The 116,446-nt window shown below is 36.0% G+C and overlaps 10 protein-coding genes, 1 long non-coding RNA gene and 6 pseudogenes across 15 annotated transcripts; 6 read left to right on the forward strand and 11 right to left on the reverse strand.

The window, feature by feature from the left end:
• Positions 1-9,096: 9,096 nt before the first annotated feature.
• On the reverse strand, positions 9,097-36,008 carry LOC120183196 (squalene monooxygenase SE2-like). 3 transcript variants are annotated; one of them, XM_039187934.1, is made up of 8 exons: positions 35,751-36,008; positions 35,557-35,668; positions 35,298-35,472; positions 35,047-35,215; positions 34,458-34,955; positions 34,103-34,381; positions 25,621-25,667; positions 9,097-9,388 (listed from the first exon to the last, which is right to left on the reverse strand). In XM_039187934.1, exons 1-8 carry the CDS (start codon positions 35,994-35,996, stop codon positions 9,292-9,294), a joined length of 1,623 nt encoding a protein of 540 aa, XP_039043865.1. In that variant the 5' UTR covers positions 35,997-36,008; the 3' UTR covers positions 9,097-9,291. The 3 variants fall into 3 exon arrangements, with proteins under 3 accessions (XP_039043865.1, XP_039043866.1, XP_039043867.1); XM_039187935.1 differs by lacking the exons at positions 25,621-25,667; positions 34,103-34,381; positions 34,458-34,955; ... (2 more) ...; positions 35,557-35,668; positions 35,751-36,008 and adding exons at positions 9,550-9,825; positions 9,900-10,178; positions 10,265-10,483; ... (2 more) ...; positions 12,623-12,734; positions 12,837-13,211 and having other exon boundaries at positions 9,097-9,435; XM_039187936.1 differs by lacking the exons at positions 9,097-9,388; positions 25,621-25,667 and adding an exon at positions 33,791-33,981.
• LOC120183198 (squalene monooxygenase SE2-like) lies at positions 16,458-18,756 on the reverse strand. Its single transcript, XM_039187937.1, has 8 exons — positions 18,487-18,756; positions 18,287-18,398; positions 18,040-18,214; positions 17,766-17,934; positions 17,474-17,692; positions 17,127-17,405; positions 16,765-17,043; positions 16,458-16,671 (listed from the first exon to the last, which is right to left on the reverse strand). Exons 1-8 carry the CDS (start codon positions 18,607-18,609, stop codon positions 16,549-16,551), a joined length of 1,479 nt encoding a protein of 492 aa, XP_039043868.1. The 5' UTR covers positions 18,610-18,756; the 3' UTR covers positions 16,458-16,548.
• Positions 30,468-32,801, reverse strand: LOC120183190 (annotated as a pseudogene).
• A 1,730-nt stretch (positions 36,009-37,738) lies between the features above and the next one.
• On the reverse strand, positions 37,739-38,115 carry LOC120183219 (isoeugenol synthase 1-like). The gene is made up of 2 exons (XM_039187956.1): positions 37,858-38,115; positions 37,739-37,789 (listed from the first exon to the last, which is right to left on the reverse strand). The coding sequence occupies exons 1-2, from the start codon at positions 38,080-38,082 to the stop codon at positions 37,739-37,741; spliced, it is 276 nt and encodes a 91-aa protein (XP_039043887.1). The 5' UTR covers positions 38,083-38,115.
• A 4,769-nt stretch (positions 38,116-42,884) lies between these two features.
• Positions 42,885-48,812, forward strand: LOC120183195 (phosphatidylinositol 4-phosphate 5-kinase 8-like). 2 transcript variants are annotated; one of them, XM_039187932.1, is made up of 10 exons: positions 42,885-42,935; positions 44,523-44,674; positions 44,765-45,841; positions 46,072-46,239; positions 46,427-46,592; positions 46,822-46,932; positions 47,010-47,197; positions 47,453-47,607; positions 48,077-48,245; positions 48,367-48,812. In XM_039187932.1, exons 2-10 carry the CDS (start codon positions 44,577-44,579, stop codon positions 48,647-48,649), a joined length of 2,415 nt encoding a protein of 804 aa, XP_039043863.1. In that variant the 5' UTR covers positions 42,885-42,935; positions 44,523-44,576; the 3' UTR covers positions 48,650-48,812. The 2 variants fall into 2 exon arrangements, with proteins under 2 accessions (XP_039043863.1, XP_039043864.1); XM_039187933.1 differs by lacking the exon at positions 42,885-42,935 and having other exon boundaries at positions 44,515-44,674.
• A 145-nt stretch (positions 48,813-48,957) lies between these two features.
• On the reverse strand, positions 48,958-49,805 carry LOC120183220 (annotated as a pseudogene).
• A 3,488-nt stretch (positions 49,806-53,293) lies between these two features.
• On the forward strand, positions 53,294-55,688 carry LOC120183187 (transmembrane emp24 domain-containing protein p24delta3-like). The gene is made up of 4 exons (XM_039187925.1): positions 53,294-53,580; positions 54,674-54,886; positions 55,238-55,314; positions 55,429-55,688. The coding sequence occupies exons 1-4, from the start codon at positions 53,368-53,370 to the stop codon at positions 55,571-55,573; spliced, it is 648 nt and encodes a 215-aa protein (XP_039043856.1). The 5' UTR covers positions 53,294-53,367; the 3' UTR covers positions 55,574-55,688.
• A 4,117-nt stretch (positions 55,689-59,805) lies between these two features.
• On the forward strand, positions 59,806-61,295 carry LOC120183221 (annotated as a pseudogene).
• LOC120183188 (basic blue protein-like) lies at positions 61,204-63,106 on the reverse strand. The gene is made up of 2 exons (XM_039187926.1): positions 62,865-63,106; positions 61,204-61,535 (listed from the first exon to the last, which is right to left on the reverse strand). Exons 1-2 carry the CDS (start codon positions 63,034-63,036, stop codon positions 61,336-61,338), a joined length of 372 nt encoding a protein of 123 aa, XP_039043857.1. The 5' UTR covers positions 63,037-63,106; the 3' UTR covers positions 61,204-61,335.
• A 6,990-nt stretch (positions 63,107-70,096) lies between these two features.
• LOC120183222 lies at positions 70,097-70,637 on the forward strand. The gene is made up of 3 exons (XM_039187958.1): positions 70,097-70,239; positions 70,326-70,400; positions 70,528-70,637. The coding sequence occupies exons 1-3, from the start codon at positions 70,097-70,099 to the stop codon at positions 70,613-70,615; spliced, it is 306 nt and encodes a 101-aa protein (XP_039043889.1). The 3' UTR covers positions 70,616-70,637.
• A 1,132-nt stretch (positions 70,638-71,769) lies between these two features.
• Positions 71,770-72,258, reverse strand: LOC120183189. Its single transcript, XR_005521930.1, has 3 exons — positions 72,134-72,258; positions 71,965-72,015; positions 71,770-71,876 (listed from the first exon to the last, which is right to left on the reverse strand). It is a non-coding gene; the product is annotated as an uncharacterized LOC120183189 (long non-coding RNA).
• Positions 72,259-79,742: 7,484 nt separating this feature from the next.
• Positions 79,743-81,543, reverse strand: LOC120183233 (annotated as a pseudogene).
• A 1,836-nt stretch (positions 81,544-83,379) lies between these two features.
• On the reverse strand, positions 83,380-85,203 carry LOC120183234 (annotated as a pseudogene).
• A 120-nt stretch (positions 85,204-85,323) lies between these two features.
• Positions 85,324-86,152, reverse strand: LOC120183235. Its single transcript, XM_039187967.1, has 2 exons — positions 85,919-86,152; positions 85,324-85,727 (listed from the first exon to the last, which is right to left on the reverse strand). Exons 1-2 carry the CDS (start codon positions 86,096-86,098, stop codon positions 85,599-85,601), a joined length of 309 nt encoding a protein of 102 aa, XP_039043898.1. The 5' UTR covers positions 86,099-86,152; the 3' UTR covers positions 85,324-85,598.
• A 3,763-nt stretch (positions 86,153-89,915) lies between these two features.
• Positions 89,916-96,772, reverse strand: LOC120183223 (probable serine/threonine-protein kinase At1g09600). Its single transcript, XM_039187959.1, has 8 exons — positions 96,353-96,772; positions 95,956-96,240; positions 95,564-95,881; positions 95,381-95,470; positions 90,933-91,088; positions 90,596-90,811; positions 90,133-90,516; positions 89,916-90,056 (listed from the first exon to the last, which is right to left on the reverse strand). The coding sequence occupies exons 1-8, from the start codon at positions 96,770-96,772 to the stop codon at positions 89,916-89,918; spliced, it is 2,010 nt and encodes a 669-aa protein (XP_039043890.1).
• Positions 96,773-99,495: 2,723 nt separating this feature from the next.
• LOC120183202 lies at positions 99,496-102,967 on the forward strand. Of its 2 annotated transcripts, none has more exons than XM_039187941.1 (3): positions 99,496-99,647; positions 101,284-101,325; positions 101,458-102,967. In XM_039187941.1, the coding sequence occupies exon 3, from the start codon at positions 101,594-101,596 to the stop codon at positions 102,800-102,802; it is 1,209 nt and encodes a 402-aa protein (XP_039043872.1). In that variant the 5' UTR covers positions 99,496-99,647; positions 101,284-101,325; positions 101,458-101,593; the 3' UTR covers positions 102,803-102,967. The 2 variants fall into 2 exon arrangements, with proteins under 2 accessions (XP_039043872.1, XP_039043871.1); XM_039187940.1 differs by having other exon boundaries at positions 101,482-102,967.
• A 2,461-nt stretch (positions 102,968-105,428) lies between these two features.
• On the forward strand, positions 105,429-107,296 carry LOC120183204 (annotated as a pseudogene).
• Positions 107,297-116,446: the final 9,150 nt, after the last annotated feature.

The raw sequence follows: 116,446 nt of genomic DNA on the forward strand, positions 1-116,446 counted from the left end.
TGCAAATTGAAACTTGAATGGATTGCATTACTTCAACCAATAGACAAATCAAAGACAAATACTAACTTCAGGGTATTAGTTTGAAACATATTTTTCTTTGTTATCTGATGCATTTTGTGAACTATGATAGAATAATGACTTGGGTGAATACAATGCAAGTTTGAAACATATTTGTCTTTGTTTTCACTGTTTAAATATCATGTCTGTTTATTTACTGATTTTTGTATTTAATTATTTAGCGGCCCGATAGAGTGGATGCTTTACGTCGGGTTATGCTTGCACGACGGAGTTCACGCATCAGACAGCGTGCACGTGCTATTAAGTCTCCGTACACCCCAATAGTGCGAAGACACCGCAAGAAGAAGCCCGACTCGCCTGTCATCCCTCAAGAGTCCACTCCTATCGTTGAAGAGGCCCCCCATATCATTCCTCGAGAGTCCCCTCCCACCGTTCAAGAGGCAACTGTCATCGTTGAAGAGGTCCCTCCCACCATTCCAGAGCCCGATTCACATGGGGTAATATATCGAAGTATTGAGAAACCCCCACCGGTTCCGGACATGATGGATGAGAGTTGGCTCTCGTATGAGTTACCGGCCAGTACCATACCGGTATCTGAAGAGGAGAGGGAACAACTACCGGACACAATTTTGGATAACACCCTTTGGGCTAAGACCGCAGTTGATTTTTATCTACATGAGCGGAGCAAGGGGTGTTTCACTGACATATGCAAGCTCACCGATGATATCTTTTTGTTGCTTGAACGGCCTTGGTGGGGCGTATTATTAGGGGTCGAAGACAATGGCTATTTCGATGGGGGGGTAAGTCTTATATTTTTCTTATATTTCAATTTGATTAATTTTTTTTTTAAATTTATGTAAGTCACTAATATATGTCTTTTTTTGTAAAACAGCATATCGATGCGTGGGTGACACGTCTTCTAATAATAAGAAAACTTAAGAAAAATAAAAATATACGATATACAATAATGCCGACGTCTTTTCACGCCGTTCACTTGAAGAATGCACGAGATGAATCATTTGATTTGGGCAATGGACAAGCTAAACTTTATCCTGCATGGTGGGAGGTCGATAAGGTTAGTATTTATTTTAGATTGAGTTTAAAGGTTTTATGAAATAAGTGCGCAAATGAATGAATTATTACTTATGATTGCAGGTGTTTATCCCTGTTTTGGAACGTAAACATTGGATTCTCGTCGAGCTTCAGCTCCCATCCCTTAAGACAATAGTGTATGACAGCATGATAAATTACATATCATTGGCTGATTTAAGAGATGTTATTAAGGGATGGAGCTCTCATTTGGCTAAATTCTTGGATGCGATCAATTATTGGACTCGTTCTGGAAACAAGAAGCCAAAGAAGCTCAATATTACAGTTATTAGAGACGAGACCGCGCCACAACAAACGAGCGGAGCCAGAGGAGATTGTGGTCCTCTCGTATGCTTGGCGTTGGAGCGTTTGACGACGGGAAGCATCAAGTATCTACCTCCCACCGATAGAGATAAAGCTGCAGTAGGCTTGTGGTTTCGGCATTATATGGCTAAATCGATATATACGAGACGCTGCCTACCTGCATCCGCGTTATAAAAATGTCCATAAACAATTGGTAAGTTTATATACTTATAAATGAAAATGTTTGGTTAAGTAATTAGAATTCAATAATTTGCGTAGAAAGTGTTGTTTGAACAAATGTTTGGTTTCTGCAGGTTAATCTCAGAAGTGAACTGCGTGAAAATGATGTCGAGCTGCAAAAGTTGATTCAATAGTTTAATTGATTGTTTTTTGATTGTTTAATTGATTTGTAAAAGTTGATTCAATTTTTGATTGTTTAATTGATTTGTAAAAGATGATTTGTAAAAGTTGATTTGTGTAATTGATGCGAACATAATTCTTATTTGTGCTTGTTTAATTGATTGAAATGTAATGGTTGATTTTGTTGATTTCAATCTGCATTATGTTGAAGGCAAAAATGACTATCGCAATGCGAAATGAAAATCGCAATGCGAAATGAAAATCGCAACGAGAGAATCGCAATGCGAAATGAAAATCGCAATGCGGAAATGAAAATCGCAATGCGTTTATAATTTCGCATTGCGATTATCTCGTTGCGATTTTCATTTCGCATTGCGATTTTCATTTCGCATTGCGATTCTTTCGTTGCGATTTTCATTTCGCATTGCGATTTTCATTTCGCATTGCGATTTTCATTTCGTATTGCGATTTTAATTTCGCATTGCGATTTTCATTTCGCATTGCGATTCTCTCGTTGCGATTTTCATTTCGCATTGCGATTTTCATTTCGCATTGCGATTCTCTCGTTGCGATTTTCATTTCGCATTGCGATTTTCATTTCGCATTGCGATTCTCTCGTTGCGATTTTCATTTCCGCATTGCGATTTTCATGTTGGGATTTTCATTTCGCGTTGCGATTGTATTTTCCGTGTTGCGATAGTCAAATGCATGCCTAATAGTGATAACAACTGAATAACAAGAGTTGGTTAAGTCAAAATGGTTGGCCTGAGTCATTAATTCAACTGAAAATGTTAAAAGTTCACACATAAAATCCACATAATACAACGTTTGCATATGAGCTTTTGATGGCAACGTTTACATAATACACATAAAATGTTAAATGTTAAAACGTTTACATAATACAACTGAATAACAACGTTTACATAATACAAAGTTCACACCATATGAGCTTTGGATTTTGATGAGGATCCATATTTTGGTAGAGGAAAAGATGATTTGATGGCACTGGTGATCCACATGTCAACCTTGTATGACCACTTTCCTTGCACCGACTACATGTCGATCTCTTCTTCTCTTCACCCTTAGACGGTATACGATCGTGACTTTTTGGTCGGCCAGGTAGCCTTCTGTCCATGGCTGGTGGCAAAACTGTTTGTAAGTCATCTGGTATGTCCCACTCAGAAGGATGTGGAATAGGGTAGACAATCTCGGCATAAGTCTGTCGATAAACTTCTGTAGTGTAGCAATCCATAGCGTATGCGCTTGAATCATCTTGGTTTAAATGAAGAGCAACTTTTATAACATGGCCACACGGATAACCAGATGTTTGCCATTTCATACAACTACACGTCTTTGCATTTAGATCGACTAGCCCATTTAAGTTATTATCCAGTACTTGAAACAAAGTGTTTGAACATGGTTCAACTCTCCATGACGTTGACTTCACAACACGTTTCGTTATCTTTTTTTCAGTCCATGGTGTAACACGATGTTCCAATGTTCCTGTAAATTTAAATAAACAATACTTAGTAAAATATATAAATGATAAGTTACGAATTCAAAGAAATAATACCTGCATGGTTTCTTTTCTTGTAGTACCACTGTTGAATAGAGGCTCGAAAAAACTCCATTAACATAGTAATGGGTAATTTCCGGGAATGACGACTTAGAGCGTTGATTGATTCTGCACTATTAGACGTCATGAAACCATATCTTGCTCCAAGTTGATGTACTCTTGACCATCTTTCAAACCCGACATCTTCTAGTGTTTGAGCACACTGAGGCAAAACACGTCTTAAACAATTTATATGCTTATTGAAATCCACTTCCCGATAAGCTTTTACAGCCTTCCAGTATGTCCATTTGTGCTTTTTTATACCAGCAGACCTTGATTTTAGATTTCTATACAAATGAACACCACAAAGTCCATGAAAAGCATCTGGGAAACACCTTCTAACAGCGTTGTCAATTGAGTTTGCCCTATCGGATATGATTGTCAGATTGCTAATAGGACCTATGCAATCCCTAAGATGCCCCATAAACCATGTCCATGAATCAGAGGTTTCAGATTTGCCAACCCCGTAAGCTATTGGCAATATCCCATTGTTAGCATCCATGGCTACTGCTAATAAGTTTACTCCAAGGTATCGACCTTTCAAATGTGCTCCGTCAACTATAATAACTGGGCGCATGCAAGTAATAAACGAACGAATCTACAAAATAATATACACAAGAAATATAATCATTTAAATGTGAAATGCATGTAACTAACAAAAATGAGTCAACAAAATTATATTGATTTACTAACCGTAGCACCAATGGCGATAAACAGCAACTCAAAGCGTCCATCTCTATCTGTTTTGATATGAGTTACCGACCCAGGATTTTTCAGCTTTAAATTGTGACAATAAGCCGGCAGTTGGGCAAACGATGCTTCTGGCGACCCCCTCAACAATTCCAAGGCATAACATTTGGCTCTCCAAGCTTGAGAATATGATATACTAATCTTGAACCGAGCATTCATGTCAGTCATAATTTCATGTCCCCGATATACCCTGCCATTCAAAAACATTAACTCAGCCAGAAAACCACCCAACACCTTTTTGTTTGCCTGTCTATGGTGAGGAAAAACTTGGGTTCTTGAACATGTATGTTTATCAATAAAAGTCCTAACTTGAAACATTTTGCAATCTTTTATTCTCTTTGCAATCATACGCCACGTACAGTTTTTGTCAATCATACACCTTGTTTCGAAACGATCTTTGCTTGATTTGTTAACTTTTAGTTGATAGCCATCTTCCACACATTTCGTATATAAAGCTATCTTCAAGTCTTCCTTTGTATCAAACAATCATCTTTCTTGATACGAATAACTTTTGTGTAACAATCAACTGCTTTCTTTATCAACTCTTCTTCCAGTATCTGAAGTAATTCTGGCATATTCCAGTTATACGCCCGTGGCATTTTCTTTTCTTCGGGGACTTTTTCTTCTTCTTTTCTTCTTCAGGATTATATGAATTACAGAATGGATGTTCAACATGTTCATTCACAGTCGTAACTTCCTCCTCATTATCATCAACATTACATTCTTCGGCAACGGCTGTTTCATCATCAAAATTCGGGTATTGACCAATATCAATATCATTACACGCATGGTTTGTTTCTTCTTCTGAAACATCATCAAAATCCGTGTATTGACCAATATCAAAGTCCGGATATTGACCAAGACCAAATTTCGAATACTGACTAGTACTCACAATTTTTTCTGTTGGCTCATCATCGTCTAACTGGTCAATACGAAAACCGGAATTTGGTGCTGAAAGTTGATTGGGATTTGGATTAGAGAAAGGTTGTGGGTTTTGAGAAAAACTTAGTTGATTACTACCCGCTACTGACCCAACAATACTACTTCTAGGTTCAACAACATACAATGTAACATCATCTTGTGAAACACTAATGTAAGCAATGAATCGTTCAACATCTTCATTGTCGGTTAACAAATAAACTTTACCATTTCTCTGATAAGATAGCCTAAATCCACTTAGGGGCTCTAAATTCAATTTATTTGAAACACGTAGCATTAGAGTTTCATAAGTTAACTTTTGTAAAGACAATTTTAGTTGAAGATTTATGGGTAAAGGCATATATTGTAAAACACCATTAACATTATCCCATGACCCTCCAAAACACAAATCTATCCAAACATGATCAACATTAGATGATTTCATGGTTGTAACTAAACAAACGAGATGCGAAACTAAGACCTGTTGCCGGATGGGGAAGGATGTCGTTGGATATAGGAACGGATGTCGCCGGAGAGAGTGATAGATGGAGATGGAATGAGTTGCGATTTAGGGATTTAGTTTATGATTTCAGTGTTATATACCCAAAATTTCAGTGTTGTGATTTACAGATTCTCGTTGCGATTTACGGATTATCGTTGCGATTTACAGATTCTCGTTGCGATTTACGGATTATCGTTGCGATTTACGGATACGCGTTGCGATTTACGGATTATCGTTGCGATTTACGGATACGCGTTGCGATTTACGGATACGCATTGCGATTTACGGATACGCGTTGCGATTTACGGATACACGTTGCGGTTTACGGATACGCGTTGCGATTTACGGATACGCGTTGCGATATACGGATACGCATTGCGATTTACCCATACGCGTTGCGATTTACGGATACACGTTGCGATTTACGGATACGCGTTGCGATTTATGTGTTCGCGTTGCGATTTTCATATTCGCGTTGCGATTATGGAAAATCGCAATGCGAATTTGTACTATCGCATCGCGATTTTCAAGAATCGCGTTGCGATTCTGGAAACTGATTTGCGATTCTGGGGATCGCGTTGCGATTTTTATTTCGCGTTGCGATTTTGTTGGTCATTTTGGCAAATCCAAAAAAAGTTGGTTAAAATCGTATATTATAACTTTTTTTTGGTCACTGAGGCGATTTTCTCTTAATTAAATCATTTGTCAGGAAAAATCGATGTGACAGTTAATAAAATTGATATAATTGCATATTTAGTTATTGTTATTTACATGTTCTATCAATTTAGTCTAAATTGAAACAATTGAAAATTTTATGATCAAATTAAAATTTTAATTTTAAGGGAATATTTGAACATAAAACTTATAACATTATCTACAATTTTCAAACATAAAATATAAAACGTAAAAGAATTTAAATTTTATACATAACACAAAAATAAAGTCATGGGAGTAGTTTATCTTGTGTCAATTTTATTGATCAATCCAACTTTTTTTCCTTTAATTTTGTTTAACCGACGGCAGCATCGATTTTAATGTTGGTTTCCGCGCACCAGTTATTTTTTTCCTTTGTTTTTTAGTTTTTTAATAAAAATAGTTTTGTCTTTGTGACATGTTCTCTGTCTTCATGACACGTTTATCTATGTCTTTGTGACATGTTTTTCTCTACCTTTTAGTAGCTCAGTTTTTTGTTGTTGTTTTTGTTTATCTTTTTTCTCAGTTTTGGATTTGATATCGTTACGACTGATCAATATGACATTTATTTGTTATCATGATGATCTTCTCTGCTTTGGACCCTTAGATTGATTTGGATACGAGTTTTGCATCCGTGGATAGTTTTCTCACGTCACTTGGCTCTTATTTGCGATTTGTCGATGGTCTTTCAGTAACTTCATCCCCTTTTGTGGTTTGTTTGTTGATATATACATATTTGTTCGTATCTTTATTTTGTTTAAGCTTTTTAGTTAAGTTTTTTTAACATTTTTTTAGTATTTATGGTGATTTAGGTGGCTAGTTTTAATCTCAATGATAATAAGAAAATGTCATAATTATATTTTAGGGTTACTGTTATTTTTATAAATCTTCATTGTAATTTTAATTTAATAAAACTATCAACTTTCTCTCTCTATATATATATAATCGAATTAATGTAATCGTCGAACAAAAATATAAAAAACGCAAAAGTACATTCATGATATAAGTTTTGGTATCCTCAATTTACATTTGCTATATTTTAAATAAGGTAAATTACATGTTTAATATTTAAATTATCAGTTTTAGTCTATTTTAGTATTTATACTTTTAAGTTTTTTAAAACTATACTTAACATTTAGTTTTTGTTTCATTTTAGTACCTCATCGTTAAAAACTTAATGGTACTACATTTTTAATGGATTTTATTAATAATTTTGTGACATGACATTTTTATTATTATTTTATTAATATATGATTAAAAATAAAAAATTAAATTTGAAAATTATAGTGATTAAATCAGGAGTAATTTAAAAGTTAAGTAATTAAATTAAAAAAAAATCAAACTTTAGTGATCAAAATAGGAGTGAGAAGATAGTTGAGTGAAGAATTATATAATTTACTCATAAAAGAGGTGCCACGTTAGATCACCTGTTAAGGTTTTAACAACAAGGTACAAAAGCGAAACAAAAAACAACCGTTAAATATGATTTTGAAAAAAAATGAAAATTTAAGTACTAAAACTTTCAAAACTGGTAGTTTAGATACTAAATTTATAATTTACCCTCTTAATTACACATTTTAAAATAACGTGGCAACTTATAGTGTGAAATGTTTAATGCATGGACCGACTTTGTGACTTTGGAATTGGTCCAAATGGACATAATATAATATATATATATTAAGAGAATAGATACACGCAAAGCATACCCAATATTTATGTGATTTCTTATAGTCATGAACTAAAGAAAATGGTCGGCATAGCCTTGTATAGTATATGAATTATGTGTGGCTAATATATACACATATATTGATAATTATAGACATTTCTTAATTTTTTTTATTTTTTCGATTAATATGAGATAAGTAAAATATATTATATATTCAAAGATAACTCTTAACCATTTAACATATCCTTGACATTTCTGATATTCGAACCCGAGATCTCGAAAAATAACAATGATTCTTTTATCATCTAAGTTGCTTGGTAGTACGACATTTCTTAGTTTAATGTTCATCTTATTGGTGCTTGTAATTGTGGGGTATTAGAGTACAAACTTATTGTCATTTCATTACCTATGCTCATCATATAAGATTTGGAAATTAGATCACATAATTCATTTTTTTAACTATTTATGACCAATTTTCAATAATAATAAATATTTAAAATTAATAAAACAGTGATAAAAAATTATAGATAATAAATTTAATCCATTGAAACTTTCTTTTTTTTAAAGATAACAACATTTTATATCTTAGAGTGCATTGGGGCTGTATACGTTGTATTCTTCCTGGGAAATTGGTGTTCTTATCTTGGACACTTGTCCGCTTTTCTATATATATATATATATATATATATATATATATATATATATATATATATATATATATATATATTAAGAGTGCTTATCGAGCGAGTTGGACAGTATTTAACTTGTGCTCGTTAAAAAATTTTGTTGCTCGACTTCGTTGCTCATTAAGTTCGTTGCTCGTTAAGCTCGATGCTTTTCTCTTTGTTCGTTAAGCTCACTGAAATGTATAACTTATCTTAATTATAGGTAAAATCTATTAATACTATATAGAGCTTAATATAAACATAAATTAATAAATTTAACCAAAAAAATTACCAAAAGAACGTATGTCAAGGGTCATAGTTTGAGGTTGAATTTGAGATGTTCAAAATTTTGGGAACTAATTTAGAATGAGAGTCGTAGTTTAGGGATGAAATTAAAATGTTCAAAATTTTAGGCACCAATTTAAAATAAAAGTCATAGTTTGGGGTTATATGTTGCAATTAACTCACAAAAGTAATATGGAAACTATTAGTAGAACATATGCTTACACTTGTGGAATTCTTCAAGCTTGACCAAAATACATACATAAAATGACATTTAGACATTGTCCAAATACATTGCAAGTTTTAGGGTTCTTTATAACATAGTAAACGAGTAACATAATCTTACACAATTCGCGACCGAGTTAAGTTGATGTTGAATGACGATCGAGATCTCAGATTCGAACAACTAGCTACCAACAACATATGTTTCTTATATTAATCCATGGAGTTTCTTCTCATACTTTTCTGTCCTTGTCTCCGGAGGAGTTCTGTAATATGAGGGCACAGTTAGAGGGAAGAACATCTGTCTCACTCCTTCAGACTGTATAAAAGGAAGAACAATGCTTGATCCAACCTGAAACACAAAAAATACAAAAATGGTATTGGTAATCCATATATTTATATCATGTTTGCGGTTCGTTCCGCATAAAATCGTACGTCCATTCCTCTGTTTAGTAGGAAAACTGACCCAAAGGAGTTTAGCTGCATTCCACAGGCGTTTGGGAGAAGGAAACGGGAGTAACAATCGGCAAACACCGTATATCGCCATGGCCAAGAGATGAAACGCCAAGCTTAACGGCCGAGGCGATAAACCGGAGTGCACCGCCGATAGTCCATGTGCAAACACACCGAGTCTCAGATACCCTAAACATGACTGCTGAATGTGCTCGATCGCAGGATCAGACGAGGCGCTGAACATCTTCTGCATGACATTAGCCAGCGTGTTTATTGTAGATGACATCGGCTGCAAGATTAGAGCATTTTCTTCATTGTCCTTCACTTTCAAAATGCATATCAAACATGAAATTGCAGTAGTACCTTCCTCAGGACGTAAAAGGATTCGAGATATTCGTACGTCGATGATGCGTCGGATAGGTCGTGCAACGGTCTCAGAAGATCCCTGAGTAAAACAACATCCGATAACGCGACAGTCATTCCACCGCCGGTCAAAGCGTGCCGCATATTGAGTGCATCGCCGATCAGAAGTGCACCGGGAGTCGGTCGCGGACGAGCAGCCATGATTTTGTTTGCCATTACTCTTATGTTATCCTTCTCCTCTATTGCAGTTACAAAGGCGGTGCGCAGTTCTGGTATAACCTGAAATGTATGAACCATATTGTTAATCCAATCCGCAGATTCACCCAAATTCACCTGATGAATCAATTAGAGTAAGATCCAAATACCTTGGCAGCTACCAGGTTCTTCAAGTAATGGCTCATTTCACCATTGGAAAGAGAGGGTAAATTTTGACTAGGAACATCCACCATGCAGCGAATTTCAGTGCTGCTAATCGGATAAAACACTATAGGTGAAGGATCGGCTATTATAACACCTCCATAGTTTTCATTCGGAAGTTTACAGCCAGTCAGAACTAAACCAACAAAATAAGAGGGCACATCAACCTGCAGAAATAATCAAGACCTTTATATACACACAAATGGTGCTCCGATCTAGTGCGTTATTTTGTTGAGTCACCGACTATTAAAAGTTATAAAACGATTCAGATGATAGGGTATTGTTCCGTTGATTCTCCTACTATTAAAAGTTATAAAATGATTACACAACTATTCATATGTTCCAAAATCGTCTTTATTTATTAAAAAATTGATGGTCGTCTGAGATGGATGTTACCATGTTGATTGCAATATGATAAAATCATATTTTAATGATGTTTACACACCGTCATTTCTTTCAAGTACTCACTCGACGGAATAATGTTTCAAGCACTGACTCACAGTATAATGTAAAATGAAAGTCGATCCACAAAATACAACTCAAACGGTTATGGTATCAGATCTTATCGCATCTCAATCAACAAGTTAACGTCTGGTTCAAACAGCCGCCACTATTTTAACAGAAAAAAATAAGTTTGAAACACATGAATATATGAGAACTCAACAAAACAATGTATTATAGTCGAGTTATCATTTTATAAATTTTAATAGTAGGCGTTTAGGGTTGAGGGTCCGTATCTTTTTAATGGTTTTTAGAACCGGACCGGTTAGCGAACCGGTCATGCTACCGGTTCACTGGTTCAACCGGTCAAACCGATCCGACCGGTCGAAAGAACCGGACGACGTCATAATTATTTAAAAAATCAAATAAAAATACCAAAAATATTTAATAAAAAATAATTTTTTATATCACAAGTCATATTCAAAGCAAGTCATAACATATATAAGTTAAAAACCATAAAATCAAGTGAAACAAAATGATTCAAATTAACTACAACATAATATTTAAGATAAAACATATTAAATATTAAATATAATTATATAACTATAATTAAAAAATAAATTTAGGGTTAAAAAATCATTACAAAATGATATTGTTTGGTTTAATTTTTTTTAAAAACAATCTCACATGACTAAGAAACATAGAAGAACATCCCAAAAGTCTAAAGAGTAAAAATATGAGAACAAAATAATCTCACATTGCTAAGAAACATAGAAGCGCATCACAACTAACTTCTATAAATAATAGAGGTAATTTGGCATTCAAAATCATGGAGGCTTTTGGTGAGCATTGAGTGAACTATTCTTTCACTTCAATCAAGCTCGAATTTTAGGCTTCAATTGAGCTTCTAATTTTTTTTGAGTTCAAGCTTTTTTGAGTTCAAGTTTCAATATTATATTTCGAGTTTGAGTTGAACTTGATAATTTTTAGCTTGTGAGTTTGGGTTGAGTTGAGCTTACTTTTAAAGTTTTCAAGTTCGAGTCGAGCTCAGCAATACTCAGTTTTCCCCGATTTTTTCCGGATTTCAGTCGGTTCGATTCGAACGGTTTTAGCCGGTTCACTAATAGCGGTTTAACCAGTTTAAATTGAATCGGACTAAACAACGATTTCTGGTTGAACCGGCCGGTTCGATCCGATTTTCAAAACAGAGGTCACGGGATGTATATATAAATATATATATATGCTCAAAGCATAGAATTTGAAGCTTTTTTCACCTTGGGATTGCAGAGAGATCGTCTCAAATTCGACAAATAGCCGTTGCAGACGACGGTGAGCGGAGCGTACGCGGACAGCAGTCGATCACCACTCTTGTCTTTGTAGTGCACTCCTCTGACAGTCCCATTTTCTTCGATCAGGGACGTCACTGTCCCTTGTTCTAGACTTACACTACATTATCATCATACATATCATCAAACACATGAATTTTTGTGGCATCAAATGTTGAAATCGAATAAAGACCGAGACGAAGAAGATGAAATACTTGTGAAGAGATGCGGCTTTGTTCCTCAACCTTTGAACGAAACGACCATTGTGAAAGAGTCTTCCAGCCACATGGGACTGATAATTTTGCAGAGGAAAATTTATGGGGACTTCCTTTCTATCCTTGTATAGAACGTAACCCAGAATTCTCTGGGCATCAATCTCATCAACACAATCTGCAGTGCAACTGTAATTGTCAAAGAAACAACGATATATCATAACGCAGTCTAACACTAGCGTTGTAACGTTTTTCAAGATCACCGCGACACCATGAATCGAATCATAACATTATATCTTAAAATCTGCGGTTTTTCTTGTTTAATTACCCTGGAGGCCTAACTCAATCAACTTGAGGTATCCCCCCGGCATTAGAACTTCACCCATGACTCTGTTGGGCTCGTTTAAGTCCCTCTCGATCACTCGCACTCGACGTCCATCCTGCAACATGCAACCAAGTAAGTGTAACCTATACATATTGCGATGATGACACTATGACGCATGTATATATATATATATATACATATATTGTCATATTTGGACCTTTCCAAGAGAATAGGCAAGAGAAGCACCGGCGACACCAGCTCCGACGATGATGATATCCGTCGTCCCAAGAGCCTCAAAGTTTCCATTTTTGTTTCCACAATTCCCATTTGGAACCTCCATGGAAGCTGGTCTTTTAAGCTTTCTCAGTCCCCTAATTCTCACTAAAAATACAAGCTACAACACCTTCGACTCCGACTATATACTCCAGTCTCCATGATAACATATTTTGTGTAAATCACGTTCTTAATCCTCTAACATTTACCATCTTTCTGAAAAGATCCTAATTCAGTCAAAATAGTGTTCTGAATTATTTTGGTATGCGTGTTCTGACATTGACGATTGATTAACAAGTGGAGGATGCTTTATTTAATTCAACAAGTTACATGTCAGAATTTATACAGGTATGGCATGAATAATAATAATAATATATATTTTGAGAGAGTAATTAATAATATCAGCCTCAACCACCAATTCAGAGCCTACTTATTTAAATGAGCAATTTACGGTTATCGTCTTCGTTCATGCATGGCTTCTGTCGGTGTCAACTGGCTGTGAGTTTGACTAGCAAATGGCTTTTGCGTTGCATCAAGGGACAACCATCACCATCAAGCGGCTGCCACAAGTGGTGGATCCAAAAATAAGATAATATAAATAAAATTTTAAAATAAATATTATTAATAAAATAAGTAATTAATAAAAAAAAATTAGATTTTAAGATAAACATGATAAATTTTAAAATAGACATCATCAATAAAATAAATAATTAATATAAAAAAATTAGACTCTTCCCTTGGCTGCCACTGACTCGATTTAAATAACTTCTAATCGTGAATCAGAATATCTTATACCCACATCCATATCCATATCAATAATTAAAAGTTAGGGTAACTACATTATTGATCTCTTATTATTAATATTTTTTTAATAGTTTAAGAGTTAATTTTATTGTATGTCCTCAAAGTAGGACTCTCATTTTAAATTGGTCTCTAAACTTTTAATTATTTCAATTTCATCTCTAAACTATGATTATCATTCTAAATTAATCCTCAAACTTTTGAACATTTCAATTTCATCCCCAAACTATAACCTTCATTATGATAGCTAATGAGATCATCCATTCAATGTCAGAAGATCGGTTGGTTGGGGGGTATTGTTTTGAAGTTAAATTTTTCGAAGGCATATGATTGTGTTGGGTGGGATTTTTTGTTGATGGTTCTGGAGAAGTTGGGCTTCGGCAGGAAGTGGAGGGGATGGACTTTAGAGTGTGTTTCATCGGCTAAGGTTTCTGTTTTACTTAATGGGTCCCCCACTAAGGAGTTTTCTTTGAAGAAGGGGCTTCGTCAAGGTGACCCATTATCCCCGTTTCCTTTTATTGCTGTGACAGAGGCTCTTCATATGTTATTATAGGGAGGGTCGATGGGGAAGAATAGGATGGCTAGAGTAAGTTGGAGGAGGGTTTGTCTGTCTCGGGAGAAAGGAGGCGCTGGGTGATTGACTTAAAAACAAAGAATCAAGCTTTGTTGGCCAAGTAGAGTTGGAGATTTGGGTCGGAAAGAAAAGCACTATGAAGAAAAGTAATAGTTTCAAAGTATGGTAATCAGATAGATAATGGCCTTATGCATTGTTCGATGAGTAATAAGATGCCCTTGCTTCGGAAGGGTATTGTAAGGAATTGGTCTAGATAAGTGGGGTTGGTTTGTGGAAGATGGGAAAGTTATTATTTTTTGGATTGATTTGTGGTGTGGGAAAGAGCACCGAGGTGTTCTTTCCCTAGGCTGTACAGGCTAGCTATCGACGAAAGGATAAGTCTTGCAGAGGTGGTTCGGTGTAAGAAGGTTAGTGGGTTGGAAGAGGTTGATCATTTACTTGTAGATTGCTCGTTTGTTAGGGGCTTGTGGGAGTCCTTTGTCGAGTGGGGACGTAGCATGGGTTTTCAAAGTAGTTAGAGTCTTAGTTTACTGCAAGAGTAAAAGTGATTATTAAATCTAAATTTTTTAACTATCACATCGTCATTTTCGTGTTAACAATTAATAATTTGATTAAAATTATTTAAATAATTAAGTAATCTGATTGATAAAATTAAAGAATCAAAAATTGAATTAAAAATTTCATAATTAAATAATTATTAATGTAGTTTATCTTAAAAATTATCCTAAAATGCAAAGAAAAGCTTAATTTAACATTTTTTGTTCCAATTTTGAGACACATAAGATTAGTAGAATAATGACTTTATATCAATTTTATTATATATATATATATATAATCAAATTCATTTATGCTAATAATTCATTTTATATATTTAAATTTCTCAAATAAATGTTGTCTTTTTTTATAAAAAAAATGTTATGGTATGATTTAGGTAATAATTTTATGTAAATTTCCTTGAAAAATCACTTTACATTCACCAACAGATATTTTTCAAAAATAATTTTTATGCACTTTTTTTTTTATAAATTATGATAAATTACAAATTTGATAATCGAATTTTATTTTCTTATTTCACGGTTGTATTTTAAATCTTTTTATTTTTCTTATTAATCTTAATATATTAGGCTTTTTATCACTCGACTGTTAAATAGTTAACGACTTTAAAACGAGCAGTTATATAGATGCAAAACGATGTCGTTTTGATGAATTTTTTTTCAAATGATGTCATTTTTTAACGTCGTTAATTATTTAACGGCGGGGTGACCAAAATAAAGGAGAGATGTAAATTTCAGTGACCAAAAAATCTAATGTGATAAATTGAGAGAAGAAATTGAAAACTTTTAAAATTCAGTGAGTAAAAAGAGAGAGAAAGTAAATTTAAGTGATAAATTTTGTTATTTCCCCTAGAATTATTGCATTATATACGTTTTGGGAAATGTTTTCTTGGCTTCATAAATTATATAAAAAAATAGAACGTACCTACATCCATATAAGATCCCAATATTATAATGCCTTATTCGTTAACATATTTGTGCCATCTGGTACGAGATGACTCACTCTTTTTGTGCCATCTGGTACGAGATGACTCACTCTTTTTGTGCGATAAAAATGTAACAGAGGTACTTGTATTTTTTTAAAATGAATCAATATAGTCATCGTGTTATTTTTTCTGTTATCTAATGTGACTCTTTAATTAATATTTTTTATCGTTCATTATTTCAATACTAATTTGTCAGTTTACGATACTGACGTGACGGTCGACATTTTATCTGTCATGTTAGAGTTACTCTATCACACTAGAATGTTATGTCGTCACCATGAACTATCACATCAACATCGAGAATTGTTATGCCAATATCTTAATGGTCAACAACAAAAAATATTAGTTAAAAGTTCACATTTACTTTATTTTTTAAACTGAATGATAATATAAAAGAAAAAAATAATACTATAATCACATTGATTTTTTTTCTTCAAAAGTCCAAGGATCTCCCTTTTTGTCTTGTACAAAATTATATGAGTAAATTATAAATTTGGTAGCTAAACTTTCATACGATTCTCACTTTACTCATCGTACCTTTAAAATTTTCAATTTACTCACTCAAATTTATAAATTGAGTTTTTATATCTCTATCGTTAAACTTCTCATGCCGTTATGATATGCCTTAAAGAAATAATTATTAAAAGCCATTGATACTATATATATAAAAACTTTATTATAAAAAAGAACTGAAATTACATAGATATTATATGGTGGTCGATAAATCCACGAAGTTTCTTCTCATACTTTTCTGTTCTTATTATTGGCGGGGGGAGTCCTATAGTATGCAGGCACAGTTAGGGGGAAGAACATTTTTCTCACTCCTTCGGACCATATGAAGGGCAAAAGAATACTTAATGCAACCTGAAAAAGCAACACATGAAGAACAAGTTACACATTAGTATCGGTGTTCGTATCGTGTTCGTGTTGTATAAGAACTGTAGCGGAGATACCGACCCAAAGGAGTTTAGTTCCGTTCCACAAGCGTTTCGGAGTCGGGAACGGAAGTAACAGCCGGCCGACACCGTATGTTGCTATGGCGAGGAAATGAAAGGCTAAACCTAGCGGACGAGGCCATAAACCGGAGAGCATAGCCGAGACTCCATGTGAAAATGTCCCTCCAAGTCTCAAGTACCCAAAAAATGCATGCTGCACGTCTTGCATTGTAGGATCAGAGGATGCCCTGAACACCTTCTGTAGGACATTAGCCAGCGTGTTGATTGTAGACGACATCGGCTGCAATGCGGTTAAATCGCGAACGAAATCACGTCATTTTCTTCATCGTCGTTAACTTATATGGAACACGGAGTCTAGCTTACCTTCCTCAATGTGTAAAAGGACTCGAGATATTCGCAAACGGCGGATGCATCGGATAGATCATGCAAGGGTCTCAGAAGGTCCCTGAGTAGAACAACATCCGATAGCGCCACAGTCATGCCCCCTCCGGTTAAAGCGTGACGCGCGTTGAGTGCGTCACCGATCAAAAGCGCACCGGGAATCCGGCGCGGGGCGGCTGCCATGATCTTGTTCTGCATCACTCTTATGTTATCCTTCTTCTCTATTGCAGACACAAAAGCGGTGTACAGTTGAGGGAAAACCTGAAACGCAGAAATTTATGTCGGGGGGCTACGGACGTCGGATAAATGAATCGGATTTATAGATGTACCTGAGGAGCCACCCGAGTTCTCAAGTAATGTGCCATTTCACCACCGGAAACAGAAGGCAAATTCTGACTAGGAATGTCAACCATGCAGCGAAGTTCAGTGCTGCTAACAGGATAGAAGACGAAAGGCGAAGGATCTGCTATCACAACAGCTGCATAATTTTCATTCGGGAGCTTGCAGTTCATCAGAGGAAAAGCAACAAAATAAGAGGGGACCTCAACCTGCAGGAAAAAAAATCATCTTTACATTTTCTCAAACCATAATATGCTTCACAATTACAAATCAATTTGTCACCTTGGGGTCGCTGAGGGACCGTCTCAAATTCGAGAAACAACCGTCGCAGACGACAGTGAGCGGCGCGTAAGCCGTCAGCAGTCGACCACTCTTGTCCTTGTAGTGCACTCCTTTGACAGTCCCATTTTCTTCAACCAAAGATGTCACAGTCCCTTGTTCTTGACTCACACTACATCATCATCATCATCATCATACATATTAATCAAACACATGAATTCTCATGACGTCCAAATGTCGAAATCGAATAAAGAACGAGACGAAGAAGAAGAACTACTTGTGAAGAGATGCAGCTTTGCTCCTCAACTTCTGAACGAAACGACCATTATGAAAAGTTCTTCCAGCAACATGGGGATTAAATTGTTCAAGAGGAAAAGTTATGGGGGCTTCCTTTTCATCCATGTATATAACATAACCCGCTATTTTCTGAGCATCAATCTCATCAACACAATCTGCAAAAAATAACACCAAAACGTTATAACATAAGTCATCTAAATGTAGGGTTTTTTTTCTTGTTCAATTACCCTCCAGGCCTAACTCAATTAACTTGAGGTATCCCCCTGGCATTAGTACTTCGCCGACGAATCGGTTAGGCGCGTTTAGGTCCCTCTCGATCACTCGAACTTGACGTCCATCCTGCAACACGCAAGCGAATAAGTGTACGTATCGCGAATTTCAGAAGTTATATCAGAAATTTATAGATGTAACACATAAATATAGGGACCTTTCCAAGAGAATAAGCAAGAGCAGCACCAGCAACACCAGCACCGACTATGATTACATCTATAGTCCCACCAGCCTCATGATTTTCAGCTTCGTTTACACATTTTTCCCTTGGAAACTCCATGGGAGCTGGTCTTTTTAGCTTGCTCAGTCCCTTGAATATTACAAGGGAATTGTAGTAGTACAATGAAACAAGCCCCAAAAGAGAAGCTATGACAACACCTGCAACTCCAAGTACATTTTACTGCCCAGCCATTGATTTAAGAACAAGAAAATTATGGAAATGCACGGTGAGCATTTTCTTGGCTTTATTTATAGTAGGCTTGTATAACAGATAAGTGTATGAAGTTTTTATTATTATTTTTTTCAGTACCTAAAGTATTTTTTTGGTCTAATAAGTACCTAAAATTACCTTTTTAGTTAAAATATATACCTAAAGTTTTCAACTTTTTATCTAGGTACTTCAAATATTCTTTAATTAATATTACATGTCAACTTTTTAAAACTATAATAAATTTTTTTAAATAGTTTAAGTACTTATTTTGAATAAAAAACCTTGAACTACTTATTTTGGCAAAAAAATAATTTTAACTACTTATTTTATTCAAAAATATTTTAGATATTTAAATGAAAAAAAATATTCTTTTATGTACTTATATTTTATATAAGCCATTTAAAGTGGAACGTGGTGGACCACAATGGTGCTCTATCTCATTGTGTAAAATGTCACTGCAACCAAATGGCTGCAATTCTCTGCACGTTTTTAATCACTGTTGCATTTCCAGAACTATTGGGAAATATCTTCTTTATTGGGTAAAATACACCCCAAGTCACTTAATAATTAGTTGGTTACAAATGTCACATTTTTGCTAGAAATTATAGTTTTGTCACTCAATTGAAATACTATTATAAGCATGGCATTTTTCGTCAAATATTAGATAAAATGATAAATTATAAATTTGGTAACTGAACTTTACTCTCTCTCCTAATTCACTCATTGTATTTCGAATCTTTTCAATTTCCTCACTGAACTTAATACATTGGGTCTTTTTTTGTCACTCGGCAGTTAAATAGTTAACGACGTTAAAATGAGTTGTTCTATAGACGCAAAATGATGTCGGTTTGGTGAAAATTTTGTTTTCAAAAGAGCATCGTTTTTAACGCCTTCAACTATTTGACGACGGAGTGACCAAAATATGAGAGAGAATAAAGGCCAGTGATCAAAAAACCCAATGTATTAAGTTAAATGATAAAATTGAAAACTTTTAAAGTTTAGTGAGTAAAATAGGAGAGAGTAAAGTTCTGTGATGACATTTGTAATTTACCCTAGATAAAATAGTAATATAGTATGATATTTAAAACTTATATATTATTATTATTTTTGGTCTTAATTCATAATGAATTAATGAATCTGGCATTTCATATTTAAATTTTTTTTATCAATTTAATCCTTATTCTTCCTTTGAATTGATTATTTTTCTCACAGAAAAGTTATATTACTCTCCTGGTATAATAATAATTTAACAACTTGTAGCTGCTTTATGGTATAGTTATCCAATTGTTACTTTGATCCAGTAGCTTCGTTTGGTTTGATAGTATTACAAAAAGGACTAATTCGATATAATTATTACATATGAAGGGTTGAATTTATTGAATTATTTAGTACCTAAACTATCATTTTTGGTTTGTTTCAGCACCTAAACTTTAATTTTTTTAAAAAAAAATCATACTTAAACTTTAGTTTTTGTTTCATTTTAGTATCTCTGTTCAAAATTTAACATTAATTTTTGAAAAAAAATTGAAAGTTTAGATACTAAAACTGACCAAAACTAATAGTTTAGGTACTAAATGAATTAAGTTTTTAACGATGGGTGCTAAAATGAAACAAAAACTAAATGTTAGGTATGATTTTGAAAAAATGAAAGTTTAAGTTCTAAAACGGACCAAAACTGATAGTTTATGTACTAAACGCATTAAATTTTTAACGGTGGGTACTAAAATGAAACAAAAACCAAACATTTGGTATGATTTTTAAAAAATTAAAAGTTTAGGTACTAAAAAAGATAATTTAGGTACTAAGCATGTTAAATTTATAACGATGAGTACTAAAATGAAATAAAAACCAAACGTTAGATATGATTTGAAAAAAATTGAAAGTTTAGTTACTAAAATGGACCAAAACTGATAGTTTAGGTACTAAATGCAAAGTTTAACCTAAAATGTTTCACCATTATAAATCAATGGGTAAACTACACGTTTAATACCTAAACAATTATTTTTTCTGCTTTGATTCCTAAACTTTATTTATCTTCAAAATGATATCAAACGTTTAGTTTATGTTTCATTTTAGTACCCGATGTAAAAAAATTAGTGAAACTGTTGTACATGGCATTTGTTTGTGGGTAAATTACATCATTATCAATCAACTTTCTTCTCACTCCTATTTTTGGTCATTAAAGTTTAAAAATTATCAATTTAACTACTCAACTTTCTAATTGATCTTCTTTTAATCACTCTAATTTATTAATATATAATTAAAATAAAAAATATAAATTGAAAGTTGGAGTTATCAAATTAGTAGTAGTTTAAAAGTTAAGTAATTAAATTTAAAAAATTAAACTTTAATACCAAAATAGGAGTAAGAGGATAGTTTAATGATAAATAATGTAATTTACCCAAAAAAAATGTCACGCACATCAGTTCTGTTAAGTTTTAACTGTGAAGTACCAAAATGAAACAAAAAATAAACGTTACGTGTGATTTTGAAAAAAAAAGTAAAGACTAAGTATCAAAATGAGATAAAAATAATAGTTCGGACACTAAACGTGAAATTTATCCTAAATTGATGTTACCTTGGGGTAATAGAGGGATCGCCTCAAAAATCGAGAAACAACTATCGCAATCAATCAAATGTCAAATTTTTTAGATCATCGATGAAAAAGTTTAAATAATTTAAATATTTATTTTAACATAAATTACTTTAAGTATTTATTTTAATTTAAAAATAATTTTAAGTATTTATTTTGATAAAAAAATAATTTAGTTAGTTAAAAGATAAGTATATGCACCTGAAGTACAAGGACGTTTTGGACTACATGTCACTGCAACCAATGGCTGCAATTTTCTGCACGTTTTTAATCATTGTTACATTTCCAGAACTGTCGGGAAATATCTTCTCCATTGGGTAAATTACACCCCAAGTCACTTAATAATTAATTACTTTACAAATGTCACCTTTTTTTGCTAAAAATTATAATTTTGTCAATCAATTAAAATACTATTATAAACATCTCAATTGACATAATAATAGTTTTAATCTTTAAAATTTATACATTCTCTCGATTTCTTCCATTAATTTGATTTTTTTTCTGAAAGAAAAGTTATATTACTTTCCTGGTATAATAATAATAATTTAACAACTTCTTGTAGTTTTACGGTAGAATAAAATCATCCAAATGTTACAATGATCCAATGGCCTCGTTTATTTTGATAGTATCGCAAAAAGGACTAATTTGATAGAATTATTAAATATGAAAGGTTAAATTTATTGAATTATTTTAAATTAGAATTAATTAATATAATATATATGTTTTAGGGACCAAAAATGTTAAAATACCAAAAATATATTCGACGTTTGATTCAATTACAATGATAATGTAATATCCCTAAGGGGGCGTTATGTTCACGAAAAAGATTACTACTAAAGAGAATAATATTTTTCGGAATTGTATTTTTACGTTTGTTTCACGGAAAAAGATCATTATCATGTAAAAACGTGTAACCAATAGTAACATTTTTTTGTTAAATAGGTGAGAATATCATAACCTTCAAATTCTTAAGTAATATACAATTCCCACTACTCTGGACACAAATGTTCCTTGCCATTTCCGTACCGTCCTATATGTCATAAGATAATCCTATGTTAATATTTTTTTATTAATTTATAGCAAGTATAATATAATATTGGGTAAATTATACTATTTCTCATTGAATTTTATTCTCTCTCCTATTTTGTTCACCGTACTTTTAATTTTTTATTTTATTTTGCTCCCTGAACTTTACAGATTAAATCATTTTTGCTCACTCCTCCATTAACTTTTTAACGTTGTTATGACATGGCAAAAGCATCAAAACAACGTCGTTTCGAATCCTCTTCTTTCTCCCTATTGCCGTCCCCAACTACCACGTCATTTTTTCATTCCGTCTCAAAATTCATGGGTCAGTTCGTCTCAACTCCCATGAATCCGAATATGATGGTTGTTTCACCAAAAATCAATAACAACGATAATATAACACCCCTAAAATCAATTTGGTTTTTTCCCCGGTTTCTACAATTGAAAAAAATATTTTTTTGGTGATTATTTTTAATTTTTGAATCATTGAATAAGAATTCAGGATTAAATTAAAATAGATTGAAATCGAAAGGAATCCGGACTTAGTTTTGATACAGGATTAAATTGAAAGAATTGAGAATAAGATGGTGGCCATTTTACAAAGAAAATAAAAGTTTAAACTTTGTATGATTAATAACTCATTTTCCCTAAGTGATGAGTCATGTAATCTGTTGTCAGCTTTGTAAAATTTATCTTTTTTTTTTCTAATTTAGAAAAATGACCTATTTTGAGTGGTTTGGGCGATACTTCACTAGTGGAAACCTCGTCATTTTTGTACGGAGATGGGTCGAGTTGAGTCGAATTTTTGATTTATTCGATCTGATTTGAAAATTATAAATTCTATACTCAACTCAAAAAATATATATCTTTCATCCGATCTAGTTTTTTAGACAAAATCTAAACCCGATCAGACCTTAAATAATTTATTTATTAAAAATATCATTTTTATTCAATAAGAATAAGAATTTAATGGAAAGAAATAATATATGGATGTGTATTGTTACAATTATCCCTAACTATATAAGATAAAATTACAATTTTTTCGAGCCTAGTATTTTTCACCCTAAACTTGAACCCAATTCAACCCGAACATAACCTTAAAAAACCTGACCTGACTGACTTAAACCCTATTTAAAAAAAAAAAACCTGATAGGGTCAGAACTCGTCGAGTTTCAGGTCTTATGTCCATCCCTAGTCCTATCTGTCATTAGATGAATCCTAGGTTGATATTTTGTTTATTAATTTAAAGTGAGTATAATATAATACTTATTCAAAAATAATTATTTATTGATAAATATTTAACACGAAACAAACGATGCCAGTGGTAAATGAATTATTGTTATTATTTGAGATTTCAGGTTCGAGCACTAGGAATGTCAGCCGTGTGAGCATTCAATGTCAAATAATTAAGAGTTATCTTTAAACAGATACTACCTTCTTGAACTTACCCTATATTAATAAAAAAATAATAAATATTTATATATTTTTGTAAACATCATTTTTAAAGTTTAAACTCAAAATTTGAAGAGATAATAAAAATCTATTAATTATTAAAATTATTTAGTTTTTGTTTCAGTTTAATATTTAGATTTTTTTCCAGATTAGAAGGTAAAATTTCTAAGTTAGAATCATTTATTTTCAAACCCTAAATTTAGCGATTTATGTTGAAAATATTACGTCTGTAAATGAATTGAACGTTCAGCGAACCGTGCGGCCAGAAGTTCGTTTATGTTCGTTTATTTATTAAATGAACGAACATGAACAAGATTTTGCGTTCGTTTAATTAAATGAACGAACATGAACAAAGGGCTCGTTCGTTCATTTACTTTCGTGAACGTTCGATTGTATGTTCGTTCATTTATGTTCATTTATGTTCGTTCATTTATTTTCGAACATAAGGCAAGTTGAATATGTTACGAAGATTATTGAAGTTCTTTGGATTTCAAAAAGATTGTTTTGTTGAACAAATTAACTTTAAGACTTTATTATGTTCATATAGCTTATTTATGATGTATGTTTTTTGTCGTATTCGAACAAATTAACTCTAAAGTTACAGGTTATATTAATGAATTTTAAGTTGTTATTCTTGTTGTTTACTTTTTTTTACATTCGTTTGTTGTGTTCGAATAAGTTTTTTTTGTGTTTGTATTGTTCGTTTATGAATGAACATGAACAAATTATATTCCTTAATGAACGAACATGAACAAAAAAAATTATGTTCGTTTATTTATTAAATAAACGAACATGAACATACCTCCGTTCGTGTTCGCTCGGTTCGTTTACAGGCCTAGAAAATATTCAAGTTTAATCTATCCGATGAATTTAAAGATCATTAATGGCTAAACTACACTAATGGTCACTGGTGTTTGAGTAAATTTTTGTTTCTCCCACTGAAGTTTCAAAAGTAACAGACTGATCACTAATGTTGAAAATGGTCACTCACCATTACTTATGTTAAATTGATAACATGACAGTCTTAATAAAAAGGTTAATATTTAGTTTTACCCTTAAATTGTTGCTGAAACACTAAATAAGTCCTTAAACAATGATTTTATATCTAATTTATCCCAAAAGCTTTCTAATTTATAGTTTTTTTAAAAACACCCCACCACCACAATTATATTCAAACCACCTTTATTACAGAACGACACAAAGTATTAAATGGACTTTTTCCATTAAAGACAAATACATGAGTATTTAAAGCCATATATTCGATTAGTTTTAATGTAAACATAATGCTTTTGAGATGGTTTTCGTTTTGTAAGGAAATTGCAAATTATAAAGCTTTTGGGATAAATCAAGTATAAGATCATTATTTAAGAACCTATTTGATGTTTTAGCAATTATTTAGAGATAAAACTAAGTATTAACCTTTTTATTAAAGGTGCCACATCATCAATTTAACAGAAATGATGGTGGAGTGACTATTTTGTTACAAATCAATAATGTTAGTGACTAATTTGTTACTTTTAAAACTTCAGTGATAAAAACAAAAACTTACTCAAATATTAGTGACCATTGGTGGAATTTACCCTTAATGAATTTTTTGTTACATGAACCGATTAACTTTGATACATACACCTACAAGATACATTTAAAGGAACACGAACATGTTCAAAACAAACACAAACACATCCTTATTAGTTCAACCCGGGTTTATTTACAGCTTGATTTATTTACACCCTTGTGTGTTTAGGGGAGTCCTATAGTACGCGGGCACAGTTAAGGGCAAGAACATTTGCCTCACTCCTTCAGACCATATAAAGGGCAAAAGAACGCTTGATGCAACCTGAAAAACAATAAGTATGGAAATGAGTATTAAATTGCGGTCACAACGTAGTGTAACGGTCGTATCGTAACGTTTTCCAAGGTTAACGTACACCAAAACCGTTGGGGCGCACGATAGTAGGATTCTTTGGGTGCACGATAGCGGGTCTATCGATCTCTGAGAATTCCGATCGCTTTTCCGGCGATTCCCTTCTGTTCTTCTCAGTAGTTAACTCTTTTTAATCAAATCCTCCCTTTCCACGAGTCCTATGATGGACTGGAGGAAGTTATTCGGGGGAACACAAGGCCAAGATCTCGATTTCTATCCTCCGAAGTCTCTCGAAGGTAAACTGATCGTCCTCCCTCCTCCTGAGATTTTAGAAGACGGTATTTCCGAATGGAAACTATCGTTAGTGGGATAAATTCTCGGGGTTTCTCCTAGCTTTGCCATAATCCAACGAATCTTAAACACTCTATGGAGCAAAGCACTTAAGGGTTCCCGATTACAGGTCAGTACAACAGGTAACAATCTGTTCATATTCTCCTTCTCTTATGAAAATGCTATGAATTGGGTGATTGAGAATGGTCTGTGGCATGTGCATAATAATCCCTTAATTCTAAGGAAATGGGAACCAAATCTTAAAACCCTAAGCTTTAATCTGTCAAAAATTCCAGTTTGGATTCATTTGTTCAATATCCCCCTCGAGCTTTTTTCTAGAACTGGAATTAGCTATATCGCCAGTGCCATAGGTGTCCCCATTTCCATGGACACTATAACTGCGTTTAAATCCAGATTGAAATTTGCTAAAGTATGTGTCGAAATTGGGGCTAATGATAAAATTCCTAATTATGTTGATGTTATGCTTAAAGATGGACAAACCTCATCGGTTCTAGTTGAGGTTCCTTGGCTACCTCAAGCTTATAGAAAGTGTAATGTTTTCGGTCATAGTGAAAAAGGGTGCGTGAAACCAATCCCTTCATCTATTGTTAGCCAAGTTTGGAAACGAAGAGAAACTTCTGGTTCTAACTCTAAATCCCCTGTAGTGGAAGGAATTGAAGCTTTACAGGATCCTAATATTACTAACAATGTCCCTGTTGTCTATCCTGCCATAGTTGCTGAAATTTCCCCTATTCATATAGGGGAATGTTCTGTTATTGCAGCAGCAAATAAGGGTTCTGATCTTCCCTCTGCTGTTGCTTCTGACCTTAATAAACTATCAGCCCAAACAAAACCTTTCCATGTTAACTCTTCTACTGTTAATTCCTCTAGTAATTATCTAAACTCTGATGTTAAAGTTTCAAATTCCTCTATAACTGATGGGTTTAATTGTGATAAAAGTAGCATTAGCAATGAGATACAATCTGCTATTACTGAAAATAAATTTGCTTCTAATATTTCTAGTGTCTCTGCTGTTGTAAATCCTAAAACCATTTCTAAAAACATTGAAATTTTAGAAGTTGTTTTTAAAAAGTGTAGAGGAAGACCTCCAAAGGCTAATTCTAAAGTCCCTCTCGCTGGTTCTAAAAACAGATTCGAGCTATTAACCTCTGTTGATGACATCCCTACATCCCTAGATAACCAACAAAGAAAAGTAAGAACTGATTATTTGGGAGTAGCAAATCTGGTAAATTAAATAAAATCAAAAAAGAAAGACCTAGTTGAAAAGTCTAAAAGTCTAAATATGGGGGGTGAAATGGGATCTTCTCATTCTCAATGAATTTAAGCTTTTGGAACATAAGAGGACTTAACAATCCTCTCAAACAAGAAAAAGTGATTCATAGAGCTTCTCAGAATAAAGTAGACGTTTTATGCTTATTGGAGACTAGAGTTAAAGCTGAAAATTCTGAGAAAAATTTAAATTCTAAATTCCCAAATTGGAATGTATGTTCTAACTACGACTATGCTATTAATGGTAGAATTTGGCTGCTTTGGAAAAAAGGTCTTGATTTCAATGTTATTTTTGTTTCTGACTAAATTATCACTGTTAAGGGCTCCTACAATGGTTCCACTTTTTTCTTATATGCTATTTATGGTAGCAACGATGGAATTGTTAGGAGGCAATTATGGCACCAATTAAAACATGTAAATTCTTCTGTTTGTCATTTCCTCTGGATAATTGGTGGTGATTTTAATACTTTCTTACAGTCTTATGAAAGTTCTGATCATGATTTTCTCGGTCACTATATTACTGCTGATATGAAAGATTTCCAAGATACTATTCAAGAGTTAGATCTTCTTGATCACCCTTTCTTTGGTCCTACTTTCACTTGGAGTAACAAGCAGAAGGATTTTTTCCTTGCTAGGAAGCTTGATAGGGTTCTAATTAATTCTTACTGGGCTTCTTCCTTTCCTCTCTCTTTTGTGGAATTCCTAGCTCCTGGTATCTCTGACCACTGTATGGCTATTGTCAACCTTGCCAAAGAGTCCCCTTTTAATAGACCTAAACCGTTCAAATTTTTTTAATTTTTGGTCTGTTCACCCTTACTTCTTGAATGTTGTGAGGAACTCCTGGCTCCCTAATACTCCTGGTAATGCTATGTGTGTCCTCTTTACTAAGCTTAAAAGACTCAAAGAAGCCCTTAAAGAGTTTAACAAAGAAAATTTCAATAACCTCCCTAATAAAGTGAAAGTTAAAAGAGCGGAGTTGGAATTGCAACAACTCCGCACCTTAAAAGGAGATTATCATTCAAGATGAGCTGAAGACTCTTGAAGAAGCTGAAAATTTGTTCCTTAAACAAAAGGCAAAAATTCAGTGGATTAAAAATGGTGATAAGAACACTAAATTCTTCCATTATATTCTTTCTTTTAAGAGCAAGAGAGACACCATTCGGGTTCTTATTTGATGATAACGGCAATCGTTTGGAATCTTACGATGATATGGCTAAGGAAGTTACTTCTTCCTTTTCTAACTTGCTTGGATCTGTTGACAACGGAGTTAAAAGCATTGATCCTTCTTCCCTTAAAGAGCTGTTGAATTTTTCTCTCCCTTCCGATGCTGCTTCTGCTCTTGTTAAGGACATTACTAATAAAGAAATCCAAGATGCTTTTTTCAGCCAAGGGAACGATAAAGCCCCTGGCCCTGATGGTTATTCTCCCTATTTCTTCAAGAAGGCTTGGTCTATTGTGGGAGACGACGTTTTGGCTGCTGTTAAGTATTTTTTTCATAACAACTTCATGTACTCTGGATTTAATTCCACTGTCATTGCCCTTGTTCCCAAAGTTCCAAATCCTCGAGTTGTTAAAGATTACATACCTATCTCCTCTTGCTCAGTTTTTTACAAAGTCATCACTAAAATTTTAGTTAAAAGATTGGCGGTTATCCTCCCTGATATTATCTCTTTAAACCAAACTGCCTTCATCAAGGGTAGGAGCATTGTTGATAATACCCTTCTCGCCCAAGAATTGGTCAAAGGTTATGGTAGGAAATCTATTTCTCCTAGATGTTCCATGAAGATTGACCTTCATAAGGCTTTTGACTCCCTCCATTGGGACTTTATTTCCTCTATTCTCAAAGCCCTCAATCTTCCTCCAAGATTTATTGCTTGGATTGAGACTTGTTTCACTCAAGCTAGGTATTCCATCTCTTTTAAAGGCTCTCTTATTGGTTATTTTAAGGGAGCTAGGGGATTAAGGCAGGGTGATCCTCTTTCCCCTACTCTTTTTGTCCTTGCCATGCATGTTTTATCTAATATGCTTAATTTGGCTGCTGCCAAAGGAGTGTTTGGTTACCACCCAAAATGTAAAAGGATTGGCCTTACCCATCTTTCTTTTGCTGATGACTTAATGATCTTCTGTAAGGGTAATCTGACTCTATTATGGGTGTCTTAAGTGTTCTTGACATTTTTTATGAAATCTCTGGGCTCCACCTAAATTCCTCCAAATGTGAAATATTTTCTGCTGGCTGTTCTCTTAGAGCAGTGGACCTATTTCAACATATTTCTGGGTTCAAAAAATGTTGCTTACCTGTGAGATACTTAGGTATTCCCCTGGTTACTCGTAAACTTACTGAGAAGGATTGTGTCGTGCTTATCGAAAAAATTAAACAGAGGCTTCACCATTGGTCTGCTAGAATTTGAGCTACACTGGCAGACTTGAACTTATTCGCTCTGTCCTTTTCAGCATCTCGAATTATTGGTGCAGACAGTTTATCCTTCCTCATTCTATTCTTGCCAAAGTGGACCAACTCTGCTCCAGATTTTTCTGGAAAGGTGACGACAAGCCTGCCAAAGGTGCTCGAGTAAGCTGGGATTTTATCTGCTTCTCTAAAGCGGAAGGTGGACTTGGCCTAAAGAACACTAAAATCTGGAACAAAGCGTGTTCTATTGATCTTATTAGGAAAATCTTAGCGGGTCATGGCTCGCTTTGGATGGCTTGGTTAAAAACTTATGTTTTCAAAGATCAAGATTTTTGGAATTTTGTTGCAGGTTCTAATGTGAGCTGGAGTATTAATAGACTTCTTAAATTGTGTCCTACTGCCCTCATCATCTTCTCCTCTTCAAGTTCTCTTGGACAAAGAGATATTTGGGAGGCTATCCGTATCAAAAGGGAGAAAGTTCCTTGGCATAATCTTATTTGGTTTCCCATGCACATTCCTAAATTCAGTTTGATTGCTTGGATGTCTTTGTTAAACAGATTACCAACTAGAGATCGGCTGCTCAAAATAGGAATTTCAACAGACGGGACCTGTGTTAACTGCAGAGACGAACAAGAATCAAGAAACCATATTTTCTGCCAATGCACTCCTGCTGTTCGACTTTGGAGCTCTGTCCTATCGCTTAATGGTATGAAGAATGCTTCCTCAACTTGGGAAGAAATGGTAAATTAGGCTTCTTCAACTTGGAAAGGGAAATCCTTACTCACCACAATTCTAAAGCTTTCTTGGACAACCTATATTTACACATTGTGGGAGGAAAGGAATCACAGAATCTTCAAAGACCGTCACAGATCTACAAATGAATTGCTCAACGTTATTATTGAAGCTGTGCGAATCCAACTTAAGGGTAAAAATATTAATAGAGCTGATAGAATTAATTCTAACCTTTGTAATGCATGGGGGTATTACTTAATTAATCTTTGCTTTTGTAACAGTTGTGTATAATTCTTTTGTATTGTTTGATTGATTGTTTTGTAGCAGAATACTGTTCTTTGGATAATAAAATTTGATTTATCCAAAAAAAACCGTATTCGTCGTATAAAATCATAATTATTTTTAAAAAATGAATCGCATCGAAACGTTCATAACACCCGCAACTGCGATTTAGTACTAATTAAGAAGTGTTTAGCAGAAAATACTGACCCAAAGGAGTTTAGCTGCATTCCACATGCGCTTGGGAGATGGTAATGGGAACAACAATCGGCAAACACCGTATATTACCATGGCAAAGAAATGAAACGCCAAGATGAACGGACAAGGGCATAGACCGGAGAATGTATCCGCTACTCCATCCGCGAATACGCCTCGTCCGAGTCTCAAGTACTCGAAACATGCCTGCTGTATGTTCTCCGTTACCGGATCCGACGGGGCACTGAACACGAGCTGTAGGACGTTAGCCAATGTGTTTATTGTCGACGACATCGGCTGCACGCAATCAAAGTGCCAAAATTACACTATTTCTTTCGAAATTTATGCAGAGCAAATAGCCATTAAGTCTAGCTTACCTTTCTCAGATTATAAAACGACTCGAGGTATTCGCAAACGGCGGATGCATTGGATAGATCATACAAGGGTCTTAGAAGATCCCTAAGTAAGACAACATCGGATAGTGCAAGTCATCCCTCCTCTGGTTATAGCATGCCGCATATTGAACGCATCTCCGATCAAAAACGCACCCGAAGTCGGGCATGGAGCGGCAGCCATTATTCTATTCGCCATTACTCGTATGTTTTCCTTCTCTATTGCAGATAAAAAGGATGTCCGAAGTTCGGGAAGCACCTGAAATGTACAAACCATATTGTTATCCCACATGATGCATACAATTGGCCTAATGAATTAGTAAAAGAAAGGCCAATACATAACCTTGGGAGCCACCAGAGTTTTCAAGTAATGTGCCATTTCACCATCGGAAACCAACGGTACATGTCTACTAGGTATATCGACCAAGCAACGAGTCTCGGTGCTGCTCAGGGGATAAAATAAGATCGGTGCCGGCTCTGCTAATATAAGTTCTCCATAGTGTTCATACTGAAGCTTACAGTTGGTCAGGACTAAGCCAGCAAAATGAGAAGGGATGTTGCAGAAATATACAAGACCTTTACACACACACACATATACATATATATACACTTCCTAAGCCATTTCTCACCTTGCGATTGCAGAGAGACCGTCTCAGATTCGAGAAACAACCGTCGCAGACGACGGTGAAAGGAGCATGAGCCGTCAGCAGTCGACCACTCTGATCCTTGTAGTGCACTCCTTTGACAGTCCCATTTTCTTCAATCAGAGATGTTACAGTCCCTTGCTCTAGACACACACTACATCATCATCATACATATCATCAAACACATGAATTTTTGTGACATCAAATGTTGAAATCGAATGAAGATCGAGACGAAGAAGACGAACTACTTGTGAAGAGCTGCAGCCTTCTCCCTCAACCTCTGAACAAAACGACCATTGTGAAAGCACTTTGCAACCACATGAGGCTCAAACTTTCGGACAGGGAAAGTAAACGTGGCATCCTTTCCATCCTTGTACACAACAGGTCCCAGAGCTGGTTGAACATCAATACCATCTAAACAATCTGCAGAGCCAAAAAAAATCGATGTCATACCGCAACCGCTATTTAAACCTCAATCAACTTGAGGTAGCCTCCCGGCATTAGACATTCGCCGGCGATTCAGTCCGGCGCGTTTAAGTCCCTCTCGAGTACGAGCACTCGACGTCCGTCCTGCAACATGTACCTACTGAAATGAGTCACGAGTCATGACATTTATGTACATATTAGACGGAACATTTATATTCCGATTTCAGACCTTTCCAAGAGCATAGGCAAGGGCGGCACCAGCGACATCGACACCGACTACGATAATATCTGTAGTCCCAGCAGCCTCGTGATTTCCATTTTTGTTTACTGAGCTTCGCTTTGGAACCTCGATGGAGTTTAACACTGAAGAAGAAGAGAACAAAAGAAAGGGGAGCAATGAGTCAGTGACCATAAATCAATGACCATAATGTAATACTTTTTTATGATCATCAACAAAGAAGTAACATTTCGGATTGTCAATTGAAAATACTATAAAGAATATAATATGTTCAATTGCGCCCGTTCGTCGTCTCTTAGACTTTCTCACAAGGCATACATATTCATTAAATTTTTAGATATGATAATATTTATTTTCTATTGAAATTAGCCAATAGTCATCATTTTAACGTCCAATTTAAGCAACCGTCATTTTTTTCATGAAAAATGATGAGTTTGGAACATAATGAATAATCGGGTGACTATTATATAACTCTTAATAGTTGAGGGACTTAACAAAGCAACATTCTACCGTCAGAAGATCATTTTGAGACCATTTGTATACTTTATCATTTTTTTATTAATGTAAAGTTATTACAAATGATAATATATATTATAAATACTCTCAATCATTTAATAATAAACGTCGAATACCGTGCAATCAGTAATGCTCGAATTCGGTTAATTAATTTAACTTGGTTGTTGAGATGGCTATCTTTTAGTAATGTATAATAATATAGACAACCAAATTAATTCTAATATTTTAGTTTTTTTTATTATACATTATTAAGAAAAAGTCGTCTCAACCATAATTTTTTTTTGACTGAGATAACATTTGGAATATTTGAATGTGTGTAATTATAAAATCCGATTAATAGGTTAATTAAAATATTAAATTAGCATTAATTTTTCGTTTGGCTTTTATATGAAATGGTCAATATTGGACTGACATTAGGTTGTGTAATGATTCTGTACTCATTAAACCACCTAGTAAAAGGGAGTGTTGTTTTTTCGAGAAATTCAGAGTTCGAACAATTACGTTTACAGATTACTAAAATGATGAGAATCGATCGTAACATAGAATGCAAATAGAAGCATGGTGTAACTAATGTAATACAAATACAAAACATTATCAAACCTACTTAATAAGCTAAGTAGTAATACATAAGGAATGATTATGCCTCGAGTCGAATTTGAGTTTAATCGATGAGAAATCGGTATATAGGTCTCTTGGCTCGAATTTGAGTTTCTTCTGGGACTTTTCGGTCCTAATTATTACCAGGGGGAGTTCAATAGTATGCAGGCACAGTTAGTGGGAGGAACGTTTGTCTCACTCCTTCAGACCATATGAAGGGCATAAGAGCACATGATGCAACCTGGAAACAACACATGAAGAACAGTTAGCACATTAGTATTGGTAGATGAAATAGTCGACATGACGATTCGTATGTTCGTATCACGTTCGTGTTATATAAGAACTGTAGCGGAGATACCGACCCAAAGGAATTTAGCTGCATTCCACAAGCGTTTCGGAGTCGGAAACGGAAGTAACAACCGGCCGACGCCGTATATTGCCAGGGAAATGAAATGAAATGCCAAGCTTAATGGATGAGGGCATAAACCAGATAGCATTGCTGATAGTCCATGCGCAAACACACCTCCAAGTCTCAAGTACCCGAAACATGTCTGTTGCATAGCCTTCATTGCGGGATCGGACGGCCCCCTGAACACCTTCTGTAGGACATTAGCCAGTATGTTGATCGTGGACGACATTGGCTGCAAACAAATTAGATCGTTTTCATTCAGTGTCGTTCGCTTCCGAAACGTAAACGAACAACGAAGTCTAGTTTACCTTCCTCAGTGTATAAAAGGACTCGAGATATTCGCAGACGGCGGATGCATCAGATAGATCATGCAAGGGTCTCAGAAGATCCCTCAGCAAGACGACATCAGATAGCGCAACCGTCATTCCTCCTGCGGTTATAGCGTGTCGCATATTGAATGCGTCGCCTATCATAAACGCACCGGGAGTCGGGCGCGGAGCAGCGGCCATAATTCTAATCGGCGCCGTTCTTATGTTGCCCTTCTTCTCTGTTGCAGCAATGAAGGCAGTGTACAGTTCAGGAGGTACCTTGGGAGCCACTTGAGTCCTCAAGTAATGGGCCATTTCACCATTGGAAACAGAAGGTACATTTTGACTCGGAACGTCCACCAAACATCGGATTTCGGTGCTGCTAATGCGGTAAAAAAGGATCGGTCCAGGCTCTTCTAATATGAAAGTTGGGTAATTTTCATTCGGAAGCCTACAGTTGGTCAGGACTAAACCAACATAATAAGAAGGGATATCAACCTGCAGACATAATCAAGACCTTTACATATATATATATATATATATATTCTCAAAGCATAGAATTCAACAAGACTTGCTAAGAGTTTTTCACCTTGGGGTAGCAGAGGGATCGCCTCAGATTCGAGAAGCTACCGTCGCAGACAACGGTGAGCGGAGCATAAGCCGACAGCAGTCGACCACTCTTGTCCTTGTAGTGCACTCCTTTGACAGTCCCGTTTTCTTCAATCAGAGATGTCACAGTCCCTTGTTCTAGACTCACACTACATCATCATCATACACATGAATTTTTGTGACATCAAATGTCGAAATCGAACAAAAATCGAGACGAAGAGGATGAAATACTTGTGAAGCGATGCAGCTTTGTTCCTAAATTTTTGTACGAAAAAACCATTACGAAAGGTTCTTCCGGCCACATGGGACTCAAACTTTTGCAGGGGAAAAATTATGGGGGCCTCCTTTCCATCCTTTTGTAGAACAAAACCCAGCATGCGTTCAGCTTCGATCTCATCAACACAATCTGCAGTGCCAACATTCAATGTAATAACACGATAAAATGGTCCTTAAGCTATTGAAATGTAGGATTTTTTTATTGTTTAATTACCCTCGAGGCCTAACTCGATTAACTTGAGGTATCCCCCTGGCATCAGACCTTCTCCGGCCATTCTCTCCGGCGCATTTAAGTCCCTCTCGATCACTCGCACTCGACGTTCATCCTGTAACATGCATGCAAATAAGTGTAAATCGTACTACGGACCGGAAATTATATTAGAAATTTAGGGACGTAAATGTATGGACCTTTCCAAGAGAATAAGCAAGAGCAGCTCCAACAACTCCAGCACCGACTATGATAACATCTATTGTCTCACCAGCCTCATAATTTTCAGTTTTGTTTACACATTTTTCCTTCGGAAACTCCATGGAAGCTGGTCTTTGCAGCTTTCTCAGTCCCCTAAATCTTACTAGAGAATTGTAGTACAAGAAAACAAGCCCCGATAGAGAAGCTATAACACCTGCAACTCCAACTATGTAATGGTCACCCATGGAATCAAGAACAAAAGAATTATGGAATTTATAATGGTCGGAAAAAGAGTGAATTTCATTGATAAATTTAATATTAAATTAAATTTATATTCCTTTTGACTATTACAAATTAAAAGATATTTTTAATTTGAATATTAGCAAGTTAATTAATCTTTGAATATGTCAAATTAAAAGGTATTTATTATCTATTTAATATTGAATATTAAAGATAATTGTATATTTTTGAATATTTCAAATTAAATTAATATTAAATTAAATTTATATTCCTTTTGACTATTACAAATTAAAAAATATTTTAATTTGAATATTAGTAAGTTAATTACTCTTTGAATATGTCAAATTAAAATGTATTAATTATCTATTTAACTTTGAATATTAAAGATAATTGTATATTTTTGAATATTTCAAATTAAATAATATTAAATTAAATTTATATTATTTTTGACTATTACAAATTAAAAGATATTTTTAATTTGAATATTAGTAACTTAATTAATCTTTGAATATGTCAAATTAAAATGTATTTATTATCTATTTAACTTTGAATATTAAAGATAATTGTATATTTTTTAATATTTTAAATTAAAATAATATATTTTTAAGTTTGAATAGTAAAAAGTATTTTGAATATTTCAAATTAAAAGATATTATTATATTTGAATATTAAAAGATATATTATTAGAGTAATTCTGATTCCGTTTCTTTTATAGAAAATGGAGACAGTAGACTCTTCCGATTTACCCAATTTGCATACTAAAATGATATTCCGGTTCGAAATTCAAATTTGAATACAAGTCAACCAACATTGTTAGCTAACCACAACGGGAAGTCGGCGAAATTTTGTGGAGAGAATTTCAAGATGTAAAAACATAAGATGTTTTCTATCTTTAAAGAGGGAGAAGTAGATGGGGTTGACAATATTACCGCTTATAATATTGTTGATGCTTGGAATCAAATTGTTTTGAGAAGTTTGTTTTAACTTATTAGAGAGATTCTTTTGACAATTTTAAATTGAAAGTGTACTTCAACAGTGAAACCTAAAAAATGATTATTCATTTAAAATTTGGGAACGAAAGAAAAAGAAATGTTCGGTTATTTAAATTTTTCAAAAAATATCGTTAGAACTTATTTAAGGTATGATCTCGATGTTTTTAAATAATCGAATATTCTTCTTCTTTCTAAAAAGGCTTGGTAATTTTAATTTAATTTTTTTTGGGTGCATTTGTAATGGAATTATAATATTTATTTATTTTGATTGGAGTAAGAATTGATTGTCTCAATTTATGAGAGGTTTGTTTCTTCTCGATAGTAAATAATTAAATATTATTAGATTTAATTTTAAAATTCATATTTGTTGTGGGATCAAAAATCAAATTAAATTTGAACTTGTAAGTTTCATTGCAAATACACTAATTAATCGATTAGGTATCGATTTAGGGATGTCGGGTGTTAATCCGTCCCCACGCATAACCGACTCCCAAACTCAATTTTATGGTATGCATATTCTAAATTTGTCGTTTTAATTAAAATTATTTTTTTTTTAAAAATGAAAAAAACGTTTTTGTGTGCCAATCACACCCTAATCAAAGATTGGTGGCGACTCCTCGAACCATACGTTTTTTTAAGGATTCCCAAAATTTTCGAAACGATAGGTTTTTTAGATCACATTATTTTTTAATTAAAAATTAATCAAAAGAAATAAATTAAAAATGGTGTGGTTTTTAAAATCTCACTAAAAAAAATCATTTCAACACAAGCGTTGCAACGATCTTTTCATGCTCGTCCAGCTCTCCCTGTTTCAATATATACTTACCAAACGTGCATACGTACATAAATACACACACATTACGTACGTACATACCTCGATGACGGTAACACCGAGGGATCGGAATTCATCGTGCAAGTCGATCTTGTGTTGAAAGGATCGTGGGGTGATGGGTCGGGCGTACACGAAAGTTCGATGGCCTGACTTGATGCTTGCCTTCACCATGTACGTACCCAAGTAGGCAGTTCCACTTCCACCAAATATGAGGATTTTACTCTTGGTTTCTTCAGCACCACCATAACCATTGGCTTGCTTATCCATGGTTTCTTGTGATCCTCGTCCTCTTGCTGTGGCATATTTGTACCCTTATCCCTAAATTATCTTTTAAGAACGGGAGATGTAATAATTTTGATGTGGCCCCACTAACGTGGGAGGAATCTTTTTAGTGTTGGTTTTTTACCTTGATGATTGTGATTGTGTTCCCTTGTTTGTTTCTCGAGAAAACTGGTGAAAAAAGCATGCCAGGAAAGGAGACTTTTAGCATACTGTTCCCTTGTTTTAGGACCATTCTCTGCGACCCAATGAGATGCCTATGAACAGAATCATAGCTAATCCAATGAGGTCTCTTAAACTTTATGTTCCTTCGTTTTGTTTACGTTCGTTTGTTTGTTTGTTTAGTTGTTCGTATTCGTTCGTTCAACTAAAACTAAACGAACAAACATAAACACACCCTCGCTTGTGTTCGTTTGGTTCATTTACATGTCTAGGCAACACAAAATCAAAAACCTTAAATAAATTAAAGAAGCTTACTTTATCTGGCAAGCAGAATAGACTTATGATAAGCAACGTGACATTAGACTCCGAGGTGATTTGGTTCGTGCAAGTTTAAGATCATTTTAGATGAGAAGCTTGCACGAAATTTGTATATGATGTGATTCGATTCAAGTGTTTTAAGTTATACATATAAATGCTTGTAAAAAAATATTATTTTTCCTAAAAATCTTGAGTCGAAACAATTGCATAAATAATATCGAAGTACGTAAATCAGTCACATAAATCAATAGTTTTCCTAAAATCATTGAAGTACGTAGATTAATCATGTAAGAATAAAAATTAATTATACGGTATTTACTACAGTGTTCAAGAAACTCGTCACTTCTAGGTGATGAGTTATAATAAAAAATATTTTTATTCAAAATCGTCATGTCAAAGTGACGAGTTCCAATAAAATATAATTTTTATTAAATTTTATCACATCGAAGTAAAAAGCTGAAATAAAATATTTTTTTTATTAAAACTCTTCATCTCGACGTGACGAGTTTTAAGTCACTATAGTAAATGTCGTATATCCCTAAATAAACTTCTATATGCATGTTAGGCTAATTTATTAAACGGTTTTCCCTATTAGGCCCAAAAAACCTCATCTAATATGCATGTCAGCCCAATATTCATATAGGGCCAACCTTAACAAATTGGGTTCAAATCAATATTAATCCAACAATTTAATCTTAAATAAAAAATTGGGTCGTTATATACCCCTTTCTTTTTGGGTAAAGTATAAAAATAATCCCCGATTATAGGATATTACTTTGTTAGATCGCTTGACAATTAAAAGTTGTAAAACGATCATCCGACTGTAGAGCGTTCCTTTGTTGAGCCTCTCAACTATTAAAAGTTAAAAAATGGTCATCTGACTATTCATTATGTTCCGACTAGTCCTTTTATATTAAAAATCGACAATATTTTGAGCTGAACGTTAACTTGCTACCTATGATATAATAAAATTTGATCCCAAAATCTCAAACGACTGCTCCCAACCATCATGTTAACGTCCAACTTAGACAACCTTTAATTTTTTACCAGAAGATGAATTTGAAACATAATAAATAGTCGGGTGACTATTTTATAACTTTTAATAGTTGAAGGACTTAACAAAGTAATATTCTATAACCGAATGACAATTTTATAACTTTTAATAATCGAGATGCTTAATAAAGCAGTATCCTACGGTCGAGAACGATTTATGTACTTTGTTTCTTTCTCTTTTGTTATCTTTTCTTTGTTTAACCTGTTTTTTTACATATATTTTATTAATCTATAATTTTTCTTTGTTTTATCATTTTTTATAAAATTAATTATAATTTTATTATCTCATACAAGTTTTATTTATTTCATATATATTTTTATCTTATATATATATATATATTTCTTTTTTCTAATTCAGTTTTATCTTCGTCCATTCAATAGATGTTCATAAAGCGATTCTAACTTTATCTTAGACGAATTACTTTTATTGGAAAGTATCACTCGTTATGCTATTAGTTTTATCATGAATGGTCTTTAAATTACGGAGTATTGTTTTATTGAGTCACTCGACTATTTATTATGTTCTAAACTCATCTTTTTTCGTTAAAAAAATGGATGATATTCCGAGCCGAACATTAACTTGTTGGCTGTTATTTTGTAACTTATAAAGTATAAGTGAGTTAAATCAAAATCTAAAATCCTTAAATTATATAAAATTAAAAAAAATTATACTAAAAAACATAAACAAGATAAGAATAAAGTAAGATTAGTCGAATTTAATTATATATTAATTAATTTTAAGAATCGTAAAAGTACACTCAGTCAAATATTTTATTACAAAGAAATAAACAAATGTCGGCTTTAGAAATTGGAATTATATAAATAAAGAGCAAAAGGGAATCATACACGTAATTTAAGCTGTTATCTGTGCAAAGCAGACAATAACAACCTCCGCCTTTTCCCCCACCTTTATAAATTAGGTCCTTTTATTTTAGTTTTATCAAATTTTGATCCTCATACTTTATGCAATTGAGAAAACTAAGTCCAAGTTTTCAGTGAACGTGTGAATTTAAACAACTTTTTTTCTCTAATTTTGCTAAATTATCAAATTTTCTAGTTCCTTGCGTATAATTAGGCTCATATATCAGATTGGATCCTCTAATTGTATTCAACATTCAAGTGGATTCATGAATTGAATTATGGTTGAAATTGTTCTTTATTTGAAAATTTGCAATTAAATGAATACTTGTTTAAAAATCATGGATCAAATGAGTCCTTGTTTAAAAAAAATGATCAAATGGGCCCTTATTTAAAAATAATAGATCAAATCAACCTTTGTTTAAAAAAGGGTTTAAGGATCACTTTTCCCTGTAGTAGAACCGATTTATTATTTTTGTCCCTATGGTATTTTCACTTCAATTTAACACTTGAAGTTGCTCAATTGCATCAATGTTTAAAATATTTACTATTGTTCTCGGTTTTAAGTTGGAGTTTAGGGTTTAGGGTTTATAGTTTAGGAGTTACGATTGATGTCTAGGGTTTAAGGTTTAGGATTTATAGTTTAGGAGTTAAGATTGATGTCTAGGGTTTAAGGTTTAGGGTTTTAAGTCAGGGTGTATGGTATAGGATGAAGCAATCAAATAACTTTGAAGACTAAATTGATGAGAAAATACTACAAGGGCGAAAATGATAAAAAAGAAATTGCATGTGTATTTTCGACGTTTAAGACAATTTCATAAGTCTATTTGAACCTAATTTTTAAAAAATAACTAATTTGATCCATAATTTAGATTAGGAATTTACTTGATGTTGAATACTACATAATTAGAGGAGCTTATTTGATAGGTAAGCAGGGATGAACATTTAACTCAAATCTGACGGGTTTTCGACCCAATTAGATCCTATAGGTCAAATTATTTTTTGTAAATTTGGTTTCGAATTAAGTCATGTTGGATCGAGTTTGAGTTTAGGGTAGAAAAATCTTTGACCCGGCCCAACCCGATATAATACTATAGTTATCTTTTATATATTTAAGGATAATTGCAATAATATCTCCCTCTTTATATTTCTATTTCAATTAAATCCATATTTTACCTAATACAAATAAATTTTTATATCTATTTGTGTTGGATCGAGTGCAAATTTTTATCTTATAATCAAGTTAAGTTTCGAGATGGACGAAACTTCCCTAAACCCAAGTGAGATCAAATGACGGGTGGAGTGTAATACTCGGGTCATGGTTTGCTAGGAGAAAAAGTCGACCCAACCAATGACCATCCTATATATAATAAGCCTATGAATTATTGAACTACTAAGCTGCGTGCGGTTTTAAGATAATGTTTAACAATGTTCTCCTTTTGGGCTAATTTTCTCAAATTTCTTGAAGTACAAGACTTGAAATTTGATAAGAATAAAATATAAGGAAACATTTCAATTTTTGTAAACTAAAGGGACATAAATTGAAATTATCCCTTTAATAAGTTTTATACCTTTCGTGAATCGTGGCTGTCCAAAAAGATCATCTACAACTCAGGTAAAACCGGGGTTCACTTCCTTCGCCAATAGGTAATCGCCACGTGTATTATGGGACCCATTCGATTCTCATGCAACAAAATCAAAAGTTTTGCACCAAGTTGTTCCTCTAAGCCACGTGGCCGAATTCTCTCCCCTTTTGTTTTAGGTAAAGTATATCAAAGGTCCCTAAATTATTCTAAAATAATCTTTTCAGTCATTGAATTTTCAAAAGTTATAAAATAGCTATTACGTTTTGTCAAACTGTTACAAAATGATCATTATAAAATAATAATTAAACTCGTCAAATTTTATGATAATAAAAATGTTTTGGTGACCATTTCATAAGAATTCTATAAATTTAATGACAATGTTATAATTATTAAAAGTTAGATAGGCAAAAAGATTACGTAAACATAGTTTAGGAACCTATTCTGTACTTTACCCAATTTTTGGGTTGCCTTGCTTACCAGTTCACAACGCAGAACATCAGAAGAATAAAATAAAAAAAAGTTTTTTTTTTTTAAGTTTTGAACTTTGATGATTTCCCAAACTGTAAACCTATGATGAGACGCCCAAAGTCCACAAATTTAGGAAAAATTATAAAGAATAAATAAAGAGAAAAGCAGTATTGAGTTGAGAGATAGGCTAACTGTCAGTTCCAGAATATGAGATTGGTACGGCAGAGTACTGGATGCTGGAAACTTTTACAAGAATAATACAAATTTATTTATTTTTCCTTTTTTTCCCTTTGATTGATATGGTGTATAAATTCTAGGGTTCTTATTTTCATTCATTTTGTTTAGTTGTTGGCATCAAGCAGAGGGAGAAGGATCTGAGTTCCTCATTTATCTCAGGTGATTTTATTTCTATCTATTGTTGTTCTTTGCTTGAATCAGATTTCAGTTGTAAAATATCAGAATTTGAGATTTAGAGAATTGTTTGATTGTTCAGTAGCAATAGAACTTTGATTGTGGAACTTCTATTTTTGTTGTGTATTTTGATCTGAATTCTTGATTATTGATGAGGGTTTCTTGCCAAAGTTTTCGATGTTTATATCCGGATCGAAGACGAGTGATTGAAAATGTACAAGTTTCATGTTTTCATGGAGAAAATGGGTGAAGAAGAAGAGTTTCATGTTTTCAGTAGCCATAGAACTTTGAGTGTGGAACTTTGTTTTTTTTTTTTGGGTTTATTTTGATCCCAATTCATGATTATTGATGAGGGTTTCTGCCCAAAATTTTCGATGCTTATATCCGGCTTGAAGACGACTGGTTGAAAATGTATAAGTGTGGTTGAAAATGTATAAGTTTCATGTTTTAATGGAGAAAATGGGTGAAGAAGAAGAGTTTCATGTTTTCAGTAGCCATAGAACTTTGAGTGTGGAACTTTGTTTTTTTTGGTTTATTTTGATCCCAATTCATGATTATTGATGAGGGTTTCTGCCCAAAATTGTTGATGCTTATATCCGGCTTGAAGACTAGTGGTTGAAAATGTATAAGTGTGGTTGAAAATGTATAAGTTTCATGTTTTCATGGAGAAAATGGGTGAAGAAGAAGAGTTTCATGTTTTCAGTAGCCATAGAACTTTGAGTGTGGAACTTTGTTTTTTTTGGTTTATTTTGATCCCAATTCATGATTATTGATGAGGGTTTCTGCCCAAAATTGTTGATGCTTATATCCGGCTTGAAGACTAGTGGTTGAAAATGTATAAGTGTGGTTGAAAATGTAAGAGTTTCATGTTTTCATGGAGAAAATGGGTGAAGAAGAAGAGTTTCATGTTTTCAGTAGCCATAGAACTTTGAGTGTGGAACTTTGTTTTTTTTTGGTTTATTTTGATCCCAATTCATGATTATTGATGAGGGTTTCTGCCCAAAATTTTCGATGCTTATATCCGGCTTGAAGACGAGTGGTTGAAAATGTATAAGTTTCATGTTTTCATGGAGAAAATGGGTGAAGAAGAAGAGTTTCATGTTTTCAGTAGCCATAGAACTTTGAGTGTGGAACTTTGCTTTTTTTTTTTTGGTTTATTTTGATCCCAATTCATGATTATTGATTAGGGTTTCTGCCCAAAATTTTCGATGCTTATATCCGGCTTGAAGACGACTGGTTGAAAATGTATAAGTGTGGTTGAAAATGTATAAGTTTCATGTTTTCATGGAGAAAATGGGTGAATAAGAAGAGTTTCATGTTTTCATGTTTTCAGTAGCGATAGAACTTTGAGTGTGGAACTTTGATTTTTGGTTTATTTTTATCCCGATTCATGACTATTGATGAGGGTTTCTGTCCAAAGTTTTTGATGTTTATAACCGGTTCGAAGATGAGTGATTGAAGATGCAAAGATGTAAGAGTTTCATGTTTTCATGTAGAAACTGCTTTACTTGAAGTTTCTTGTCGTCACGGGTGTTTCGAATTTAACTCAGATTAAATGAACTGCATTTTCAGATTCAGAAGTTCAAAAGTAAGGTGCCGAGATAAATTTCTTATCCGTGTGCTTGAATGACTCGCTTAAAGATTCTGTTTGATGATGAGGATTCTAAAGCCAACAGTGAACGACTCGGTCATGTATCGTGCATCAATTCGGAGAATGTTGAAAGGTATTAATATTATATGCGCTTCAGCACCGCACCTCATGTATCACGGATTATTTTTTTTAATGGTTAAGAGTAAATTATTCGTTCTTGCAGGCTTAGTGAGAAGACCTTCCCTAATGGAGGTGTCTATGTTGGTGATTTTAAGGAAATTATTCCCCACGGGAAGGGAAAGTATACATGGTCTGATGGAACAGTGTATGAGGGTGATTGGGAAGCCGGGAAAATGACGGGCAAAGGAACGTTACTTTGGCCATCGGGTTCAAAATACAGTGGTGATATCTCAGGGGGTTACCTTCATGGTTCTGGCTCTTTTACAGCATCTGATGGATCTATTTACGAAGGGCAATGGAGGATGAATATACGACATGGATTTGGAAGGAAGAAGTATTCGAATTCAGATATTTATGAAGGAGAATGGAAGGAAGGAGTACATGACGGTAAAGGTGTATATTTTTGGAACGATGGTTACAAATATACTGGGAATTGGAAACGTGGAAAGATGCACGGTAGAGGTGTTATAGACTGGGTGAATGGTGATCAGTACAATGGCTGTTGGAGTAATGGCTTCCGACATGGTTCCGGAATTTACCAGTATGCAGATGGGGGATATTATTTTGGAACATGGACCAGGGGCCTTAAGGATGGAAAAGGAGTATTCTATCCTACCGGAAGTAAACACCCCTCTCTAAAGAAGTGTTGTATGTCTCTGGGATATGATAATGGCAATAAAAGTGTGTTATCACAATGCTCATCGCTACATTTGGAGGACCGTATGGTCAAGAAACTAAGTGTTAAGCGTAGCCTCTCAGAAAGACTGTCAGGAAGTGGAAGTCTAAAAGATTCGGGTCGTATCTCACGCAAGAATGGTGAAAATTCTGGATTTTCTGATTCTGGAAGAGAATGTGTACACCATAATTCCTCTGGCACATTTTCCCTTGATTCGGATGCTGGCCAAAGTGAGGTGCAAGAAAATACAGCTGTAGTTTATGAGAGGGAATACATGCAAGGAGTTATGATTAAAGAACGAATGAGAAATTACGCCGATTTGTCAAAGAAAGCTGAAAAGCAAACTAAATCCATTGCCGAAACAACACAAAAGAGTTCATGTGTTAGCATTTTCAAAGACCAAAACAGCTATCATTTGATGCTTAATTTGCAACTTGGTATAAGGTAAGCTGATTGCCATTAAATTTCCTTCCTTTTCTGACATACTCCCAATCTGTCGATTCATCTTAACGGTATATTTATTTAGTTTTAACGATAGCAGGGCTTGTCTTCATCAAATTACATTCTGCATGTCTTTTACTTATCTTTTGTGAGAGTATTTTTTGTTCTATGCGTAATATATACTACCTTTGGCTTTATTGCATGTTAAAAAATGCTTGATTTGAAGTTCACAGGTATACTGTCGGCAAGATAACACCGGTGCCTAAGCGTGATGTTCGAGCAGCTGATTTTGGTGATCGAGCTAGAATTACTATGTTTTTCCCCAGAAGGGGTTCACAGTTTACCCCTCCTCACAAATCTATTGATTTCTACTGGAAGGATTATTGTCCTATGGTTTTCAGGTACTAAAATATTGTGCACATTTTTCCAAACTTGTCTAAAAAACATTGCCTTCACTACTTTGATGATTGAATCATATTGGAGGTTATATATCTTAGGAAGATCTCGGATTTCTTAGATTCTAGTCGTACTAAAAATAAGCTGAATTATGAAGTTATTCTTTGTGCGTGTTTGTTGCATTATGTTCAGGCATCTAAGGGAGTTGTTCAAGCTAGATGCAGCAGAGTACATGATGTCCATTTGTGGTGATGATGGCCTGACGGAGATTTCTTCTCCCGGGAAAAGTGGCAGTCTTTTCTATCTATCTCACGATGATAAATTTGTGATTAAGACGTTGAAAAAATCTGAACTCAAGGTTTGAATCTATTAGCTTTTCATGCATTGTATCTGCTCAGTTGTGTTTATGTTTTCAAATTTCGATCATGTTCATCAAATTTCTATCGATTTAAACATTTTCGGGGAAGGAAACCTTAGCAGCCGCTTGATTTCAAGCAGGATCCGCATTTTCTTCATGTAGGCCAATATATACCCTTAGACCATGCAGGATGTCCTCTATGTTACACAAGTAATTTTCTTCTTTCTAGGTTTTACTAAGGATGCTGCCTAAATACCACAATCACGTCAAAGAGCACGAAAACACTCTCATAACGAAATTTTTTGGGCTTCACCGGATAACCTTACCAGGCAGAAAAAAGGTATTTGTTCATCCGTCTGTCTTGGCCTATATAAAGCAATGCGCTTGGCTTATGTATGATTCATGTTCTGATTCCAGGTGCGCTTTGTGGTTATGGGGAATATGTTTTGCACAGAACTGCGAATCCATCGCCGTTATGATCTAAAGGGATCAACTCATGGGAGATTTACAGATAAAGATAAAATTCATGAAAACACTACGTTAAAGGATCTTGATTTGTCATATGAGTTTCTTATGGACAAATCATTGCGGAAATTCCTTTTTCAGTAAGTTCCTCATCTTTATCCACTCTAACTCTGCAGTGGTAGGTAGTAATATAATTTTTCTTATAATTGGTAAATTGCAAACAAGCTTTAAGAGAAGGATGTTAAGCTCCAACCATAGCCCTATATAGTAACTCTTTTGCTAATATGTTCGGAATTTAAAGGTTCAAAGCTAAACAGCAGCGGCCGGTGTTCTGCATTTAGTTTCCCGTTCGGTGGTTGCTTTTAACATCAACGTTCTTTTTGCTCGTGATGCAGACAAATTAATGTGGACAGCGCATTCTTGAAATCCCAACAGATTATTGATTACAGCCTTCTTTTGGGATTACATTTTAGAGCTCCTGAGCAACTCAATGGCCTTGTAGAACCTCCCAACATGATGCCTGGTATGGAGAACTCTCTTGCCGGCCAAGGTAGGTGTCTCTTTCTCGTTTGATCATTTCATGGTATTGATATGGCTTGGTTACACCATAGTCGGATTAGAATGAAATGTTGCCGTCTTGTCATGAGAACTTACACGATACTAGACTTTGACTCTCCCGGATGCTTTTGATTATTATTGGCGATTTTGTTGTTCTGATATATGGGTTTGAATGACTTAGAAAATGAGAATACTATAATGGTCATATCTTTTGTATTTATTTTAAGCTTCTGTCTGAGTCATCACCAAACCAAGGGCAAGGATGTGCAGGTGATATGATATACAACAATGACCAGTAAACTTGTTGAAGAGTGAGAGAGGACATGATAATACTAGAATGTTGAACTCTTGGAATGACTTCTATATTTCATTTCCGTGGCTATTTTCCGATGTTGGATTCCTTTGTTTTTCATATTATTAATCTCTCTATTGGCATGCACCTTATGTTCTGCTTTCACTAGGTGTGACTCCAGATGGTGAAGTGTTATTTCCTTCAAAAGGCTTGGTGTTGCTGGCTCATGAGCCCAGCTCCGTTAACACCGATCCAGGTCCTCATATCAGAGGAAGTGCATTAAGAGCATTCTCTTTGGGCAACAAGGAAGTCGATGTTTTGGTGCCTGGTACCGGAAGGTAGCCGCTTTCATTCTCATTCATTTTGCACATAGGCGTAGAACCTGGTTGTACTGTTTCTCTAGAAGGTTTTCATATTTCCAGTTGTTTTTATATGGTTGGCGACCGCCTTTTAACTCAGGTTACGGGTGCAATTAGGAGTAAACATGCCAGCACAGGCTACTCGGAAACTTTCCCAAGATGAGTCCGATTCAGCAGAAGTTGAACTTTGTGAGGTATATGATGTGGTTCTCTATATGGGAATAATTGATATTTTACAGGAATACAATGCAAAGAAAAAGGCAGAGCATGCATGCAAATCAGTGAAATTCGGCCCCACGTCGATATCTGTTGTGGAACCCGAGCTGTATGCTAAACGTTTCATCGATTTCTTGGAACAAAAGGTTTTCCCTGAACAACCATGAATACAAGTTGTGTACATTCATCTCTTGTTACCATTGCTTCTTCATTCCTTTCTCTACTTTTTGTCCTTTTGACAATTCTTTTTCCACTTGTAAAATGATCATTTCCTGCACCAGTTGTACTGCCATGGTAGAGTTCTTGGTAAATGAGTTCACATTTTTATCCCTCTTACCCTCTGCATATGTATATGTATATGTATTGTATGCATAAGTCTACGTATTGCTATATATGTATATGTATATGTATTATATGCATTTCTATGATCATGAAACTGAATTAACAGAAATAAAAATAATATTAATATTTTAAAAGACAACTTCAGACGCAACTTGTTTTTTCCCACTAATTTCATTTGGTTTAAACGTTACTCCTGCTGCTGCTGCTGCTTCCTCTTCATTGCCTCTTCCTTTTGTCTTTGAAGCCCCTCTAATTCCCAATATCTTTCCGCCTCCCTCCACTGCTGTTCCATTGCTTCCCTTCTCTGAGCTTCTTCCACCCTCTTCAGGTTCTCTTCGAGCATCTTTTCTAACTCCTCTTTCTCTTTTCGAGCTTGCTCCTGTTAACGAAATCAATCAAGATTGATCATGAAATGGCAGGAAATGAAGTCACAACTATAAGCCAGAAAGGGAAAAATCGATAAACACATCAACATATCTAGTTAAATTGAAACAAACATCAACAGACAATAAATCACATGATTGTCTTTGGATATTTACCTCCTTTTGCCTATCCTCAAGAAGGGCCGCTTCCTTCTCTTTTTCAAGATGAGCATCAACTTCATGGTTAAGTCTTCTCCGTCCCTCCTCTAATCGCTTATCAATTTCCTGCTTGATTTCCTCAGAGTTCAAGCACTCTTCGACTTTTTTCCTGAATTGCTTCTTCCACTCTCTTAGCAGTCTCTTCTTCTATGAGTTTTAATTCTGTTTCTTGTTGACGCCTGTAAAACAAGAGAAATGTCAAGCAGGAAAATGGAACGTGCATTCTGGGAAATATACAGCAACCTTTCACTACAGGTATCTTTCCAAATCAGACAACAGTACAAAAACAGCTGACATGTCATGCTCGCTTCAATTTTTGTTCAGAAAATCCTGTGGAGAAGAATAGAAAGTAACTTGCCGCAGATTTATAACTAATCACCGTCACCTGCTCACTTCCCATCTGCACCCATCACCTGCTCACTTCCCATCTCAAGTGATGGGATGAAACTGTCTCTTTAATGTTCTAACGAAGAGCATGCTTCCTATCACTGTCATAGACTTCTCTATACGTTGCTCCAAGTGTTTTCATAATTAGCATATTTGACATTTCCATTTTCCCAATCAAAATGAACGCTCCTCGCATGTTGAATGCTCACTGAGATGTCGATCAACTCATAGAAGATATTGAATAATACGCCATCAAACTTTATCGGAATTACTTCAGCTACAAGAGGTCATTAACACAAATATATAATGCTGAAGGTACTCAAGAAAGTGGGGCAGCGATGCCTTCCGAACAGAAAAGCACCAGACGCATAGCAAATCATAGACAACCAAAAGATTAAACTGCAATGTGAATGACACTGAAAACGCCAGTCTAACAAAAGCCATCAGCACACCCTAAACTGCAGCAGCACTTCCCTTTTGGCGCATTCAAAACTCTAATTGCCACTCCATATCAAATTCTTGTCTGGGATCCAATTCTAGAAAACAATCATAATTGTAAACGGAAAGGAAGCTACACAGTCTTTCCAGTAAATACGAAGGAGCACTAAAAGATGTACAAATGAGTAGCTTACACAAACTTGAAGAATTCAAGTTCGGGTCGGGTCAGGTTTTTTTAACGTTATGTTCGGGGTCATGTCGGTTCGAATTCGGTTCGAATTTAGGTGAAAAACATCATATCCAATCTGATCCGAAAAAATTATAATTATATCTTATATATTTAGGGATAATTGTAATAATATCTCTATATATATTATTTTTTTCAATTAAATCTCTATTTTAATTAATAAAAATAATATTTTTAATAAATATATTATTAAAAAATATATATAAACTCTGTTTTTTTAACGTTATGGTCGGGTCGGGTCAAACCAAATTCAGATTTTATCTAAAAAAAAGAGTTGGGTCCAGATAGGATGGAAGATATATAATTTTCGGGTCGGGTCGGGTGGACCGAAAATCTGAAATTAAATTATAAAATATACCATACATCATTAAATTAAGCTTAAATTATTTTTTATTATTAAACTTTTTTAAAATTATAAAATAATTAATAAATTTATCAAAATATAACAGTATAACATCACAATATTACAAAATAATTAGAGTAAGCTACGCATTTAATATTTAAACTATCTTTTTTATCCATTTTAGTACTTAAACTTTCAAATTTTTTTAAATCATATCTAACATTTAGTTTTTATTTTATTTTAGTATCCATTGTTAAAAACTTAACTCGTTTAGTACATAAACTATCAGTTTTGGTTGGTTTTAATACTTTAACTTTCAATTTTTTCTTCTTCAAAAGTTAACGTTAAATTTTTGAATGAGATACTAAAATAAAACAAAAACTAAAGTTTTTAACGGTAGTGTATTAAAATAAAATGAAAACTAAACTTTAGGTATGGTTTTTAAAAATTAAAAGTTTAAGTACGAAAACGGACTAAAACTGATAATTTAAGTACTAAATGCGTAACTTATCCAAATAATTATCAAAATTATTAAATTATTATAAAATAATTGTTAAATTTATCAAATATTAATATTGTAATAACATCACATGACTGTATACATATATGAAATTTATAGACCCTAACTCCTAAACTATTAACATGTACTATATATTTCACTTAGGGATTGTTTGTTTATTTCAGAATGATTAAGCGCTGAATGATTCAGAGGTTCTGTATGAATTAGTTCTGAATGTGACATGTTGTTTGATAATAATTCTGAATCATTCAGAATGTACTTCTGTACTGAATCATTCAGTACTGTTTTGCTGAATCAGTCAGCACTGAATCATTCAGAGGTGCGAAACAAACGCGCTGAATGCTGAACGGTTCAACATTCAGCACTGAATGATTCTATTAAGAGGCAAACAAACATGCCCTTAATTTTAATTATTCAATAAATAGGTTGTACTTCAAACTTTTTGGATCAGTCTAAATGAAATTTAAATTATAATTTTCAGAGTAAAATATCTATTTAATGTAATATTGTTTTTAAAACTTTTACAGAAAAAAATTCAAGATTTTCAATGTATTTTACTCATGATATTAGAAATAAGTAAATGACTGTCCTTTTTTTCCATATGTATGGGGTAAGGGGAGGTAAGATAGTAGGCTACCCCCAACACCAGGTTGAGAGCAGCTTCTGTAAGAGACCTCCGAATTATGAAATGCCCTCCGTGGGACTCGATCCCACGATCTCAAAATTAAGAACCTTGTGCTCTACCAACTGAGCTGGATGGTCATTTAAAATGGCTATCCCTTTTTCCCATATGTATGGGGTAAGGGGAGGTAAGATAGTAGGCTACCCCCAACACCAGATTGAGAGCAGCTTCCGTAAGAGACCTCCGAATTATGAAATTAAAATAAAAGTTTAAAAATATAATTCATTAGAGGATAAGTATACTTATCTACTTAATATTTGTAACACTTTTCTATTGAGAATAATAATAATGGATAATTACCAAATATACTCAAAATATTAAAAACTAAAATTAATAATTTTTAATGATTTATCAAACATATTTTAACTAGCGAAAGAAAAATTTAAGAAATACAAAATTATAAAATATCATTATATAAAATTATATTAGAAAATTTTAAATTATATAAAATTTGAAATTTGTAGAGATGAGACCACCCCATTATCCCACGGTCCATTTTTATTATCGAATATAATTAGTGTTTGAGTTTATATATATATATATATATTATGATTTTAAAGTTCAATTAATGCATAAAAAGATTGATTATAACTATCAGATTATATTTTTTATATTTGTAATTTGTAATTTTAATTTCTATATTTAATATGTTTATTATCTAATTCTTGTTTTTGGGTAAATTATGATTTTAGTACTTAAACTATCAGTTTTGGTCCTTTTAAGTACCTAAACTTTCAATTTTTTCAAAATCATAGCTAACGTTTAATTTTTATTTCATTTAGTACCTCTATTCAAAATTTAACATTAGGTTTAAAAAAATGAAAATTTAGGTACTAAAACATACCAAAATTAATAGTTAGATACTAAACACATTATATTTTTAACGGTGGAGTGTTAAAATGAAACAAAAAGTAAACGTTATGCACGATTTTGAAATTTTTTTAAAAGTTTAGGTACTAAAGTAGATAAAAACATATAGTTTAGTTACTAAAATGAGCAATTTACCCTAAATTTTTTAATCAGCTTTTTAAAATTTTGATTTTTGATCACTTTAATAAGATGGCATTATGAGATTATACTTTGATACATCCTCAAAAGAAAGTTATCTAGTTCGAGACTCATGTGATTGAAAAAGAATTAGGGACCAAATTAAAAACGATTACTAAGTTTGGGACTAAAGGTTGTTTTATACCGAAAGAAGGGTCAAGGCTTTTTTCTTTTTATTATTTTCCCTTTTAAAGAGCAATAAATCCAGCAAACAAGAAACTGAATCCTACCCTCATCGTTTAGCTTCTTCCTCAAATCCCATTTTCTCAGATCTTCTCAACGCCGAAAGCGATCACAGATGTCGGGGAATGCCAACGTACGGTGGTCGGCGGTGTTCGTGGCATTGCTTTGGTGTTTGAGTAATGCTCCGCACGGTGGCGCAATATGGTTGAACGTCCCTAAGACCGGCACCAAGTGTGTCTCCGAGGAAATCCAGAGCAACGTCGTAGTTTTGGGTGACTATGTCGTTGTTTCCGAGGATCACGGTCACATCCCCACCATTTCCGTCAAGGTTCACTTCCGGTTTTGCCCCTAATTCCCAATTTCGATCCTTTAGGACAATATTGCTAGGGTTTTGACTCGTCTTTGAATCGCTTTATTTGGATGAACAAACAATAAACTAGTATAGTTTTAAATTTCAGAAAAAAGTGGGAAAATTAATGAAAATTGTGAATCAAATAAAGTGCAATGGTTATATTTGTTAATGCTGTACTTAAAATAGCTTTTTTTTTTATGTTGAAATAGAAATCATATTTAGGGGAGATAACTGACCATTTTAACTGTAATATAGTATAGCTATGAGCTGAATAATTAGCAAACTATGGAAGAATGGAGATGTAATAATAGATTGAAATTTCAAAGGAGAAATAAAGGAGGAGGCTTGCATGGAGCTACTGATTTGGAATCGATTCGTATTTATATGGAACTGTTGACTTGATCTCTCTAAGTTAATGTTTGTAGAATAAGCCATTCGACTTTGGGAGAATGGAAATTTTAGGCTTTGCTTGGTATGGAGGATGGAAAATTTCTTAATCAAATGGTTAAGATTCGTAGCCACTTTCTTACATTGAATCATAACCATTTTGATTACCAAATTTTCCATCCTTCGTACCAAGCAAAGCCTTGGGGATGAGGCTGTAAAAGTGATGAATCCAACATTGAACTTAACCCTTTATTTTCTAGATCCTGCTTCTTTATCTTTGGGATGAATCTGATACTGTACCATGTTTGATACTAGATTACTGCTGGCTCGGTAGTTGGTCTTTGGGATAAAGCATCATTTTGTCCCTAAACTTTACAACTTTTCCCAATTTGGCCCATGAAGCTTTTTTTGTTCAAAAATCCTTAAACTTGGCAACTTTTCTCATTTTTAAACCTTATGATGATGTGGCACTCTGATATTATGCCACATGGCACAATTTCAGGGTGTCACTTCATCAAAAATCCATGTTCAGGGACCAAGCTCAGGGACTAAATGTCGCTTTATCATTTTATCTTTTCAATATAATTTGCTTCTCTGAAGTGGAAACTGTAAACCCCAATGATGACACCTCGATAATAATTTACTTGCGACAAATTTCTAACTCTCAGTTTGTACTGTACAGGTGACATCCCCTTATGGGAACACTCTTCATCACAAGGAGAATGTGACACATGGTCAATTTGCATTAACAACTCAGGAGGCTGGCAACTACCTAGCATGTTTCTGGTCGGAGGGCCATTATCAAGGAGCTGGAGAAGTTAGTGTCAACATTGACTGGAAAAATGGCATTGCAGCTAAAGACTGGGAGTCGGTTGCCAGAAAAGAAAAAATTGAGGTAAGCATTTTTTTGGGTTCTTCTTGTTTTATCATTTTCGGATTTAGAGAGGAAACTATGGGTGGTCCTTCTCCTAGTCCTAGTGCAGATTAAACGTTGGAACGAAAGGGTTTCTGCTGGTATGCCAATAACGGAAGAATTCTTTAGTTTGTGGTTTTCGTAAACCACAAGCTATACCAATCAACTTTTTCTCAAAAAGAATTAATATAGCGTTTGTTGGTTTCATCCTTTTGTTTTTTGGGGTTTGTGAGGTTAGGCTGATAATATGATCACATGCGCATCAAAAGCTTGGAACTTTATATTTACAGTACACGAGAATTCGTGTGTTTCACCATGCTTATTTTCGTGTAGGGTGTTGAGCTCGAGCTGTTGAAACTTGAAGGAGCAGCGGATTCCATTCACCAGAACTTACTCTATCTGAAGGACAGGTAATTGGTAATATTTCTTTTTAGGACTTGTTCAACGTTTGAGCATTCTCTTTTTCTTTCCTTTTTGTTTTTTAAGTAAGCTAACATTCTCCGGCCATCGTTGCCGGACAACAGAGAAGCAGACCTGAGGACTACGAGCGAGAACACAAACGCTAGAGTCGCGTGGTTCAGTATCACGTCTTTGGGCATTTGCGTCGCCGTGTCCTGTTTGCAAATTTGGTACTTGAAACGATACTTTCAAAAGAAGAAGCTTATCTGAAGCTCTTAACTTGTTTGGTAGGAGAGAAAATTCAAAAACTTGTCTTTTTCACTGTTATTTTTCTTTTCATGTATGTTTTACATTACAAGGAAAGTTTTGATGCCTCTAAGAGAGTAATACTATTAACATTTATTATGCCAAGAGAATTTTTATTTCAATAATTTTATTAGAATTTTTAACCCTATTATTTTTAGAGCATTTTGATCCCTCAACGTTTTATTTTAGGGTAAAAAACTCTCTATAGATGAAAATCATTAGTTTAACACACTATTAACACTCTAAAATATGAGCTATTTTTAACTTAAAACGAAACGTTGAGGTTAAAATGCCCCAGAAAAAAGAACAAAGGGATTGTTCAGTTAAATGTTAGGGATCTTTTTGCCCTAAAATAAAATATTGGGTTTCAAAAATAGAATAGGAGACTATCATTTTGATAAATATTGGAGGGCTAATTTTGACATTATGTAATTTATATAGTATAACATGTTGATAATTTAACATATATTTTGATATATTCATATATTTGTGTTATACTCTTTTTTTTAACATTTTAGTTACTTTCATTGATCTTTTTATATTTTAATTCATCCCATATTTGCGTAATTTTTCATTTATTTATTAAGAATTAAATTATTTTATGAGTTAATTGTATCATATGTCCTCAAACTATAACACTCATTTTAAATTGATTCTTAAACTTTTGAGTATTCCAATTTCATCCTCAACGACTCTCACTCTAAATTAATTCTTAAATTTTTGAACATTCTAATTTAATCCCTAAACGATGACCTTCTTTCTAAATTGGTCTCCAAACTTTTGAGTACTCTAATTTTATCCCCAAATTTATCCAAATATGTAATTAGTTCCAACCATAATTTAACTTAATTTCTGTTTTTTTCCCAAATATATAACAATATAACTTGGCCTAAAGATTTTATTAACATGAGATGTAATTAGTATATACGTATGGTTTGGGATGAAATAATAATGTTTAAAAAGTCTAGAGACCATTAGAAGGAAGATCACAGTATGAGAATTAAATTGAAATATTCAAAAGTTTAAGGGTTAATTTAGAGTGATATCCATAATTTAGGGATGAAATTAGAACATTTAAATGTTTAAGGACCAATTTAAAATAATGGTCACACTTTGAGGACATGTGATACGATAACTCTTATTATATCTAACATGCACCAACTCAAATAATATGTGATAAGCAATTGTGTCCAAAAGCTAAGGGTCAAATGTAGGTCTATCAAACAAACCAGCCACTAAAGTCAAACCAAATTGTATGTCCGTCAAAACTAAGGGTAAACTACACGTTTAGTATTTATATTATCAATTTTAATCTATTTAAGTACCTAAACTTTTAACTTTTTTTTCAAAATCATAACCAACTTTTAGTTTTATTTCATTTTAGTACCCATGGTTAAGACTTAACATTAACTTTTGATTTTTTTATAAAAAAAAATAGGTACTAAAACGGGTAAAAACTGATAATTGAGGTACTAAAAAAATAAAAACTAAACGTTAGATATGGTTTTAAAAAATTTGAAAGTTTAGATACTAAAACTGGTCAAAATTAATAGTTTAGTTACTAAACGAATAATTTACCCTAAAATCTAATCCAGTTATCGTTTAAATTTGTAAATTCAATCTAATCCGATTTAATCTTGTTTCTCTTATTTATTAATGTTAAACTATTTATAATTAATATTAATTAAAAATATGAAATAAAAAATTTAATTCTCAATTTTGTACCTAAATTATGTTATTTTCTTCAGATTGGTACTTAAACTTCTTATAAAAGTAATACTAGGGATGGTTGTTGGTCTATTTTTATCTGAGAAAATCGCCTCAGTGACCAAAAATGCCTTATAATATACGATTTTAACCAATTTTTTTTGGATTTGCCAAAATGACCAACAAAATCGCAATGCGATCTCTAATTCGTAACGCGATCTCCAGTATCGCAAATTCGCGTTGCGATTTTCCATTTCGTTGCGATAGTGTACAGTGTCGTTGCGATTTTCCATTTCGCGTTGCGATAGTGTACCGTCTCATGGTCGTGGTCGTGGTCGTAGTCGTGGTAATACGTGTCTTCGACACGTCCGCGCGGATACTATCTTTTTAGAGAAAATTCTTAAGAAACAAAATATTTTTTTAATTTACTGTAGATTATCGCAACGACACTGTACTATCGCAACGCGAGATGGAAAATCGCAACGACACTGTAGACTATCGCAACGCGAAATGGAAAATCGCAACGACACTGTAGACTATCGCAACGCGATTTTCAACTATCGCAACGCGAAATGCAACGTGAATTTGCAATATTGAAAATCGCGTTGCGAATTAGAGATCGCATTGCGATTTTGTTAGTCATTTTGGAAAATCTAAAAAAAAATTGGTTAAAATCGTATATTATAAGGCATTTTTGGTCACTGAGGCGATTTTCTCTTTTTATCTGGCTCAAACCCTATTCGAGTACTACTCTTTCACTCAATCTGATTCAAAACTATATCGTATAAAATTCGCATCAAACTCCACATAAATATAAAATAAAATCTGATTTTTATTGGATAAAATAAGGACCTAAAAAATATACAAAGAGAGATGTTATAATAATTATCTCTAAATATATAGAAAATAATTATATTATTATCTCAAATCAAATAATGGGTTTTTCATTTTAAAACTCAATCGAATTCGATCTATCACTCAAAACCCGAGTCAATTATAAATTTAAAATAAATAAAAAAACTCGATCATATAATATTACATCGAAATCCGTCAAATTCAAATAAAATAATATCCCTGAATAATGCCCAACTCCAATTATCTTCCCAATTTGCCTCAATCATACTTTAGTTGATAAAAGGCTTTATTAACAATTTACCTTCTAAATTATACATATTTTCTTAACTCGGTACCTAAAGTTTTTTTTTTGTCAAAAGTGATCCTAAAGTATTAACAATTTCTACTAACGATTCAGTTAATTCGAGTTCTTATGATTTTGTGACAAAATACTCGAGTTGTTTCTTTCCCAAAGGGAATAATGACTCTTAAGAGATGGTGTGACTATTTAAAGAAGCAGTCAACATACAAGAACCATATCTCTTATAACGTCATATTGGAAATGTAAAAACTATTGTTTTATAATACTCAAGGAATGACGAAATCAGTTACAGATTTTACACGTCATCGTACGTACATACATACATGCATACACATGCATACAAGTACGTGCATATATACATACATACATACATATAGTTATAAATTGTGGGTTAAGTCCGGAGAGGTGGTGGGTTCGGAGTCGGACATTGAAGAGAAAGGTTCGGCATACTTAAACAAAGAGGAAGAAGAAGAAAACATATCACTTGCTTTAACGGTAGGTGATAGAAGTGATAGTACTGAAAACGAATTAAAATTTAATGATTGTATTGCAAGTTTTAAAATTTTAATGACCAAAATGAAAGTACCATAAAAGTTCAGTGACTATTTCTAGAATTTACCCTTAATGATAAAGCAAATTGTTAAAGCGTAGAATGTGATTGAAATTTTAAACAACGTTAATAATTAAAGACTCAACTAAAATATTTGAAGTTTGGGAGATCAATATGAAGTCCGGAGATAATTTGGAGATATATGGTGAATAAACTTTTGGGAAAACAACACATTCAGTACCTAAATTATCAGTTTTGATCCATTTTAGTACCTAAACTTTTATTTTTTTCAAGATCATACATAATGTTTAGATTTTATTTCATTTTAGTACTCGCCGTTAAAAACATAACGGATGAGTTCGTCGACCGATGAAGTCCAAACTTTCTAAAATGTACTATTCGACTCACTGAACGTGATTTTGGCTTCCGTTTCACCGGAAAATGCTTCAATCTCCCTAAATCGACGATGAACTCTTCGATTTCTTCATCCTCCGATGTCCATCGTCTACCGTCTGATGAGTCTGAAATTGAACTATGTTAGTCGACTTGTCATTCTCTTGTGGTCCATTGGAACTATGCATCATCAGTTCGTTCAGTAAGTTTTTAATGGTGGGTACTAAAAAATAGATCAAAACTAATAGTTTAAGTACTAAATTCATAATTTACCCTAAACTCTAATATTAATTAACTCTATATATGATTTATACAATTATTGAAACTTGAACTTGAAAGAGAAGGAGAGCCACCTGATTTCAACATTATTCACTACTTTCCAACTGAACAAACTTCCACAGTACTTCCCCAGAAAAGCTTTCATTTTCAGCGAAGGCTCTCACTTCATCTTCTTCCCCAGCTTTCAGCTCCGCCATTACCACTCTGCTAAAACTTCATCTCCAATCTCCAAAAGAACCCACCACCCTTTCTCCCTCCTCCTTCACCTCATCATTAAAACCCCTTCTTTCATCAGCAACTCCCACTGCAAATATCAACCCTTTCTCAGCACAAAATCCCATGCCCTAAAACGGAGGACTAAAGTTTCATTCTTTTCTGGGGTTTTCACACAAGAGAGAGATGTAAAGAGCCTCAAAGATGAGCTTTTTGATGCCATGGCACCTCTAGATCGTGGCGCTGAGGCTACCCAGAGGATCGATAGCGTGTGGACCAGGTTAATTGTGGCTAACCCTTTGTTGTTCTTCATGAAAATAAGTCATCTTCTTCAACTGTTCTTGCTTGTTCATCGATGGGGTTTCTGTTGTGAATCAGATTGCACTCAAACTGGAGGCAGTGAATGAGGTAAAGGAGCCTCTTGAATCCAACTTGTTGAATGGAAAATGGGAGCTTTTGCACAAGGCATCCTAGTCAGTTCTGCAAACGAAGGTCTTATCTTGTTCCTCAATCTGCCATTTCTCTTCAACGGTTTTTTTTTTGGGAAAAGAATCCATTTTTGATCATCAAAATCTGTGTTCCTGTACAACAGAGGCGAAAGTTCTTGAGACCTAATGGAAAGATCTACCAGGCAATCAATCTGGATACTCTCAGGGCTCAAATATGGAAACTTGGCCATTTTTTAATCAGGTAATTCCTGTTTCCCAATAGTTTTGTGAGGATTGCTCCTACTAAAACTTGAGAATATCGATTAATAGGTCGCATTGAATATTGATAGTTATAAAGAACAATTCTTTAGCAGGCCATTGCTAATTTAATTCCTATAAATCCCAGAAGGGTAGCTGTGAAATTCGACTATTTCAGAATTGCTGGTCTGGTATGGATTAATCTGTATATTATCTCACATTCATCGAGTTATATCCGTATGCGACACTCGTCTTCGTGTCTAGCTCATACCTGTAATCTTTGTCGTGTATTTCGGTGACTTGCAGATACCGATTAAGTCACCCGGAAGTGGCCGTGGTCAGTTGGAGATCACATAATTGGATGAAGAGTTACTGTAAGTACACCGCGACCCTGCGTTTTTTCTTACTTTCCGTGTTTCGAATAAGCGAAATCCATCGTGTTCTTTGTTTCTGCAGATTATCGAGAGGTGACAGAGGGAACTTGTTCATTTTGAAGATGGTCGACCGATCGTATCGAGTCCCTCTCTAACTGTTGTAAAGTTCAACGACCGAGACATCTGTAAGCATACATGCCATACGAAATTCTGATGCGATCGGTTCGGTTTTACGCAAAATAGTTTATTGTATTACGAAGAGAGTACAAGAAGGAAACCATGGAAACAAAGCATTACCCCAGTACTACCATATCATAGCTTATAAACCACACTAATACGTAATGTTGATATGGCTTGGCTATCTCGGATCAGGCAGCCGTGACTGCGATTTTCATTCCGGATTGGCAGTGTCCGACGAAGTTGCAGATAAAGAAGTTCTGGCCTTTCGCGAGCTTGATCCGATCCTTGCCGGACCGGAAAACTTTCGCTCCTTTGGGCGTTGTGCACGAGCTATATCCGAACTTGTTTACGGCTACCACATTGTGAATTGATGGGTTGTAATTGAACACTGCGGTCAGTAAAAAAATTGATCACTCGTTAACGTTGCACTCAAATATTATATAAAGGGTTAATTGCATCGAACGCCCTCGAATGAATCTTAATTTTCTAATTGAATTTTAAAGGTTAGTTTACCTAAATTTAATGGTTCCGATTTGGTCCGATTCTATAGGATAGAAGGCTTTTTATAAAAAAAAATTAGGGTGAAAAATCTCTTACCCGAGATGATAATATAATTATTCTTTACATATTCTAAAATTATTAAAATAATGATTATTATATTTTTTTATTTAAGTCCTTATTTTATTTAATAAAATAAAATGTTATATATATATATATATATTCAGGTGTGGAACCAATTTTTACCTAAAAAATTAAGTCAAAGTTCAAATTGAGTAAGTCTAAATCCAAATCCGAGTCGGATCGGATAATTGGATTGAATACTCAAGTCGAGTTTGAATGGGTGAAAAGTCAGATTTAACCCGACTCATGATCATTTCTAGTGATTGGGAGATGTCTTGGCCTATCTAGATGATAAATTTTTATTTTTTAGTCCCTTTAGATTTCATAAAAGTTTAAACTAATACAATAATAAAATTGCATTTTGACCCTAAAATGGTAGATTTATGTAGACCCTTTAAAATTGTAATCTTGTAAAATAAAACAACTATAAAAATACATTTTGACCCTCCAAAATGTTAATTTTACGAATATAGTCACTTTAAAATTGTAATAATTTAAATTAATATCATTATAATAATACATTTTGACCCCCTAAAAGGTTCTATCCAACTTCAGTTGCTTAGAAAGTTAGCTTCATCTATGAACTCGTGATCAAATTTTGAACACATATCCACTAAAAATATGGACAAGAATATATTTCAAAAACAAGTCGAATTCAAATTTTAATGGGTAAATTACTCGTTTGTATCTAAACTATCACTTTTAATCCGTTTTAGTATCTAAACTTTTAAATTTTTAGAACCATATCTAAAGTTTAATTTTTTGTTTCATTTTAGTAGCCGTCTTTAAAAATTTTAGCTTTTGTTTCATTTTAGTACACGTTCAAAATTTAAAGTTAAGTTTTGAAAAAATTGAAAGTTTAGGTACTAAAATAGACCGAAACTTATAGTTTAGGTACTAAATGCGTTAAGTTTTTAACTATATGTACTAAAATAAAGTGAAAATTAAATGTTAGGTATGATTTTGAAAAAAATTAAAGTTTAGGTACTAAATCGATTAAAACAGATAATTTAGATACTAAATATGTAATTTACCCGATTTATGAATTTACGTGTTTTAAATATATTTCATTTGTAGTAGCGAATAACATGCATACCAAGTGTGTCACCAGCCTTGAAGCGTTTGCCCTTGGTCCAGCCGACGGTGTTGAAGGTCCAACCACCGGCTCCACCGACCGTGTAAGTGGCTGCCTGAGCCAACTCAAGGTGGCTCAACAACAAGCAGAGCAGCACCGCCGCCGTCATTGCACCGCCTCTTCCCTGAACCATTTCTTCGGGGAAAAAACTTAGGAAAGCAGTGTGTAAAAGAGGATTTAAGTGTGGGGATTTTGGCTAAGGGGAGAGTCGCCTTTTATAATGGTGGGAGACCTAGAAAATTTAAGGACCCAATTGGCAATCCCCATGATTCTTCGAACATTTCAAACTTCAAACCCCCCAAATCAATGGCGACCAGCGATCTTGTCAGTGCCCTAATAATGGGGTTCAATGTGTAATAAATATAAACATTTCAATGGAGTTAGGTCGGTAGGTCTTCATTAGTGATTGTGAAAAAAGAGAGTGTAAATGACCATTTGATTATAGTGTGTTGCTTTATTTAATTTTTTGAATATTAAAAGTTATAAAAAATTTCTTTAATTATAGAATGTTGTTTTGTTGAATCTCTCGATTATTTGAAGTTACAAAATGGTCATCCGATTATTTAGTTTTTCTAAACCGATCCTTTTTCTATTAAAAAGATGATGACAATTTGAGCTAGATATTAACCTGTTGATTGAGATATGATAGTCGTTTGAGATTATGAGATTATGAGATCATGTTATATCATATCACAATCAACAAGCTAACGTCTAGCTCAAATTGCTATCAAATTTTTAATGGAGAAGGACAAGTTTGGAACACAATGAATAGTTGGGTGACCATTTCGTATTTTTAATAGTCGTGGTACTCAACAAAGCAACATCCTATAGTCGAGTGATTATTTTGTAACTTTTAATAATCGGGGTACTCAACAAAACAACATCCTATAGTCGAAGGATTATTTGTATACTTTACCCAAAAAATAGTATTGTGAGAGTTCGATCTAATTCAATTCAATAAGATAATTTACAAAATTTTCTCCCACAAAATTTGAGTTTTAAGTTGAGTTATAACTTTTAATTTTAGCGAGTTCAAGTCAGATTTGAGTTTAAGATGAACTTATTATCTCGTGATATTAATAAAAAATATTTTTTATATATTCAATTGATGAAGTTAGATAATATTTAAATAAATTAAATTTGAATCATGTTTATTTTTGGTTCAAATTATTTTAGAATTAAATTCGGATTTAATAATAAAAGTATTATAAATTTGTGGAAGGTGAGCCAACCACCCAACAAGGTCTAAGAAATTAGTTTAATATAAGACTAAGAAAACGCGTTACCGAAAATGTTAATATATTTTTTAATATTTTTGATAGAGCGTAATTTAAAATATTATTTTTTTTACCAAAAATATTATTATTTGATGTTATCTAAAATGTTATTTTTATACCGTAAATGTTAATATCAAAAATATTTATTTTAGATAACGAAATTAATATTTTCGATAAAAATAATATTTTAAATAACGCTATACTAAAAATATTAAAAAAAATATTAACATCTTCAATAACACCTTCCTTTAATCTTATATTAGGATGTCGTACAATTATATACCGACATATCAAATGTAGATGAAGCACCGAAAAAGTAAGTCATATTGTCAGAATGTTATAACTGAATTAATTTGACGTTTGCGGGTTAATTCAATGTTGAAAAATTGGACATCCATTTCTATCTTCAAAGTTGGGAGACAGAGCACTTGCCACTTGCAATATGACTTTTTAGTCACCTAAGCTACCCCACTACATTGAACTACGGATGGGTATAAGATCGAATCCGACTGATTTTGATTCGACTCGATATTATATGATCTGATTAAAAAAATTAGATTCGGGTTTAGTCAATCAATTTTTTTAGAGGTTACGTTCAGATCGGGTCGGATTTAAGGTGAAAAATATTCGACATGATTTGATCTTAATTTTATCTTATATATTTAGAGTTAATTGTTATATATATATATATATTATTTTAATTAAATTCTTATTTTATATTAAATAAAAATAATATTTTTATAAATATATTATTTTAGGTCAGATCGGGTTTATTTTATCTTAAAAGGGTGGATCGAGTTCGGATATGAGGAGGGTATATAATTTTCGGACCGGGTTCAAGTCGAGTAGAGGGATTATAATTTTCGAGTTGAGTCTGATTAATTGAAAAATCGATCCATGCCCATCCCTACACTGAACCCATCACAATATTAAAATATTTAAATACGATTATGATAAAAATGTATAGCTATAATACAAGATTATTTCAATCTGTTAACATTTATACGAGTTATTAATAAATAGAGGTGACAATTGTGTCATTTGAATCGGGTTTGAGTCGGGCTATTTCGAGTTGGGTAATTTTTCAGGTTTAGATTAATTCGGTTTAGATTTAGTTCGTGTCGGTTCAAATATAGTTCGGTCAATAGAAATTCAATTCAGGTCGGGTATCGGGTTTGGTTAAAATCGGATCAATTGGTTTTGGGTTCGATTAATATTAGATTGGTTGGCTTCGAGTCGGGTCAACATCGAATCATTTGGTTTCGATTCCGGTCAACTATTAGATTGTCGGGTCAATTCGGGTTGGTTCAATTCAGGTCAACCTTTAGATTTTTCGGTCATCCTTTAGATTTTCGGATCAACCTTTAAAATTTTAGGTTAACCATTATCGTTCTTTGTCGTCATAACTTTCGGTGCTGCTCTTTATTACTTATAATTCAAGTATTTAATGTGAATATATATTTTTACATCCCAAATTTAGAGTTAGAAGTTTTAGTTTTAATCAATCGAATCAATAAATCTTTGAAATAAATTTTTGGGTAATCTATGTCAAATACCACTCATCTTTATGCCCCGTGATCGAAAATGCCACTGACGTTTCAATTTTGCCAATTTTAACACAGACGTTTATGTTTTATTCCGATTAAGCCATCCCGCCGTTAATCCGTTAACGGCACGATGACATGGCATGGACGGGCCGTGAAAGTGATGACTTACCAAAACGACGTCGTTTCAACACAAATAGTTTGATACTCAATAAAGACAAAACGACGTCGTTTTGCTTGAAAAAATTATTGAAATATTATGTTATTATAGGGATTTGAACCCCAAACCTCTTGAAATTAAACCGAATGCTTAACCATTGAACTCCATTATGTTTTTCTGTTATCTTTTCTTAAAAGTTTTAAAATTTTAAAACTCCAATAAAAAATGTTTTAACCCCAAATAAAATTGTTACGCGGTCGCACATATAATGAGATAAAAAATTACTGGAATACCCATATTAAGAGATGCCAACGTGCTGGGTTACCTCTGTATCCTCCTGAAGTGTGCCTGCAAGCACTGCAGGAGAGCCATAATACCAGTGAAGCTAATAGATTGGATAAAGGACCTCATGATATCGTGCAGAATAATAGCTATGAGATACCTGATGTCATATTTGACAGTTTAAAGGCCAATCAAAATGTGATGCCTTATGTTCCTGAACTTCCTGTTATATCTGCTAGCAGTATGCTGATGAAAGGTCTATGTTCTTAATATTGTGATTTCATGCCATCAACAATCCATCGCCAGAAGCGTCTTTGAGAATCACCAACCTTTTTCCCTGGTTATACCGGTGCTGTTAAAAATGAATGCCCTTTGTTTATGTAGTTTCAAGATGATATATCAGATAAGGCTGCTGAATCCTTTGTGCTGTCTTTTCCAATTGAACCATATCCCGCAACAAAGAACTCCCAGTCATTTGGTTTATTCCCAGGTAGCCATGCCCTTTCAAATGATGCATGGGTCTAGATTCTTGTGCATGGATCTGTCAAATGTCTGAACTCCCTTGATATCTTCTACAACAATTGTATAAACTTTCGGGAAGCTTTTTTTGTTTGTTCCATTCATTTCATGATTTGTTTGATGTGGATAGTCAATCGAACCTGGTGATTGAAAGTTCATTTGCGGTTGAGATCATCGAAGGGTACGAGTCATGGATGTTTTTGGTATGTTGTCTATGATTTTTTTTTTCTGTCAAACTGTTGAATGCGTGTATGTCGACATGAACTTCGAGGTATACAAATGCATTCGAGATGTTATAACTTTTAGAATAATTATGAACTTCCAGCATGGACTCTCCAGAAAATCTTTGTTTCTATTCAAGCAAGAGTTACTCAAGTTAAGCATTAGAATATTCGAATTTGATTTGTTCAAATTATTGAACATGACCAAGATGAACTTCCCCATTGCTTTGTAGTAATTCTTTGATCACAACGAAAAGAGCATTACCTTGATAACTCGAGGTATAATTCAGAAGCCCACCAATAGCCTCAAGATTATCATATTCCAATTCTATTCGTCTATATCCAAGTCTCTATGCACGTCGAAGCGCATCACATATCGCCCACAACCTTGCATTCAACACTGAACAATTACCTGTACTTCGAGAGGAGCCAAAGAGCCAATCACCTTGATCCAAATGAAATACACAACCTACGACAGCTTGGTCATCAACTATATCCACCGCAGCATCGGTATTCATTTTAATCCACCCCTCCGTCGGTCTCCTCTGATAATTAGAGCTTGATTCCCGACCTTTCGCTAAAGAAATACATCGAATAGAATTCTGAATAACACCATTAATTTCTTTCATGTAATCCATACTCGGTTTCAGGGACTGAGTTATTCATTAGCTCGGGGGCACTTGGTGTTCACTGTTTTCGTCGCCGATCTTATCGGTCATGGCAGATCCGATGGTCTCCGTTGCTACTTAGGTACTTTCCACTGGAGTGGCCCTATTGAATTATCACCGCCGTCGACATTGGAGTTACACTGGGAAAAAGAAGACATATTTCACGTTATAGTGAAAGTTTACAACGATAACAAATGCCCTCATCGCAAATTCTACAATACCTTTGAAAACGATGATGATTTAACTCCACCTCCAGTGCCTCCCAACACGGTAAAGAAAAAAGACGATGCAGAAAAAGGAAAACGACTCCGAAAAATCGGATGAGCACCTCGTCGGCCGAGAGCGGATTCTTTACCAACGGAAGCTTTGAAGACTATGGTATTAACGACAGAGAAACGAAAACCCTTGTTTCATCTTCGTGGAGCTTCTCCACTGATTCCCCCTCAGAGATGTTCAACACCAACTTAAAAATTATACTGGAAACAAAGCCTACGAGGCAAAGCAAGAAGAAACCAAAGAAAATTAAGAAGACAAGAAGGCACGCTATAAGATTTTCATCATCAGAGAGCGAATCGCCAGCGAGGTTGTCGAGCTTCTTGCAATGGATGATACGTGCACGGTGGACGGCAAAGTGAGGGAGAGTTTTGTGGTGGTGAAGAAATGGGAGTTTTGTGGTGGCGAATCTCCAACTTTTCTCAGATAATACAGATGCTACGTGGACTAAATAACTTTAAAAAAACTGTCCACGTCATCACCGTCACGACCCGTCCATGCCATGTTATCGTGCCGTTAACGGATTAACGACGGGTTGGCTTAATTGGAGTAAAACATAAACGTCCGTGTTAAAATTGGCAAAATTGAAACGTCAATGGCATTTTCGATCACGAGCATAAAGATGAGTGGTATTCGACATAGATTACCCTAAATTTTTTTATATGACTATATATTGTCATATACCAAATTCAAAACTAGAAGTTATTTAATCGGATATAGAAATTGTTTTTTAACTGAGAAAATATTATACTAAACCATTAAACTATTATTAGATGTGATGATTAACTAGTAGTATAATATAAAATGAGAACAAAACATACATCGTTTTATTATTTATCAATGCTAAAAAGATAATATATAATAATAAATTCTTCATTCACTTAGACTCAATTATCGAGTTAAAATCGGGTCAAAGTTTGATTCCGATTTAATATGGGTAAACTAAATTCAGATTGCTTTTGGTTCGGGTTGCTTTCAGTCCAACCAAAATTCAGGCTAGTTTTGGTTTCATTCGAATTATTTCGAGTTTCATATCAATTTTGAGTCATCTTGTTCGGGTCTATATCATATCTCAGGTCGGGTAATTGGTTCAGCGGATACATATTTATTAATAAGATTAGATATTATTGTTAAATAAGTGAATATGCAAGGGATAAAGAATATTTCTATTTTATATTTCATCCAATCACACTGTTAAACTTATAATACAAAGGTTATATATATATACAAGAACTGTAAAGTAACTGCTGCTAACTGCTGTTAACAAACTATCAACTAACTCCTAACTAACTAACTTCTATTATCTCAATACTCCCCCTCGAGTTGGTGGGTGAAAGATATCTGCAACCCCCACCTTGACTGTCAAGTACTCATGTTGCACAGTACCAAGTGCTTTAGTCAAGGTTGCTCCTTTGAAGGTATGTGTTCAGATGTGATAAACCCTTTTCGAATCTTGTCTCTAACAAAGTGATAATCGATTTCGATATGCTTTGTTCTTTCATGAAAAACAGGATTGGAAGCGATCTGCAATGCTGCCTTACTGTCACAAAATAGCCTAGCAGGTCGATCTTGACTCACTCCAAGTTCACTCAATAGTCCATTTAACCATACCAACTCTGCTATAGTCAGGGCCATACTTCTATACTCAGCTTCTGCTGAAGATCGAGCCATTGTATTCTGTTTCTTTGACTTCCAAGAAATCAAGGAATTTCCTAGTTTTATGCAATATTCCATTACTGACTTTTGTGATATCGGGTAAGTTGCCCAATCAGAGTCACAAAAAGCAACTAACTCACATGTACTTGAAGCATCTAACAAAATTCCCTACCCTGGATTCTTTTTAATATATCGAATAATCCTCAAGGCTGCTTCCATATGCACCTTTTCAGGCTGATGCATAAATTGGCTTTAGGTGTTGCATTGAATAGGCTATGTCAGGCCTAGTGTGGGTTAAATATATGAGCCTTCCTATAAGTCTTTGAAATTGTGCCTTGTCAATCATACCTTCTTCATCATGCTTCCTATAAGTCGAACATAAACGAACGTTATACGAACGCTTCACAATCAGTTTACTGAACACTCTGTTCATTTACACTCCTATAATGCTCATGCGTTGCATTTTGTTAACAATGATGCATTCTATTGTTTGTGGAAACATGTTTTAATGTTATATATACGTGGCCTCCAAAGGAAGATTTTTAACGAGGCCTCCAATTCTTATAAAAAAAATGTTATATATACGTGTGAGTATGTATGCATTTGATTGTGTCTTGCATTTTGCGCTGAGCTTAACTTTCTTACATAGGAGGATTGCTGGTCTTCATCAGAACACATCGATCGGATTGATAGATATAACAAACACATGGGAACCGCTGGAAGAAGGCCTTCTTCCGTAAGAAACCTATCCCTTCTGGTGCAAAAAGCAATAATTTTCTTGCTAGAGCTAATATGATTGTCACTAATGTTCGGCTTTTGCAGCATAGAAACCACTCGCCATGTTTCGATAATCACTATTACTTTGTCTAAAAAGGAGCTGGATTCATCTTCAATAGGGTAGGTGGCCACTTTTTATCTGTATTTAGAAGTTAGCGATGTTGAAAACAGTATCGCGGGTTGGATCCTGTTCTTTATTAATGATGTCTTGGCATGTTGCTTTGGTGGTCTGTTACTTTGATGTCAGATATCAGCCTCCAATTCCAGCTGATCAAGTGAAGCCATCAACCGAGTTCGAGGACAACGGAGGAGGTGAGATAATTATGTACAGTTGATCATTATATATTCCTGGTGTATGTCGAGTTTTGCATTAGTTGATATTTGTATTCCCATATCAATGACATTGGAGACGTCCCTTAACACCCAAAGCTAAGCACATGGCCACGTTTAATGGGGAGGTGTAGGCAATTAGCATGTGTTGTTTTGTGCTAAAGTGAAGCGTCACATGAAGTATTAATGGTGTTTGAGAAAAGAAACTTTGCTTCTTTCTTTTATAGTACTTGTATACCTCAAGTAAAATCCATTTAGAATTTCGGCTGTCATTTTGCTTTTGCAATGCAGCTGATATGAGTTAAAGGACACTATTTTGGGAAGATTAATTGATTATCATATGTCAATGGTGGCATGGTGGAGAACACAAATGGAGGATATGATGGGGGAAGAGGTCGAGGTCATGGTAGTGGACGTTTCCGAGGGCGTGGGAGAGGGTACGGTGGTGGAAATATGCAACGGGACTCGGGATTTTACAATGGTAATGCCCCATCAGGGCCATTGCCTGCTGCGGGTCGTGGTAAGTCTTTTCTTCCAATGCTTTCTCTCTATTTGGTGTTTTGGTGTACTGAGTACTCTGTTTTAGACACTTGACATACCCCAAAATCAATCATTTCTAGTTTCTTATTTACTTAAAAGGAGCCATGAAATGATTGATGTTCTCGTTTATGGCTAATCAGTGATTATGGCAGGTCGTGGACGAGGAAGGGAAGAGGACGTGGGCGCGGTCGAGCTTGGGATTTCGTTTCCGATGGCCATTTCTAGAAAAGTGCTTGAGCAACAAGGCACCATCCTAGATTCTTTTGCAGAACTATGGCTTTAGATTGAAACAAAACCAGTGGATGGCTGCTGCTCTATTCATCGCCAGTCTTTGTTTATGAAACAAGAAGAAGAAGAAGAAGTCCTTTCAGACATTACTTTGTTTGCTTGAGAAATTGAGTTGTCAGGGACCTTACAGAATTGGTTTTCATTCTAAGCCGCAACTTTTGTAGGAAAGTTGATAGGATAGTTTGTCTCAGCTCAGTCAACGTTGTATAATTTCTCAGCTTCATTTTCACCAAATAATAGAGCAGTACATTTATTCCAAGTATTATACAGATCTTATACGAATGTAGATACGGATACGGATACATATATCCATAACACCATTGAACTTACATTTCTTATATGCTAACATGCATAGAACAACAGATAGAAACCATGCTTTACGTGTATGCAGATTTTGATCTTCCTGGTGCTAACCCAAATTCCCCTCTGCCATGGAATCTGCACAAATTTCATAAAACCATGTGTTAATAGTGTTTATATATGAATCTCTCGGTGTCCGATAATCGCATGTGCTCAATAGCCTTACCTGGACCGCATCTAATCCGGCACTTGCCTTCACAACGCTGCCTAAGCCTATCTGTTCATCAATCAATCAAACAATTCAAAACCCAGAAAAGAAGGCAATGGAAGTTTGAACTTTTCACATGATAAACAACACGAAAGTGATGGAAAAAGGGTTTTTTTTTTTTACTTACCGTTGGTTAGAGGGCAACCGGTAGAACAAGCGTCGAAGCAATCCACCTGTGGCTCGACGCTTTCCATTGTGAACTGATAACACAGAAAATGAAAACTGCAACTATCATCGTCTTCTTCATCTCCATCTTCTTTTCCTTCTTATCTTCTCCGATGATTTTCACCTTTGTTTATATGGTGCGAACTTATTGAAATAACCCATCAGCTTGCATTAAACTACGTTTTTGCCATGCCATGAACTGCTTCCCTAGCAGCCACGCCAACAGCAACGTGGACCATTGGAACACAGTTTGGCAATTCAACTCTAGCCGCCTTTTACTCGAGTCAATTGTGCTTCTAGTCCCTTTATTATACTTAAATTTCATCTTCATCATTGTTGTAAAGATTGAATGATGATGGTGATGGCATAATTATGGCGATTGATATCATTTAAGATATCATTTGATATAATCAAGCTCTACTTAACAATACAATGAAACCCTTTTCATTGAAATAGTAAAAGATAGAATGGTGATGGCATAATTATGGTGATTGATTTTTTTCAGATTTGTTCTTGGTATTTTTAAATTTCTACAAATAAAAAAATTAAGATAATAGTGAAATAATGATCCTTTAAATGAAAAAAAATGAACACAATTTGACTTATTTCCTGAACAAAATAAATCAACAGCACACAATGATGTGATTACGAACCTCTCTCACATTACATGTTCAACTACAACCTTAGCTTCTTCTTCTTTCTTTTCACCCACTGCCATTGTTTATCTTCTTCTTTCACCCTCAATAATGGCTTCTTCTTTCTTTGTTTCTTAATTCCTATCTTCCTGCAAATCGATCCATGCGAAAAATATATGTTATGATCATGGGAAAGTAAGTGATGCAGAAGAGATAATGAATTCTTATATGATAAAAGATCATGAGTTCGAATCATGTCGTATATGTCATGCACTTGCTCTTTGATGGTACAATCAAATATGCTTTAAGAGAGAGAAAAAGCTAGAAGAAAGTTACATTGTCAAGCAATAAACGAAGGGAATGTGGTCTGATTTCCTCGTCCTCATTGGCCATGTTTTCCTCTACTTCTCCTCGGCGGCCGGCCAGAGAGATTTCTCTTGGCGGGTTCGGGTTTTAGGCGGCAACCGAGGCTTCGTCTTTCAAGACCTTGGCTTACTAGCGCAAGCACCCATGTCTTGAAAGATGAAGGCGAAGAAGAAAAAAAGTTACGAAAATGAAAGGAAACGAAGCTTTGTGATGATCATTAGGCTTAACATTGAGGGTCTTTTATAATGATTTTCGCGGTGCAGATAGATTTAAGGGAGCCAATGGCTATATTTATCTTGAAATAGCTGAAATATAGTCAAGATTAATTTTTTTTTTGCATTTTTCAAAATTAACATGAATCGATTAAGTATTTAAATCCGAAAGTCGAGGAATAAATGCTTGGTATGTATAAGAATCTTATGTTGACAAATATTGAGTTCTTATCAAATTTTTAGAATGAAGTCGGTATGATCATGTATGGAAAGTAGATAAACCAGAACCATGAACACAAGCTAACATGGACATGCATTGTCAAGGAAAACAGCAGCCATTGCTAGAGAAAAGAAGAACAACATTGATGGATATACATATGGATGGATATAAAGAAAGAGATATCTCGATCCGATCTCGAATCGATATGCTTAAACCATCTCGAGATCGGTTCTTCTGCGCTTAAGTAGCATTGCTATGCATTCGTTTCCAAGTTTCAGACGCTTGTTTCTCGGTCTGATCTTGTCCAGCTTCATGTCCTGTTTCCAGCTTCGATGCTTCCACTTTAAGCTCTGCTTCTCTAAGTTGAGCATCCTGGACTTCAGCTGAACTTTCGCTTCTCTAGCCGATTCGTGCGAAGTGCCATGATCGCTTCCTTGGTCCATCTGCCTCATTGTCTTCAGGCATGTAGGATTCTGTTGAGTTGCATTATGCAGTGGTCGAGAATCCGAAATTGCCCCATCATCCTTAGCCGTACCGGCTTCAACAAGAAGTCCAGCATTTTGGTCAGCACCATCAAGCATGGCCCGGCACGAGTCGAGAAGCTTGTGATCATTCATCTTCGTCTTCAGATTAAACAGCAAAGACTGCAGCCAAAATCTGGATCATGAGGCAGATACAATCGATTGCCATTATAATACGATCATCCTCACTCTTACCAGCTTAATTGTGCTCGAGCGAGCTCGCATTATCCTCGATAACAATGCTTTCATGTCTCATGTTTTCGACTAACCAAGAGCAGAAGGAAGCGGGAAATGCAGACTATTGTTCGCTCCGAAGCTGTATCGATTCTGGCAGGCCTAGATGGGACATGCTGCAGTGCACCCTGCAGCATGTCACCACCAGCTGAAGGTTTACCATCCATTGTTGTCGGTAAGTTCGAAATGATACATCCGGTTGCTCGGTTGGTATACGATACCATCGGAGCACAATTAAAGAGTCCCATGGAAAGCATTTCGTTAAATCCAGGAAATGCAAATTCTTGGGGTATGAGGTGTAAAGGGGTATCGCTTATGGGATCCACTTCCCGCAAAGTGATCATCAGCAGAAGATGTTATCTTTGTAGAAGATAAGCTACAAAGAAAGAAGAAGATGGTAGCGCTTGAAAAGTCAGAGACTCGCAGATACATGTGGAAAAGGAGGTTGAACAAGAATATTCTTCTGAAGAACTAGCACATGATGAACAAGAACCAGAGTTCTGAAGCTCCAAAACAGTCAATCAGACCGTATGAGAAAACGCCCAATTGGCACTCAGATTATGTTAGAAGGTAATATGCTACTGTCTTTTAACAGAGGACGGTGAGCCATCAACATACCAGGAGGCAATAAACAGCTCAGATGCTTCACTATGATGATGGCGATGCAAGAAGAAATCGAAGCCCTTCATAAAAATAATACATGGGACCTTGTGCCACTACCACAAGGAAGGAAGCCAATTGGTAACAAATGGGTCTTCAAAATCAAGCGAAATGGTGACGATCAAGTGGAGAGGTATCGTGCAAGACTGGTGTCAAGGATATGCTCAGAAAGAAGTATTGATTTCAATGAAATATTTTCTCCTGTGGTTCGACTAACAACAGTTCTAGTAGTTTGGCAAGTGTGCTACATTGAACTTACATCTAGAGCAGCTAGATGTTAAAACAACTTTTCTTCATGGAATCTTGAAGAAGAGATTTACATGCTCCAACCTGAAGGTTTTGAAGAAAAAGAAAAGAAGAACTGGTTTACAGGTTGAACAAATCTTTGTACGGTCTAAAGCAGGCGTCGAGGTGTTGGTATAAGAGATTTGATTCCTTCATTATGTGCCTTGGATACTACAGACTTAATGCAGACCCTTGTGCTTATTTCAAGAGGTTTGATGATAACAATTTTGTTATATTGTTGTTGTATGTGGATGACATGTTGGTTGCAAGACCCAACAAAGATCATATTGAGAATTAAAGGCACAACTGGCTAGGGAATTTGAAATGAAGGACTGGGATCAGCAAACAAGATCTAGGGATCCAAATTCACCCGAGACAGAAGTAATAGGATTTTGCTTTCACAAAAGAATTACTTGAGGAATATCTTGTCACGATTCAGAATGCAAGATTGTAAGCCAATTTCTACCCCTCTTCCTATTAACTTCAAATTATCCTCCAGTATGATCCTAGTAGTGAAAAGAGAGGAGGGATGTCTCGAGTACCGTATGCATCAGCAGTGGGAAGTTTAATGTTCGCTATGATAGCACAAGACCAGACATTGCACAAGCAGTGGGAGTGGTTAGTCGATATGGCGAATCCAGGCAAGAGCATTTGAATACAGTAAAGAGATCCTGAGATACATCAAAGGGACCTCAAATGTGCATTATGTTACAGAGGATCAAACTTACTAATCAATGGGTTTGTAGATTCTGACTATGCATGAGATTTGGATAAAAGCAAATCTACTACAGGATATGTGTTCAAAATTGCTGGTGGAACTGTAAGCTGGGTTTCAAAATTGCAGTCAGTTGTGGCTACATCCACAACAGAGGCAGAATATGTAGCAGCTACACAAGCCAGTAAAGAAGCAATTTGGTTGAAGATGCTACTGGAGGAGCTTGGCACAATCAAGAGTATGTCTCTCTGTTTTGTGACATCAAGTGCCTTGCATAGCAAGGAATCCAACATTCATTCAAAGGACAAAGCATATACGAGTCAGTACCATTTCATTCGTGAAAAGGTGGAAGAAGGGACGATAGATATGCAGAAGATCCATACCAAAGACAACATAGCAGATTTCATGACGAAGGCGATCAATGCCGATAAATTTACTTGGTGTCGATCCTCTTGTGGCCTGTCAGAAACGTAAGCAACATGATGGTACAAGGTAGAAAGAATGATGTGAAGATATGATTGTTCCAATCAAATCTTCAAGTGGGAGATTGTAGAATGTCAAAGCACCTTTCGGTGCAATTAAGGCACCGAAAGTAGATGCATAATTTTTTTTGTATGGATAAATTACAAACTCTAGTCACTAAACTTTAGGGTATTTACAATATTAAGTCCTTAAGATTTAGCTATAAATACCCTATCTCATTTAGCTTCAAAACTATCCCAAATCATTCTAGCTTTCTTCCAATACTAGAGAGATTTTAGAGAGTTTCTTCAGAGTTGTTTTCTCCTTTTTTATCTAGAGAGAATTATCATTTGTTTTCTCTTTGGTAGATCGAGAGAGGTTGTAATTTCTATTTTCTCATAGTGAAATTCTTCTACCGTTGCCCGTGGTTTTTACCCTAAATATTTTAGGGGTTTTCCACGTAAATTTTGTCTCTTTTATCTTCATTTTTATTTTCTCAAATTATCAGTTGTCATTTTGCTCTATCCGATAGCCGTCTTCCGCAACAGAAAAGAAGGCAATGGAAGTTTGAACTTTTCACATGATAAACAACACGAAAGTGATGGAAAAAGGATTTTCTTTTTTAAGTACTTACCGTTGGTTAGAGGGCAACCGGTAGAACAAGCGTCGAAGCAATCCACCTGTGGCTCGACGCTTTCCATTTGTGAACTGATAACACAGAAAATGAAAACTGCAACTATCATCGTCTTCTTCATCTCCATCTTCTTTTCCTTCTTATCTTCTCCGATGATCTTTTCACCTTTGTTTATATGGTGCGAACTTATTGAAATAACCCATCAGCTTGCATTAAACTACGTTTTTGCCATGTCCATGAACTGCTTCCCCTAGCAGCCACGCCAACAGCAACGTGGACCATTGGAACACAGTTTGGCAATTCAACTCTAGCCGCCTACTTTTACTCGAGTCAAATTGTGCTTCTAGTCCCTTTATTATACTTAAATTTCATCTTCATCATTGTTGTAAAAGATTGAATGATGATGGTGATGGCATAATTATGGCGATTGATACTCATTTAAGATATCATTTGATATAATCAAGCTCTACTTAACAATACAATGAAACCCTTTTCATTGAAATAGTTAAAAGATAGAATGGTGATGGCATAATTATGGTGATTGATTTTTTCTCAAGATTTGTTCTTGGTATTTTTTAATTTCTACAAGTAAAAAAATTAAGATAATAGTGAAATAATGATCCTTTAAATGAAAAAAATGAACAAAAATTTGACTTCATTTCCTGAACAAAATAAATCAACAGCATACAATACTGTGATTATGAACCTCTCTTACATTACATGTTCAACCACAACCTTAGCTTCTTCTTCTTTCTTTTCATCCACTGCCATTGTTTTATCTTCTTTATTTTCACCCTCAATAATGGCTTCTTCTTTCTTTGTTTCTTCATTCCTATCTTCCTGCAAATCGATCCATTACGAAAAATATATGTTATGATCTTGGAAAGTAAGTGATGCAGAAGAGATAATGAATTCTCTATATGATAAAAGATCATGAGTTCAAATCATGTCGTCATAATGTCATGCACTTGCTCTTTAATGGTACAATCAAATATGCTTTAAGAGAGAAAAAGCTAGAAGAAAGTTACATTGTCAAGCAAATAACGAAGGGAATGTGGTCTGATTTCCTCGTCCTCATTGGCCATGTTTTCCTCTACTTCCTCGGCGGCCGGCCAGAGATTTCTCCTTGGCGGGTTCGGGTTTTAGGCCGGCAGCCGAGGCTTCGTCTTTCAAGACCTTTGGCTTACTAGCGCAAGCACCCATGTCTTGAAAGATGAAGGCGAAGAAGAAGAAAACAAGTTACGAAAATGAAAGGAAACGAAGCTTCTTGTGATGATCATTAGGCTTAACATTGAGGGTCTTTTATAATGATTTTCAGCGGTGCAGATAGATTTATGGGAGCCAATGGCTATATTTATCTTGAAATAGCTGAAATATAGTCAAGATTTAATTTTTTTTTTTTTTTTGCATTTTTCAAAATTAACATGGATCGATTAAGTATTTAAATCCGCAAGTCGAGGAATAAAATGCTTGGTATGTATAAGAATCTTATGTTGACAAATATTGAGTTCTTATCAAATTTTTAGAATAAAGTCGGTATGATCATGTATGGAAAGTAGATAAACCAGAACCATGAACATCAAGGAAAACAGCAGCCATTGCTAGAGAAAAGAAGAACAACATTGATGGATATACATATGGATGGATATAAAGAAAGAGATATCTCGATCCCGATCTCGAATCGATATGCTTAAACCATCTCGAGATCGGTTCTTCTGCGCTTAAGTAGCATTGCTATGCATTCGTTTCCAAGTTTCAGACGCTTGTTTCTCGGTCTGATCTTGTCCAGCTTCATGTCCTGTTTCCAGCTTCGATGCTTCCACTTTAAGCTCTGCTTCTCTAAGTTGAGCATCCTGGACTTCAGCTGTAACTTTCGCTTCTCTAGCCGATACGTGCGAAGTGCCATTGATCGCTTCCTTGGTCCATCTGCCTCATTGTCTTCAGGGCATGTAGGATTCTGTTGAGTTGCATTATGCAGTGGTCGAGAATCCGAAATTGCCCCATCATCCTTAGCCGTAACGGCTTCAACAAGAAGTCCTGCATTTTGGTCAGCACCATCAAGCATGGCCCGGCACGAGTCGAGAAGCTTGTGATCATCATCTTCGTCTTCAGATTAAACAGCAAAGGCTGCAGCAAATCTGGATCATGAGGCAGATACAATCGATTGCCATTATAATACGACCCATCCTCACTCTTACCAGCTTAATTGTGCTCGAGCGAGCTCGCATTATCCTCGATAACAATGCTTTCATGTCTCATGTTTTCGACTAAACCAAGAGAAGAAGGAAGCTGGGACATGCACGACTATTGTTCGCTCCGAAGCTGTATCGATTCTGGCAGGCCTAGATGGTGACATGCTGCAGTGCACCCTGCAGCATGTCACCACCAGCTGAAGGTTTACCATCCATTGTTGTCGGTAAGTTCGAAATGATACAATCCGGTTGCTCGGTTGGTATACCGATACCATCGGAGCACAATTAAAGAGTCCCATGGAAAGCATTTCGTCCCCGGATACGAGTAACTACAATTAAATTTCCCAAGAAATGCAAGTCCTTGAAATTGGCTCAAATTCATCGTTTCTTAATTATGCCAGGCTAAGTATCAGTGGCTTAAATTGGAACAGAAAATGAACGAAAAAAATATCATAAATTAACATAAATAATATAATACAACAGCTAATTAAACTATAAAACACAGGAACTGTTTTACATGTGCATCTTTGCACCAATTAACTATAGAGCAAGGAAGGTAACTTTGGGGAAAGAGTAAGCACTAATGGTGCAGCTCTAGGAATAGTTATTCCAGGGCTTTCACTCATGTCGATGGCTTCATCTCCGATTGTTCCCCACTCAAATCCATGAATCAGTCGAGCCAAAGCTAAGTGCAGGAACCGAAGCGCAAAAGTGATACCAGGACAAATCCTTCTTCCAGAACCAAATGGTATAAGCTCAAAATTTTGACCCCTCACATCCATGTTAGCATGCTCATTGAGGAACCTCTCAGGCATGAAATCCGATGGGTTATGCCAAACGTTGGGTCGCGATGCAGCTTCCAGAGGTTAACGAAAAGTCGACTGCCTGCCAGAATGTGGAAACCGGCTATTGTGCACTCCTCTATGGCTTCTCTTGGTACCAGAGGCCCCGCGGGGTATAACCGCAATGTTTCCTTGATAATGGCTTGAAAGTATGGCAAGTTAGTTATGTCGGACTCTTCCACTTGCCGTTGCTTTCCGACATGAATATTGAGTTCATCTTGGACCTTCTTTAATACATGGCGGTTATTCAATAGCAGGGAGACTGCCCATGTAAGTGTGACCAAAGAGGTATCAGTGCCACCCATGACAAGAGTCTGCAATCACAATTGCCTAATCAAAGTCTATATGTGGTCTTGTTATAAATTACACGATTCAACTTAACCATAACATACCAGGCAAGTAGCTTTGATGGTAACATCAGCCTCTTGAGATGGAACGTTGCTTTCATCCATGATAGACAACATGACATCCATGAAATCTCGGTCCCCTTCAACGTCTTCGTTGAGCCTCCTTTCGCGATGCTCGCTTAACCAGCTTCCGAGTACAGCATCCAGCTCCTTTGCCGTCCTCTGTATTTTGCCTATGTTTCCCGTCACTACGTCTAGCCAACCAAGAAAAGGCACCGCATCGGAAAACAAGAACAACCCTCCAAGATAAAAGAAATCACTCATGGCCTTTTGGCATCGCCTTGATTCGTCGTTACAGCTTCCTTCTGTACCGTAATATCTTTTCCCAGCACCATCCTCACTATGATGTTGGTTGCTAAGTCACCGATTCTTTCCTTCATCTCCACTACCGCAACGCCTCCATTTTTCGCCGATTGCTCATATAATTCCCTCAAAAAACTATTGATTTCGGTGTCGGGAACATGTTTGAGTAACTCGAGCCGGTGACTAGAGAGGAGCTCAACCGTAACTAGTTTCCTCATATTGCGCCAATAGGGTCCATAAGGACCGAAGCCAAACATGCGATCATATCCCATGTGCTTTATGGCTATGGATTTTGGACGATTGAGGAAGACCCTATCATTGGTTGTGAAACATTCTTTTGCAACTTCCCAGTTACTCACCACAAGTGCTCGATGAATCCCGAGACGGATCGAGAACGTCGGTCCGTACTTGTCAGCCATGTCTGCAAATGTTCTATGCAGCAGCTGGTGTTTTCTGAGAAGAAGAAGATGACCGAGAAACGGTACCGCCCCATCCGGCTCGGAGGGTCTCCTCTGCTGTTTCTTATTGCCTTTAACAAGGATGATGGCCACAAATATGGTGATAATTATGGTGAAAAGAAGTGCAAGGAGGAGATGTTCAAGAAATTGTATGGAGAATTCCATGGTCTCCTTTGCTTTAGCCTTTAATGGAAATGAGCCAATTAGCGTAGGCAATCATAATTGTTTTCACAAACTAAATAATACATATAGAATAAAAACAAGATTGGAGAAACAGTGTAACATCGGCAAATTCAAGCCACATAATGATACATCAATCTAATCTGATTAAAATATGTGTTCCATGTAGCTGCTCTCTATTTTAATATAATTAAAATATCCGGGTTGTGGGTCCGAGAGCGATTTCTGTGCATGACTCTATTTTTTGGAAATAATAATTAAAAGATAAATTAAATGGATTTTCCTATTTTTTTGGGAGAAGTCGACGCCAACTCAGATACAAAATCGATCCAAGTACAAACTCTGATGAAATAATCCAAGTAGCAAGATCAAAGGGGAAAAGCAAGACGAACCACAATTCTTTAGGAATTAAAAGTTGTGATTAAATTTAAACATCTTAGATTTTATTATTTATTTAATTAGAATTTTTATTTGCTTAAAATTTCGATTAGGATTTTAATTATTCATTATTATGATTTTTAGTTTACTATTTATTAGGAATTTGAGTGTTTTAATTTGCTTGAGAATTAATATTTTATTTTTTTAGGTTTTCTCTAGCTATAAATATCAAAGCTTGACAGATCTACAAGTTTAGAATTCAGTATAGAACTGGTTCTGTATTTTCTTTTGTTTTAGGTGTTTTGTTTAATAAAAATATTTTCTTCTTCATCTTCTTTCTTTCTACACCCTAAGCATGATCTCTATCATGCCTGACTAAACTTTTCTTTAGTTAATAGCTAAGCGAAGACTCAATCTATTCTCGTGAGAATTGCAAGAAGTGCTTCATATCTTTAGATTCTTTCTTGATTTTCGGCAGACATCCTTCAAACATCTCAACACTCTCAATCCAAAGAACACACATTGGTTTGATCGAAGTTTTGATCTACAGCTGGAGAGGAAAATTGGCTTGTAGGAAGTTCAATTCCCTAAGAACAAACTTAGCGACGGTCGTTAGGGGAAATCAAGATCAGGTTCATTTCTCATCGAGACACCATAATCCGAGCACGGGCTTTTCAGTTCCAAACCAGCATCAACGTTAATATCGATAGTTGATATTAATCCAAACAATCTATGTTAGGCTTCCTTCTGTACCATAGTATAAGCTCAAAATTTTGACACCTCACATCTATGTTAGCAACTTGCAGCTTCCTTCTGTACCATAGTATCTTTTCCCAGCAATCATCCTCACTATGATTGTTGGTTGCTAAGTCACCAATTCTTTCCTTCATCTCCACTACCGCAACGCCTCCGTTTTTCGCCGATAGCTCATATAATTCCTTTATAAAGCTATTGATTTCGGTGTCGGAAACATGCTTGAGTAATTCGAGCCGGTGATTCCGGAGGAGCTCAACCGTCGATAGCTTCCTTATACAGCGCTAATACGGACCGTAAGGAGCAAAGCCTAACATGTTATGGTCATACCCCATATGCTCTATGGCTAAGGACTTTGGACGATTGACGAAGACCGTATCATTGGTATACTCCCCGTGGCCACCGATCTACGGCTGGGACATGCACGGCTGTTGTTCGTTCCGAAGCTGTATCGATTCTGGAAGGCCTAGATGGTGACATGCTGCGCCGCATCCCTGCAGCATGTCACCACCAGCTGAAGGTTTACCATCCATTGTTGTCGGTAAGTTCGAAAGGATACAATCCAGTTGCTCAGTTAGTATACCGATACCATCGGAGCACAATTAAAGAGTCCCATGGAAAGCATTTCGTCCCGGATACGAGTAACTACAATTAAATTTCCCAAGAAATGCAAGTCCTTGAGCTTGGCTCAAATTCGTAGTTTCTTAATTATGCTAGCCTAAGTATCAGTGGCTTGAATTGGAACAGAAAATGAATGAAAACAATATCATAAATTAACATAAATAATATAATACAACAGCTTATTAAACTATAAAACACAGTAATTGTTTTACATATGCATCTTTGCGCCAATTACCTATAGAGAAAGGAAGGTAACTTTGGGGAAAGAGTAAGCACTAATGGTGCAGCTCTAGAAATAGTTATTCCAGGGCTTTCACTCATGTCGATGGCTTCATCTCCGACCGTTCCCCATTCAAATCCATGAATCAATCGAGCCAAAGCTAAGTGCTGGAACCGAAGCGCAAAAGTGATACCAGGACAAATCCTTCTACCAGAACCAAATGGTATAAGCTCAAAATTTTGACCCCTCACATCCGTGTTAGCATGCTCATTGAGGAACCTCTCAGGCATGAAATCCAATGGGTTATGCCAAACGTTGGGGTCGCGATGCATCTTCCAGAGGTTAACGAAAAGTCGAGTGCCTGCCGGAATGTGGGAACCGGCTATTGTGCAGTCCTCTGTGGCTTCTCTTGTTACCAGAGGCCCCGCGGGGTATAACCGCAATGTTTCCTTGATAATGGCTTGAAAGTATGGCAAGTTAGTTATGTCGGACTCTTCCACTTGCCGTTGCTTTCCGACATGAATTTCGAGTTCATCTTGGACCTTCTTTAGTACATGGCGGTTATTCAATAGCAGGGAGACTGCCCATGCAAGTGTGGCCAAAGAGGAATCAGTGCCACCCAAGACAAGACTCTGCAATAACAATTGCCTAATCAAAGTCTGTATGTGTTGTCTTGTTATAAATAACAAAATTCAACTTAACCATAACATACCAGGCAAGTAGCTTTGATGGTAACATCAGCCTCTTGAGATGGAACGTTGCTTTCATCCATGATAGACAACATGACATCGATGAAATCTCGGTCCCCTTCAACGTCTTCGTTGAGCCTCCTTTCGCGATGCTCGCTTAACCAGCTTCCGAGTACAACATCCAACTCCTTTGCCGTCCTCTGTATTTTTCCTATGTTTCCCGTCACTACGTCGAGCCAACCAAGAAAAGGCACCGCATCGGAAAACAAGAACAACCCTCCAAGATAAAAGAAATCACTCATGGCCTTTTGGCATCGCCTTGATTCGTCGTTACAGCTTCCTTCTGTACCGTAATATCTTTTCCCAGCAACCATCCTCACTATGATGTTGGTTGCTAAGTCACCGATTCTTTCCTTCATCTCCACTACCGCAACGCCTCCGTTTTTCACCGATTGCTCATATAATTCCCTCAAAAAACTATTGATTTCGGTGTCGGGAACATGTTTGAGTAACTCGAGCTGGCGACTAGAGAGGAGCTCAACCGTAACTAGTTTCCTCATATTGCGCCAATAGGGTCCATAAGGAGCGAAGCCAAACGTCTGATCATACCCCATCTCCTTTATGGCTAAGGATTTTGGACGATTGAGGAAGACCCTATCATTGGTTGTGAAACATTCTTTTGCGACTTCCCAGTTACTCACCACAAGTGCTCGATGAAACCCGAGACGGATCGAGAACGTCGGTCCGTACCTGTCAGCCATGTCTGCAAAGGTTCTATGTAGCAGCTGGTTTTTCCGAGAAGATGAAGATGACCGAGAAACGGCAACGCCCCATCAGGCTCGGGGGGTCTCCTCTGCTGTTTCTTATTGCCTTTAACAAGGATGATGGCCACAAATATGGTGATAATTATGGTGAAAAGAAGTGCAAGGAGGAGATGTTCATGAAATCGTAGGGAGAATTCCATGGTCTCCTCTGCTTTACCCTTTAATGGAAATGAGCCAATTTGCGTAGGCAATCATAATTGTTTTCACAAACTAAACAGTACATATAGAATAAAAACAAGATTGGAGAAACAGTTTAACATCGGCAAATTCAAGCCGCAGAATGATACATCAATCTAATCTGATTAAAATATGTTCCATGTAGCTGCTATCATATTTTTCATATAATTAAAATATGTGCCGCAGGATGACCATTAAGCAAGGTTAGGGTTTCAAATTATGGTGTTTGCGAATGGAGCAAACTAGGTTGGAAGGGTCGTCCTTGCCTCTGCAGTATCCGATCTGGATTAGTCAGTATCGAATACTAGTGATTAATTAAAAAAATCCAGGTTGTGGGTCCGAGAGTGATTTCTTGTGTTGAAAAAAATGAACACAATTTGACTTCATTTCCTGAACAAAATAAATCAACAGCATACAATGATGTGATTACGAACCTCTCTCACATTACATGTTCAACCACAACCTTGGCTTCTTCTTCTTTCTTTTCATCCACTGCCATTGTTTTATCTTCTTTCTTTTCACCCTCAATAATGGCTTCTTCTTTCTTTGTTTCTTCATTCCTATCTTCCTGCAAATCGATCCATTGCGAAAAATATATGTTATGATCATGGGAAAGTAAGTGATGCAGAAGAGATAATGATTTCTCTATATGATAAAGATTATGAGTTCGAATCATGTCGTCATAATGTCATGCACTTGCTCTTTAGTGGTACAATCAAATATGCTTTAAGAGAGGAAAAAAAGCTAGAAGAAAGTTACATTGTCAAGCAAATAACGAAGGGAATGTGGTCTGATTTCCTCGTCTTCATTAGCCATGTTTTCCTCTACTTCTTCCTCGGCGGCTGGCCAGAGAGATTTCTCCTTGGCGGGTTCGGGTTTTAGGCCGGCAGCCGAGGCTTCGTCTTTCAAGACCTTTGGCTTACTAGCGCAAGCACCCATGTCTTGAAAGATGAAGGCGAAGAAGAAGAAAACAAGTTATGAAAATGAAAGGAAACGAAGCTTCTTGTGATGATCATTAGGCTCAACATTGAGGGTCTTTTATAATGATTTTCAGTGGTGCAGATAGATTTAAGGGAGCCAATGGCTGTATTTATCTTGAAATAACTGAAATATAGTCAAGATTTAATATATTTTTTCCATTTTTCAAAATTAACATGGATCGATTAAGTATTTAAATCCGAAATTCGAGGAATAAAATGCTTGGTATGTATAAGAATCTTATGGTGACAAATATTTAGTTCTTATCAAATTTTTAGAATAAAGTCAGTATGATCATGTATGGAAAGTAGATAAACCAGAACCATGAACACAAGCTAACATGAGGCACTAGGTCCCTTAAGTAAGGTTAGGAATTTGAATCTTGGCGTTTACGAATGAAGCAAACTGGGTTGGGAGGGTCGCCCTCGCTTCTGCATTACCCGAACTGGATTAGTCGGTCAATAGATCGAATACCAGTGATTAATTCAAAAAAAATATCCAGGTTGTGGGTCCGAGAGTAATTCTTGTGTTGATAAGTGATGAGTGCTAATTTGGGTTAGTTATGCTTAAATCTGTGCACGATTCTATTTTTCAGGAAATAATAATTAAAAGATTAATTAAATGGATTTTTTTTTAGGAGAAGTCGGCACCAACTTAGATACAAAATCAATCCACGTACAGATTCTGATTAAATAATCCAATTAGCAAGATCAAAGGAGAAAAGTAAGACGAACCACAATTATTTAGAAATTAAAAGTTGTGATTAAATTTAAACATCTTAGATTTTATTATTTATTTAATTAGAATTTTTGTTTGCTTAAAATTTTGATTAGGATTTTAATTATTCTTTATTATGATTTTTAGTTTACTATTTATTAGGAATTTAAGTGTTTTAATTTTATTGAGAATTAATATTCTATAGGTTTTCTGCATTTTCTTTGTTTTAGGCTTTCAGTTTAATAAAATATTTTTCTTCTTCATCTTCTTTCTTTCTACACGCCAAGCATGATCTCTACCATGTCTGACTAAACTTTTCTTTAGCTAACAGCTAAGCGAAGAATCAATCCATTCTAGTGATAATTGCAAGAAGTGCTTCATATATTCATATTTCTTTCTTGATTTCGGCAAACATCCTTCAAACATCTCAACACTTTCAATCCAAAGAACACACATTGGTTTGATCGAAGTTTTGATCTATAGTTGGGGAGGAGAATCGGCTTGTAGGAAGTTTAATTCCCTAAGAACAAACTTAGCGGCGGTTCGTTAAGGGAAATCAAGATCATGTCATTTCTCATTGAGACACCATAATCCGAGCACATCCTTTTCCAGTTCCAAACCAGCATCGACGTTAATATCGATAGTTGATATTAATCCAAACAAGGGCTAAATTTCAAGGATTGGCTTTGGAAATTAGGTCAGCCGAGAAAAGAGCAAGTTACAAGGGTTGAGTCTTGTAGACTGTAACCGACAAGTATCTGAAATAAAATCTATTTAAGTGATCCAGACGGATTGAGGCGAAGCGAAGCTGGAGGCTATCTCTCATCTTAATTATTTCTTTATTAAAACACCTCTTTTTAGCTTTCTTATTTTACAGATTTCTAGGTTAAAGATCAATTCAGATTGATATTAGAACTTTCCGAATCCCTTCGGACTGACCCTTTCTTTCCTATTTTGCTTTTTTAGCTATATGAGGAAAAGGGCTTATTTATTTGACAATTACGATGCTTGTCAATAAGTAATATCTACTCAAAATATTTTTTAATCTTCACAATACTTAATTTAAATTAATCGAGTAATAGATCAAATATTGGAAGTTAAACCGAAAATATAATCACTTGTAGGCCGAAGGAGCGAAGGCAAACATGTGGTCATACACTCATACTCATACCCCATATTCTTTATGGCTAAGGATTTTGGGTTACGCATGATACTCAGACTTAAATGCCTCACACTAATTTCATATCTTGGAGAGTAAATGAGACATTAGTGTCAGCAATCAAGGAATCTGATGGATAGAGTTCATTGAGACCTATTTACAATAACCTCTTAAATTCATAATGTGCAACTGGTGGTTTAGATTGTAAATGAATCATACTTGAGTGCTTTTCCTTTCTTTTATTATCAGATTCCCAATAAACAAACATCAGTTTTGGGCACTCACATGTGGATTCTTATGCGTCTTTGCACCAATTATGTGTAGAGCATGGAAGGTAACTTTGGGGTAGGAGTAACCTCTAATGGTGTTGCTTTAGGAACGGTTATTCTGGGGCTTTCGCTCATATCGACTGCTTCATCCGAGACAGTTCCCCATTCGAATCCAGTATAGAGATTGCATGTCATGATAATGTCGGCAAGGGTGACTGAGTGCCCATGTAGAGATTGCATGTCATGATAATGTCAGCCAGTGCCGTGGCTGGGGCGGTGCGAGATGGGCGACCGCGCAGGCCCCCCAAAAAATAGGGGCCCCAAAAAAGTATATCTATAATGGCGTTTTCCAATAAACGCCACTATAGATGGACTTATTGCGACTTTTTTAAAAAAACGCCACTATTATTACGGCTTTTATTGAAAAAACGCTACTATAGATGGACCTATTATAGCGTTTGTCAAAAAAACGCCACTATTATTGCCTCGAAATCGAATTTATCTAGAAAATAGGGGCCCCTTTTAAGAATTTGTACAGGGCCCCCGACAACCTAGCCTGATGTCAGCAAGGGTGACTGATCGCCCATATAGAGATTGCATGTCATGATAATGTCAGCAAGGGTGACTGAGTGCCCATTTAGAGATTGCATGTCATGATAATGTCAGCAAGGGTGACTGAGCGCCCATATAGAGATTGCATGTCATGATAATGTCAGCAAGGGTGACTGAGTGCCCATATAGAGATTGCATGTCATGATAATGTCAATAAGGGTGACTGAGTGCCCAACCAGGTAGGTATTGGAAGCAAGGTGAGTCCTTAATGAGTCCAGTGCTCTCTTCAATGAAGCAATAGCAGCTTCCTCGGCCTACATCACTCAAATAAATTAGAGTTCAGTTAAAATTACAATGGTAAGAATGACAGCATCAAAGGAATCGGATAGAAAACAGCTTAATCTCTTCAAAATAAACAAGGAAAATACACCGTCATCCCAGTCAATCCAACGGGATGCTTCTGAACCAAAATTATTTGGATTCATTCATTTCAAGAAACTATGACGGAAGAGCCTGATGAAGAAAAATGGTCTCGAAAGCTACTATGTATACAACTTACGGGAGGAAGGTATACAGACAAACCAACTCTTGGATAGAGCCATAAAGATATCGAGACACCATAATCCGAGCACGGGCTTTTTTAGTTCCAAACCAGCATCGACGTTAATATCGATAGTCGATATCTTTATGGCTAAGGATTGTCACTTAACTTTTAAACAATTTGTTTTTGGTACTGTATATTTCGACCTCCATCAGTAAGTAATCATCGATCGTCTTTCATTACAAAATCAGTTCCAAAACGGAATTCAAATTATACTTGATGGAAAATATATAAAATTTTAGCATGCAATTTTGTAAAAGTAATATATTTTGATATTATTTTAATTTAATTGTTTTACAAAATCTAACTCTTTCTAATTATATTAATTTTGAAGAAGAAGAAAAACTATTCAAGGTTTAATCTGTAATACATTTGCCTGCTGGTGCTGAGCTTTGGGATGAAACAAAACACCGGAAGACAAATTACCGACATCGTCCGTCGCTTACGGTCAAACTCAATTTTCGCTATTGTATTCATCTTTTAGGACAGAGATTTGCGGTCGGCATACTGCATTTGTCTCTCGTGCTCTTTCATCACTTCGTCAAGGTTTTCTCCGGGACCAGGAGGAATCAATGGCCCCGAACAATGGATTCGGTTTTCGTTCGGAACATAACGCTTCACCTGTGTGTGTTACAGAACTGTTAACATATGGTACTAACTTTTCATGGATGTCTAAGACATAACATTACCTTATCACCGCCGATTCCTTGGACAATAGGTGCGAAGCGTTCGGCTTATTAGATAAACAATGGAAGGATTGATCGTTATCGAGATGGCTAAATCCGGCTTTAAAATGCCCTTCGGGCCACTGTGGACCGGTCATATGGAACCGTGAATGGCCTCTAACAGCAACGGAGTTAGAAAATCGGGACAATTCTGCTGCTCCGAATTGTCGAGCACTAGCCTTGATAGATGGGATCTGGTTTCTGTCCATAATCCGTGACGTTCCAAAGTTACCACTGTGCATTGACAGGCTGGAATGAGAGTATACGTTTCTCGGCATTCCTTTCCGAGGCTCGGTAGGGCAGCCTGGACGATCTACTTCGATGAAAATTTTAGTATTCAACTGCCATTGCCGGTTCTGTATCAAGCACCATAGTTACACTAACATACTAAAATAAACATGCATGAGCAAATAAATCTTATAGCTTAAGAGGTACCTGAATAGATGGCTGTAACCCGGCATTGAATTCGGGATCGAGAATCGCTGACGATTCTCTGGAAAGCTTTATAAAGGAATTGTTTTCGCGAACTTTCCCGAAAGCCGGAAAATACGTTACAGATTCGTCATTTTGAAGCTTGACATCGAACTCTTTATTAGGTCGGTACTTGGGCAAAGTTGATGGATCACAGGGGAGAGGATTTGTTGTAAAGAACTGTGAACAAAATGATGTAGGACAAGTCATATGCAACTTATCTGGTTAACTTCAGCAACATGTCGATTCTCGAGGAATTGACATAAACAAAAGCAATTGGACTAACAGAGCGATTGCTTACCTCACTCTGCAGTGCCGAAGAAGCAGTTCCACGAAGCTCGGGTTTTGTTGCAAGAAGAACCTCCAACAAGTCCAGAGTAGAAGCAGGGAAGTCCTTGAATGTGTCGCTAATGCTACGGTTATATGGTCGTTGAGGTTTGAAAAGTGTTAGGTATGGCTCATAAATATACCAGTAAAGAGGACAGGAGATGGAGCGGAGTGAGCGAAGCGAACATCAACTGTCCTTACAAAGAAAGTCTTGTTGTGGGGTTACGAATTATGTGGGTTGAGGGTGCGGGGGCTACGCCCCCGCGGTACGGTACATGGTTGATTTTGTAATTATGTACCAGGGTTTTCTATTATAAATAGAGATGTAACCTAGACCTAAAATATCATTGAATAAAACTTCTAGCGCCGCCTAGGCACCGAGGACGTAAGCACATTGTCGAACCTCGTAAAATTCTCGTGTTCTTTCGTTTTCTTTACCCGTTTTCGTCAACAATTGGTATCAGATGTCAGCAGCAAAATTCGAAGTCGCGAAATTCGATGGTCAGGATAACTTCGGATTATGGCAAACGAGGGTGAAGGATCTATTGGCGCAGCAAGGGATCTTGAAGGCTTTGCGACCTACAAAGCCGGCGTCGATGGATGAGGAAGATTGGGAAGAATTGCAGCAGCGAGCGGCAGGAACCATACGATTATGCTTAGCGGACGAGGTCATGTATCACGTCATGCATCTATCGTCTCCAGAAGAAATTTGGAGGAAATTGGAAAGTCAGTTTATGTCCAAATCCTTAACGACAAAACTGTATCTGAAGCAGCGGCTGTATGGGCTGAAGATGCAGGACGATCACGATTTGGCGCAACACGTGAATGTTTTCAATCAAATCGTTTCTGATCTGGCTCGGCTTGATGTGAAAATTGAGGATGAAGATAGAGCGATGATTCTGTTGTGTTCGTTGCCTCCCTCTTACGAACACATGGTGACTACTCTTACATATGGGAAAGAGACTATCAACGTTGAGGAGATTACTGCAGCCTTGTTGGCTCACAACCAGCGGAAGCAGAATGCAGGGGAAAGCTCTCAAGCCGATAGCTTATATGTCAAGGGTAATCGAGATCGTGGACGGAAGCCAGAGAAGGCAGGGTCCGGGAAGCGGAATTCCAGATCCAAATCCAGGGATAAGAAGACGATTCACTGTTACAAGTGCAATGAGGCGGGACATATGAAGCGAGATTGTCCGAAGTTGAAAAAGCAGACTGATGAGAAGCGTGATGGCTCATCCAAGTTTGTGAACGTGGTCGAGGATGATACTTCTGATTGCAGTGAAGGTGATATGCTTTCTATTTCAACGACACAATTGACGGATGCTTGGATTCTTGATTCTGGATGTTCTTATCACATCACGCCAAATAGGGAATGGTTTTCAACATACAGGCCGGTTAATTCTGGTTCGGTTTATTTGGGTGATGATCGATGTTGCAATATTGTTGGTATTGGTGATGTCAGAATTAAGATGCACGATGACTCCGTTCGGACGTTGAGTGGTGTTCGACATATCCCATACTTGAAGAAGAATTTGATTTCCTTGGGCACTTTGCACAAGAATGGTTTTATCCCTAAGGCTGACGAGGATAGGGAAACCATTCGGATTGTTAAAGGAGCATTGACTGTGATGAAAGGCAAGATGACTGCAGGGAATATCTACAGATTGTTAGGGAGTACCGTTGCAGGTGGAGTTCACTCTGTTGAGTCCTGTGATGATACGACAAAATTGTGGCATATGCGCCTTGCTCATCTTAGTGAACGTGGTATGGCAGAATTACACAAGAGAAACTTGTTGCATGGTGTCAAAAGCTGTAAGCTCGATTTTTGCAAGTATTGTGTTCTTGGTAAACAGACTAAATTCTGTTTCAAGACTGCGAAGCACACAACTCAAGGGATTCTTGATTATGTGCATTATGATGTATGGGGGCCTTCCACGACATTGTCTTTGGGTGGATCTAGGTACTATGTTACTTTTATTGATGATTTTTCACGGAAAGTTTGGGTGTATTTTTTGAAACATAAATCTGAAGTTTTTGAGAAGTTCAAGCTGTGGAAAGCTGAGGTAGAAAACCAAACAGGACGAAAAATCAAGTGTTTACGGTCTGACAATGGTACGGAGTACACAGATTCACAGTTCCTACAATTCTGTAAGGAGCATGGGATTCAGAGGCATTTTACAGTGCGCAAGACACCACAACAAAATGGTGTTGCGGAACGAATGAACAGGTCGTTGAATGAAAGAGCCAGATGTTTGCGGTTGAATGTGGGGCTTCCCAAACACTTCTGGGCTGAGGCTGTTAACATGGCGTGTTACCTTATCAACAGATCGCCAAGGGCATCGCTGGCTGGGAAAGTTGCAGAAGAGGTATGGACTGGTCATGATGTTAGTTTTGATAACTTGCGGATTTTTGGTTGTCCTGCTTATGTGCATGTACCTGCTGATGAGAGATCCAAACTTGATGCAAAATCGAAGGAGTGCATTTTTCTGGGTTACAAGAAAGGTGTCAAAGGATTCAAGTTCTGGGATCCAGTTGCGAAGAAAGTTGTGATTAGTAGAGATGTCGTTTTTGATTAACAGTCCATGTTGTAGCAGAAGCAAGACACGACAGTGGTAGATTTCGAGCAGTTTCCAGTTGAGAAACCAGAAACTTCTCAACCGACTTCTGGTGGTTCCACTACGGATGATTTGCAGGATTATAGTCTCGCCAGAGACAGGGTGAGACGGACGAATATAAAGCCTCCGAACAGATTGGGTTTTGAAGACTTGGTATCTTTTGCACTTACTGTTAGCAGTGATGATCCAGTTACTTTTCATGATGCCGTTACTAGTCAGGAAAACGACAAGTGGATGGCAGCCATGGTTGAGGAGATGGAGTCTTTGAATCACAATCGCACATGGGAGTTAGTTCCCCTTCCTGAGGGTAAGAAGACGATTGGTTGCAAATGGGCGTATAAGAAGAAACCAGCAGTAACAGAAAAGAGGGGGAGAAGTTCAAGGCTCGTTTGGTAGCGAAGGGTTTTTCACAGCAGAAAGGAGTTGATTATGATGAAATCTTTTCTCCTGTGGTCAGGCACACTTCAATCCGAGCAGTACTTGCATTGGTGGCTAGTTGGGATTTGCATTTAGAGCAGATTAATGTTAAAACTGCTTTTTTGCATGGTGATTTAGAGGAGCAGATCTACATGTGGCAACCTGAAGGTTTCACTCAACCTGGAAACGAGCATTTAGTTTGCAGATTGAAGAAATCTTTGTACGAGTTGAAACAGTCTCCGAGACAGTGGTATAAACGGTTTGACTCCTATATGATCAATATTGGCTACAACCGATGTGAGTATGATTGTTGTGTCTATGTTAAGAGCCTTGATGATGGTTCTTTTATTTTTCTATTACTGTATGTTGATGATATGTTGATTGCTGCTAAGAACATGGATGATGTTATCGGTTTGAAAACTTTATTGAGTCAGGAATTTGATATGAAAGATTTAGGTGCTGCAAAGAAAATTCTTGGAATGGAAATTTGCAGGGACAGAGACTCAAGGAAACTGCGGCTATCTCAACGGGGTTATGTTGAAAAAATGCTAGAAAGGTTTGCGATGAGCAGCGCGAAACCAGTTAGCACTCCATTGGCGAATCACTTTAAGCTCTCATCAGAACAGTGCCCTAAGACAGATAAGGAAGCTGAAGATATGGCAAAGGTTCCGTATTCTAATATTGTTGGCTGCTTGATGTATGCGATGGTATGTACTCGTCCTGATTTAGCTCATGCTGTTAGTCAAGTTTGTAAGTACATGTCTAAACCTGGTAAGCAATATTGGGAAGCAGTCAAGTGGATCTTTCGATACTTAAAGGGTACTGTGGGACATGGAATTGTTTTTGGCAGTCAGCGGGATAATCCTTTGGTTGTAGGATATGTGGATTCAGATTATGCAGGTGACTTGGATAATAGAAGATCTACGACATGGTATGTGTTTACTCTTGGTGGAGGGCATATTTGTTGGAAGTCTACTGTTCAATCTGTCGTGGCACTATCTACAACTGAAGCTAAATACATGGCAGCGGCTGAAGCTGCAAAAGAAGCTTTATGGCTTACTGGTTTAGTGAAGGAGTTGGGTGTTCAACAAGGTGGAGTTCAGTTGCTTTGTGATAATCAAAGTGCTATTCACTTGGCTAAGAATCAGGTGTATCGTGCTAGAACTAAACATATTGATGTAAGGTTCCACAAGATCAGAGAGTTGGTTGCATCTGGAGAGGTTTTGTAATTATGTACCAGGGTTTTCTATTATAAATAGAGATGTAACCTAGACCTAAAATATCATTGAATAAAACTTCTAGCGCCGCCTAGGCACCGAGGACGTAAGCACATTGCCGAACCTCGTAAAATTCTCGTGTTCTTTCGTTTTCTTTACCCGTTTTCGTCAACAAAAAGGGTAGCGTGCGGTAATTTCAATCTCTTCCAATACTCTTCCGAAGGTGATCCGCAGAGCTTGAAGATTTTATGTAGTTGCTCCACCTAAAAGCAATAAAATCCAGAGATCATCACGCCTCCTAAGACGACGTACTACGAAAATTCGAATGCGCATCCTATAGGCAGAGCAACAAGTACCTCTGTTCTTCCAGGCACGATAGGCTTTCCAGCAAATAGTTCTGTGAGAATGCAACCAGCGCTCCACAGATCAACGGCAGCTCCATAGTCTGTACAACCGAGCAAAAGCTCCAGAGGGCGGTACCACAAAGTTACGACACGGCTCGCCATAGGCCGCTTCTCATCGGCATGGGAAAAAGTTGCCAGTCCGAAATCAGCAATCTTGAGGTTACCATTATTGTCTATCAGGATATTTGCACCCTTGATGTCACGATGCAGAATGCCTCGACTATGGCAATGGTCGAGTCCATTGAGCAGCTGCTGCATATAGCACTTGATCTGCACCAGAATCTCAAAAATTTCAGCACTCGAACAACCCGAATAACCTATGCACATTAAGCACCGGAACATACCTGAGCCTCGGTGAGTTTAATCCCCGGCGTTGCTGCAAACCCTGCAAGATCATGCTCCATGTATTTGAATATAAGGTACAAACTTCCTGACACCCTAGAAGTGATTATACCTTCAAGCTTCATAACATTCGAGTGATCAAGCCTGCGTAGAATAATAATCTCCTTCACCATGAATCGAATACTCTCGGGATCCATATTACCAAATCGAACTTTCTTCAAGGCGACTATCCTGTTCGTTTCGACGTCCCGAGCTTTGTACACGCTGCTGTAAGCCCCTTGATCGATCTATATAGTTATAACAAGAATAGACAACATGTATGAATGTATGATATAAGTTTCAAAGTAAGCATACATAAGAAAACTCGAAATTCCGGATATAAATATGGTACAAACAAACCTTTTCCAACCGTTCATACGAGTCTGCCTTGCTAGGAATCCACCCACTGATGGCTTCTCCGGCGATGGATACTAACCACGACGGCCAGCCGGAAACGATCTGCCCGCCTCTCTCCCCACCGGTCACGCTCACGAGCCTCGAAAACCTCTGCTGGTGCCCTTGTCCACCCCTTGCCTGCGCATCCAATGATAGTCCCCTTTGAATCTGTGATGGGGTGTTTTTAAACTTCTCAACGACCGCCAATGTCATCTTGTTTTTCTCGTCGTCGGAACCGGACTTTTGGCTCGGCTGCTGGCTCGAAATCAACCACGCAGCGGCGTTCGTCTCCGCCTTAACGTTGTCCTCTTTCTCCCCATGGTTATACTTATTATCCCCGACATATTCATTTGATTGAGTTTCCTTCGAACAGATGCAACCCATGGTTTAAAATCTCAAGAACTAGGAACTCGCCCCGTTCGATGGTGAACTTACACCACAGATCGACAGGAACACAGACCCATGGAAATCGAGAAAATTAGCATTCTTTAAACCGAATGATGGAACCCCAAAACAAATCAAAACTAAATTGCAGGTAAAGTTAACCATAAATGGGAAATGAAACAAAATGGTTAGAGATTATAATACAAATTTTGTTTGATTTAATTCGAAAAGTTTATAATATGATTCGCGTGACAAAAATATAAAATATTTATAAATTTATTGTTTAGGTTTTTGGTCGAGTTATATAGAGAGAGAGGTATGTAAACGAACCGAATGTTTAGTGAACCGTTCGACATGAATTTCATTTATGTTCGTTTATTTACTAAATGAACGAACATGAACAAGATTTTATGTTCGTTTAATTAAATGAACGAACACAAACGAAAGGCTCGTTCGTTCATTTACATTCGTGAACATTCGATAATCTATTTGTTTATGTTTGTTTGTTTATGTTCATTTGTTTATGTTTGTTCATGTTCATTCGTTTATATTCGTTTATGTTCTCCAGACCCGATTGAAATGTTAAGACTTAATACATTTTAACTTTAAACCCGTTAATATTTTTAAAATCAATTAATTTTAAACTCAAATAAAAAAATACTCAATTCAATTAAAGAAAATATAAATCCTAAAATTATTTGAAAAAGTAAAAAACTCTTCTCAAATATAAACCTAAGTAATTTTATGTTTGTTCATTTGCGTCCGTTAACATTCATTCATTTGTGTCCGTTTATCATTTAAATGAACGAACATGAACAAACACGAACAAATTAAATTTTATGAACGAACACGAACAATAAATTATGTTCGTTTACTTATTCGTATTCATTCATTTGTTCAGTTAAAGGTAAACGAACGAATATAACATACACTCATTCGTATTCGTTCGGTTCGTTTACATGCCTATATATATATATATATATATATATATATATATCGAGAGTGACACTTTCAGCCTTGTCGAGAAGAACAAAGATGACACTTCGGCAAGACGAGCGACAATGTCGTCGGTAAATCGAGACCTCCGACTGATGTGGGACTCCTTCCGGCGAGATGGAGAACGCTAGCCCTCCTCAGTCCTACCTCCTACATGAAGAAGCTAGCTTGTTCGACGTATGACCATGCTGGCCTAAAGGTATAGTCCTATATTTTCACCTATCCCTGCAAGGTTTTCCACTTTTCTTCAACTGTGTCAACTCATCTTAGTTCGATCGAATTAACCGACTAATAAATCAAATATAGATGGTTACTTTAAAAGTAAAAATCGCCTTAATTTTTTTTAATTATATATAAACCATACGTTGAATTATGTTTAAATTTAATTTTATTCATATGTTGTTACGGTGAATCGTGTAAAACACGTTTTAATTTAATTTATAATTGATTTATGCATAATAATAATCAATTGTAATATTGGCCAATGACTGTAGACACAAGTGGTTGAGATTTATGAATTCGAGTTTGTAAGCCCAAGTTCAAATCCTACCACCGTCACTCTTGGTGGACAATCTGTAAATTCCTATGTAAATCCCGATTGAGTCTTAGGTATGCCCTCCTGATCCTGGACTGGGGAGTCACCCCGACCTAAACTTTATGTAACAAAAAAATCAATATTAATATTTGATTCCTATGTATAATAATTTCTTGATTACCTAATGGTGATATGTGTTCTAAATACTCTCGATCATTTGACAATGAAGACTTAAAATATTTTTATAGTCATTGGTGCTTGAACTTGAGACCTTTAAAGATAAAAGTAATCCTATTAACCACCAAAGTAATTTAATTCGTGTTTTCTTTTAAAAAAAAAAAATTTGATTTGTGCACCTATATGTAATAATTAATATATATATATAGTAAATAATTTATCACTTCTTACAAAATAAAATCTATTTTGTTTTTCTTTTATCAGATTACATACCAAAAGAAGAAAACGAAAATCTCGATTTTATTTATGAAGAACTTAAAATAAAATCACGCTCTTCGTAAGGAAGGAAAGAGGAGAGAAAATGGGGTTAATTCGCCAAGCATCCGTAAACTATGACCTAGAGTTTAAATTGATCTATAAAATTTAAAATATTCCAATTAAATCTTTAAAATATTAATATTATAGAAATTAATTACTTTCATTAACTTTTTTTGAATAGTTTAAAGTGATTATAAATTTTCTTAACAATTAACAATTCACATACATCTTATAGACACAACTATTTGAACTCAAAATATTCAAAGAGAATAACAATCTCTTTTACTACTGAGATCATGCGATGAATTCAATGTGATATATTCTTAATTTATATGTGAACATATCATGACATATGGGAATTAAAAATTGCGGTAAGTACTTAAATATTTATTATTCAATTCAAATATTTTAAATATTTCATGTTCGAGTAGAGTGTATTTAACACTGCAACCAAGGGTTACACTCATATAGTCATGTTTTGAGGACTTAATTAAGAAGTTTAAAATTTATAGGTCAATTTAGAATTTTTACAATAGTTTTGGGATGTTTTATTGAATTAACCCAAATAAAAAAGGTAAGCAAATCGCCTTGGAACGCAGCACTGGAAAAAGCCACGTAGGCTCGGAAAATGGGCCTAATCCTAGACGAAGAATTCACGAAGCAAGTGGCTCGGATAACATAGCTGGAGACAACCTGTCACCAACAAATCCCCACTCACCTATTCCCCTAACTTCTCTCTCCGCATCTTGGCATTCACTTACATCCAGTTTTAGGGGTTTTCCTTCGATCTCCTTTTGTTCGATTCTGCATTTCCTCTCCCGGCTTCGACGGATTAAGACTCTCCGCTTGGTAAGCTCTTCGACGACCTAAATTTCACTCATTTTGGTTCTGTTAGGAGTTTGCTACGGTGTTATTGAAGTTACTCTTCATTTTATAAATTTCACGGGACTTTTAGCTTAATGATTATACTGCATGCACCGTTGATGGAAATGGATGTTGAAGATTTGACGTTTAGTTTGTGTTTCATTCTTTCTTTTGGAAAAAGAATGCTTAGATTTGGATTGTTGGTTTGCTAAAGATAGTAATTTGGGATTTATTTGAATAATTTGTAGTTGATGACAAATGGAGGGAAAAGAACAGGAAAGAAATGTATAGATTTTTGCAGCTTATCCTTGAGAATTATATTAAGCTTAGAAGAAATCATACATGTTCCAGGGAGTTAGTTGCATAAAGAAAGAACGGAAAACTTTCAGTCTACATTTATACTGTAAGAAACCAAGTTGCTGTCTTATTACAGTGGACATTTTCTATGAGGGGGCATTAAGTATAATGTGCTTAGTATGCTAATGATTAGTGAGATATGTTAGGGCTAGGTATATTTCGTCTTCTTTGTCATTAGGGGCATGCGTTGGATATTGTTCAGATTGTGTTAAATAGGATTATTGTATGATAAAAATGGAGCTACTTGTTGGGTGTTATTACTTGATCATTCCCTTTGAAGTTTTTATAACTTTTTTGCTTGTATACCTATTTGGATATTTTGATTGAACATCAGATTTAGATTATTAGGGCTTGATTTTAATATATTTTTCTAAATGATGTAAAGTGAAGCTTTTGATTTGCTAATCTTGTATGAACTTGTCTTTCTTACACAGTGATTATTTACTTAAATATCTAAGTTCTTACCTAATATCTGTGTTTTTTTTGTCTAGTCAGTATGATGTGTTACTTTTGGTTATGTTGTTTTGGAAACATATGGCCTGTATTACCATTGATTGGTGTCTCAAATGTTTAATTAAGATGACACGCAAGAATTCGTTGTCATACTGACATAGATGTTAATAGTGATGCGTTACTTCTGCTTATGCTAATGCTGAAACGAATGGCTTGTATTGTCATTGATTGTGGTCACGATTCTCGAATGTAATTAAGATGACATGCTGGGATTCGCTGTCCCGCTGACATAGACATTAACGTTGATGAGTTACTTTTGCTAATATTGATGTGGTAGTTTATGGCCTGAACTGTTACTGGTTGTTGTGTCAAATTTTTAATTAAGTTGACATGTAAGAATACTCGTGTACTAGCTAAAATTGCTAAGGTATTCTTATTTTTTTTTCTAACTTGTATAAATGAAACTGGCGTTACGTTTTTATATGGTAGTTTGGATTAGTCTGCCAGTGCAACATGACCTGTAAGGCGTTTCTGCCACGTAATGTAATTAATACAATTCATATCTGTTCACATATGGGCGGCTATATAAGTGATCTTACTCGGGCTTTCATCCAACACATTTGAAGATCTTTCCATGAGGATGTTTTGTGTATTAGGTGATTGTGCGTCTCTGTCTCACTGACTTGCTTCGTGGTCATATGCATCTGAAAGTTTATCTTTGTTTGATTATAGATTTCATCTAGCCTCTCTGCATACTTTGAAATTTTTCTTTTGTTATAGATTTCACTCATAGTTTTTTTTTGTTCCACAGGTTCTTGGATCAAATAATTGAAGTCTGAGCGAAACCTTGAAGGTTAGTTGGTGAAACAGCTGTCTACATGTGATATTTGTTAGTTTTGAGTTGATTAATGCTTGAATTACATGGATCTGTTGAACCAGCTAGAGGATAAGTTCTATTGATTATGCTGTTTATTCATCTTCTTAGTTGGTTAATCTTCGTGTCATCCAGTATTGGTTCAGTAGTGGCTTATAGATATAATTCTCAGAAGGTTGCTTGTACGTCAGAGGATCCTTTGCGTCCATGCTAGCAGAGAGCATGCGTGGAATCTGTGTTTCGGGTAATGCCCCTGACAAGAATTTTTTCCGAAGCATTCGGTGTGTTGACAATTTGTCTAGTTGCTCTGTTGATTCTTCTTGGCTTGCTGTGCATCGGATACACATTTTACTTGCGTTCGCATGCTCTTGGACAAGGATTTAATCAGCTCAGTTACTTCAGTGGTCCTTGGATAATCAGAATCACATTTGTTTTGTTTACCATTTGGTGGGGTTTCGGCGAAATTCTACGGCTAAATTTTCTAAGGAGGGAAGGAAGAGTGTTTAATGAACTCGATTTTAAATGGCAAGAAAATGTCTGCAGATGTTACATCGTTTCAAATTTAGGTTTTGCGGAACCTTGCCTCTTCCTCACTCTCGTGTTTCTTCTCCGGGCACCTTTACAGAATGTAGACACAGGAATCCTCAGCCAAAAATGGAATGGGAAAACAGCAGGCTGTGTTCTCCTCTTCTGCCTCCCATTCTTTGTTCTTCAACTATTTCTCATTTTGATTGGACCCGAGTTACACAAGGTTGAGAGAGAGTTACCGCCGTATTTCACTAGAGTAGCTACCCCAGGGATGCAAAATTCTGATGACATAGCTCTTTGCACTTACCCTTTCCTGAATACTATTCTTCTCGGGCTTTTTGCCACCGTATTGACTGCCTATTTATTATGGCTCGGAAGGCGGGTTTTGAAATTGGTTATCAATAAGGGTTTGCAGAAGAGAGTTTATACTTTGATTTTCTCGGTTTCGACTTTCCTCCCGTTAAGGGTTATTTTACTTGGTTTGTCTGTTTTTTCTAAACCAGAGCAATTTCTGTTTGAAGCTCTGGCATTCTCATCTTTTATTGTCCAACTATGTTGTGCTGCGATCTGTATTGTCATACTTGTATACTGCCCGGTGGCGGATTGTCTAGCCCTTGGGAATCTTACAGACTTGGAGGCTCGGAGAAGGGTTGTTCTCGTCGACCATAATGACACTGCTTCACTATTTGCTAATCGGGGTCATCTTGAAGAAAGTGTTGCAACGAGCCTCGAGCGGAGTTCCGATGCCTCTACTAAGCGTGGATCGATTTCTTTCCGGACTTTCGTAAGAGACGAGACTTCAGCCGAGGCATTTGTGGAACTGAGCCTCTTTTCTCCTAGTCGGGATGGCAGCCCTCCGGCCTCGTCTTCCCTCGTTGGCTGGCCGATGAGGTCTCCTGCTAGACATGCTCATGGGCAAGGAAACTGAGTTTAGTGGTGGTGAATATCAATTTTGTGGTAGAGAAGAAACTGATTGTAAAGGGTTTAGCTTTCAATAAGGATTATTATTCTCGGGGTGCTTTGTTTTCCCAGTAATTTTAGATATGGCGGTTTTTGCTTAATGGAATTTATAATCGAAACCCCTTTTTGCCTTTTATTTTGTTAAAATTGTAGTTATTTATTACATATTATAAGTATCTTCTAAAATTAATATATATATTATAAATTTGTTATGAAAATTCGACTTAAAATTTTGGTAAATTACATGGGTGACCATTTTAACTATGGGATTTTTTAATCTTGCCATTAATCTATTATTTTTTTAACTATATCACTTATTTAAGTGCATATTGGTTTTGTTACTGAATTTTAGAAACTTTCAATATTGTTTTCTCTCACTACCATTAAATCATCGACATGATTATTTGTTTTCCTATTTCATGTAGAAAATTGTCAATTTCATTGATTATCATTGTTGATTAATCGTTGTCCGTTATTGATAGTAATATGTAGTAACTTTAATACTAAAATGTTTTTATTTCACTCATCTTTCTTTTCATCGAATTAGCTTTTCACGGATTTCACTTTAAATTAATGAAAATACATATAAAGATTCAATGTTCTAATCTCTGATCTCATTTAACGATTGTTTGATAAAATTAATTTCGAAGTATATTGTTTGTCTTCTTGAAAGAATGATTTTCAACATTAAAATTTTCAAACATACCTAACAATCTCAACTTCAAGAAAACCCTAAATCCTAAAAAAATGGTGTTTTAGTGTTTATTTTGGTGACTTTAAAAGATATTTTAAGAAAAAATAAACTGATAAAATAATAGACAATGATAAAATGAATTCACTAATATTTAGAATGATCACAAAAATATTCAGAAATAATGATTTTCAACTGTGACAAAAAAAAATGATGAAAAGTCATAATTTTAACTTCTATGTCAGCACTAAACTATCATAATGTAGACTATTAACAATTTAGTAATTCACTTACTAAAAGTTTATGGCTTAAATGCATATTTCCCCCCTAAACTATACCCTTTTTACCTAGTTGCCCTTTGAAGTATTTTTCGTACCGTTTTGCCACCTCGACTAAAAATCGTTACCCCGTTTGCTCCAAATCGCTAACACCGTTAAAAGCAACATAGATAAATTACATATTTAGTCAATCAACTATTCTCATGGTTATGTTTTCATCACTTAATTATTCTTTTTTAAAATAATCATTAAACTTAAGGGTTTTTTCATTTTAGTCACCTAATTTAATTGCACGTCTGCTTCTACTCTCTTTATGATTTCCCCCCTTTTGTTTAATCTAAACAAGGTTTAGATTAGTATAAAGGGGTGTTCAATCCGTCGGTTTGGTTAAAAGACCAAACCAAACTTCCAAAATTTCATTTTAACCGTTAACCAAACCAAAATTTTTTGAAAATAGAACCGAATAACCAAAATTTTAAATATATATATATATATTATATTAAATATTTACATTTTTGGTTGGCTAATTTTTTTGATTAATTCGGTTAAAACCAAAATTTAAACACTCCTAGAGCTATTAATAAATAAATAAATAAATATATCAAATATTTTAAATTTTTGATTAATTCGATTAATTAACCAACTTTGAACCGATAACCGAATTTTGAAAAAAATCATTAACCGTTAACCGATCGAATGTAAAATTAACTGACATTATTAACCGAAAATATTTTGGTTGGGTCGGTATAACCGGTTAACTAAAATATTGGAGAAAGTGTGTCTTTAATTAATTTTCAGTGTTCAAACGTGTTAAGATCAAATATTATGTTTTTTTAATGAATTCTTATATATTAAAATTTTTAAAAATAAATCGAATTTAATTTAATGACCAAAATGAAACAAAAACTTAAGTGTAGTGATAATTATGAAAAATAAAATAGTTGGGTGACCAAAATAAAATCGTGAGAATAGTTGAGTGACTAAGTATATAATTTACCCCTGTATTTTTTAATGGATTGGGGCAAACATGGTAATGATTTTTAGTTGAGGAGGCAAAACAATACGAAAAATACTTTAAGAGACAACTCTATAAAAAATGTATAGTTTAGGGGAAAATATGCATTTAGGCCAAAGTTTAAAGTTTAGTAGAAAAATATTATTATTATTTTTAAATTCAATGATAAATCGGTATACAAACGAAATTCGGTGACTAACATCATAGTAGTTTAACATAATAAACAAATAATATTTGGGGTAAATTACGTATTTAGTATTTAAACTATTAGTTTTAGTCTATCTTAATACTTAAACTTTTAATTTTTTCAAAATCATACTTAAAGTTTATTTTTCATTTCATTTTAGTATCCGACGTGAAAAAACTTAACGCGTTTAGTACCTAAACTATCAGTTTTGATTCATTTTAGTATCTAAACTTTTAATTTTTTTCAAAACTTAATGTTAAATTCAAAATGAGGGTACTAAAATGAAACCAGAACTAAAATTTTTAACGGCAGAATACTAAAATGAAACAAAAACTAAGTCTCAAATATGATTTTAAAAAGTAAAAATTTAGGTACAAAAACAAAATAGAACTGAAAGTTTAGATACTAAAAACATAATTTACCCTTTTCCTTTTTCGAGGAAATTTACTCAATATATTAGTAGTAAGCCAAAACCCTAGCAAAAGCTTCACCGTTCCCTCTCAACCATTTGGCACGCCAAACAGAGACGAACAGAAACGAAAAAGCTTTGAAATCGAAAGGTAATGGCCTCATTCGAACAAGCGCCGCCCGGAGATTCGAAAGTCGGGGAGAAGATCTTCAAGACTAAGTGCGCTCAGTGCCACACCGTCGATAAAGGCGCCGGTCACAAGCAAGGTTGGCTTCTCTCAGATCTGATTTATTTTGTGCTCATTTTTTTTAAGATAATAATTCTAACTTCTACCAGTTTGTTTGTATAGCGTTTTCTTTCATGTCATTTTGGTATGTCTTATTGTTATTGGTCAGGAGTACTTGATCTTGCTTGTTCTTCTGAATGAAAGAAGAATCTTGTTTGTTCTTAGATTTATTAAGCTTGTTTATTTATTTATTATTTTATAACTGGAACCAGGTCCGGTTTTAAATTTTAAAAGGATGTGTATGTTTCTCGAATAGAAGGATTTGCATTGAATCAATATGATCCGGTCCTGACCCAAATCCGAAAGCCGATATGATCGACCAGAATCAAAATCTGATTTGATAAAGAGGTCAACAACCTGAATCCGAAGTGACCTGAACTATAATGATCCGAATCCTTAAGCAATCTGAACTCGAATTTGCCTAACCCCAGAATTGACCTGAACTGAAATGAACACTCGGAAAATTTTAAAACGCCAAGTTAATTCAATTTGGATCGAACCCAAAGCCAACCCAACTTACCAAATTGATGTGTTTAATCCACAAAATTTTACTACTATTTTAATGTTTACGGAATTTTAAGCCGATATTTATTGAAATCTGCAGGGCCAAATTTGAATGGGCTTTTCGGGAGGCAGTCTGGCACAACACCAGGATACTCCTACTCGCTGCTAACAAAAATATGGCTGTGATTTGGGAAGAGAAGACATTGTATGACTACTTGCTTAATCCCAAGAAGGTATGCGCAAGTCTTGTAACATTTTCAGTTCAATGATTGAGCTTTGCATGCTATTGTATGTTTGTAACTTTCGAGTATGCAAGGAAAATCATGCTGGTAATGAATTCTGTCTCTTTATCTGTCGGTAGTTTTATACATTACAGTGACCTTGTTTTCAGGATATGAACTGATTGGCTGTTCCGAAACATGAAAACAATTACTTCATTTCCTTTTTTTTTGTTTTGGGGGGGTTGATGTTCCGAACCTAGTGTATCTCAAATCAACTTAACATGGTGTTCTAAGATAAATCTCCCCCCAACAAGTTTGTTTCCCGGGGTTTGAAAGTGTGTTCTTAGCCTTATGGGGACTAAGCCAATACTACTATTGAGGAAGTGTTAACATGGAGATGGTTGATGTTGATTGCCTTGCCGTCGGAATAACATTGTTTGTGCTACTGATTGATCATTGGGTTCCATTAATGGAAATGACATTTGGTGCAATTTTTTTTGGCTTCAAGTATAGTGAACACGACAAAGAAGGTGATTTGTTACAAGATTGTTCTCGATGGTTTGTGTCATTTTACGTGCATTATTGCATTACATCTGCCATTAGTATTATTATGCTTGCATTTCAGTTGCATTCTGCATTTGGTGCAGTTTTCTGGGTTTAGATCGGTATGAAGTAGATGTCTCTGTACTACTATTTCTTTCCTTGAGAAAGGGATTTCATTGTCGAATCGGTTTGCCTGTAAATGTGGTCTTGTGCAGTATATTCCCGGGACGAAGATGGTTTTCCCTGGACTGAAGAAGCCGCAGGATCGTGCCAACCTCATTGCTTATCTGAAAGAATCGACTGCCTGATTCATCTCCGCTTTTTTCAGTATAATCTATTTCGGATTATACTTCGGAACCGAAACGGAGTGAAGAATTTTGATCAATGATTTATTTTTTCTTACAGGAAAGAAAAGAGCTGAGGCATTGTTAAAATAAAGAAAACCTGAAAAACAGCTCCAGGATAAATTTGGGTATTGGAATTTAAGATTTTGTCTGTGCAAAGACCTATCCTACGAGGGTGAAGCATTCGATGATTTTCTTTAGCGGCGGTGGCTCCCAACTTTATTATGTTATCTTAGGTTCTTATGTGCTCAATTTGTTTTCTTGGCTTTATTATCTAAAATTGTGTTTGCATCTTATTTTTTTAGTGCAGGTGATTAAGCTGCTTAGATTTAAAATTTAAATTTATATTAATAAAAAATTATGGAAGGCCAAATTGCTTAAATGTCATCATCAAAAAAGTAATTTTTTTGAGTATTTTTTAATTAATTATAAAAATAATATTATTTTATAGATCGAATTTGTTATATAAATATGATGTTTAATGAGTTATAATTTTTATATAAAATTTTCTAATAAACTATATTTTCCATGAACTAAGTTTTAAATGTCTATTTTTTCAGTTAGATATAATAGTAATTGAAAAAAAATTAAAATACCTCGATTTTTCCATTTAAAATTTTGTTCATGGAAAATATATTAAAAGAAGTTATAAATACATTTATTATAGTATTTATATAATTTTTTAAGTATATATTTATCTATTGTTATAAATATAACTGTCTAAATTTGAATAATTGAAAATAAATTATTTTAAATCATTAAAATTAATTAAAAATCGTTAATATATATTTCTTTAGGCATAATGTTAAAAAATCTCCAATATTTATTAAAATAATTATTTTAAATTCTATTATTTTTTTGGGAGTATTTTTTGGTTGTCCTCCAGTTCCATGATCTTCAACAACAAAACTCTATTCTCATATCCAATGGTGTAAAGGAGAGGTATGGTAGTAGGTTGCCCCTAACGTCAGGTTGAGAGCAACTTTCGCGGAAGACCTCCGGCAGTCAGAAAATTTAAAAATAAAGATAAAATACAATGCATGTATAAGTAAATAAATAAATAAATACATAGTTGAACAGTCTTCATATGCAGTCTACATATGCGCGTCTGTAATGGGAAGTAATCCCTACAAATAAATCTCTATGTAAAAATCTCTGCATATAGACAAAAATGTAAGTCCGAGCTAAATTTAAAAAGAGGAAAACATGAAGAGAATGATACACAGTAGTCGGCGATAGCAAGTTACGAGAAGAAATAAAGTCAAATGAGTTAAAACCTAAACTAAGTCAATACTACTCCGCTACCCTAGTTCTAAGCCTTCATAAATTCTAATGTTAGAAACGTAAAAAAGTAGAAGTCATGAAAATTACTACAAAGACATTAAAAAGAAGACAGAGATGCTACACCCTATTATTGTGACCCATACTACTCGGCTATCCTGGTCTTTAGTCTCCATACTTTCCTGTCAGAGGTCATGTCCTCGGTAAGGACTAAATCCTTCAAATCAGATCTCAAGCAGTCTACCCATTTCCTCTTTGGTCGTCATCTCCTTCTGGCACCGTCGGGTGTAATCGACTCTACCCTCCTGACCGCATCCGACGGTTGTCGCCTAAGGACATGCCCAAACCACCATAGTCTTCCCTCCCTCAACTTTTCGGATACAAGCACTACCCCCAAGGACATCCTAATTGCAGAGTTTGGTGTCATGTCCCACAGAGTCCTACCACATGTTTATCGAAACATTCTCATTTATGCGGCCTTCATCCTCCTTACGCGATCCTTCTTGATTGCCCAACATTTTGATCCATACAGCAGCGCTGGTCTAATTGTCGTTCTATAAAATTTTCCCTTAAGTTTTAGAGGCACCTTCTTGTCACACAAAACTCCAGTAGCAGCCCTCCACTTTAGCCATCCCGCCTTTATACGGTGTGTAACGTCATCATCTACACCCTCATCTTTATGTATCATAGACCCTAGGTACTTGAAACAATCCTTTGAGGGGAGAACGTGTCATTCAATACATACTTCTACATTTTCATCGTTTTAGTTCCCACTCAAGTTTGAACATAAATACTCTGTCTTTTCAATATTGATCCTTAGACCTTTTCTTCCAAAGTAGTCTTCCAAGTAGCCAATCTACTATTCAGCTCATTTTTGTCTCAGCAACTAGGACAATGTCGTCAGCGAAAAGCATACACCATAGAATACCGTCTGGTGTTGCACAATAGATGTCGTCCATAATCAAGGTGAAGATGTAAGGGCTAAGAGCCGACCCCTGGTGGAGTCCGATTTCCACTGGAAATGTCTCGGTGTCGCCAACTGTAGTCCTGACGTAAGTAGTAGATCTACAGTACATATCACGAATCGCCCGTATATAAGCAGTTGGGATCCGTCTCGTTTCTAAGGTCTTCCAGATCGTATCGCGGGGTACACTATCATAGGCCTTCTCAAGGTCAATGAACGCCATGTGAATATCTCTATTTTTTCCCCTATATTTCTCCATAAGCCGTCGAAGTAGATGAATCGCCTCTGTAGTAGACCTGCCTAGCATAAAGCCAAATTGATTTTCCGAAACCCTAGTAACCTGTCTCAACCTAGCCTTTATCACCCTTTCCCATAGCTTTATGGTATGACTGAGTAGTTTAATACCTCTGTAGTTACCACAACGTTGGGGATCTCCTTTATTCTTATAGATTGGTATCACCGTAGACTCTCTCCACTCCTCTGGCATCTTGACAGTCTCTAAAATAATATTAAAGATGTTCGTCAACCACTTAACTCCCTCTTCTCCTAGGGTCAACCACACAGTGATAGGAATTTGATCTGGACCGACAACTCTGTCACTCTCCATCTTTCTAAGGGCCATTTTGACTTCCTCAATCTCAATCCTACTTGTAGGGCAGTCATTGGCCGTAGTATGATGGTCGGCTGACCCATCAACGATACTATCTCTACAGTGAGAGGCACCGTTATTAAATAAGCCAAAGAAAAACTACCCAAACCCTCTTAATATCATGATCTTTCACTAATTTGGATTGATTCGGGTCACATAAGGATGGGCATGGGACCCGAACCCGACGGGTTCCGATCCAATCCAATCGGGTTGAGTTTTTTTTTTAAAAATTGGGTTCGGGTTGAGTTCGGATTTAGGGTGTAAAATACCCGACCTGAAAAATTATAATTTACCATATATTTAAGAATAATTGCAATAATACCCTCTATATATTATTTTCCAATTAAGTTGCTTTTTTTATTAAATAAAAATAATTTTTATTATTCGGGTTAGGTCGGGTCGGGTTTTAAAGTTATATATCGGGTTCAGGCCGGGTGAAATTTTGTTTTGGTCCGATCGAGTCTTTGGTGTATGACTCCTTGTTCTCGGGTCAGGTGGACTAAAAACCCGACCCATGCCCATCCCTAGTCACACACCTGACTTGGTGGGTGAGACTCCCAGCGGAGATTTCTGCATACATAAGAACTCAAACCTGAGACATTGCTTAAGCTATATGAAGCTGCTTACTATTTGCCCTCGTTAGTTTTCTGGGAGTATTTAATCACTAGTATTTATATTTGGACAAAAATACTCTAATTAAATAGTCACTTTAACTCTTATTTTTTTTAAATATTTATCTAAACGTTTCATTTTAAGATAAAAATCTCTATTTTGAAATGTTAACTGCTTATTAGATATATATCTAACGATTTAATCTACATAAAAAACGTTATACCCAAAATAAAACATTAAAGATAAAAAACTCTAAAAAAATAAATGAATTAAAATAACTATTTTAATAAACATTTACAATATTTTAATAAATGAGATAAAATCAAATATATAAATTCATTTCCATATATATATATTTATAAAGAGAGAAATAGCTAACTACGCAGATGATCACTTATATTTGTGTTTTATTCATTTTTGGTCATTGATTTCAAAATACATAAGATATGTCATTCTTATTTAATTAAGATATCGTTATCATTAAATATTTTGGTATAATCATACATTTAGTTCATGTTATTTAGATATTCTCTCAATATAGTCATACTTTTAATAAATTAAAATAAATTTAATTCTCCAATCGAATGATGTCATTGTCATTGATATCACGTATCGTGCCATTTGTCACCATTCGATTAGTATATCTTAATTAAATAAGAACTAAGGTGGTCATATCTTATGTATTTTGATATCAGTGACTAAAAATTGACAAAACAAAAAATATAAATGATTATTCGTATAATTAGCCCAATATTTCTATACATTCTCTTCGATACAAAAATAGGTAATGTCAAATGGGATTTTAAAAATTTTCTTTTTGGAGCGATGTGTCACGGACTTAATCGCTCAATAAGCCTCGTGCGGCCTTAGCTCCTTTTCGCCCCTTGCGATAGCTAAGTCAGCCTCACTCGAACTCGTGCTAGAGAAAGGATTGGCAAGGAAACAAAGAAGAAAGGAAAGAACTTAGAGAGAAAGCTTGTTGAATGCTTGAATGCTTACAACTCTTGGATGATTTACAAATGAGGATTCTACACCTATTTATAGCATCCCACCTCCTCAATGGATGGTGGAGATTGATTTGATCCTACGGTAGGGAGAGATTCTCTAGAATTCTCCATTATTTCCTACCTAACATGGAAGACTCTAGAATGCTTCTAGAATATATACAAGTCTTGAGTGTTCTAGAATAATCTACACTATTCTATCAACCTCCAAGACCAAATGTGGCCCAACATAGCCAAAATAGCCCAAAGTGTGGGGAAAGGGCCCAATTTCGTGACATTCTCCCCCACCTATTCTGGCGTCGTCCTCGTCGCCTCGTACGCTTTGAGATGTTCTTCGAACTGCCACAAGTCTTCAGCTAGCTCCCATGTTGCCTCGGACTCTGGGAGCCCTTTCCACTTGATTAAGTACTCGGTACGCGGTGGGACTCCTCTCTTGCGGACCGTCCTTCTTGTGAGCACCGTTTCCACCTCTTTGTCATAAGACTTGGTTACTACGGGAGGTGCTCGATGCGAATACCCTCGGCTTGGGTCTTCCTTGTCGGCATGATATGGCTTGAGCATACTTACATGGAAGACCGGATGAATCTTAAGTGTACTTGGCAAGTCTAAGCGATAAGACACTTTTCCCACCTTGGCAAGTACTTGGAATGGTCCCTCGTATCTCCGTATTAGTCCTTTGTGAACGCTTCGGAGGGCTTTGAATTGTTGTGGCAAAAGCTTCACAAAGACTAGGTCTCCAACGGAGAACTCTCGATGTCGCCTCTTCTCGTCCGCCCATTTCTTCATCTTCTTTCGTGCTTTCTCCAGACATGCGCGGGCGATGTCGGCGTTCTCCTCCCATGACTTAGCCATCTTGGCGGCCCCGGGACTCTTACCCTCGTCAAGTGGCATTGACAATGTGTGCGGCGTGAGCGGTTGTTGTCCGGTCGCAAGCTCGAACGGACTCCGGCCTGTGGCTTCACTCGCTGCAAGTTATAAGAGAATTGGGCAACGTCTAGCAATTTAGCCCAATCTCGCTGGTTAGCACTCACAAAGTGCCGCAAATAACACTCCAACAAGGAGTTCACCCGTTCGGTCTGCCCATCAGTTTGAGGGTGAAAGCTTGTGGAGAAATTTAACTCGGTGCCAAGGAGCTTGAACAATTCCGTCCAAAGGCGTCCAGTAAATCGAGGGTCTCGATCACTGATGATGCTCCTTGGTAGGCCCCAATGCTTTACGACATTCTTGAAGAATGCTCGCGCGGCCTCCTCCGCAGTGCAATCCTTGGGGCATGGTATGAAAGTCCCATACTTAGAAAATCGGTCCACGACGACCATGATCGAACCGTATCCCTCGGACTTGGGTAGTGCACTAATGAAATCCAAGGTGATTGCATCCCAAGGTCTTTGGGGAACTGGTAAAGGTTCCAGTAATCCCGTCGGTTGTCGGTTCTCCACTTTGTCTTGTTGGCACAAGACAAGTCTTTACGTAAAGCTCCACGCTATCCTTCATATGGGGCCAAAAGTATGCTGTCTCTAGCAATGCCATAGTGCGCTTTTGACCCGGATGACCAGCCCACTTGGTGTCGTGACACTCTTTGACAAGATCTCGCCTTAAGTTGTCCCACTTTGGAACATAGATTCGTCGTCCCTTGGTGTAGAGTAGACCGTCCTCTACCCAAAACCGTTGGGTTTTGCCATCGCTAGCCAGCTTTACTAATTCTCTTGCCATTGGATCTTGCTCAAGGCCCTCCTTGATGCGTTCCAACACGGTTCCCTTGGCTAGAGAGATCGCGGCGAGCTCCGCCTTTCGACTTAAGGCATCGGCTACAACGTTGGCTTTGCCCGGCTTATATTCCAACGTGTAGTCGAACTCGGCTAGGAAGTCTTGCCACCTAGCTTGCTTTGGTGATAGCTTCTTCTGGGTCTGAAAGTAACTCGTCGCCACGTTGTCGGTCTTGATGGTGAAGTGCGCGCCGAGTAAGTAATGTCTCCATACCCGCAAGCAATGGATGATGGCTGTCATCTCCTTCTCTTGCACCGTGTACCGCCTCTCGGTGTCATTCAGCTTGCGGCTCTCAAATGCTATCGGGTGCCCCTCTTGCATTAATACTCCCCGATAGCGAAGTCGGATGCATCGGTATGTACCTCGAACGGCATGGTAAAGTCGGGTAAGGCCAAGACAGGTTCTTGGCTAACTGCTGCCTTCAGGTTCTCAAAGGCCTTTTGACATTGTTCGGACCACTCCCATGCCTTCCCCTTCTTGAGTAGGTCCGTCAATGGTGATGCTCGCGCTGAGTAGCCCTGTATAAACCGGCGATAATAATTTACTAGACCAAGGAAGGACCTCATCTCACTTACCTTGGTCGGCGGTTCCCACTCGGTTATGGCCTTGATTTGTTCCTATCCATTAATAGCTTCCCGTGGCCGATTACATGTCCAAGGAAGTGTACCTCCTCGGTGGCAAACGTGCACTTTCCTTCTTGACGTACAGCTCGTTTTCTCGAAGTATCTTGAACACAATCCTCAAGTGGTCTACATGTTCTCTGATGGAGTTACTGTATACCACGATATCGTCCAAGTACACCACCATGAACTGGTCCAAGTACGGTTGGAAGAGCTTGTTCATGAGCGTGCAAAACGTCGCCGGTGCATTGGTTAGACCAAAGGGCATGACCAACCACTCGAACGATCCGTATCGGGTGATGCATGCGGTCTTTGGCTCGTCGCCTTCTGCTATTCGAACTTGGTAGTAGCCTTTTTGCAAGTCCATCTTGTGTACACCTTGGCTCCTCCAAGTCTGTCAAATAAATCGGCAATCAAAGGGATCGGGTAGCGATTTTTAATGGTTACCTTGTTAAGTGCCCGGTAATCGACGCACATGCGCAATGACCCATCGTGCTTCTTTTGGAAGAGTACCGGTGCGCCATACGGTGCCTTCGAAGGTCGAATCATTCCCATATCGACTAGCTCCTTGAGTTGCCTTCGAAGTCCTCAAGTTCGGGTGGGGCCATTCGGTAGGGTGCCAGGGCAGGCGGCTTGGCACCGGGTTCCAACTCGATCTTGTGATCCACCTCACGCCTTGGGGGAAGTTTATTTGGTAACTCGGGCGGCATCACGTCCTTGTTTTCCTCTAGGACTTCACGGATGATCAATGGTAGGTCATCCGTTTTCTCGATCTCGTCATCTTCCTTTAGCATGGCCAAGTAAGTAATGTCCCCTTTCTTGATGCCTTTACCAAGTTGTATGGCCGAGAGTTGTGTGGCATCTCGACCTTTCTCTTTCGGTGCCTCGACCGTGGGGATCATGCAAGGAGATCCTTTCTCCAAGATACAAACAGAACTAAAGGAAGGCATAGGGATAGCGGTTACCTGTCGGAGAAAGTCTAACCCCAAAACGACCTTAAAGTCATCCATGGGAATGACAGAAAAGTTCACTTGGCCCTTCCAAGTGCCTAAGCGTAGCTCGACCCCTCGTGCCACGCCATGGAGTGGTACAGCTTGTGTGTTTACCGTCTTGAGCCATCCTGTGCTCCCAGTGTATTTTAGGCCCAGACGGTTGGCTTCGTCTTTCGACACGAAATTGTGGGTAGCTCCCGTGTCCACCATGGCTCTTGTCGACTTCTCGTTGATCACCGCTTCCACATACATGAGCCCATTACTCGATGTTGGTGTCAATGGTTTGGCCTTCAAGGCGTTTAGAACTTGGAGTGACCCCATCTCGGCTTGAGACTCTGTGTCTTGACGATCGACGATGGCAGACAACGAACCAAGTTTGGGACAGCTACTCATCGGATGTGGTCCTTTACACAAGAAGCATCCTCCTTTGGGAACGAATGCCTTTTTCTTCTCTTCATAGTCCCTTCGGCCCGGACGTCGATCACGATCTCCCTCTTTAGTTTGTGGCCTTCGGTGATCTCGGTCTCGGTTGCCTTGGTAATTCTCCCGCCGTTCTCCCCCACCTTTGGCTGGATACTTATCTTTATTTTTCGTTGCATTGGTGTGGGAGTAGGGTTGGAAGTCGACAAGTGACTCGGCGATGGCAATGGCCTCATCAACCGTTTTAATGTCCCGACGGTGCATCTCTTGCTTGGCCCATCCTTGTAGTCCGTCAATGAAGTAGAACAAGAGATCTTCTTCGGACATATGGGAATTTGAAGCATAAGGGTTGTGAATTCTTTCACATAGTCCCGCATGATACCCGTTGCTTCAACTCCCGCAATTTCTTGCGAGCCTCGTAGACCACATTCTCGGGATAGAAGTGCTTCTTGAGTTCTTTCTTGAACTCATCCCACGTATCTACCCGACAAGCTCCTCGCTCAATGTCGGCATGTTTCCTACGCCACCATAACATAGCAGTATCGGAAAGATATAAGGCAGCGGTCTTTACCTTGGCGGCCTCGTCGTTAAGGCCGATTCCCTCAAAGTATTGCTCCATCCGCCATAGGTAGTTTTCGACTTCCTTGGCGTCCCTTGCCCCGTTGAACCCTTGTGGCTTGGGGCACTCGACCCTCGGGGTGGAGACATGGTTAGCGCTCCCGCTAACGGCGGCTCTCTTGCAGAGCGTCAAGTCCTCCCGCATCCCCTCGATGCTTTCACGGACGGCTTGGATCATATCCTCGAGCTGTATGAACCGAGCTTCCACCT

This window comes from Hibiscus syriacus, unplaced genomic scaffold, assembly GCF_006381635.1.
Source record: "Hibiscus syriacus cultivar Baekdansim isolate YM2019G1 unplaced genomic scaffold, ASM638163v2 tig00112740_pilon, whole genome shotgun sequence".
In the NCBI taxonomy this organism is placed as follows: domain Eukaryota; kingdom Viridiplantae; phylum Streptophyta; class Magnoliopsida; order Malvales; family Malvaceae; genus Hibiscus; species Hibiscus syriacus.

Bases quoted from the DNA above. Each gene is read 5' to 3' on its own strand.
- LOC120183198 (XM_039187937.1), bottom strand. From the start codon at position 18,609: ATGGAGTTTCCAAGGGAAAAATGTGTAAACGAAGCTGAAAATCATGAG. The intron at 18,215-18,286 runs GTAATTGAACAA...TATTTTTTGCAG, and splicing joins AATTGAGTTAGGCCTGGAGG to ATTGTGTTGATGAGATTGAT. The intron at 17,935-18,039 runs GTAGTTCTTCTT...ATGATGATGTAG, and splicing joins AAAGCTGCATCTCTTCACAA to TGTGAGTCAAGAACAAGGGA.
- LOC120183196 (XM_039187934.1), bottom strand. From the start codon at position 35,996: ATGGGTGACCATTACATAGTTGGAGTTGCAGGTGTTATAGCTTCTCTA. The intron at 35,473-35,556 runs GTAATTAAACAA...TTGGCACTGCAG, and splicing joins AATCGAGTTAGGCCTCGAGG to ATTGTGTTGATGAGATCGAA. The intron at 25,668-34,102 runs GTCGGTATCTCC...ATTGTTTTTCAG, and splicing joins ATGCAGCTAAATTCCTTTGG to GTTGCATCAAGCGTTCTTTT.
- LOC120183219 (XM_039187956.1), bottom strand. From the start codon at position 38,082: ATGGATAAGCAAGCCAATGGTTATGGTGGTGCTGAAGAAACCAAGAGT. The intron at 37,790-37,857 runs GTATGTACGTAC...ATATTGAAACAG, and splicing joins TCGGTGTTACCGTCATCGAG to GGAGAGCTGGACGAGCATGA.
- LOC120183195 (XM_039187932.1), top strand. From the start codon at position 44,577: ATGACTCGCTTAAAGATTCTGTTTGATGATGAGGATTCTAAAGCCAAC. The intron at 44,675-44,764 runs GTATTAATATTA...TCGTTCTTGCAG, and splicing joins AATTCGGAGAATGTTGAAAG to GCTTAGTGAGAAGACCTTCC. The intron at 48,246-48,366 runs GTAGCCGCTTTC...CTTTTAACTCAG, and splicing joins TTGGTGCCTGGTACCGGAAG to GTTACGGGTGCAATTAGGAG.
- LOC120183187 (XM_039187925.1), top strand. From the start codon at position 53,368: ATGTCGGGGAATGCCAACGTACGGTGGTCGGCGGTGTTCGTGGCATTG. The intron at 53,581-54,673 runs GTTCACTTCCGG...TGTACTGTACAG, and splicing joins TCCCCACCATTTCCGTCAAG to GTGACATCCCCTTATGGGAA. The intron at 55,315-55,428 runs GTAATTGGTAAT...GCCGGACAACAG, and splicing joins TTACTCTATCTGAAGGACAG to AGAAGCAGACCTGAGGACTA.
- LOC120183188 (XM_039187926.1), bottom strand. From the start codon at position 63,036: ATGGTTCAGGGAAGAGGCGGTGCAATGACGGCGGCGGTGCTGCTCTGC. The intron at 61,536-62,864 runs GTATGCATGTTA...TACTGACCGCAG, and splicing joins CAAGGCTGGTGACACACTTG to TGTTCAATTACAACCCATCA.
- LOC120183222 (XM_039187958.1), top strand. From the start codon at position 70,097: ATGTATGCATTTGATTGTGTCTTGCATTTTGCGCTGAGCTTAACTTTC. The intron at 70,240-70,325 runs GTAAGAAACCTA...CGGCTTTTGCAG, and splicing joins CTGGAAGAAGGCCTTCTTCC to CATAGAAACCACTCGCCATG. The intron at 70,401-70,527 runs GTAGGTGGCCAC...CTTTGATGTCAG, and splicing joins CTGGATTCATCTTCAATAGG to ATATCAGCCTCCAATTCCAG.
- LOC120183235 (XM_039187967.1), bottom strand. From the start codon at position 86,098: ATGGGTGCTTGCGCTAGTAAGCCAAAGGTCTTGAAAGACGAAGCCTCG. The intron at 85,728-85,918 runs GTAACTTTCTTC...ATCGATTTGCAG, and splicing joins TTCGTTATTTGCTTGACAAT to GAAGATAGGAATGAAGAAAC.
- LOC120183223 (XM_039187959.1), bottom strand. From the start codon at position 96,772: ATGGGTTGCATCTGTTCGAAGGAAACTCAATCAAATGAATATGTCGGG. The intron at 95,882-95,955 runs GTATGTTCCGGT...ATTCTGGTGCAG, and splicing joins TTAAACTCACCGAGGCTCAG to ATCAAGTGCTATATGCAGCA. The intron at 90,517-90,595 runs GTACCTCTTAAG...TGCTTGATACAG, and splicing joins GGTTACAGCCATCTATTCAG to AACCGGCAATGGCAGTTGAA.
- LOC120183202 (XM_039187941.1), top strand. From the start codon at position 101,594: ATGCCCCTGACAAGAATTTTTTCCGAAGCATTCGGTGTGTTGACAATT.